At 33.6% G+C, this 126484-nt stretch overlaps 8 protein-coding genes across 14 annotated transcripts; 4 read left to right on the top strand and 4 right to left on the bottom strand.

Moving 5' to 3' along the window:
• The first annotated feature begins 15357 nt into the window (after positions 1 to 15357).
• Positions 15358 to 36521, top strand: LOC134242780 (zinc finger protein 227-like). Of its 3 annotated transcripts, none has more exons than XM_062724912.1 (3): positions 15358 to 15620; positions 30501 to 31122; positions 31488 to 36521. In XM_062724912.1, the coding sequence occupies exons 2-3, from the start codon at positions 30522 to 30524 to the stop codon at positions 32174 to 32176; spliced, it is 1290 nt and encodes a 429-aa protein (XP_062580896.1). In that variant the 5' UTR covers positions 15358 to 15620; positions 30501 to 30521; the 3' UTR covers positions 32177 to 36521. The 3 variants fall into 3 exon arrangements, with proteins under 3 accessions (XP_062580896.1, XP_062580897.1, XP_062580895.1); XM_062724913.1 differs by lacking the exon at positions 15358 to 15620 and adding an exon at positions 21738 to 21947; XM_062724911.1 differs by lacking the exon at positions 15358 to 15620 and adding an exon at positions 21954 to 22445.
• An 832-nt stretch (positions 36522 to 37353) lies between these two features.
• LOC134242779 (galactose mutarotase-like) lies at positions 37354 to 41713 on the bottom strand. The gene is made up of 8 exons (XM_062724910.1): positions 41637 to 41713; positions 39945 to 40075; positions 39489 to 39643; positions 39027 to 39236; positions 38810 to 38891; positions 38516 to 38660; positions 38232 to 38400; positions 37354 to 37792 (listed from the first exon to the last, which is right to left on the bottom strand). The coding sequence occupies exons 1-8, from the start codon at positions 41684 to 41686 to the stop codon at positions 37715 to 37717; spliced, it is 1020 nt and encodes a 339-aa protein (XP_062580894.1). The 5' UTR covers positions 41687 to 41713; the 3' UTR covers positions 37354 to 37714.
• Positions 41714 to 44018: 2305 nt separating this feature from the next.
• LOC134242792 (craniofacial development protein 2-like) lies at positions 44019 to 44780 on the bottom strand. Its single transcript, XM_062724925.1, has one exon. It carries the CDS (start codon positions 44778 to 44780, stop codon positions 44019 to 44021), a length of 762 nt encoding a protein of 253 aa, XP_062580909.1.
• A 2077-nt stretch (positions 44781 to 46857) lies between these two features.
• Positions 46858 to 56622, bottom strand: LOC134242778 (galactose mutarotase-like). 2 transcript variants are annotated; one of them, XM_062724909.1, is made up of 9 exons: positions 56467 to 56622; positions 54087 to 54153; positions 53068 to 53198; positions 52403 to 52557; positions 52021 to 52230; positions 50748 to 50829; positions 50395 to 50539; positions 47160 to 47328; positions 46858 to 47044 (listed from the first exon to the last, which is right to left on the bottom strand). In XM_062724909.1, exons 2-9 carry the CDS (start codon positions 54134 to 54136, stop codon positions 46967 to 46969), a joined length of 1020 nt encoding a protein of 339 aa, XP_062580893.1. In that variant the 5' UTR covers positions 54137 to 54153; positions 56467 to 56622; the 3' UTR covers positions 46858 to 46966. The 2 variants fall into 2 exon arrangements, with proteins under 2 accessions (XP_062580893.1, XP_062580892.1); XM_062724908.1 differs by lacking the exon at positions 56467 to 56622 and adding an exon at positions 54397 to 54628.
• Positions 56623 to 57731: 1109 nt separating this feature from the next.
• Positions 57732 to 75339, top strand: LOC134242773 (serine/threonine-protein kinase ULK4-like). 4 transcript variants are annotated; one of them, XM_062724901.1, is made up of 32 exons: positions 57732 to 57901; positions 58939 to 59106; positions 59464 to 59703; positions 60008 to 60176; positions 60465 to 60566; positions 60664 to 60747; positions 60987 to 61065; positions 61278 to 61507; positions 61621 to 61693; positions 61978 to 62185; positions 62779 to 62808; positions 63278 to 63338; positions 63933 to 64158; positions 64419 to 64605; positions 66165 to 66248; positions 66497 to 66571; positions 66713 to 66799; positions 66952 to 67134; positions 67380 to 67507; positions 67769 to 67917; positions 69310 to 69431; positions 69637 to 69745; positions 70648 to 70794; positions 71101 to 71239; positions 71546 to 71687; positions 71955 to 72060; positions 72536 to 72702; positions 73121 to 73228; positions 73875 to 73982; positions 74312 to 74386; positions 74822 to 74910; positions 75008 to 75339. In XM_062724901.1, exons 2-32 carry the CDS (start codon positions 58969 to 58971, stop codon positions 75075 to 75077), a joined length of 3915 nt encoding a protein of 1304 aa, XP_062580885.1. In that variant the 5' UTR covers positions 57732 to 57901; positions 58939 to 58968; the 3' UTR covers positions 75078 to 75339. The 4 variants fall into 4 exon arrangements, with proteins under 4 accessions (XP_062580885.1, XP_062580884.1, XP_062580886.1 ...); XM_062724900.1 differs by having other exon boundaries at positions 70633 to 70794; XM_062724902.1 differs by lacking the exon at positions 62779 to 62808 and having other exon boundaries at positions 70633 to 70794.
• Positions 75340 to 77467: 2128 nt separating this feature from the next.
• LOC134242776 (uncharacterized) lies at positions 77468 to 88829 on the top strand. The gene is made up of 10 exons (XM_062724906.1): positions 77468 to 77510; positions 82342 to 82413; positions 82669 to 82799; positions 83203 to 83350; positions 84152 to 84169; positions 84312 to 84442; positions 84837 to 84987; positions 85156 to 85173; positions 88395 to 88525; positions 88663 to 88829. The coding sequence occupies exons 1-10, from the start codon at positions 77468 to 77470 to the stop codon at positions 88816 to 88818; spliced, it is 999 nt and encodes a 332-aa protein (XP_062580890.1). The 3' UTR covers positions 88819 to 88829.
• A 581-nt stretch (positions 88830 to 89410) lies between these two features.
• On the top strand, positions 89411 to 110521 carry LOC134242777 (uncharacterized). The gene is made up of 35 exons (XM_062724907.1): positions 89411 to 89545; positions 89937 to 90087; positions 91666 to 91683; positions 91859 to 91989; positions 92192 to 92339; positions 92514 to 92531; positions 92677 to 92807; positions 93010 to 93157; positions 93605 to 93622; positions 93730 to 93860; positions 94176 to 94323; positions 94536 to 94553; positions 94766 to 94896; positions 96628 to 96778; positions 97141 to 97158; positions 97313 to 97443; positions 97534 to 97684; positions 97789 to 97806; positions 98498 to 98628; positions 98776 to 98926; positions 99016 to 99033; positions 99158 to 99288; positions 99448 to 99592; positions 99895 to 99912; positions 100009 to 100142; positions 100304 to 100442; positions 100631 to 100858; positions 100959 to 100982; positions 101117 to 101335; positions 101610 to 101636; positions 101779 to 102006; positions 102315 to 102578; positions 108030 to 108044; positions 109352 to 109651; positions 110417 to 110521. The coding sequence occupies exons 1-35, from the start codon at positions 89477 to 89479 to the stop codon at positions 110455 to 110457; spliced, it is 3942 nt and encodes a 1313-aa protein (XP_062580891.1). The 5' UTR covers positions 89411 to 89476; the 3' UTR covers positions 110458 to 110521.
• A 7478-nt stretch (positions 110522 to 117999) lies between these two features.
• LOC134242775 (uncharacterized) lies at positions 118000 to 121017 on the bottom strand. Its single transcript, XM_062724904.1, has 9 exons — positions 120963 to 121017; positions 120366 to 120457; positions 120228 to 120270; positions 119920 to 119994; positions 119531 to 119637; positions 119011 to 119116; positions 118607 to 118684; positions 118213 to 118311; positions 118000 to 118100 (listed from the first exon to the last, which is right to left on the bottom strand). The coding sequence occupies exons 2-9, from the start codon at positions 120413 to 120415 to the stop codon at positions 118038 to 118040; spliced, it is 621 nt and encodes a 206-aa protein (XP_062580888.1). The 5' UTR covers positions 120416 to 120457; positions 120963 to 121017; the 3' UTR covers positions 118000 to 118037.
• Between the last annotated feature and the right edge of the window lie 5467 nt (positions 121018 to 126484).

Genomic DNA, 126484 nt, shown 5'->3' with positions numbered 1-126484 from the left:
TAGCCTATAATATAATCTTAAGACACTGGTAAAAGTCATAGAAGACATTTTTTTCTGGAGACGGCCATATATATATGATTCTAGAGGGAGGGGGGGAGGGGGGCAAATTGTCGAGTCAGATCATGCTTTGTATATAACAATTAATTTTTAGGATGACAAGTTTTTTTTAGTTTTGTCTTCGATGAAATATGTTTGACAGCTTTCTTATTTATTTCCAAGACCATTAAGCCTCTCCAGCCCACACATACATAATACCAAACAGAAATAAAATATTTGTCACTTCATGTATTGTTTTAAAACGGTGGACAGAAAATTCTTATTTATATACAGTGCATTATTTTCAAACGATACCAAAAATGGGATTATTTGTTTTCTGTGTCAATCAGTAATAATGTGCCTTCCGTTCTAGAGCTGAGGGATTAAAATGAAATGCAATTGTGAACTGCCCGGCCTTGTACCTATCGATCGACCATAAAGTGGACGATCGTCGAGAATGGCAGATCGGGTATAGCGTCCGCGACTAAGGGTAGTACAGACTGTACCTCGGTAAAATGGGGGGTATCTAGAGGGCTGCCATCGAAATGAATGGATATGTTTAAATTTAGGATGGAGTTGACTATTTCCAATATGTCTTTTTTTCAAAGATCACCCCAACTCCTCTGCTAAGTGCTGTAACGAATTTTTTTTTAGCTTGTTTAAACTTTCCCGGATCGCCATCTTACTCTATGTAAACACTGCCGTAACCAAGGCTTTGCGGAAATTAGTTACGTATTTCACAGTCATATTATTGGGAATAAAAAGAAAAAAAGGCTCCTTAAAAAGAAAATTTAAATTTATTTACAAAATTTTACTTAATAATTTATTGCAAAACTTTTATTCATGTTAATGTCAAAGTACACGTGAATCTTTGCCACTCTTCTCTTTTGCCACCCCTGAAGCGTTATGCGCATGCGTGCATATTATCATGAAAGAGTCTATTAGCCCCTTCACGGTAACTGCGTTACTACACTTTTGCAGGGCAAAATAATTACGTTTGGCAAAGTTTTTGTTGAGAGATAATTAAATGACGTATATTTAACAATTACTTTTACGTCATATTTCACCAAACTATATTATTTTGCCCTGCAAAAGAGCAGTACCGCAATTATCGTGAAACGGTCTATTGCTATTCATAACGCCATGTTCACTGAATAACGTTGTTTATTTCTTAAATATTTTTTGCGCGCTTTTGGGGAGAATTTCTCCACTTTCAAGCATTGGTCAATCAACTACCTTTCACTCCCTAATTCTAGACACATTCTGTAGCCAATGTGTATATTTTATCCACCTTTCAACCATTTATAGTTGTCTCTACAGGCAATAAAGTCGCTAGAAGTGAATTTTCAGCAATATAACAGATAATTGTAATCAAGCGAGTTTATCACTTGTAGAGACGAGTATAAAGGGTTGGGCGGTGTATAAAAGATACATATTGGCTACAGAATGTGTCTAGAATTAGGGAGTGAAAGGTAGTTGATTGACCAACGCTTGAAAGTAGAGAAATTCTCCCCAAAAGCGCGCAAAAAATATCTGAAACTTATAAAGACAAACTAGAATATAAAAAAGAGGAAAGAGAGATAAAGAAAAGGGGCTAGTTTAAAATAAAATTTAAAAACCAACAGATTTTATCAGAAATGGGAAAGATATTATTAAAATCTTATTGGAGATTTCTTATTATGTCATGCGACTCTATATTTAGTATTTGAAAGAAATCAGACACGTACTATCGATTTTGAAGGATTTGGGAGGGAAATCAGACAAAATAAATTAACAACTTATCTGATAAAACTTTGAAATGAAAATAAAATTTAAAAAATGAAGCAAACCAACGACCCCAAAGAAAATGGTCTGAACTCGAAACGGGGTCACACTTTCTAAATTTTATCAAAGGCCGAAATGTATTACCAAAACAGTACGATGTAACAATGTTACAACAAAAGAAGGGGACAGACTTTCAATGAATATCTATATAATTTTAAATTTCAAAAGTAAAATGTTATGTTTTAGAGGGGGGGGGGGGCTCGAGATCGCTACTACGAGCCTGTAAATATTGCATATCTGTTATCTAAAAAAAACAACAACATTTGTTTACTGTATATTTTCATGTCCGAACCTTGGTCAGATACGTTCGAACCATGGTAAAAATCGCTTGATGAATTTAACTTCTAGTTTGAACAGAGGTATTCAGTGTTTTGGTGATATATTGACAATTGATAACACCCGAAAGGTTCCAAAACACTTTCCAGTTGATAGTACAGGTCTAGACCACTGTCACTCGGAACAACAGCTTATAGCTTGTAAGCAAAACAAGAACCGTCCGAACCATGGTCAGTTTGCCCTAAATCAGACTAAACAACCAGAAATTATATCACAGAATAATTTACAATTTAAGCATTACTTAATTTCATTTTATTGCACGACTAGTTAGGGTATGTACAACACATCCATAAGAAATAAACACACCGTTTTTGACTGCATGATGAGCGTATTTTTTTTTAGCTGCATGAGTATTAATACACCTTAACTTTATGAGAATTTAACTACACTTTAGTGCACTGGACATCAATGCAATGTCAATTCAAATATGTTGAATTAAAACCTGATTGAGAAAAAGATTAAAAAATCTTTTTATTTTTGTGTTCTGGAAAAAGGTTAAGAAAACAGAGTGGAGGAAATTTTTTTTCAAATTTATTAAATTTCTTCTGTGTGATATGTATCAAAATTAATAACCAATAATCATATCTAAGGACTTTTCGGACAGAGTTAAGTATTGCTTTATCTAATTTCATCAAACGACTATAGTTTGGGTATGCGCAACACATTCTGCAGAAGATATAAACACTACTCTTTGACTGACCATTGGATTTTTTTATTTGGGTTAATATTAATATATCTAATATTAATTTAACTGCACTTTGTTGCACTGGACAACAATGTAATTAAAGTCAAAATAAATTCTTTAATAAAATTTGGTCAACCAGTAATCATATGGAGGAACTTTTCAACAAAGTTCAGTATTGTTTAATTTTATTTCTGGATGGAATATTCTTATCAACATTTTTGGGTATGAATCATTGAATTGCCAAATTGCTTATTTTTGACAAACAATTAGTTTTGCATAATTATAAATCTCGTTTTTTATAAAATTGATGAGTACAAATATTGAGTGTGAAGCAGATAGGCACTAGCAAAGATTTATTCTGATATATAACTGTACTTACAACTGAGTTGTCATCAAACAACAGTAACTTTCACTGATTTTTATATGTATATCAAAAGACTGATTTGGATACATGCGAAACATCCAGAAAAAAAACTTTGTATTAAGTGAAGTTTTTTCCCTACAAGCTAATAATTCTGCGTTTAGATAAAGATATAATTGCACTGCAGTGTTTTGCAGTCTAATATGCTTGATGTACTGTCTATGTAAACAAACCTGATCAATGTTTATTTAGATACGATTTCATGGGAAATATGTTGAAAATGTACATGTACTCTTTTCCAAATGTGGTGTCTGTTCCTAAAAACAGACTTGATGGAATAAGTAAAAATATTAATATTTACTACATAAACTTGAATAGGATTGTTTCTAAGTATGCATTGATTTTCAACTGATAATAACGACGAAATACTATAATAAAGTTGCATTTTGCTGCTGTGTTGTTCTTGTTCGGGAAGTCCAATACGTTGAAAAGCGGCTGAACTTTCGTGTTTGACTGACGAGTAATCAATCATTTTGAGACTCCACCAAACAAAGCGCCGAGTTCCTTTCTAGGACTAACAAAGGCAGTTTTCATCAGTCCTGCATAGCAGTACCTGTAGTGAGATTAACTCACACTTAATTCAAACTTTAAACCCAACATGAGGGTTATTTGTTCATATTTACATATCGGAAAGTCTTATATAGTCTATAAGCTTGTTCCTCATTAACATTGTTTAAACATTTGCATAATATAAAGCAGAGATTAAAGATCGTTTTGTCTACGTTATTCAAAGGGCCATAATTTAATTATCGAACTTGATAAAAAAAAAACTTTCATTATGCAAATTTTACAACACACAATCAATCCCAAAGGAAAATTGTATATAAAGGCTGTCTTTGGAAGGGTGGATGGTGGGGAATGTTTAATATACACTGATGAGTGTACTTGTGCATGCTGAAATGAAAGTGGCATCTTACTACTACATTTTGTAGCTGCAGAACTGTGGCTCTCTGCTTGAGGAAATTAGGACAGACAGAGCAGAGAGCTACAGATCCACACATTGTGTAATTTTATATCTTTGAATTACGCTGCCGATTTTTAACACTCACTTCAAGTTAATTTTTTTTCTTTTATTCAAATATGAGATGGTATTCGTGGGATCTGTGCTCTAGCAATAAAAATTTCCTAGAATCGTACTGATTTGAGCTCTGTCGCTAACCACTACGCTACATGGCTCATGATAAATTTGGGTACTGAAAATCTTGCTAGTGATATGATCCTTGACTTAATTAATGGAAGTATTTCTCCGACAGATGCAAATGTTTTGTCATAAAACTGTACTTTTAATATATAGTGGGTCTTTGCTCCATGTTTTTGTAAACCAAAAATGTGTATTTTATTATAAACTTTTAGGATTATCTTTCAAAAGAATGTAGCGAAGACCCACTCATATTGAAAAATTGTGTTTAAGTGTGAGAAAATGATCATTTTCTTGTGTGTTTTTTAGCGTGTTTATGCTTTTTCATAGGCAAATATTTCCAGTCTTTACTGAATTTTTTGTAAATTGTAAATATTTTACATAAAGCATACTTTAATGCTAGATGAAATATTAAAGAAAAATTGGATATGACTGAGATTTAATTTTCCACTTCATGTTTGTTGCACCATAGGCATTCCGTCCGCCTCATCCCCCATCTTCTTAAGTCCTCGAAAGCGGGATCAACAATTTTGCAGCATGTCCACAGATTCACAGAATCTAAATAAAAATAATAAAATCAAATATCTTATCTAGTGAATCTTTTTCGAAATTTGTGAAAAAGACTTTTTAAAAGGGACAGGCGAGGGCATTAATGAAGGATGGAGTAGAATGAATTAAAACACGAAGAAAAGAAAACAAGAGGCCCATGGGCCACATCGCTCACCTGAGCACTAAGGGTAGGAAAAAGTAGAAAATGGTTTTTTATTGTAAAGTTTAAATCCAAAAGTAGTCCCATGACCAATCATGGATTTGCTATTTTTTAGAAAATGATTTTTAAAGAATTTTCCTATATATATCTTTAAAAACTTTGGTCGGCCATTTTGGCCCCGCCCTACCACCGGGGGTCATGGTTTGAACAAATTTGAATCTACACTACTTGAGCATGCTTCCATATAAATATGATGAATTATGGCTTTGTCATTCTTGAGAAGAAGATTTTAAAGAATTTTCCTACATTTTTCTTTGTATATCTTTGTTCGGCCATTTTGGCCCCGCCCTACCCCGGGGGGTCATGATTTGAACAAACTTGAATCTACACTACCTGGGGATGCTTCCATATAAATATGAATTATGGCTTTGTCATTCTTGGGAAGAAGATTTTTAAAGAATTTTCCTATATATTTCTATGTAAAACTTTGGTCGGCCATTTTGGCCCCGCCTTACCCCGGGGGGTCATGATTTGAACAAACTTGAATCTACACTACCTGAGCATGCTCTCATATGAATATGATGAATTAAGGCTTTGTCATTCCTGAGAAGAAGATTTTTAAAGAATTTTCCTATATATTTCTATGTAAAACTTTGGTAAATTTTGGCCCCGCCCTACCCCAGGGGTCATGATTTGAAAAATTGAATCTACACTACCTGAGGATGTTTACACATTAGTTCATCTTTCCTGGCACAGTGATTCTTGAGAAGAAGATTTTTGAAATATGCCACTAAATTTTCATTAATTCCCAATTATCTCCCCTTGAATGAGGGCGTGGCCCTTCATTTGAACAAACTTGAATCCCCTTCACCCAAGGATACTTTGTGGCAAGTTTGGTTGAAATTAGCCCAGCGGTTCTTGAGAAGAAGTCGAAAATGTGAAAAGTTTACAGACAGACGGACAGACGGACGCCGGACAAAATGTGATCAGAAAAGCTCACTTGAGCCTTCGGCTCAGGTGAGCTAAAAAGGCATAACTCCGTACCAAAAAATTGGGAATAGAACTGAATTGGTATGTAAACTGCATGATGAATTATACATGGAAAATCAAACACAACGAATAAAAGAAATAATCCATATCAAAATGTACTCGAGGGAATCATTTTAATATTTCGGAGGGGTGAGGATAAGAAAAGGGTCATAACTGGAGGAAACACAGCCATGCAGAAGGCAGAGGGATCTGGTGGCTGTACTGAAGCTCCAGCGGGTCTAAGGCAAGGTCCTTTTTGGGGGGTCAGGGGGCGAAGCCCCCGGAAGCTAAAAGTTCTTACACATAAAAGATGTTTTTCCTTGATTTTAGAATAATGGATATGTAAATTTTACATACAAAAATTTCAAAAAGGGGGAGGGGCACGCCCGGGGCGCCGGTCCTGGATCCGCCTTTGGCTCACTACGGGCCTGTATATATCCCGGATCTTCGATTATGGGGGCATAACAGTTCTGATTGACCTGTCGCTTGATAGTATAGAATAATCAGGAATCTACGCACATGCTATAAACTACTCTGTTAATGACAAAATTTATAAATAAATGTATTCCTAGAATTATATAGGCCAAGTCAAAGTATTTGAATAAATTATCTGCATATATTTCCTGTTGATGATAAAGAACAGTGACTCAATACTTTATTTTCTTCGATATTTTTTTCTCGGAAATAGATTGCAGGTTATACAGTGTAAATTGTATCATATTAGCATTTTTTATTTGCTTCAGTACGTTTACAAATATTTTATTGGCACAAACACAATTGCAATAATTGGCAAAGGCCCATTGAACATCGTTAAATAATGTTTACATAGTTTTTTCATGAAGTGTCAAGCAATAATTTGATTTCTTCGAGGGTTGATGCAAAAGTAATGTCACAGTGTCCATATCTTTTATATTTGGCGACATATATCAAAATGCAATGTACCAAAATATGCACATTTATAAATGTAATTAACATTAAAATTTTGGTTTAATAATGTTAAATCAAATTTATTTGATAAATGTTTTAAATATAAAACAGTCGCCCGCGTGCATGGCGCGTCTGCTCTAGACTCGCGAAGTAGGGAGTCAATCCTTACGTCGCGGGTTCGAATCCCACTGTGGGAGACCGGTACTTCGGAGACCGTTGAAAGTGAGGTCCCGTATCGCAGTAAGTGTGGGCAAGAAAAATGTCCCTCGCTGCTCAAACCCTGAGTGCCGAGTATAGCAATATTTGTAGCTCTCCACCGGCAAGCAGTGCCGTCTCAATATGAGTGAAAAATTCTCGAAAGGGACGTTAAATAACACGCAATCAATCAATCAAACGTAAAGCATAGTGGTGTCGCTGCGTCAAAACTAAACAACACGTTTTAAAGAGGTTTTTTTTTTTGGATAAAGGCAAACACATTTAAAAAACCTGAAAACGCACCCAATCTCCAAATAATCTAAAAGACAAAATACAGAAATATACGTCATTCTCTAATGATAAGTCGAAAATTAAATGACGTCATTGCTATTTTTGATTATAAACATTGTGTTTTACTCTCATACATTCAATAAAGGAAGTTACAGTGTCAAAATTGGGGGAAACGCCACAACGAGCTGCTGCATCTTACTTCTTAATCCTCTGTGCACATAAGGCCGTCACCAGATACTTCCATGCTGGCATGTCCTGTGTCCATCTCTGGATCTGTCCCTATGTCCAGCTGTTCTTTCCCATCTCTTTCTCTACAGATCTTCTCCATCTTTCTTTTGGTCTTCCTCTCTTTCTCTTGCCAGATGGTGTCCATCTCAATGCAACCCTTGGGAAGGAAGTTGGGTGTATTCTACATAAAAGTCCTATCCACAGCCATTTTCATTTCTTTATAACTTGAGATAGAGGGGTGATGTTGGTCTTTTTATACAGCTCTTCATTTGAGATGGTAATAGGCCAGAAAATGCGTAGTATTCTGCGAAGGCAACATGTCTGGAAGGTATCAAGCTTGTTTGGAATGGTTTTTGTAACTCTCCATGCTTCAGCACCATAAGAAGACTCCAAGCACGTTGCTCTTGAAGATCCTTATTTTTGGTATTTATGCTGATCTTTGCTGACCTCCAGATATTAGTGCAACATACGCTCCTATGGCTTTAGAAATCCGAGCTAGTACATCTACCTCTGAGTTCCCATCTGTGGTGATCTTGTTTCCTATAGATAGACAGGTACATTGATTAATCAGACTCACAGTGAAAATTTTGTAAAATTAAGTCTTGTTCATAGAAGGTTTCAATGATTTGGAAGAGACTAATGCAATTGAGCACGGGAAGACCTAAAGATAACACGTTTGATTAACTGGTGTCTTAATTATGTTGTCAAAAGAGGTATATCAGTTCCCACAATAAACGTCAATTTATGAATTTTACAAAAAGGGGATGGAATGAAGACGAATAACTTCTTCATGCGGAATTTTGAACAGAACATTTCAATATCTTCGTTATATAGAGTCAGTCACACAGATACCACCTGTACCATTTACATAAACATTCACGGCTTATGCCTGTAACATATTTCTTTTAATTTCTCCAATATTTTTAGTTTTTCCAGGTTTTTTTTCCCGAGTGAAACACAAAATTGCATCGTTATCTGCTGCTCCATGACGCTTTACAACGCTATCGTTTAAATTGTCATTTTTAATGAGGACTACCTATCTTCTCAAGTTTTCAACGAAGCAAAATGTTTCAGCCATGATTTGATATATGAATTCATGTAACTATTTTTAATTTGAACGTCTAAGAATTTCTTTTGTTTTTGCACCATTTTACAGAGATTATTGCGACAGACATTATTTTGTGTATCCGCAATCCGATTTTTGTATATCTATCCAATCTGAATAAGTTTAAAATAATTATCATGATATTTTAAAAAAAATATTTAATACAAATTTATTGTTAAAATACGTATCTCTATCAAATAGTTGCGGCAACTGCCAAATCGCACTTTGTGCATTGTATACATATCACATATGGCACGCCAAATTCACAAAAATGAGCTAAACATAGTTTCACTGTTGATAGGTTTATCTACTTTAAACTATAGTTTACAAACCGTTAATTATAGTTAACAATTCGTAAAATATAGTTTTCATCTGTAAAACTTTATCTAACAGTTGTTAGCTATAGTTTACGGTGGCTAATTTAAGTTTATCTGTCTGTAATAAAACGTTAACAATAGATTTTGTTGATAAACATGGATTCACGTCTGTAAACTATAATTTACAATCGTGAACTATAGTTGAGAGTTGTTAATCATAGTTTCACAAATCATGAAACTATATTTATCAGATCGTTAACTTTAGTTAGGAGTTGTAAACCATAGTTTATAAGTCATGAAACTATATTTATCAGATAATCTATGTTTTGCAATTATTGTTTTCAGTGTTAAGTATAGTTGGCGGTTCTGAAACATAGATTATCGCTTTAACTGTGGTTTTACAGATGTTAAATATAGATTAACTTTGTTAACTGTAGTTTACAGTCCGTAAACTATAGTTTACAACCGATAAACCTAGTTTATCAACTGTGAAACTATGTTTAGCTCATTTTTGTGAATTTGGCGTGCCATAATCACGGTGTAGTACCTAAACGGTTGCTATCAGAAAAAATTGCGCGTTCATTACTGCTATCTGAAAATTGAGCGGTTGCTAGTGGAAAAAAATGGACGAAATTGTAAGTATTTCTCTTCGCTGGCTCAACAAAATGGTCAATAATTCAATTATTAAAGTTTAGCCGCGTGGTATTTCACCCCGACGGAACGTTAAATACATTTTGAAACTAACATGTATATTTAGAATTTTAATGAATTAAAGAATTGCTGATGTATAAGACGAAAACTGTCGAAAGCGTTGGACACATTTACATGCACGTAAGAAATATATTAAAATTGCGTCGAAAGTTTTAGATATTTGATAAAAATGAATCGACAGTTCGTTGTGTATTTGTTAATATTATTGGTTATTTTATATCATTATCCGCTTTGATGGGTTTTTATTAGGAGAAGCTTGTGTTACGGCTACTATTAGACAACGGCACCGGTTACTATTGGAATAGGTTTAAGTTTTCAAATTTCATGAAATCACATCCTCAATTTACATATGTTATGCAATTATAGTTTAGAAAACTATATATATTCTTTCTTGATGATTGACTTGTCGTGTATGTTACTTTCGATCATATAATGACAAATTAATCGTATATTTATATGTATGATGTAAATAGTGGAGTTTGTATGTACATGTACCCTGTACACATAGACTTTGGAACAGAGGGAGGGAAAAAATGCAGACATAATATAGGCACTGAAAACTTGGGCAAATCTTTATTTTTATTGGTGTAGCCCCCCCCCCCCCCTCCCAACTTTCAATTTGCTTCCGACGCCTATGGCACATGCACACACACAACTGTTTTGTGTTAGTCATTAAATCATGTGACCATTTAATTTATTATATTCCGGCTATGTTATTATGTCAGATTGATTAAATACGATTTGGAATTTTAAAAAATCATATATCATTATCGATTCACAAACCACGAGAGATTATATATTTGTCTCAAATATTTACGCAATTCTACAAAATCCAAACATAAACCTACAAATTAGCAACATACACTGATTTTAAAAAAAAGATATGAATTGAAAAATGAATAAATCTCACATAAAGTTATTGAGTTTTGCTGTTCAACGTCGATAAGTACTCAAGTACATGTAAAGTGCACAATGTACATAAGAGTAAAACGTGGACAATAACGTACAGAACAGAACAGAACATTTTATTTCTAATTTAGAGCCCATAACAGACAAGTATGAGATTGTAATAATAATAAGGAAAAGACTAGAGGTACTGTGAGCAATGAGCTCACTGTTCCCATAATGTCGATGTGTTGCTTTATATTGTTTTACGGTAATGTGTAAAGAGGAATAACTCCTCCTATCAATGTTATCCAGAAGCTTCTATTATGTGATGTCATAGGTAAACAAAAAATGGCAATGTCCATGTTTTGCTCTGGGAAACCTAAAATACGTCTCAAATAAAAAAGTAAAATAGGAGGTGCACAATGGCAATATGTAATAAAGATTCTGTGAAAGTTTCATTAAATTTCACTCAGTAGTATAAGAGGAGTTGCGGATAAGAGATAAAGCGTAACAGACGGACGGACAGACTTGGAGATACAGACAACAGTTTATATACCCTCCCACTTTTCAAGCGGGGGGTATAATAAGCCAATGAATAGCAAAACAATTATACAATTAGTAATTGACATAATCATTTTAACAATAATCCTGTCTAAAAGGAATACATCAAATATGCATGTATCTGTAAAAGACTAATGCTACTATAACATGTTATCATTTATAAATTTGCCCACAAAATTAAGAGTTTCCTTATCTTCTGTATTCCAATAAAGTTTTTGTTCATCATCTAAAGCTGAAAATAGTGGAAATTTATGATTAATTAACTGAAATATTTCTTTTCTTTTGATTTTTTTGCATGTTATTAAAAAATGAGTTTCATCATCTATGTTGTTAGAATTACATACTTTTCTTCTCGATATTGGTAAATCTTCCCATTCATTTGTAATCTGTGACAGGAAATTCTTAATTTACATAGAGATTTTCTGTGATGAAAATTTTTGACAACTGATAAATAATTCTCATAACCCCAATTTTGTTTGAGTTTCACATATGTGGATAATTTGCCATCAGTATAAATTTTATGGCTTGTATACCATTTCTTCACATAATAATCTAATAAAATTTTATGACAAAATGACTTAAATTTATATTTCCCATAACAAATAACTTCATCTTTAATATTCAGTAATTTTCTTAATTTCTGTATAAGTGCAAACCATGAGTTCTTTCCATTCACAAAAAGCTTTTTACTACATTCGTATGCATCTTTAAGTAAAGGAAATTCTATGGACAAATTTTCAAATCTATACCAACTTTTAATCAACAACCTGACAAATCATAATGCAGGGGGAACCTTCCCAATTCAGACAGTACTGCAAAATTTGTGCTTTTCTTATGAACGCAGAATATATTTACAGAATTTAAGGTGTATTCTTTCACAGGGTAGATTTTTAAAGCAGTCTTCAACTGTTAAATTTTGGCAGTTTAGGAATTTTTTAGTATTTATATTACTTGCATGTACATATGAGCATACATCGATTTATTACGATTTGTGAACGTAGGACGTTCATATACTGTATGAGTACATGTACATCGGGTAAAGCACGTTGAAGGTAAAGGAGGGAGGGGGGGGGGGGGTATCTTCCCCCTTTTTGTTAAGAGAATTCTCTGTGATTTAAAAAAAAATATATTTGCTGTAGTATTGTCAAAGACTCCCAGAGTCCAACAATTATGAATTTAATGAAAATATATTAAGTCATTTTACAAGAAATTTGACAGTAAAAAGAAGTGGAAAACATCAATATAAAAACAACACTTTCTTTGTGGCGGGGGGGGGGGGGGCTGGCTTGTCTTTTCTTACCTATATAATTTAAAGAACTCTTAAGAGCCTAATGAGGCGAGGGGGCGGGGGGGGGGCGACGTTTTGAATATTGCATGTTTATCAGTCGTACAACGAACCAATGTATCACCGTACTTCAAAAAGGAAAAATATAGAATTAGAAATATTTGACAAAGCTTATACTTTAACTTTTCTAGATATTATACATGTTTAAGTGTACATGTAGGCTACAAAAATCCCCAAAGATTCTAACTTAAGAAAGGTTTTAAAGAAATTATTTTAAATGATTGTAAAAATATATCAAATGCTATTTCAAATTGATTTATGGGTCCTTTCGTAAAGCTTTCTTTTTGATTTGTGTAGCAATGCTTTTCGAGTATCAGCTCTACTTTGCAAAAATACGATACAATCGATTTAAAGATCCCCCCTTCCACATTTTGTTCCTGGCATAACCTTTACTTTCTAAAATGTTCATTGAAAGGCCCGTTGACTTTCTTCCAAGCATTTTTACTATATAGAAAATTTTCATTGAACCCCCCCCCCCCCTTTTTTTATTGCAGTATAGTCAAAGAAGGATAGGCGGTAGCGCGTGAGAAAAAAAATTGTACTGAAAGTAGTTTGACAATTTTCCTTTTTTTTCTATGTCAGGTTTTTTAAAAAATAGATTTGAATTTTTCTGCCCCCCTCCCCCCTTTTCAAAAACGAAATTACACCCCTGAGTTAAGTTGGTAAAAGTCAACTGCATATAATTATAGACATTTTATTTCACATGCAATTTGGGATATTTAAAATGTATATTTTAGACATATGCTGCCATAAGTTTGTTTCATATCTCTGTTAATAACGAAAATTTTCAAATAGCAGTCGATGCGATGTTTTCAGTTATTAACCGGTGCAATATATGCTAAGACGCTGATAGCAACCGTAACTTTAAAAAATCGTGTTTTATCCAAACATATCTTTTAAAATACACTTTTCAATTTTTTAAAATTATTTCTAAGAATTATTATAGATTAACGCATCTTCAAATACTAAAATACCCACAATCTGAATAATAGATGATTTAAAAAAGCATGAAAACTGGGTATTTATTGACTTAAGATTTGGTACAGGCTTCGGAAATTTTACTAATTCTAAATTATTAGAGGGCTATTCTGCAAATTACACATGACAACATCTATAGAAATACCTTACTTGTTCCGTGCTCCCGGACGTTTCAGAGACTATCTTGATTTGGGTTTATGATTTCACTGTTTTACAACTTGTTCTAAGAGTTTTCAACATATTTATTTCTGCTAGCAGCCGTACAATTTTCGAATAGCAACATTGAATGCGGTTTTGTTCCGAATGCAGCCGTTTAGGTACTACACCGTGATAATGTATGATGTGATATTTATACCCCACGCAACTTGTTGCGTGAGGTATAATCTGTTTGACCCGTCGATCCGTCAGTCAGTCAGTCCTTTTTTTTGTCAGCGAAAGTCCTCATAAACCGCTGCATAGAATTTTGTCAAACTTTGCAGATATTTAGGACATGTGTAGATGTGCATATTACCAGGAAATTCCGATTCCTTTATCTTTTCCAGGAATTTCCGCACTTTTCAGCATAGATTTTTGGCCATATCTTGAATATAGAAATGAACGTTTTTTTTCAGCGCAACTCCTCATAAACTGCTGCTCAGAATTTTGTGAAACTTTGCAGTTATTTAGTACACTGTGTGTAGATGTGCATATTACCAGGAACATCCGATTCCTTCATTTTTCTGAGAATTTCGACAATTTTCAACTTAGATTTTTGGCCATATCTTTAACATAGAGAGGAACAGTCAGTGCAACTCATAAACAACTGCAAAGAATTTGGTCAAACTTTGCAGATATTTAGGACACAATGTGTAGATGTGCATATTGCCGGGAAATTTTGATTCCTTTATTTTTTCCAGGAATTTCAGCACTTTGAATTTTGGGGAAGCGTGGGGTATGTGGGCTTGATAACTTTTTCTTTCATTTTAAAAGTATAAAATCATGTTGAATTGAAATGTTCAGGTCTATATACTTTGAAATAAATATAGCTTCCATCATTTATAGTTTAATCGATGAAATTGCTATTAGTCGACGCGGCGTAAAACAACACAACTTTTGTTGTTTACGTTGACTAACTAGAGCAACTTCATCGAAGTTAATTGACATTACTTTTGGATTAACCTTCTTATGTTCAAAACAGTCAAGATTGTATAAGAAATTTTCCGCAAGCCTTTTGTGTATATATCACTGTTTACGTATAATGATAATTGTAACATTGTCATATATCTTTCATTGTCAAGATTAATATTTTTCTTTGTGGTATTATTAGGTAATATTGTTTCCTAGAATAAGATTTACAGTGAAATGTTGAAACTACCTGCGTAAATATAAGATTTCAGGGAAACATCGTCTGTCGTGTATAATTTTAGCGTAATTAATCTTATGTGATACGAATAGATGAATCAAGGATTCATTCTAAAATATATACATGTAATGTATTTAATTTCATTGGCTAAAATTACAAATTATAATTAACTCTGATCAGTGCACCAGCCCTTCTGCTCAGTACTAGGCCTACTACTGAAGGTCGCATGGTACGTACATGTGCATCATATCGCGTGCTTTAACCAACACAGAGAATAGGAACTGTAAATTCTGATCTTTATTTGGTTTCCTATTTTACTTATTTGCACATTTAAGATGAGGTTATTCGACTGCCAACTTGGTAAGGATATAATTTTTATTGACTGTGTGATGTGTATCTAAGTAAACATTACATATGCCTAGAAAAGGTAAACAGTGGAACTCTTCTGTGTAAGGTGAACACAAAAGGTTCATGGGGCAAAACTTATCGGGTGGAACCTGTGACAAAACTTTGAGAAGTTTCTACAACTGTTCAGAGAGGAATGAAAACTAAAGGTATCATTTTAATTTATTTGGTTAAAGTTTATCCGTGAAAGGATCATTCTTAATTCTATCAAATATGTAAGCTCAGCTGACTGTGAGCCCAATATTTTGTCACGATGATAAACTTATCGAGACGTGACCTTCACATTGAACGGGTAGATCTAGATGGAGTTGACATAGAAAAGTAAATTTTGTGAAGTTGTAGGTAAGTTACAAAATATATATTTTTAGTATTAAAAAGATCTTTGTGGGTATTTAAATGAGTGTCATGTGACATAATGGAAGTTCATTCAACACAACAGTCACTGAATTATTTTAATATAAATATTTATTTTCTCAACTTCAGAATTAATTGATACAACTCCAAAAGTTCTGAGAAGCTTACATACTAGTATTTCATAGGTCTGAAAGTGAATTATACTGTTAAAGATGCATACGTTGCAGCGGCGAATCTAGGAATTTAATAACAAGGGAGTCGGGTTGGTGGGGAGCAGTAGAAGGTAGGGGGTCTAGGGGCTCCCAGTGGTCCAGGCAGGGACGGTATATAGTAATGGGATTGGCAACTCCTTCATCACCTTGTTTATTTACCCAAAACATCACATTCACAACACTACAAGTTTTTCAAACTATGTTTATTCCCAGTAAAAAGTTTGTTTTCTGATTAAAGTTTTTAATTCCTTTTATGTATTATGGAATGTATTTTTAATTAAATTTTAAGCATATATTATAATGTAATTTAAATATAAAGAAAACAGACACCAAAATTAGCGATTTCTTGGAAATATGGGCGATCAGGGGCATGTGCTAATTTTGAAATAAACGTAATTTGTAACTACTAAGATAAGAAATATAATCAATGCTTACAAATCTTGAATAATTTTTTGATAGATATAATTAAAGGTTTTAAGCTGAAATATTTGATAGCTTTAGAGATACAATTAATTAAAGTTGACTTATGAAATCCTGGGACTTACGAGATATCGCGAGACTTGTGAGAGTTGCTCATCCCTTAGTATATAGATTATAGATCCCTGGTCTAGGGCAAAGCCCTGATGGGGGTCTGGGGGCATTGTTTTTATAAGGCCCCAGAAAACTGAGGAAATTCTAACAAATAGGAGGTATTTTCCCCTTGATTTTAGGCTAGTACAAACAGAATTTAAACAAAAAAATTCAAACTTGGGGGGGGGGGGGCACAGCTGGCACACCGGCCCTGTATCCACCTTCGTGTTGACATAATTCAAAACTTTTCTGCCTTGTTGGCATATACATGTATTCACACATACTGGATTAATGAAGTAGCTCCCTGGTCTGAAGAACAAAAATGGATGGACCACCAGAGAGCTACAGTGACACCCTCTGAATGAAATTAAACATTACCCACGAAAAAATTCTGTTTCAGTTTCTTTATTTTATTCTCTGTATATTTGAACCGCCAATTCAAATTCTGCAGATCAACTATGTTCCTTACATTTTTGTCATTACTTCCACAGGAATTTAATAATACCCTAAATTATTTTGGTCCTGATTTTTTTTTGTTTAAGTAGCATATTAATCATAAGACATATCCAAAAGATAATTTTTCTTGCATTAAAACTCATGTTACCCCCTCCCCTTTCACATCTGTCAATATATAAACCTGAAAAGTTATTGAGTATCATTTAAGATGCAACAATACTGAGGAAACAGGTGTCGGACCTGAAATCAGTTTGATTAACCTATAACTGAAAGGCTTAATTACAGGGATAAGAGAGATACTGTATATTGCACAATGTATGATGGATATGATGCCCGTGAGCACACTTTCCTTCAAGCACATCAATTGTAAGATTTTTTTTTTCAATTTGATCAGCATCTTTAAACCATTTAAAATATAGATCTGCTGAAAAATTATCATAGTATATGAATTTCAGAATCATAGAGGCATTCCTTTAGCTTTAGTATGTTTAGATAAAATATCATCCTTGGGAATTTTAGGGGTGCATGAATGGGCGAATTTATGGAGTTTGGTTGGGCAAGTTAAAATTGATACATGTTCATGTGGGGTGAGTTTTGATTATGTACTAGCTTATATTGGCAAGTGCTTGAAAAGCCTATTTATCAACCTGATTTAAAAAACAGACTGATTTTATATGAAATTGACAGTGGAAGAAACTTATAATTGAAATCATTGTAGTTCACTGGCATAAAAGGGTAAAATTTTACAGTAATTTTTTTTTCAAAGAAATTATACATTTTCTCTCATGAAATAACATCAGGACCATAAAGGACCACTCCATTTTTATAGATCTGAATATTACCAATAGTTGAATGCACTTTTGATCTGATTGTAAGATATGATGATTTGGTATACCCCTAGGTTACATATCAGGTAAAGACAAAATGCATATAGTCTTGTCTGTTTTACAGTTCATAACAAAAATCAAACGATATTGATTTTATAGTCTACATTGATGCAATTGAATGCACATTTGACAAAACAGAAAAGTATCCTCTGAGATTTTTTTTTTCTTAGCATTCTCATTATGAATGATATATTTTTTGTATCTCTACTATTTAGTACTAGTGTTTTCTTGAACTGTGTTTATTGTATCACTTATTCAAAAAGAAGACAACACTGAAAGGTAAAATATAATGTTAATGATTTTAGATTCTAATGGATTGGTATGAAGACAATTAGTACTACTTTACTTGTACATAAATTTGAGTATTCAGAATTTAGCGCAATCACGTGGGTATGGAGTTGTTGACGAAATCATGATTTAGAGCTACAAAAGTATTTTTTACATTGTATGTATACTTAACAAAAAAAGAAACGCATATTGTTTTACTTATCATAGAAATTTTGAAAAAGTTTATGGAACAACTATTTTTTTTTATCAAGGGGTACCTGTGACCTACAGGTATTTAAAGGACAACATGTGCTTTTAAAATCCTAGTGTTGAATTATTTCCCTTGATTAGTAATGTTTATGAAAAAAGTGTTTTACATGATTTATTGTAAATCAGGGGTCTACTTTCATTGATATTTTGGATTTAGGAAATCAATGAACACTCCTTTTAACCCATATGTAAGATTTGATTGCAATGTTGATGCTGCATTGCCATGCCTAAACAAAGATGAATGCAACAGGGCTAATGATGATACTAAACGGAGCTACGCAACAGGAAGTTGCAACTGCATTTGGTGTACATCAATCAATTTGCAGCAGTTAAACGTACATCTCCACCAGCTAGGAAGCATGGATGACAGACCAAGGACTGGCCTTCCACAGGTTTCCACACCCAAGCAGGACCATCAGCTCTGCCTTCAGCACCTGTGCAATCGACACAGAACTGCTGTACAAACTGCTGCTGCAATTGATGGATGAAAAATCTGCATAAAAGTGCACAATTTCTTTTGAGAGGACTTAGAGGAGTTGGTATTCGTGCAAGATGTCTGGTCATTGGAAATCAACTAGCGCTGAGACATTGGTTAAGACGGTATGCCCCTAGAATTTGGAGGCGATCGACGACAATGACATCAACTTAAGTTTTCAATTCGCAACATAGAACATGTTTGATTTTTATCACAACACACACTAAAATCACTTTTAAAATATAAGGTTTAAAATGAAAACTTTGATTATTATGTTTATTGTTTAATCTGAATATGCGTTTCTTTTTTTGTTGAGCATATATATATATATATAAATGATTTCTTAGTGGTATTCATAAATTAGCGCATTGTTGTCTGCGCCAAAGCCGCTGAAATATGAAGCCCGCTTTTTAGCTCACCTGAGCCAAAGGCTCAAGTGAGCTTTTCTGATCACATTTTGTCCGGCATCCGTCTGTCTGTCCGTAAACTTTTCACATTTTCGACTTCTTCTGAAGAACCGGTGGGCCAATTTCAACCAAACTTGCCACAAAGCATCCTTGGGTGAAGGGAATTCAAGTTTGTTCAAATGAAGGGCCATGCCCTTTTCCAAGGGGAGATAATTATGAATTAAGAAAAAATTATTGGCATTTTTTAAAAATCTTCTTCTCAAGAACCGCTGGGCCAGGAAAGATGAAACTCATGTGGAATCATCCTCAGGTAGTGTAGATTCAATTTTTTTCAAATCATGACCCCCGGGGGTAGGGTTGGGCCAAAATGGCCGATCAAAGTTTTAAATAGGAATATATAGGAAAAATCTTTAAAAATCTTCTTCTCAAGAACCACTGAGCTAGGAAAGATGAAACTCATGTGGAATTATCCTCAGGTAGTGTAGATTCAAGTCTGTTCAAATCTTGACCCCCGGGGGTAGGGCGGGGCCACAATGGCCGACCAAAGTTTTACATAGAAATACTGTATACAGGGTTATTTTCGCCCTGTCTTATTTTCGCCCTTTCACTCTTGCTAACAATTTTGCACCATTTTAAATTCGCCCAGTCATAGTTTTGTTTAAGAAATTATACTGTATTCTTTGAGAAATATATAAAACAAGGGCGAAAATTTCCCTGTATACGGTATATAGGAAAATTCTTGAAAAATCTTCTTCTCAAGAATAACAAAGCCATGATTGGTCATATTTATATGGAAGCATCCTCAGATAGTGTAGATTCAAGTTTGTTCAAATCATGACCCCCGGGGGTAGGGCGGGGCCACAATGGCCGACCAAAGTTTTACATAGAAATATATAGGAAAATTCTTTAAAAATCTTCTTCTCTAGAATAACAAAGCCATGTTTGGTCATATTTATATGGAAACATCCCTAGGTAGTGTAGATTCAAGTTTGTTCAAATCATGACCCCTGGGGGTAGGGCAGAGCCAAAATGGGGAATCAAAGTTTTACATAGAAATATATGGGAAAATTCTTTAAAAATCTTCTTCTCAAGAATAGCAAAGCCATAATTCATCATATTTATATGGAAGCATCCCCAGGTAGTGTAGATTCAAGTTTGTTCAAATCATGACCCCCGAGGGTAGGGCGGGGCCACAATGGCCGACCAAAGTTTTACATAGAAATATATAGGAAAATTCTTGAAAAATCTTCTTCTCAAGAAATACAAAGCCATGATTGGTCATATTTATATGGAGGCATCCTCAGGTAGTGTAGATTCAAGTTTGTTCAAATCATGACCCCCAGGGGTAGGGCGGGGCCACAATGGCCGACCAAATTTTTACATAGAAATATATAGAAAAATTCTTTAAAAATCATCTTCTCAAGAATAGTAAAGCCATGATTTGTCATGGGACTTCTTTTGGATTAAAACTTTTCAATAATAAACCAATTTTCTACCTTTTCCAAGCCACAGTGCTCAGGTGAGCGATGTGGCCCATGGGCCTCTTGTTTAAGTACACATACAGTAAATTGTGAGACAGTTGTTACCAGTAAACATGCATGTGTCTTTACGATGAAGTCAATTTTCTTAAGCTACATAAAAAAAGAAATTGTTATAGCCAGAGAATATTGAGAATAATTTTTGATTGAAGCCACTTTGAGAAAAAGCAAATTGTTAACTTTGGCAGAAGATTCTGGTCATTATAAGTGATGATAGACTAGAACTAGCTGCATCCAGGACAGGGCTTGGGTTTGAAAATGAATTTTACTGAGACTGAATTTTCACGTTTCATGGTTTATTATGTGTAATGTACTAAAATTTATTCAGTTAAATAAAAAAATATATAGTGTGAAGAATTTTAATTTAAGAAAAAAAGCTACATGTTCAACATAGCCCCTGACTGGTCAACCAAAATATGTGCCGCACATATGCAAATTATTTGCATACGAGCAAAGCTTGTTACATAAACATACGGTTATTAGTCTAATAGTTTTTCCAGTCATGAGAAAGACAGGATTTTGTTATATTTTGCCTTTTCATCTTATATTAAAGATCACAGTGGCCTACTTTTAATGTGTGACACATTTGCTGCCCAAGATGTACCAGTTGACAATTTTTTATCATTTTAGACTTCATAGTACCGGTATATAAGTTAAAAGCTAGATGCGTTAAAGCTAACAGACAGACAGACTGATGGACATAAAAGCCATGTCATAATACATCGTATTAAAAGATTGGCCCATTTGCAAATACAGGGTTTAGTATTGCATGTGAATAACAAGATGGAAAAATAATTCCAAAACATTTCAAGCCGCAGAATTTTCCTCGTGTATTAAGGAGTAACTTTTAAACATCTGTTTACATTCAATTATGCATTTTAATTTTTGTAAGTAATCATGTATGCAGTAATGATGCAAGGTGAAGAGAGTTATCTATATTTATACCAGTGTGTAGATTTTATTATCATGTTTGTGGTAGCAGATTTGTTTAAAATTGTTTATCATTACATTGATCATAAAGATGACCACTTTGAAAACTGGTAAGATTGTTTTGAAATTCCTGAACAAAAATGATTGCAGGGTTAAGATATAGTGTCATGTCAGGATTCTGTTTGGAACATACAGTTATAAAAAAAAAATCGGGGTCAAAATATGAATTTATTTTGCAATACAATTGAATTTAGTTATGGATTTTAATGAGATCAGGTGTATAAATAGAGCCTTTATGTATCCAAGTCTACATAAAAAGAAGGGGTTCATAAAATTTCATGTAGCACATTTTATTCAAGACTTAGTCATGTGTGTAGCCTTTTAAATTTTCTAGGCAGGATTTCCAGCTAAAACTTCCCTGAAATATAAGAAGCTTAATGTCCTGGCAAGGTTTCTAGAAATTTAAAGGTATTGAAGTACACCTTGAAAAATAAACAAGGTGAACAAAACGGTCTACGAAGGGTAAAAACAAATGTAGGACTGCATATTTTATGGAATGTATTTTTTACTTATAAATGTCACTGATAAATTGTTATTGTTTCAGCAATGTAAGTAAATGTTTTACTTGCTCATTTGACAAATGTTACTTAATTTCTTGGAATATGTTTTAATTATATATATTTTAAAAGATTGGGCTTTTTGAATGAAAGAAAATAATCTTTTACCAGGCTATCCATTCCATTGTATATTTAGCTGTATTTTGATAGCCATGCAGTATGAATCCCCCTTGTTACACTCCCCGCTCTGTTTTAATGTCATTCTAACTTCAAAATAGTATCCTTTTAGCTACTTTTACTTTTTAGAAATGTCCCAGGTGAGGTCAGTTGACTCAATGCTATTATATAATAAATATAGAGCCTGTTGGGGAATAGAAGATGAATTTAAAAGTAAAGAAAACAAGTCATGGACATTTTTGTTATGTAGCAATCTGAGATATTGCTGTAGGTTTTTTTTTAAAACAAATTGTAATGTAATGTCAGCATGAAGAATAGCTCAAATAGAAACAATTTTTCACAAATAGCATGCATCATTGCATGATTTACTTGTTTATGTAAAAGGTTTCTTTTTATCAGAAAATTTTGACTATTTTATCTTTAATATCACTTTGATCACTTGACATACAAACAGATACATTTTATATCTATATGATCTGGTTTTGCTAACTTTGCCAGTAGCTGAGGGTTGCCTGATTCATTATCATACAATGCATTTGACATTGACCCATACTTGCATTTTAAAAAATACATTGATACATGTACAGTAATACAAAACTCCTCTTAATTTTTGTCTTGACAAGTATAATAACCCCATCCCACTACCCACCCCCCTTGAAAAGTAAGAGAGAATATCGTAAACAGGATGTCCATCCATCTTTACTGTAAATCACTTTTTATTTGCGAGAACTTTATTTTCGCGTGATTACGCGAGATGGTATGCTCGCGAAAATTTCATTCTCGTGTATAATAAAATTCCTTAAAATTATATAGAGCACTGACCACAATTCGTGAAAATTTTGTCAATGAAGAGTCAATGACCATCTAAATAAAGTGTATTTAATTAAAACTTTTGGGGTACACATCTCTTATCCACAACTCTTTTGCCACTGAATGAAATTGAATGAGACTTTCACAGAATCTTTGTTACCATATATACTCGCGTATAAGTCCGTCTGCCTATAAGTTGGTTGTATTTTGAAATTGTAAAAGTTCAAACATTTAATTGAGTGAGTAGAAGCTGAGTTTTATGAGAAATTTGCTTGAATGAGAGCAAATGATCTTGTTTTGGATATGTTAAAATGAAGAACTAAAATGATTCTTAAAATACCGACAGGAATTAGTTTTCTAACAATATACTTAAAAAAAAAAACAAAACAAAACAAAACAAAAAGAAAGCCAGAAATTGGAGAGAAAAACTGTATAAATAATAATGAAGAAATTAATGAGCAGAAAAACTATGTGAATGCGAAGTTAAGATTGTAAAAAATATTTTGATTGTTTCTAAAGGGTAACATTGCTCAAGACTTTTGAGTGTTTACTTTACATTTAACCTGACTGAGAGAAGTCTAAATGTTACTCTGTTTTACTTTGATGACACATAATTGACCTCATATCTACCCTTATTCTTTCCTGAAATGTTTTCTTTTTCAACATTAGGAGGAAAGATTGGGGATATAAATCATCTGAGATTTCATTACCTGAGCTACTTGGATTATTAAGGAAATATTTGTGTAGTTCAAATGAGAACAAAGGATTAATGTCCTGAGAAAGTGGAGGCCAAGGGGCCTAGAAGTGATATACATTATACACACAGAATTTACAATATAAACCTGGATGCAGCTTAAGAATGTTGCTGTTGATATCACAGGTTAAAAGTTAAACAGGTTCATTCTCATGGCCTGAGCTGAAGGCTCAGGTAAGCTTTTCTGATCAAAATTTATCCACTTTCCATTCTTGTACTTTTTACTTTAAGTCCATCTCCTTCTACAGAACCACTGGGCAAATTTCAACCAAACTTATCACAGAGTATCCTAAAAATGTCAAATAAAGGGGGTTCAAATTTGTTTAAATGAAGGGCTACACCCTATGTGGAGGGGGGAGGGAGATTTAGGAAAAAGTAAAAAAAAAAAAAGAGTATTAAGAAGAACCACTGGGCTGGAAAAGATGAAACTTATTTGAAGCTACAATAGTGTAGATTAAAGTACAAATCATGGCACTAGAGGGGGTGTGGTGGGGATTCAATGAGAAATAAGAGATTTACATGGGTTTTCAAAAAAAATTCTTAGAACAACAAAACTGATTTGTTATATTGGTAGGAAAGCATGCTCAAAAGCTGTAGATTCATGTTTGTTCAAATCATGACCTCTGGTGGTATGGTGAGGCTACTTTGGAGATCAACATTTTCCAAAGGAAATACATAAGACAAGTTGCAGTCCTTTAAAAAAGGACTGTAATACGTGGACCATATGCATGTTTTTTCTAACTGATATTCAATTAAGAAAATTTCTATGTGTAGGGAATATTCATGTAGGTTTTTTCACTTTTACTACAATGATCTGCTTACTTAAAACTGATTGTAGTCTCAAAGCAAAATTGTGAAATTTTATCTGCGATTAGCGACCTTTATATAGTTTTTGTCAGCTTAAAAAATTGGGTTATTTTGATACGTGTAATTCATACTGTTCTGGATTAATTTATCATGGGAAAAATGGAGATCTGATGGTTCACGAGTAGCACAGCTGTAGTACGCAGAATTTTTTGGTCACCCTCCCCCCCACACACACACACATTAAAAGCCGTTGCTACAGACCTTTACCAAACGATATTTAGATTGCTGAAATATTAAATTATTTTGCAAGCCTTGATGCACAAAACTAATTGCCGAGAAAACTTGCTCTATATTTTAAAAGCTATCTCTATTCGTTGAGTGACGTTTTTCATTCAAGTTGATAAGTTACATGTATCTATATACCGTAACTTCTTAAAGTGCTTGTACCATAGAATCAATGTTTAGTTTGTATATAAAAGTTTACGTAAAAGAGAGAAAAACGGATCTGGCAATGAATATGTAATGCGATGTGCAGATTTGCCAATGAATGGCAAAATTTTCATTCAAATGGGGCGAATTATTCAACGGGCAAGTTACCTAAAGTGCGAACTCTCTAGCATTCTCGCGCATGCGTAGCCTGTCGTTTGCCCAGGGCATCCGGTATAACTTCGCTTATATATTTACTGCGTGGACCACAGGGTCCACGCAACAAATCTTCAAAAAATTTTCTAATAAGAACAGCAAGGCCATGTTATAATTTGTATTTAAATGAAAGCATCCACAAATATAGTGTATATTAAAGTTTGTTCAAAGCATGACTCCCAGGGTTAGAATTGCAGATTGTCACCACAGTGAGTGAACAAAGTTTTACACAGAAATACAAAAATCATGATAAGTCATACTAGTATTCCTAAAGAAGCATCCTCAGATATTGTATTTGAGATATTGTAGAGGTCGTTCAAATCATGATTGTGGGGATAGGATTGGGCTATTATGGGTTATCAAAGTCACATGGGTTTATGAAAAGAAGCAAGAAGGGCAGTTGTTACTTAGATGAGCACTGTGGCCCATAGTGATTAAAATATGAAAAAATATATAATTATTTTTCATGATGTACTTCATGGAAGTAAATATATTGTGTATCTTGTAATTTATAAAGGGAAAGAACATTCTTATGTATAATCTTTCTAATGTGTAGTTAACTTGTAATTCTGAATTAGTTCTCCCACCTCAATCCAATAATCCAAAAATTACAATCCCAAGTATGTAGAGAAGCCCTGTCCTCCAGGCTGCAATATTGTCAGAAAGCAGTGTTGAAAGTGGCTAGGCTTTCCTGCATGGTCAAAGAATTCAACTAAAAACTTGACTGTTAGGTCTATCACTACCTAGTAGCTAAGTTTGCCTAATGTACTCAATTCTTTGGAAGTTCAAACTTTGGACTTGAAAACAGGAATAGAACTGTTTTGTTTAGCATTTTAGTGCCTGACATTCAATGTAAAAGTATCTAAGAGACCTTTTAGAGGAACATACTGTTATAAATAACATCAAATTTTATTAAACCAGCTAGCATTAGCTTATTATCCCCAAACATAACACTGTAAATTAAAAAAAAAAAATCTTTTGTGAATATGCCAATATACTTATGATACACAGTAGAGGTAGCACTGAGCTCACTAAATGATACTCCTGCCTCCCATACTATTATAATGGCAACGTCCATGTTTTGTTCTGTGAGACATGAAATAAGTGTCAGATCAAAGAATGAAATAGGAGATGCACAATGGCATTATATGTAATAACGAATCTATGAATGTATCAATTTCATTCAATGGTATAGGAGGAGTTGCAGATAAAAGATGGGTACCTTCAATATTATAGAAATTATAGAAAGAATGGCAGTGTCCATAGTTGCCATAGGAAACCTGAAATATGTGTCTGATAAAAAAGTAAAATTGGAGGTGCACAATGGCACTATATATTAATAAAGATTCTGTAAAAGTTCTCATTGAAAGTCATTCAGTGGTATAAAAAGAGTAGCGAATTAGAAATGGTTCACCCCAAAGCGTAACGGACGGACAGACAGATGGACAGACAGACAGAAATCCCAATCACTATATACAGTCCCACTTTTCAAGCGGGGGATATAGATATAAATGGATTTGTGATGAGTTACAGGAGAGTGTCAAAATAGGAGGAAGTAAAGAATCACTTATTTAAATTTACGACTCTTTCATCATGAATATTGATAGAAATGTGCCTAGGGTAAAACATTTTTGTAAGACAGCAAGTGTCTGCATGCTTGAGAGAGTATCAATTATAATTCTTGATTCATATCAATAAAAGATTAATTTAAAAAAATTATCTTGATCAACAAAGGTAAACATATCTATTGTATCTAGAACTATAGAGTTTATCTGGTAAAACAGGAAATATGAACATATAATTTCACCATGTACTTTTAAAAGTGGCAGGCCTGGTGGTGGATCAAAGATTTCAACAAACTAATAGCTTGATGCACAATAGAATTGATCACTATTACTTACATGATGTTATGTAGGAAAATATCCTGATTCAGGAATATCAACCATATGTTATCTGAAAAAAGTCTAGCTAGTCCCACGAATTCATCACAGTATTATGCATGTCTCCCCCCTCTCCTCCATAGAAAATATTGGGAGGAATAAATACACTTTGGGGAGACATTTTACACCAGTGCACCCAGATATATGCTTAATAAAACAAACAGTGACCGAACAACACCACTTACTGACTGTGTAATTCATGTTTTATTATTACTTAGTAATGAATGAGTTACAAATTCTCGGAAAAAGTTATGTTCCAGGTAAAGCAAGGTGAAGGCCATTTAACTTGAAAGTATATTTTTAGCTATATGCCTGACAAGAAAAAAATCTATTAAAGGGATGAAAAATATTTCATGTTATCTTTAAATGTTCATTGTAAACAGTATTTTAAAATGTTGATGAATTGTAGACTGATATAAGGAGAGGGAGACTAAATCTTTTAATACTTAATTAAAAGATGAAAACCTACAGTGTATATGGAATGGTTAAAAATCATGTTTACAAAATATATTTATTAGCATTTAAGTTGCTACAAACATTTCATTGTGTATTTAGATACTATAATTTAAGCATGGCCTTAGGAACTGGGTGTGTTTGTACCCCCTCCCCCCCCCCCCCAATTATTTGCCGATATGTTGAATTATACAATACTATAGAAAACATAGCTACCATACACTTGTGCCCCCTGAATGTTAACATCAGGTGACCCTTTTTTTGGCTTGTCAAGGAATTTTTGGTGGTTGATAGTGCCCCCGAACTGAAAATGCATGCCCAACCCCACCACATCCCATTCCCTACCCCCAACGGAAATTGCTTCCTACCAGCCTCTTAAGCATACACACTACCAAAAAACCCCATTCCTTTTATTTTGACATGTTTAAAAGTAGCATGAATACACTCCATGCTTGAATATCTTGCTTCCCGATGCATTGTATTTTTATGACCCCTTTGAAGAAGGGATGGAATATTGCTTTGCTTCTGTCCATCTGTAGGTCGGTCTGTCTGTCGGTTCACCATTGGTTTCTGTTCATTTTCTTCGCAGAGGTTGCACATATTGAAATGAAATTTGGTATACAGATTTATCATAAGAATATCTAGGCCAAGTATTGTTTGGACTTAGAAAATTCCAATTATTTGCAGTTTCCATTCATTTTATTTGCAGAGGTTGCACATTTTGAAATGAAATTTGGTATACAGATTTATCATAAGAATATCTAGGTAAAGCTTTGTTTTGGGTACAATGGGACCATTTTAGACAGAGTTATATCCCTTGGACTTAGAAAAATTCCAATTATTATTGGGGGAGTGGGGCATAAGTGTTTTACAAACATCTCTTGTTACTGGTATGTATGTATAGCCTCAATGTGACATCACTTTAGCCTGAGCGACTATGTATATTTCATCGCATAAGTATAATACTCAAAAATGCCATTCAAATAAATTAAACAGTTGGTTTAATAAGAAAGATATAGCAAAGTTTTAATCTAAATATTTTAAATGCACAATAGTGTTGTTTCCTTGTTCATTAGTCATGCATGATGCATTGTATGCAAGGTAATCTTCAGTTGAGTTTGCCAACCTGTCATGAGTTTTTTATGATTAGACCACAGTGAAGATAATTTTTAATGCCCCACAAGATAATGGTCTGGGCTAAGAAGTGTTTGTCATGTCCATCTTCTGTCCTTCCATCTGTTTTTCAGTTACATTTTGCCATTAGATCAATTTTAAAGAAACTTTTTAATGTATCTTCATAAAACTTCACATGCTAATATGTACATTGATGAGAGCTATTATATTGCATCATCATTTTTTTTTTACCTTGACCTTTTCTTTGACCTTGACCTCACTTCAAAATGTGTTTTTAGCTGATTTTTAGCTCTACTGGTCAGAGACCAGAAGAGCTTATGCGATAGTAATGCGTCCGTCGTCCGTCCGTCTGTCTGTATTTCATTGCTACTCCTCCTACAGTTTTGGTCCAATTTCAGTATAACTTGACACACAAGTAGACTACACTAAGATACATAATTTTGTGCAAATTTTGATGAACAGTGTTGCCGTTTAATAAAAATAGATATTTCTGTGAAATTCAAAATGCTACTTCCTACAGTTTTGGTAGATTTCAATATAACTTGGCACACAAGTAGTGTTAATTCTGTGCATCGGGTTTTGATTCATTAACGTGTGCATGGTTACTATGCTTTGAAATTCTATGCTACTCCTCCTACAGTTTTGGTCCAATTTCAATATTACTTGGCACACAAGTAGACTACACTAAGATACATAATTCTGTGCATCGGTTTTTGATTTCGATGAACGGTTTTGGTTACTGAAATTTCTTTGAAATTCTTTCAAAATGCTAAGCCTCCTACAGATTTTTTAACTTGGCACACAAGTAGACTACACTAGATAATAATTCTGTGCATCGGTTTTTGATTTCGATAAACGGTGTTGCCGTGGTTACTAAAAATAGAAATTTCTGTGAAATTCTTTCAAAATGCTACTCCTCCTACAGTTTTGCCATTTTGATATAACTTGGCAAACAAACTTTTTAATTCTGTGCATCGGTTTTTGATTTCAATGAACAATGTTGCCCATGGTTACTAAAAATAGAAATTTCTGTGAAATTCTTTCAAAATACTACTCCTCCTGCAGTTTTGAGATTTCAGTATAACTTGGCACACAAGTTATATTGATACATAATTCTGTGCATTTTTTTATTTTGATGAGTGGCAAGGATTTTTTTCTTTTATTGCTGATTTAAAGTCTCACCCAACTGCTACTTTTCAAAATGTGTTTTTATAAACCAGTAGAGCTGATTTTTACAGAAACTATTCAAAATGTTTTAATCAAACCTTATAGAATACATGTATAATGATCGATGTATAATGATAAGAAAAATTCTGTGGGTATAATAAATTAGTTATATATATCAACAAGTACACAAATAGTGAGCTGATTTTATTTTATTATTTTCAGTTTCTCCATGGATTTACCAAGATGACTGACATGTTACATGACCCATCACTGACTTTAAATGGCCTTCTCAATCCAGACACTGTTTGGAAATTGGGTCAAAAACTTTTACCAAATTTCACCCAGATGGCCAGTAGCCCCTTAGAGATGCCCCCCTTATTGCCTGTGCTCCGACCAAAGTCACCATGTCTTCCTTTAGATCTTCACATGAGTCCAAAACGAACCTCTCCAGATGAACCCAAATCTCCATCTGATGTTAACCAGGGGACCCAAATGATGGCACAGGATTTATCCTTGAATAGGGAAATACAGCATAATGCAACAGAAGACCAAGAGAAAACGGATCATTTTACATTAACACCTATGCAATTAAAAGAACGAGCGGAGGAGTTTTTACTTCAGAGTAAGGGTAGAGCTAAGAGAAAATTGACCGTTCCTGTTCGTATGCCAGATGATGTGGGGATGGAGTGTGTGTCAGACAGGGAGGTACTGCTGGTCTACTATAAAGAGATGCTGCTACAGAGGGAGGCCAGTCCATGTAAACAGATACGAACTTCCCCTGCTGCGCCAGAGTCTTCTACTGCAGGAGGACTTGTCGCAGAGGAAACTCGCAAACCAGAGACATGTAAGTGTAGTACTGTTTGCTTGGACTATTATGTATTGAAAAGTTTCATAAAGATAAAAAAAGAGAAAAAAAATATGTAACTGCAAATTACCAAGGTAAACTTAGGGATACCAATTGGTTATATATGCTTAACTGTGGAAGTAATAGTATGAATTGCAAGTCTTACATCAGAAGCATGAATTAAACATGCTCTTTGCCCTGACTAAAGTTTACATTTGTAGGGCTGAACTGTGCAATACCTTATGAAACATGTTTTAATTTCTGTAATCCTTGATTAAACGCTTTAATTTCTATGTTGCCAAAATGGATAAAAAGAATATTAGTTGATTGCCTTGCAATTAATTTTCTGGTTTTATATTTTGCAGATTCACCAACTTGCTCTCCGTTGGACAAAAGTGCCCCTGTTAGCCCCACCTCCAAAGCAACAGGCAGCCCATCATCAAAAACAGATGACAGCCAAGAACCAAGTAGCCCAGATCCAGTAACCCAGGGTGGGCCAGAACAAGGTTCCTACCCTTGTTCGCATTGTGAGAAAAGTTTTGCTTATATGGGCAATCTTAAGCGCCATATAAAAATGCACCATGGGGAGTACCGACCATATAAATGCAATTTATGTATAAAACGCTTCTGGGGAAATGACAGCTTAGAGCAGCATGTGAAGCGTGTCCATTCACGATTTCGCCCGTATGAGTGTGCTCACTGTGATAAGAAATACTCTGTTTGCTATGATCTCCAGAAGCATGTGAGAAGTGTTCATGGGAAGGATATTGACTGGAACATGGATGTTCCCAGCATGCCCTCTGATGGATCGGGGACCACACCTGGTCTGGGAACTCACAAGGTCACGGGCATTAAGACTCAAGCGCTCAATCAGTTGAATCACAAGTGCAAGTTCTGTGGACGAGGTTTCGCGACTTTTAATGGACTTGGGGTCCACCTTAAAATGCATTTCAGGTGCCGAGTGTGCTTCAAGGGATTTAACACAGAAAGTTCTCTGCGCATCCATCTCCAGAAAGCTCATGATATTACCGGAGATCAAGAGTATGTGCTATGATTGTGCTTTGGATGGTTAGCTTAGTGGATATATAAGGACAAGGTTCGATAATCATATACAGTCCCAAAGTATGAAGCATATTGTCTTCCAAGTCAAAAGAATTCCATTTTAATACTATGCAAGAATAGCTTATGTATGTACATTAATATTATTCACATTTTAGGTGATGTTTTCTGTGTTTCACAATTTCTAACTTTGTATTGATAGAATAAAGATTTTTATTGTAGTGCAAGTAGTTTCAGATTCTATTTTAATGATATTGAAGTGTGTTTTAGAGCAACTCAAAAAATGTATATTAGTCTTTTTATATTCCATGGATGAATTATGACATTCCATTTTTGTGTGCTTTTGGTTGATACTTCCCAATTAATTATTCTAATGAGTGCTTAGTTTTGTGTATTCTTTTTGTTTTGATTGATTATTTTTTTAAATAATGGCATTCCTTCTTGATTTTTATGTTTGATTTGTAACTGTTAGTTGATTAGGTAAAATGCAGTAGTGCTTATTGTTGATGAAGTTTTTTATTAAAATTTTGACCTATATTTCCGTTTCTATTGAAATCTATTGATTCCAGAATTCAAAAAAAAAATATATATTGGGTGAATTCACAGTGCTTCACACACATTCCACAACTTTGTCTTATCAGGGAATCAATTAAATCAACAATTCTATAAAATATTTTCAAATTTTTCTGAAGAAAATTTTTAGGGCTTTAAATTTTCTTTGTACATATATAATTATTCAAAGGGACTATAAATTATGAAATTTGGTTCAATTTATTGTACATGTAAAGTCAACCAGATGTTTAGATCTTTATGATAGTGTGGAAAAAAAATTATGAAATTATATATTTTTTTAATTTGAATTCCAGATCAGGAAAAAATATGAACATTCCCATATAATGAAAAATACACACATGTATTTGTGTAGCTTCAAAATTAATTTGCTGGTCTTCAGAACAGAAAGCCCATGTTAGACACAAATGATAAAAAAGAAAGCAAATGCATTTAATTCAGTTATTTGGCTTTGAAATATTTTTTTCCCTTCTTGGGTACATATGCCTTAAATGAGTTCTGACTTTTGTGGAGGTGTTTTAAATAAAAGATGTTTATAAATTGTTAATTATATTACATGTATATTCTCAAAGACCATTCCTAATGTTACTTGTACACTTTTAAGATATACATGTATATTCTATCATGTAATGATTGGACATATGTAAATGTATAATTAATGATTTGTTGATCATATATAAATATATATAAATGTTTTATTTGTCAATTTTAACATTTACATCTTGAAAATTGTGAAAAAGATATTTTATTTTTTAAGAAATGAAGTATTTGCCAGTTGATGTGCCATAAACTGTTGTACACAAATCCATTGTAGACATCAGTTATTTATACATGTATATATACAAAAAAAGGTTTCTGATTTGGAAACAGTCTTCAAAATTTTTTAATCATTTGTACATTCAAATACAGTACAATCCCCCTTGACTCAATCTGTGTCCATAATTTTTTGACTTTTTCACATATACATTCATCAAAAATTTCATATTCTACATATGTTTTAATATTATGTAATCAAGATATTTTTGGTCATTAAAAATCATATTAAGGTCATATGCAACGTAGTTTGAACTTTATTGGGTTCTTCCCTGGAGTTGAAGAGTTCCACTAAATGAAGGACCTGTGTGCAATACTTTTAATGTCTATATATGGATTTGTACACCTCTTCTAAAACAAATTTTGATGAAAAAAAATCTGGAATTTTTGTAATTTTTGTACATTTTTCTTTGATAAATGCAAAAATTTTCAAAATTTGATATCTTTTCAAAACCCCTGGTAACACATGCTGATTTTTTGTCGAAGAACATGTTATGGTATTATAAGTTTAAATTCAGAATATCTTGAAAAATTATCAGTAAGTAAGGTACCTTGCGTATGTCCTTAAACTTGCATTCATATTTTTAATGCAGTATGCATTTCATGATCAGTGTATTCTATGTAAACTAAAACCAAGCAAGCAGGAAAGAATACATGTATAACTGAAATTGTATTTATGACTCTTGCATTGAAACATCATAAAATTTTTAGCAGTTGTGGAGTTAACATTTGCTTGTCTCATCTAGAAAACTATTTCAAAATTATTTTTACTATCATTTTTTTTTTTATCACTTATGTATCATATATGAATGGTCATGCTTTGAACCCATCGGTACCATTTAATTATCTTTCGACCATTATTATGAAAAACGTTTTGTTGGTCAGATGTTCAAGGGTGAAAGTTAAGCTTACATGTAGATTGTTGTCAATTTTATAAAGGTTGTTATTTTTTACACCATATTCAAACTTACATAATAATAAAATTAATAATAATCACATTGTTTACTTAAAAAGTGCCTAATTATGTATTCTTGTATGATACATGTCATGTATATGCATCAGAAGTTGATATTTGGTCAGTATACTGATATTACATCTAAATTTGTTGTATGTATATTTTTATGCAAGTATTATGGGCAAAAGTAGCCAAAGTTTCACTTTCAGTGTAAAAGCATGCAGTGATTAATAGTTATACTTTAAACTGCAAATTTTATGAATTGAGAAATAAATTTTACCTTGACATTTTGTTATAGCATATATCTACCAACGTTATACATATTCATAATTTTAAAGAATGTCAGTTCCAGTTATGAAATGAAAAAAAATTGATGTCAACTCTTTTATTTTGGAAGGGGAGAAGTTGAATATCCAATTATAGTTTGGATGTGATAGTTTGAATCATATTGTTTAACGGACTTGTTGAATATTTAATATAGCTGTTGAATTATTGCTCTGTATATTTTATTATGTAAGGGTTTTTTAATATCAGAGTTATTTTTTTTAATGTTTTTTTCAAGTTTGGTAAGGATTATAAAATACTAACCCAAATTTTATTAATTAAGAAACCTCTCTACACTGCACACTAAAGAATTCTGATTCTAAGGTATTTTTCTGCAGTTAGAGTGATCTGCCCTTAGATCTAAATTCTAAAAAAATATATTTACAATGTATTACTTAATTTTTATTAAATTTAAGTATTCTTTATATTTTAAAAGGCCAAGACAAATTAACTGAACGTGTTATTCACATGTATTTTCTCCACTGAAGTAATTAACAGTGATTTCTATTCACCGATACTGTGTTGTCTTTGAACATTTTTCCTGGGGTTAAATGCCATGCACCATACAGTAAAAATTAGATAAATAAGCTCAATATTAACTCCTTTATACAGTATATTTTTCTCAATGTCCAAAAAATTCTTGCACTGGTGTAGAGAGGGTCCTTAACATTAAGGTATTTGACTGCTTGTTTTCGTTCATGTCTTTGGGCATTATGATTGACACAACACATTTTGACTTGCTTTTCTTTGAAGCTTAATATATGTATAATACATTCCCAGAGGCACCTAACGTTACTTATTTTTCTTTTAATAAAAAAAATATACCCTTACCTTATAATAAACCAAGGTTTTATTATAGGTAAAGGTATATTTCTTTTATTAAAAGAAAAATAAGTAACGTCAGGTGCCTGTGTACATTCCATACGATTTACAATAATGTAGAATTTTCATAGCATCTTTTTAAATTCTTTTTTTTCTTTTTCAAAGTGTTAATAGATGGCTGAGTAATTGGTTGGATTGGGTCACTTCTAAAGATGATGTTTTACGAATTATTAAAACACATTTTCTAGGGGAAGGGGGGTGGGATTCCATCTTAAGTTTATATATTTTACCAGGTTCATATTTCTAATGAATAATACTCAAATGGCTCAAAGTCTGGGATTTAAATGAAAAGTTTTAATGAACCAAACTTTCAATCAGTGACATCTTACATTTATTTGTAAGATTTAGACTTCCTCGTTGGTGAATCTGTAGTTTAAAATAGTTTTAAAACAGTAAAGGGTCTTTAAGAAAAAGTCATTATCAATACATGTACATGGATATGCACTGTAGTTACATAAAATGAATAATTCCATTTTAGGCATTCTGCAATATTCATTCACAAAATTATTTAGTGACAGTAATGTTTCCAACAAAGAAAATGTTCATTTATTTTTTATTTATTATCAGTTAAACTGGAGCAATCATATTATTTATCTAGATGTTTTGAATTTGCTGGATTTTTTTTTAATCTTAAGCAAAAACAGCATTTTTACAGAGCATTTGATGTGTTTTTATGAAGTAATTATACAGGAAGGATTTGGGCAATTTTTGACATGCCTTTTAGTCCTCAAATGTGAGTAAAAAATATTTCACATTTGTATCTAGTTTGTACAATAAATAAAGATGCTAAAAATGTGGGTTTTTTAAATTATTACTGTTTATTCTAAATATAGTTGAACTTCAGTATCTCGAACACCGATATGTCGAATACCGTGGATAGTGGAAGTGCTTTTGAAGTCCCAAACACTTAATCTTTAAGATTTTACCCTTGATATCTTGAATCGTCGAATATCTCAATGTTTTTTTCTTGGTCCCGTTGAGTGTGAGATAACGAAGTTTGACTGTAGTAACTTCTTAGCACCTTTGAAATTTTGGCAGCGATAAAATCTGCCGAGTTGTAGATAATACAGATGACATATAAGAATTCAGTATCAATCAGATAGAATCGAAAAGGGGAATGGACCCCTCAAGAAATAGCCAGGTAGTAATTTGAATAAACAAGTTTAAGTAACTTCAATTGGAAGAGATCTAGTACATGTAGAGTCATGTTAGAAGAAAAGATTAGACCTCGGAATGGAAAATCAGCTGCATAGTGTGTTTCAAAAATGGTCCTAGCATGTCAAATATCATAAATTCTAAATGTATCTAAAAAAAAACTATGAAAGTCTTATCTCTTCTCATTCAAAAATAATGAATGAGGTTAAAATTTTTGAGACAGACAGACTGATTAACGGATGGATAGACAATTGAGATTAAATGTCCCTCCACTGAAAGCGGTTGACAAAAAAGTTATATCCACTGGTTCAAGTCTTGCTGTGGGAACTTGATGTTGTGTGTTGTGTTCCTACATAGATGTCATTTACCGGTAATTTGCATTCTGTCAGTCCACGCAGTGGCTATGGGAAGGGGCTTACACTGATTACTTTGGATCATAGAATCAAATCCAAGCAAAACAACTGATACACAGCTGAAGTCTGTTGTAGCATTTATTGTATTAGACAAAATAAAAGCAGCAAAATGATGTTTTATTTTGTGCCCTTTTATTTTCACATTCTTATTCACATATTGAAAACTTGGCTGCCAGCAGCGGAGTTTGTGTCACAATGATAACTTTGGACCATAGTGTAAACTTCCAAACAAAAAATTGATATAATGTATATCATATATACATCTCTGATTACAGAGATTTTTTTGTCACAATGCTTGAAGTTCTGTACAAAAGGCAGTATTTTCATTATTGCTAAATTTGTTCTACAAAATATATAAAGTACAAATACCCAGGAAGTAATACACAGATATACATGTAGAATATTGCTGACAAAATATGAATCACATTACTCCAAATTTGTATGAAGTAGTTTGTTGATAAGTCTCAGAGGGATCAAGTAATGTTGAAGGAAAATTTGGCTAAAAATAGAAATAAAAATATTAATTAATAAATCATCATAATTGTATTATTTCATAACTAGAGGTACTGTGAGCAATGAGCTCACTAAATGATACCCCCCCCTCCCATATGGCAGTATCCATGTTTTGCTCTGGAAAATCAAAAATATATGTCAGATCAAAAAGTAAAATAGGAGGTGCACAATGGCAATATGTAATAAAGATTCTGTGAAAGTTTCATTAAATTTCCTTCAGTGGTATGAGAGGAGTTGCGGATAAGAGATGGGTACCCCAAAGCGTTACAGGCGGACAGACGGAAATACCGATTACTATATACCCTCCCACTTTTCAAGCAGGGGGTATAATTAAACACAGGCCATACTCCCCCACCTAGGGGGGATAAAAATGATGAATTATAATCAATAGACCTCAATTCAGCTTAAGTTAAGCTGAAACTCACTTTGTTTGGGCTATCCGGGTAATGTGCAGCTTCCAGACAAAAGGCTCCGTATTTCTGGTACTTGGCCCCGCCCTTTCCTGTTTCATTTAAATAGTATGAGGTATAAAACACAAGTCCTGGTTCAGTGCTGTACACCTCTAAATATCGACCAGAGGCAGGATGCTCTACTCTAGGAAAGATAAAAAGAGAATTAAAAAAAAAATCGGAAATGATGTTCACACATTTTTTTTTTGAAAGGTAATCTGAAAAGCTGATGCTCAATGAAAGCAAAAAAAAGCTCACACCTTGCCATGAATTTTTTATCGCCAGTTGTCCCAAAGCAATAGTTATGAGCATAGCCAACATTTCCTGGAACTCGTGGAATCATCTGCCCAATATTTTTAGCTGTGCGTAAGTCAAAGGGTGTACCCTCTACACTTTCTATGGCTCCTGTTAATGACAAATAACAGATGAGATTTATACTGTATGGAGTTTTTCAGTAAGTGTACATCAATATGTTTTATGGTTTGATGTAAAAAAAAAAAAAGCTTCACAAATTTGATATACATGTATTCTCACTATCTATCTCTTTACATTACCTGTTGGAATGTAAGTGGAATCTTGTGGTGTATACTGATCAGCTTTTATGGTCACATCATGGTCAAAGATGTTCTCAGCACCCTAAAAAACAAGAAGTCCATTGCAAAAAATCAAAACTGTAAAAGGAAAAAGTTTAATACCTTGTATTGTGCTGAATTTTCATAGTGCATTGTAGTACTCAGACGAATCTGCATACATTCATCACAAACCGATTACCTGTCCAGCCAAATTAAAGTAGGCGTGGTTTGTCAGATTGATGACAGTTTTTGCTGATGTAGTTGCTGAGTACTGCATGACCAATTCATTGTCATCGGTCAGCTGGTAACAGAGAGTGACCTTGAGTTCCCCAGGGAATTTATCCTCCCCGTCAGGGCTGACGTAGGTCAATTTCAGGACGTCACCGTCAATCTCTGGAGTCCATACTTTCTGCAAGAAAGCATTATAACTGCTTGTTATGACCAAATCATTTTAAACAGCAATCATGGAGTTTAGAAATTCAAATTTAAAAAAAATGTATATCTAATTCTTCAAGATTTTAAAAAAGACAAAACAGCATGGCACCCCAAAACAGTCATTCCTTCAAATTTGGCTTTGACCTTTATGTAGCAAATTCTTTCAATAAAATATGGGTTTCAACTATATGTAGTAAATTGAATGTAAATATCAAAAGTACTTTACTTTATGGAAACCACCTTTTCCTCCATGTAACGAATTCTGACCATCATTTTTGTCTAATTCATATGTTTTCCCATCAATAATAAAAGAGGCATTTGCAATCCTGTTGGCAAAGCGTCCACACAGAGTACCCAAGTAAAAGGGATTTGTCTCATACCCTAGGCAAAGAAACAACATTTTTAGAGTTTAGACATACATATTTTCACTTCTTTTTCCAATGGTAAATTATAGAAAATTTTCTTAAACATTTTTTAGTTTCTGTGTTTCCAGATTAAAAGAAAAAATCTTCATCTTAAAACAGTTCTACCACTAAAATCACAAAGCAATTATTTTTAATTGTACATGTATATAGACCAATAATTTGTTTATCCAACATTTTTTAATCAATTGTCTTTTTTTCCAACTAGAGGTCTCTTCCTTTACAAAAAACAGGACACAGGAAGAAATTTTCAAACACACCTTTCATGTCATCATAACCAAGACAAATGTCTTCCATCTTTCCATTTTTATCTGGTACCAAAATCGTTTTGATGATTCCTCCAAAATTTAGGATTTGTATTTCTGTGCCTTGACTGTTCTTTAGGGTATATCTGCACACATTTGATAAAAGAAAGTCCCTACATAAATTGTCATTCTAGTTTAATATCCAAATAATTCCAAATAAAGTTTACTCATAAGAACAAAAATTCTGACAAACACAATGAATTCGATTCAGATTTTCCAACAACAACTTCCCTTCTTTTTATGAATTAATATTCCACTATCACCTGTTTATGGTGTCTATATCTCCCAACTTATTCTTTACCTGAGAGTTTGCTCTGAGTACAATTAATTTTTAAAACAAGGCTTGCTACGTACTGAAAAGTTGATGTTACAAGGGTTTCAACAACCTTGTTTAAGGTCTGCAATTCAAAATTTTATGGTTGTTGTAATGACCTTGTTAGCAAAAATAATTTGTCTAAAAAGACTAATGCTATTACATGTATAACTAAACATATTTCCTTATAAGGGACTAAACCCAGTGAAGTGTGATCCCCATCAAACAACACTTAAATTTGCATATACCGTATAAGTAGAATTTTTAGCGAGGATTTAATTTTGGCATTATTACCGAGGGTGTCGAGATCGTTAAAATTGAATATCGCTAAAAATTAATTGCGTTTTACATGTAATAGTTTCTTTAATGTGCTTTTTAAAATCGCTTAAATAACATCTCGCTAAAAATAAATTACCAGTTTTTAAGGACAAATCGCTAAAGAACTATATGCGGTATATTGCATATGTTTGCCCCCACAAAAGTCAAATTTTGAAAACTTCATGAAATGTGCTGAATTCAATAAATTGTACGAGAAATATAAGTTAACAGAAAATATTATAGTTCCAGAGAAGTGTATTCACAATTTCTGTTTTTATGACGTCACAAACTAGTCCGATTTTATATCCTTTTTCAGAAAGAGGACAAAATGGACAAAATTTCAACAATTTAAGCTTTAAAATTTATAGAGCGCATGTGTGTTCAGGAACAGTATTGACATATTCCATTGATATTATCATTCTACCCATTATATCAAAATATTTATCCTGAACACACATGCGCTCGGTGACTTTTATTTAAAATATCGACGAAATATGTACATTTTTCTGCAAAATTCATAAAAAACTGAAATTACGTCATATTTGTGACGTCATTACGTACATATGACGTCATTACTTATGAAATTCTTCAGTGCGTTGAAGTCAGCATATACTCCCCTGTTTAAGGACTTAATTAAATGTTACTCCATCAAAGTTTGATTTTGGGGGGCAAATGTTGGTTAATACGGCATATAGTTCTTTGTCTCAATAAAATTTCCACTTACATGGTATACTGTAGATCACTTTACTAGTATTTTCATGACACCTTATTTTTGTGAATAAGCAATTTGGTATTTATTAGCATGACAAACTTTTCATGAACTGTGTATAATGCAAATGTACATGACAATTAAATTTTTGTTCTCCACTGCTTTAAACTGTAAATTTATAGACATTCTCCTGTTTATATCAGTGTAATTTTAATTTAGATAAGAGAGAGGAAAATATAACCAAGTTTAAAAACATTATTGGTGCATTTTACATGAATTATTTTTTTTTAAATCAAATATCACTTACTGTATGACTTCTTTCCCATCATAGGTCCCAAATGGAGAACTTGTGATCATGGTAGATGTTTGTTAGTTAACAGTCTTCTATTCAAAGCAAACAAACAAAAAATAATCATGATACAGTGACCATACACACAGCAGAGGCCCATGGGCCACCATATTCACCTGAATCGTTTGCTTTCTGCTGACTTCAGAAGATTATTATTATAAGATTTTACCCGCTAATTTTGAAATATATTTTTTTTAATATTGTGGTACCAGTCTTGCCTTGAGGGTTTATAGATTTAATCTACATAACATTAAGTATATCCAGATGACTTACTGGTACTTGGCTTTACTCCTCTGGGGAAGATTTTTAAACATATATTTCTTTTCTTTTTTTTTTATCTGTTCTTTTTTTTCATGCCTTTTCATGTACCGTATATGCATTTTGTTAACTAAATTAATTTCCAATTTTAGTCCAACCCTAACCCATGATCCACATCTTGAACAACATTGAACAACAACAGAAAAAAATACAAAGTAAAGCAAGAAAGGAGAAAGGAAAAATTGCAATCCTTACGATTTAATACTCTGCTTTTCAATTTATATATTTCCATGGTAAATTCTTATTACCTATACCCTATCCTCCAATTTAACCAGATACTTTAAAAAGTAAAAGATGGAGAAGCTTATAACAGATGCAACACATGTTGTTCTATTTTTCATATATCTCCTTTTTATTATGCTTCTTTAAAATATGTTGAAAGTTTGATTTTTTACTCTAATAAGAATGCTTGAAATGCTTGAAATGTCAACTGAGAAAGTAATTTAAGTCACAAATAGAATCTTAAATTTAATAAATATACTCTTATCCTACCATTTTTGTAGCATTTTGTGCGTGTAGGCATTTTTGCAGATTCATAATTTTTCCCCTAAATCAACATTTTTTTTGTGTTTGTGCCTAAGCACATATTTATTTTCCACATTATTTTAGCCTCAATTTCTAACTGTTGATAACTCCTTTTCAGGAGTTCGTTTAGACTGGTCATATGTTATCATTAATCTGCTGCAGCATGCTGATCTGGTGTTAAGCCCCCCCCCTTTTTTTTTAAATTCGTTTGAATGGATAGTCGACTCGGCCATTCTGTATAACAGCATTCAAAAAATCAGCTACAGTATATTATAGTAGTTTTCTTAACATAAACATAACGGTTACATCTCACCAAACAAGAAGCAAAATTCGTTCGACGGACAATGCTGAACAACAACAACAAAAATTATAAGATTGTACTTTTACAAGCAAAAGTACAACGTAAATGCACACCTGTTCATATTCCCATACTTACAACCCCGTGTCATTAAACGACTAAAAAAACTTACACGTACAAACAACTTCTACAAAGCAAAACCAAATAACACTTTTGCGAAAACAGAAGAGGAAATTGTACGTTTAAAAATTTACCGGAATGATTCACGTGGAAAGAAAAGTTTCGGAATACTTGACCTGAATTTCAAGAGATGTCGTGAGTAGACTTACGTGTATTCCAGTTAATAAGATAAGTTCATCTATTGTAACTACATGTAATATTTTCAATTTTGAAATTTTCAGTTTTCATCTATGAAACAATATTTGTTTACGTTTGTTAAAGCGTTCAAGGTCCAAGATACAACATCATATCATTACTCGTAGGGAAAGTAGCCTTCAAAAATTGACACTGTATGAAATTTGCTAAAGGGTAACGATTATTTATAAAATTAACCCAGATCAAATGTTACTGATAGCAGGGAGGCTGGGAGCTATTTATTGATCATAGTTTTTAGAAGACCTGGACTTTGCTCATGACCTTGCCCTATTGCCCCACCAAATAAGAGACATCAGAGTAAACATGGTAAAGACCTTTTTTTTTTTAGACCAGATAACTGTCTTATTTTTCGATTTCATGATGTGATCAATCGATTGGCTTGCGTTTATGCATAAAATTATCACGGAAGCCAATCGATTGATCATCGTCATGAAATTGAAAAATCTGACAGTTATTCCTTATATTTACATGCTTTGATTCCGCCAGACTGGCAAGCCTCGCTTCTTTGTTTTTTCAGCAGTTTTCTATCTTTGTTCGTCACCGCTGCTATTTGTATATTACTTTTTCTTGTCAACTGTTTAACTATGCTGTACAGTTCCTTCTGCCTCCCGTTCTTGGCTGCTTTCTGTGCTCGCTCAGCTTTCTCTGCCATCCATCTCCTCTTGTCCTCTCTCGCATTTTTCTTGACTGCTTTGTCTTTCTCCCTATAATTTTCCTTCATCCTTGTCTTGACTCGTTCTGATCTTGTACTACTAGTATCTATCTTTGTCTTGATGACTTTTCTTTCCTCTATCAACTTCCAGGTGTTTTCGCTGATCCAAGGTTTACTTTTGCCTTTCCTGTAGCCAAGTACTTCCTCTGCTGCATTCACATATGCCATCTTCTGCTGTTCCCAGATTTTCTCGATATCTTCCGTCTTTTCCATGTGCTCTTCTAACCCCTTTCTCCCACGGAAATTGAACTTTGCTTTTACTTCGTTGTTTTTGAGGCGTTCTTACTTCTACATCCAATCTTGGCTTTAACTTGTTCTTATTCTTGTGTGTGCTGAGCCGTAGCCTGATTCGAGTCTTCACCAGGTAGTGGTTGTTGTTGGCATTCGCTCCCCTCTGCACCTTGGTGTCAAGAACAGAAGATCTCCACTGTCCACTGATGAGAAGATGGTCAATCGGGTTTCTCGCTGTTCCAGTAGCAGACACCCATGTTGCTTTGTGTATATCTTTGTGGGGAAATAGTGTTCCTGTGATTACTAGTCCGTTGGTCTGACTAAATTCACAGTCTTTCTCCATTTTCATTCTGTGTTCCCAGTCCATGGATACCCATAGTTCTTTCATATCCATTATTTCACTCCGCCCCCCTACCTTGGCGTTGAGATCCCCCATGATAATAATGATTTCGTTCTTATTACATCCATCCAGGGTCTCTTGTAACTCCTGATAGAATTTGTCTTTCTCCTCCTCTTCATTATTTGGCGCATATGCTTGGATCACTGACACTCTCCTGCATCTTGAATAGAATCGTGCTGTCATGATTCTCTTACTGACAGGTGTCCATTCCTTGAGTGACTTCATTGCCTGCTGGCTGATCATTATGGCAACTCCTCCCTCATGCAGTTCTTCATCCCCGCTTTATATGACGGTCTCATCTGAGGCCAGTCTCATCTTCCCAGCTCCTGTCCATCTGCACTCGGCGATTCCCAAAATGTCCAGCTGGTATCCTTCCATTTCTCTGGCAATCTGTGCTGAAGCTCCTCCTCTATACATTGTTTTCACGTTCCAGTGTTCGATGATGAATGTTTGTTTGGGTGTCACAAGGGCTCTAGTCGGACGCTGGGCTTCCCTAAGACTTTCACCCCTTGTTATCTTACTGCCATTATTGCTGTCCCCACTTCACAATATCTTCTTTGCTCTCTATGTCCACTGTTTCTGTAACTGTGATTTTTTTTCCGAGAGGAGGTAGTCGGGCTCCTGCCCAACCCCAAGTCTTGTAGGACCGGTGGTTTTCTGTCAGGGTGTCTTTCCCTTACGGTGCGTTGGTCCACGGCACCTTCTTTAGTCTATCCGGTGCACCCCTCTAGTGAGGGCTCCCCTATCCGCCACGCGGGGGACGCGCCTCCTAGCCAGGCAGCCCCAGCCGAAATTTGTTCTCTGCATACGGGGTATGTATCTCTCAGCTGATTCGATACGGCAGAGTATGTTCTATGCCTGATTTCTATTCAATTTGTAAGACAAGGTACATGTAAGTTATTGACAAACAAGTTGATGGAGCAGGAATATCTTGTTTTAAGTCCTCATTTCGTGAATTCAATGGTCGATATAATGTCCTTGTCAGTAAATACAATTAATCGTTAATTGTTAGACCATTAGTTACAAACTGAGTTTCCATGGATTTTTTCCATCGCATTATTTCCCGATCAAGACAAGGAGCACACGGCGTGTGAAAATCTAGAGGTCAGATACCGCGCCAAACTTGTTCTCTCTAGATTTTCCATGTTATTCCGGGACGCCTCTAGATTTTTCATCGTTAGAAATCGACACTTCTGTTGCTTTCAATTTCTGTACTTCGTATAGAGGACGTTTTGGGTTTACTCGTATAACTGCATGTTTTATATGGCAAGTTCAAATCGGCAGACGTTTGAAAGGCATTATTCAATCATTTTTTAAGCTAGATCTCACCCAACACCGGTAGGAAATAAGTAGATATTGATTTAAATCAAGTGTGAACCGAGGCACCACCTCAAATCGAAGATGGCAAGTGGTGCTCCTTTACTCTTTTTAACTATATACTGTAAATATGACATTTTTAGAACGTGCTAATTTCAGCGAATTTTTATTTTAATGAGGGTATTCAGACACACCTAGAAAAACACATAATACACAAAATACACCATCCTGATGCCAAGCCCCTATGTTAGGCCCTAATCGTTACTTACCTTAATCGAACAGCACATAAACAAAGTCAAGCTTTTAATAAGCATACAATTTTATCTCGTTTTAAGTCCAGTTCAGTAGCCACTCAAAAATACTAGTAAGTGGACCTGTTTATTGATATGTTATCATATTTACAAAAATACATTTCCAGTAAGTGTAATTGATTTCCTGTTTAAAAAAAAAAACCACGTTGAGAGAAGCAGGCTTGGATATGTTATCATATGAAGATGATCAATGGATTGGCTTGTGTTATAATTTGCATAAACGCCGATGGCTTTTATGAATAAAATTAACACACAAGCCAATCCATTGATCACTTCATGAATTCGAAAAATAAGACAGTTATTCCTTAATAAATTACAGCGGTGGATCCTTGGGGATTGTCACTCATCATTTAGCACTCTTCTCACGACCGCAATCTTTTATTTCCATTTCAGGAGGTCAACAGCTATACATGAATTATATAGTCATGCATGACCACTAGCTGAGCCCTCCATTGTTGGATACCCATGTGTGATTTTATCTTTTACTTTTATCATTCATGTGTTTGTAGTTACTGTACATTCAATTTCCGATAATCAATTCTTGATTCAATTGAAATAAACTATAGTTTAGAAATAAATTAATAGTTCCTTGCCTTCGATGGACACGATAAATATCCGATTTCCATGAGAAAAAAAATTCAGTGGATGTGAGCATAAGATGCCACCTATTAAAAAGATTCCTAAAAACGCAATGAAGATCATGGAATTAATTTATTGACTTATAATCAATCAAATCATGGTATAATATGTAAATGTAGTACAAAAGAAAGGAATGATGAGAAAAAATATCAAGTTATGAGATCACATGACACCAAATTTGTATGTCGTGGTTTGTAGATACGTCTCCGATGGAGCTAGTAATGTTGTGGGGAAATTTGGCTGAAAATAAAAAAAATAATAATAACAAATATTTATGAAAAGAAACCATTTGAACATGTGCAACAGAGTTAATCTCTCTCGAAATTATATCTGAAATGTAGCCACTGAAACCTACTTTGTTTGGACTATCTGGATAATGCTGGGCTTCGAGGCAAAAGGCATCAAATTTCCCGTATTTGGCCCCGCCCTTTCCAGTTTCGTTTAGGTAGAATGCCGTATAAAACTGAACACCTGGTTCAGTGCTGTACATTTCCAGATACCGACCCGTGTTCGGATGTTCCACTCTTTAAAAGAAAAAAAAAAGAAGTTGTTAAATGCCTTTGTTCATTGACCCCCCCCCCCCCCCCCCCCCGGTTTCAGTATAGTGCCATGTTGTAAGTCTGTAAGATTTGAATTTATCGGGTGGCAAAATTTACAACATAACAATAGACAAATAGGGGTGATGTATGATGTTATTGAAAGAGATTCAATTCACTCCACCCCCCCCCCCCCCCCCCCCCCCCCCCGGAAATAGGATTTTCAAGTTTAAACTTCTATTTGCTTGTCGATTTTTTCAGGTAATTTTTTTTCCTCTGGCTGGCAACCTCCCTCCCTACTTTCAAAACTTTGATATGTCCCCTGCGTCTAATCTGGAACATACATGTCACGGATTATCCGCGGGTTTATGTAACGTACGTTAACGTTATTGTTACGTCACAATACTGTACGTTATGTTTCTATAGTTAATAACAGAGTCTAAAATAAACCACTATACGATCAAGACGCATTTCTACAACAATTTTGGTGCCGTGATCGACGGAATGTTTACATAATATACGTAAAATGGAAGGAAGACTAAAAGCCATACGGGCCGGTAACAGATCAGCGGTGACGAAACTTTTCGGACGATTTTTGGACCTGAAAGAAAATACAGCCAGTGAAGTAACGGAGGAAATCGAAATAATCAGAAAGTCCCTAATGCAAAAAAGACAAACTTTACAAGAACTAAATGAACGCATATTAGACGCATTATCTGAAGAGGACATAGAAGAAGAAATCACAAACACAGATGAGTATATGTACGAATTCGATTGCAAAATTAAGAAAATAGAAACATTTACAGAAAAAGTTTCATGTAAAACTTTGAATGCCAGTGTTGAGTGTTTTGTACCCGCCTTAGAAATTCATGATAGTAATGTAAACACATCAGCTGCAATTAATTCAAGTGAAACGGCTTGTGAGAATATTCTGAACAATTTTCCTGCCAGTGCCACTGATCTCGATGAACAAAGTAACCACGATTGGCAGAAAATTTTTTTGTCATTACCATCCAACCAGGTCACAAATAATCATCGACTACCGAAACTAAATCTTCCACATTTTGACGGGGATATACTACAATGGAATACGTTTTGGGATTCATTTGAATCAACAATTCACCGCAACCAAACTTTAACACCAATTCAAAAGTTTTCGTATCTCAAGGCTCAATTACAGGACGCAGCAGCACAAACCATTGCAGGATTTACTCTCACAAACGCAAATTACGAAACCGCCATAGACCTGCTCAAGGAACGATTTGGTCAACCACAAAAAATCATCAATGGTCACATGAGAGCACTTATGGAACTGCAAGCCCCGAAAACGACGCCATCAGTTTAAGAAATTATGGAGACTGCTTGGAATCTCATGTCAGGAGTTTAGAGTGTCTAGGACAAAAACAAGAGATGTACGGAGCTTTACTTATTCCAGTCATAATGAACAAGCTACCAGCTGAAATCAGGAAAAACATTGCACGTGAGTACGATGGTGACAACATTTCACTACACAATCTTCGTAAAGCTATCAGCAAGGAAGTCAAAATCCTTGAATCAGGCCAGATTGAAAACAGCGATCGATTCCACGCAACAGCAATGTTTCTTACCGGAGCCTCAAAGAAACAACGCCATGTTCATTATGGACACAACCAGAAAACAAAAGAGTCAACTCCTTATGTCGAAACAACAGAGATAAAGAATGCATTTATTGTTGTAAAAATCTTCCCAGGGGACTGTAAGAAAGTACATAAGTAGCAAGATTCGACTGTTAACGGAAAAATTATGTTTCAACTGCTTAGGAAACCACCACGCCGCAGATTGTAAATCCCGCAACAGATGTAAAAAGTGCCAGAAGAAGCAACACAATATATGCGACATGAAACTAACGAAAAATCCACCAAATCAACAATTGTCAACATTGTAGGAACGAGCAAACCAAATACCACAGAAATAAACGTTGAACAACGACATAAAAGTGTTTTATGGAAATCAGCTTCCACTCCGATGAGTCGGACTGTGGACTCCATTCAAGAACGTAGCAAGCTCACTAACGAGATACAGCAACTTAAGTCAGAGCTGAAGACTAAGACAGAGGATGAACGCATTGGAAGGAGAAAATGGTACCCTGCTAGAGAAATTGTTACAATTCGACCAACAAAGAAATTTTCAGACTCGTGTGGAGAATGGGATGAAGGATATGATGGAACAGATGAATAAACTTGCGCACGAAAACGGACACTTGCATAACGAGGTTCAGGAATTAAAGGACCAGGTTGTTAATATCAAAACCTACAGCACTCACTTGGAGCATCTTAATGCTAAAAACATCAGTCTTCAGTCACGATATGATTACGCCCAAAGGCAAATAAGTGAGCTAAATATCAAAGTACAAACACTTGAAAATCAATTACAAACCTACAGGATCCCGTGGAAGAGAGAAAGATGTTTTCCGTAAGGATCCGTGATGACACACGAAGGGAAGAAACTCAGATGACAGAAAAACGTACAGAGACTGAGGAGAAGGAAAAAGAAAATTCACAGAAAAAGAATCTCAGGGACATGGCAGAGATAATAAACAAAATGCCAATCTACGGACTCGAAACATGGAGTTGGAGAAATCTAACACAGAACTACGTCACAAACACTCCGAGGAACTCATACAAAAGAACTTAGAGCTGCCACTTTACGGACCAAAAATGGACTTACCAACAGACCAATTGTGAAACTATATCCAATCGAAGTGAATGAGAACGAACTTAATATATTTTAATCGAGTGTCAAAAACAAAAGCCAAATTATCGTGAATGGACCTCTTAATTAAGTGATTATTAACTTGTTTAATTTCCAAACTGTTAATTTGATTTGAACTTTCTAATATTCTAATGATTCATTAAAATTATCCGCGGGTTTATGTAACGTACGTTAACGTTATTGTTACGTCACAATACTGTACGTTATGTTTCTATAGTTAATAACAGAGTCTAAAATAAACCACTATACGATCAAGACGCATTTCTATTCTTTCCACAACAATACATTTTAATCTACTCATACCTGGCCATGTACTTCCGCCACCCAGTTTTTCCGAAGCAGTAGTTATGATCGTAACCCACATCACCGGGAACTGTTGGAATCATTTCTCCCAGATTCTTTTTGGTGCGCAAGTCCCAAGCTGTTCCATCTACATTCTCTATTACTCCTGTTAATAAATATAATTACAGTGTTTATTTCAGCGCCAAAATCTATGTGAAGAAAATTACGAAATAGCGTATTCGGATATTCAATCGGGTTTCAAACGAGCTGCGCATAATATAATATTGGATTTATCTAGATAATCTATAATTTATCTAGATTGAGAATTTTATAAAATTATGTTTATGAACACAAGTGCAGTTTTTTTCTTTTACCAGTAGGAATGGATGTGGAATCCACCGGTGTATATTGATCAGCCATTATAGTCACATTGTGGCCAAAAATGTTCCCAGAACCCTTAAAAGTAGCATGATAAAGCAAGTTTTAGTGAGGGAAAAAATCCTGTTAAGATTCATTTACATGTAAGTACAGACAAAGCATATGAAATTATCTCAATTCACCATGTTTCAACCCGAAATAATAGCAGCATATAATTATTTTCCCTGGTATATTAAAGCCAATTTGCCAGTAATTGTTGTTCCCCCATTAAGTTGTCATGACTCTCCATAATTTTTCAAATAAAAAGTTGCGTAAAAATCTTTGAATGTCCCGTGAATACATGTAGCAAATCATAACGTACAATTTACGTAATTCCCATGTTTTATTGTAGAACTGTATTGAGAGGGGTATTGGGTGTTGGATTTCCTACAAAACATCTCGTAGATCATTCACACTTCGAAAGTCAAAAGTCAGTGCATGTAGTATCTATAGTCATGGGACAGATCTTTACATTTTAGGTACTAGATTTCGTAAACAAGAGGGTCATAGAAAAATCATCTAGAGCTACCTGCGCCTTTTCTCGAAACATTAGCTTAATATTAGCATGCAACGAGGAGTCATATAGCTAGATTTATAGAAAATTCTATGAATTTATTGATCATTGTAAGAGAGTATGTTTTCAGGTTGTGTAAAATACATGTGAACCATAGAATTCCCGGTAAATTACCATTTTAAAAAGAGACCTATTCATTCCAGCACGTAAACTGTACTGTAAGTCAACAATTATTTATTCGCAAAAACTTAATTATCGCGTAATTAAGCGAGACAGTGTGCTCCCGAAAATTAAATTCTCGCGTATAATAGTATTCCTTAGGATTATATAGAGCAATGACCCAATACGTCAAATTTTTGTTTCGCTTATCAAGAATCAATATCTATCTTGCAAAAATAAGATTTCGCAAAAATTTCTACGGTACATTAACGTATAATTTTTGTAATTATTTAAACATAGTGTGAGTACAGTAGATATACTAAACTCTTTAATTAACATTATAATATTACATCTTCGCATATATGATGAAATGTACCGCTATTTTTCAAGCAGTTACCCCTGTAATTTTGAACAATGCATACGTTCTTCACGGTACTTGTCCATTGTCTCCTTAGAATGTTCACATTGTTTTAACTGTTTTAATTTAATTGGCTGCAAATAACCCCCCCCCCTCGACCCACCCACGCAGAATTAGAATTACTGCGTTTTGCAATTACCTGTCCAGCCAAATTAAAGTAGGCGTGGTTTGTAAGATTTATGACAGTTTTTGCTGATGTGGTTGCTGAATACTGAATGACCAGTTCATTGTCATTGGTCAGCTGGTAACGGACGGTGACCTTGACCTCTCCTGGGTATTTCTCCTCTCCATCAGCGCTGACGTAGGTCAGCTGTAGGACGTCACCGTCGATCTCCGAACTCCATAATCGCTATAAATAAATCATTATTGTGACTAAAAGGGAGAATCTTACTTGGTTAATTTGAACAAGAAAAAGTAATTAGTAGAATGTTTATTAGTCGTAAAATATCTTCAGATTTCCAATCTTTATATATTTTTCTTTCCAATAATAAAAAACGATAAAAGCCGCAAGTTTCTCTTACCTTATCAAATCCAACTTTTCCTCCATGAAGGGCATTCGGACTATTATTTATGTCTAACTGGTATGTTTTTCCATCAATAGTAAAACGGCCATTTGCTATTCTGTTAGCATAGCGCCCGATCAGAGCACCAAAGTACGGACCATTTGTTGCATATCCTGAAATAAATTCATTAAAAAAATTAAATATTGCATTTAATGTCAGTATTCAATTCATTGAATTTTACTGACAATTACACTTTAAAGTAAAATCTATAATAAATGAAATGGGATATGACTTTTCACGACATACTTTTTTATGATAGTAAAGAAAAAGTCAAATTATCCAGTTTTTTTTTTTTTTTTTAGAGATATACTAGAAGAAAGTACTGAGTATTCAACATATGAAAAGAAGAAGTTATGAGAGATCAGGCATGAACATAAACTTTCTCATAATATCATAATTATTACAGAGTTATAATTATTTTATATAAAAACAAATTTTCTGTAAACATTTTAAAAATTAACCAATCAAATCTATATACATGTATCTATATATATTGGCATTTCCTTATTTGATAAATAAATCTGCAAATACAGTGGAGAGCCCCCCCCCCCCCCCCATCTGCACATGCTCTTTTTTACCGTAAGCGGGGGACATCAATTGTCTGAATTAGCTAGTTTAATTACCTTCCATGCCATCAAAACCAAGACAAATATCATCCATTTTCCCAGTCTTGTCCGGTATCATAATATTTGTGATAATTCCTCCATAGTTTAGAATGCGTATTTCTGTCCCTTTACTATTCTTTAACGTATACCTGCACAAAATTAACATATTAAAATATAAAATTTTATATTCTACATAAATCTGAATCGAGTTATACCACTAACAAGTGGTATCGCTTCAAAATATCGGTATATCTGCTATAAATCGGAATTTTAAATCAATATGCCAATTTAAAAAAAAAAATGTCAAGCGATTTTAAGGTAATATTACTGCTAAAATAAATTTTGAACATATTTCGAAGATGTTTAAACATGTTAAATAAACATTAATTAAATCGAGATATGGAAAATTTAGAATGAAAACTAAAGGGGGGGGGGCAAAAAATAACGTAAACAGTTTTCACCAAGGTCCAATAAAATTTATTAAAAATATTTTTTGGAATGAATTCTTCCATCATTTACAAATAAATGTCTTTCACATGTTTGAATTCCAGAATTGAGCTATTCATTAAATGTATATTACAACAATATACCTACTATTGGCTACTAAGTTAATCTATAATTTCCCCTGTTTCATGTTTAATACAAATAGTAAATAAGTGGTTTTTTGAAATTAATTATTGTTATAACGCAGCTTATGAAAACATAAATTAGGGCTGCAGTGAAGAATTTCATTGGGAGGGGGGGGGGGGCTATGAAGCAAAAAATCCTTGATAATGAAATACAGTAACACCCGGAATTTCATCAGAAGTAATTGCTGTGGTAACATATTTCCATATATTCATATTTAGTATATTTATATTTAGACGTATTTATTAATTAATGTAATATATATCGGCAAAAATTATTAAAATTTTAGGAACACCCCCATGCTTCCTACACCATTCTTGATTTAGTCTTATTATGAAAATTTTGTATAAAGTATTTTTACATTCTGCTAACTTTGTAATGGATTTTAGACACGACAAAGCTGCACTTACTGTAGGACCTCCTTCCCATTATGAGTTCCAAAAGGAGAACTTGTAATCATCTTTGAAGAATTGTTTTCTACAAAAAATAAGGAATAAAAATACAAAAATTGTTTTATCGGTATATATGTACATACAAAATATGTCTGTACTCTCTTTTTTTTTTGGGGGGGGGATAAAGGTCAAAGTAATTATTCTTTCGAGTGAAATTGAAAATTAAGCGGAAAACGCCATACGACGCGCGTAAGATCCGCCAATGCGTTTTATGCACGATACACGCAGGTACGCACGTTTACCATTTTTGTTTAGATCGATCACTTACCTTCGGTGTCGCGGTCTTTAACTGAGAGATAAATCACCACACTGATTAAGGTAATGATTAACACGGTCAGAAAGGCCAAAATCACACAGAAATTCCGATTAGCTGCGTGGATGTCGTCTCTTCTGTTAGGCATTGCGGAGGATGAGAGGATCACCTAGACATTTAGGTGTCTGGATATTTACGACCCAGCCCCCCGACCATTTAACCTGTGTGTGTGCGCGCACAATTAAATCATATGTTTGTGTGTAAAACCGCCTTTTTAACTGGCTAGCCTGCTTTGCATGTAATCAGTGCTACACAGTGTAAACTTAATAATTTCAATTCGTAGTGATATGAAAAATTATGTTGCTACGGTGAAGATTAATTGGAATTTTTCTAAGTGCAAGGGAATTACGTTCAAAATATGACGCCATTCCTAGGTATTCTTAACACACAAAATTTCAAGCGGATTAATTAGAATTTTTGTAAATATAAGTCTAAGGGGGCAAAATTCTGCTAAAAATGGCTCGATCGTTACCAAAAACAAAAGTTGAACCTAGAAATTCTTATGAAAAATCTGTACACTAAATTTCATTTCCGTAGACCTTTGTAATTTAACCTCTGCGAAGAAAATGAACGGAAATGGCATATATCTGGAATTTTTTCTAAGTCTAAGGGGCACATTTCTGTCAAATATGGCTAGATTATATATATCCAAAACAGAACCTGACCCAGATATTCTTATGAATGAACGGAAATAGCAAATAATTGGAATTTTTCTAAATCTTAGGGGCATAACTCTGACAAATAAGGCTAGTTTATACTCAAAACAGAATTTGACCTAGACAAAAAATTTCATTTCAGTAGGTGTATTCTCTGCGAAAAAAAAAATGAACGGAAACTGCAAATAATATTGGAATTTTTCTGAGTCCAAGGGACATAACTTTGTCAAAAACGAAGCATTCTTATGATATATACAAAATTTCATCTCATTATGTTCCACTTATGCATTTAGAAAATGAACAGAAACTGCCAATAATTGGAATTTTTCTGAGTCCAACTTGGCAAGGTTCATAACATTTTTTTTCCAATTATTTTTTATTCCTTTGTATACCAAATCATCTCAGAAGGTCTAACCTCTCGGAAAAAAATGAAAACGCAAATGTCACTGAAAATGTAGTTTGTAACATGCATATGAAAAGAATCTTAAAAATACCAGTAGTCCGAAGAAACGTACATTGTCAAGTAAAAATATAATTCATAACCATGTGTATTTTAAAACTTTTCAAAAATTCTATTTAACATTTGAAGTTACATTTTCGATCATAAAATTGTTTTACAAAAACAGGTTTGACTACCTCCCTACACACAAATGTTTAACAAAAAAGTTGGTTTTACCTTCAAGGTCGGTTGCGGAGAACATTTTTCATCACTTATTAACATGGGCGTCCCCCCCCCCCCCCCATTGCCAAAATAGACATTATATAGGCATTGAAAATTCACACACACCCCCCCCCCTTTTCAATTTGCTTCGGACGCCCATGATTAAGACATACTGGAGATTCTCGGTCTATTTTTTTTAAAGTCAGATTTAGGGAATCTTTTTAGCGGGTTTATCTTTACGATAGTGCAAGTAAATAAAAGTTCCATGTTCTTGTAATGTTGTATTCCATTAATTCAGTTAGATGCCATAATCAGTGTTATTGACTGGTCAACAAAATATCTTATATCTTATAAGGTAGAATTGCACTTTAGAAACAGATATATCTTATCTTCAGAGTTCTGTTCCATCCACATTTTTTTTCCAAACTAATTTTTTTCCTCATTAAAAGTTTAATTTTTAAACAATTTAAGTTTTCATTTATGAAGCTTGACTCTCTCTCTCACTTATGATTTGGGGTTTTGCCGGACAATTAGCATGAAGGATGCCACACTTTTTTCAAAGTTTAATTTTTACAAAAGTTTTCACTTCACTTTTTTGTCTTTATTGTCTCTTTCAAACATGACTGCGAAACTTCAAATCATATACATGTACAATTTGTACATGTATTAACTAAATTTGTCACTGAAAATGTAGGTTATAAAACTTACTGTTGCAGCGCACGCTCCGCGGCTATGTACGTCGCTGTTTGTAATGCATAATTATACACTTTATAAAGATCAACATGTGGAGAATTATATCTACCAGTCATAAAAGAATGGATCGAGGAATTATGTTGTTCTTAATCATGTTTGATACTTCCTTGCATGGGATTACATGTAGTTTAAGGTCAAGGATAACTGTGTGCATATCGGAAAAGGGAATGTCTCATACTTAGTCATACTTTTGTTTTCTTATAATTTCAGTTTCACCTACACCCCAGACTAGAACAGCCTGATAACGGCTTGTATTTATTTTTTTAAGCATTGCCAATTTAAATTTTGTTTCATTAATTTACCATTGCAAAAAAATTCTGGCATAATGAGGTTTTGATCCATTGTATAGGCCCGAAGTATATGGGGAGAAGGGGGGGCTGCTTTCCTCTTCCTAACCCCATTTTTAGTTTTTGGGGTGGGTGGTGGTGCTGTACGGTCAAAAACCGGCAATTTCCTGCATTATGGAAAAAATTGTACTGAAAGTCGGAGAAAAGTCCTTGCAACTTTCTACACAGGTAGGGAGGGGGGGTCTGAGAAAAAATTTAATCTGTTTGAATACCTGGTATACGTGATTTTTATTTTAGAGCTGATTAATATTACCTCTTCCTTACCCCATTTTTTTTGGGTGGGTGGGTGGTGGTTCTGTACGGTCAAAAACCGGCAAATTCCTGCATTATGAAAAAAAAATTGTACCGAAAGTCGGAGAAAAGTCCAACTTTCTACTTTCCAATGTAAAAAAAAAAAAACCCTCAAATTTGGATAGGAATTTTTTTTCTACCTCCTCCCCCCCCCCCCAATTATCTAAATCAATCCACTGTGATATAAACATGCACATGTATGTATATATATATATATAGTTATGTTTATTGTCATGATTTAAAACAAACAGCAAAAAACAATTGAATATATGCTTTGGGAAAAAGGAAAATTAAAGTGAGCTGGAAAATGGACCGACTCAAAAACCCTTGTTAATGTGCAGGATGTTTTGTTGTTTTAAATGGCTCAAGTTCACCAGGCTTAGCATAAATTTAAATATGTTTATTTACGATCACTTTGATTAATATGGGAATTTTTTTTTAATCCGGACTGATCGTTATTTTTGGAGGACTGTACGAATTATTTTACGTAAGGTTGCACAATAATTTGTATTTAGTTAAATCACTTTTGATTCGTGGAGAATGTTGAATATAATCCAATCAAAATACGTCAGCTAAATTCCTTCTGCTACTAGCTAAAACATTCCGAAATATTTCTGTTGAACTTTATGATCATTTACAACAAAAAATTCTTTGGTGTAAGGTCTGTGTCTTAGCGGGATTGGAGCCCGGGAATTCATCCCCGGATTACGAAGGAGATTGTGGTCTTTCGTTGCTATTTATTGAAATCAATGGTAATCAACAACAGTAATGTTATTTTATGTTGATAACTTGATCGATTGATTCGTGTTTAAGTGTGTGTTTTAAATAATACTGAGAGAGGAGAAAATGCAGCGGACTAGACTGGGATTCGAGCCCTGGCCCTCTGAAACTCGAGTCAGGTGCTCTGCTACTCCAGCACACTAAGCCTACTACTAGACCAGAGTAATCTCAGCGAGATGTCATAAGGACTAAAAATTTTGGTCTGACGACTACTACAACGTCAGACCAAAAATTTTAGTTCCTACGACATCTTGCTTAGATTACTTCTAGAGGTTCACGGTGAGATACTTTTGACTTGTCGCAGCGTAACCTCCAGCAACTTTTTCATTGTAAAAATTCTCGCCACTGAAATCCCAAGAGGAAATAAATTATTTCATTAAAAATTCAGGCTTTGAATATAAAATCTGGAATAATTTTTTAATGCATGTGTAAATTAAAAATTTGACTATGTAATCACAGATAATTTTAAAGTTTTATGGGATTTAAGTTGCACAAGATTTGAAAAATTAAACAATAGGGAACTTGAGATACTAGTAGTGCAAGATCGACTTCCAACAGTTGCGAGTCTCTGCTGTTTACAATAACACTTGCACATAAAACACCGTTAATCTCTTGTATTAGCCATGAATCCATTAATTTCAAAATTGAAGCAGAAATTGAAACAACTGGAATGGAATATAATTTTTTCAATATTTGCATTGGGATATGATTAATCTCAGTGCAGCCAGATTTGTTGAAGCTAAAAACATATATATTGATGTCTCTTTTGAAGAAAAATCTTTATAACATGTATTTACACTGTGAATTGATGTGAATCACAGTTTGGATTGTATCCCTTTTGGGAAATTGGTCCCGACCTGTTCAATGCAGAATAAATTATATTCTTATCTTTATTTTGGGACATATTGGGGATGGGACTTTTAAAAGCAAAAAGAAATCCAGTAGGTATTTGTTTATGAAAATTGATTTTTTTAAAATTTAATATAGGTCAAATATTTCATTACTGCAGGTAGGCATTGCAAAAGAATAAACAGTGAAAATGGAGAATTTTGTGTTGTATGAGGAATTAGGAAGGGGAGACCACTCCATCATTTATAAAGGTAGAAGGAAGGGGACAATAAATTTTGTGGCCATCCACTGTATAGAGAAATGCAAACGCCCAGAGGTTACCAATACGGTAGGAAATTTTTAAAAAATAATTGGTTACTTTTTCAATCGGAAAGCAGTGGTTTGAAAAGAATTTGGAAAGTGTCTATGTTAATTTTTTGTACAATTTTGTTAAGTTGAAAAACATCTGAAAGAAATACTCATTATTTTGAAAATGATTTATGTACTTACTGAACATAATATGTAAAGCCATTATATGCATATTCTAATTATTCTTGAAAAAAATTAATAGAAAATCGAAAAAAAAATCATTCATTTTTTTGAATTTACCAATTGAAAATAATTTGATTAAATGAAGTGTACTAGTGTAATAACTGTAAGTACTAATGATTGTTGGGATCTAAATGTAAATGAATTTTTTTTACAGGTTAGAATGACCCATGACATCAGCCACCCCAATGTGGTAAAGTTTTATGAGTGGTATGAAACCAGTAACCACTTATGGCTAGTGGTAGAATTGTGCACCGGTGGTAGTCTAGCCACCCTGATCACACAGGACAGGAATCTCCCCGAGAGCTCCATCAGAAGCTTTGGTATTGATCTGGTAACAGGAATCCATTACATTCACTCCTTAGGAATTCTCTTCTGTGACCTCAGACCCACAAAGGTATGAAAACAGTTTCCTTCGATGAATTTTCCATTCTGTCAGCAGTTAAGTTTGATATATATATATATATATAAGATTACTTGATAAAGTTCTTGATTGTAAAAACATTTACAGAGCATGTGAAGTAAAAGTTGTATGAAACAACTCTTCTACAGAAAGGAAATCCTACTGTTTTGATGTGAAATACATTGTAGTTAAGATTTTTTCAGAAGATAGAGCTCTGTAAAGAACCAACTTTTTGTAAAAAACATAAAAAGTTATATTTATACAATGAAAACTAACTGAATTGTTTCTTATTTGACAGATTTTGCTGGATGGTTCTGGGACCCTGAAGTATGCTGACTTTGGTCTGTCCAGAGTAGAGGGGGAGATTTTGGAAGAGTTGTTTGAAAAGTTTGCAGATGCAGGAGAGATGTGGAGTACTGAAGCTGATGTAGAGGAAAACCCACTGTCAAAGAAGTACAAAACTACAGGTATTGATCAGAACCAAACTACAGGTAGTGTTTAGAGCCCACTGTCAAAGAAATATTTAAATACGGAGCATTGTTTCAGTTGTCCTTTTTAATTAATGTAAGTTAATTGTGTGTATCCTTTTATAGGTTTTGTGTTAACATGTTTAATTTCTACATGTTCTTTTTTAAACATATTTAAAATAAATTGGTTCTCTAATTGATAGGGATTTTGATTTCACAAAAAGGAGAGACTACTCATACGGTACATGTTCAAAATGTACTTTGACTTTATTGTTTAAAATTTGTCAGGAAACCCCACTTATATGGCACCTGAAGGCCTTCAGTCACATGAAATCACAATTCTCAGTGATCTGTGGTCGCTAGGGTGTGTACTGTATGAATTGTTCACAGGTGAGTGCATGATCCATTTTATTATATAATTATTATATTATCATTGAGTACACTTGTACAATTCAGTAGTATTTCTTATTTTTGTATTTTTCCACAGGACATCCTCCATTTCTAGCTGAGTCTTTCCAACAATTAAAAGAAAAAATTCTACATAAAGATTTACCCCCACCTAAAGTGAAAGGTAATTCTCAGTTTTGGTAATTTTTTTTCCCTTTGAATTTACACTTTTGAAGCATTTTTAAGTACCGATAATTGACACTGATACTTCTGTATTAATAAAAAGAATTCCAGATGCAGGCTATTTATTAATTAATGGATACAGTTTAAAGACTGTATGTACATGTAGTATAATGAATGAGTGTTGTTCACAGGTATCAGCATGTACATATGGATTCTGTACAATGCATTTTCTCTTTACAGGAAGTAGGTTTTCCTCCAAGCCCTCCCCAGATTTCCAGAGTCTGTTGGAGGGACTGCTGCAAAAGGATCCAGACAAAAGGTTGAGTTTAAAACTGAAATGTGTTGAAGGATGGTTCACAATTGAAACTACTGTAAACAAACGATACTATTGTATTATAAATGAGTTTGACTGGATTGACTTGAATTCCTCCAAATTAAAAAAAATGACTTAAAAAACATCATTTTAGAATGGTTTATACATTTATTTGTTACTAACAGTTGTAAGGTGTAAGATTTTGTGTTATCTTTCAGGATGGGTTGGCCTGGTTTGGTAAACCATCCATTCTGGCAGGGACGACTTAGTCATTTAGCTAAAGACCTGGTGACATCACAGGAGGTGAGGGGGAGCATTGTTAACACGGGTAGGAGCAGCGTGCTGGTGGAGGGGACGGCCTCGGCCCTGGGCAGAATCAAAACTGTGGACCTCAAGAAGAGTATGGACCGCCCTGTGTCAACACTGGAAACAGAGGGAACCAGACCAGGTCACCAGTTTATCACTGTGCCTGAATAATTAATAAGTTTTTTTTTAATGAAAAGTATGAAGTTTGATAGTTAGATGGAATATAAAAATATTTTACATTCTTTTTATATGTAGGATCAACCCTTGGAGATTACATGAGACCAAAAACAGCCCCTGGGAATGAAGGAGGTTCTTTGTTTACTCTAAGGTAAGTAAATGAAGTATTGCCCATATAAGAACATTTTAAATACAGTACTTTTTCATCAATTCTTTACAAAAGGGCTGTAAAAATTGCATTAAAACGGAAAAAAAATCTACTGTTAATAAAAGAAATGTTTTCTAGATGTAAATTTACATGTATGTATTTGTAGGGCATATTGTTACTACATGTATATAAATCATTACACACTTTATAATCAAAATGGTATGCATAAAATTATTTAAATAGTAATACACACATATCTGCTAACAGAGAATTACTATGTTTTTCAGTACTAGGCCACCTACTGCGGTTCCTCCTGATGAGAAATTAGCTCCGACCCAGAAACCCACTCAGTCTCCGTTATCTACTCGAGAAGTGCGGGAAACAATCGGGACCACAACCGGGGAATATCCGAGTGAGGAGACTAAAAACGCAGCTTTGGAGCTCATCTACCATCACAGTGACTTCCACATTACACCCATAGTGGACAACACAAAGGTTTGTCTGGCTTATACAGTTAAACTTAGGAAAATTGGACCTATGTAATTTTGCCACATATCCATTAAGGAATAAAGTATACATGTAGCTTGGGATCCAGTTTTTTATATCCAGTGACTCTAAAAGTCATGCAAATTTCATCATAGGAAACCCATGGTTTTTCTCTCTGTTTCACTAAGTTGAATGTAGTGTAACAGGGAGAAAACCTGTGGGTTCCAACAATGTACAAATATAAATACTTAGACATATTATGCTATTATCATGGATGATCAGTTGATCACTATTATTCTTTTTTGCGGGGAAGGGATTGGTGTGGTACAGGATTTGAAATACAGTATGACAAATGCATATTTCCAAGCTAATTGTTAAAATATGAAATAAATTTTAAAAAAATAACCCCTTTAGTTCATAAAGTTATCATCAGACATTTTTTTTATTTACGTGCTTATAAGTGAAAAAAAATCATTCTATTCTTCATGCATTGAATGTTTGCTTGATTACAAATGTACAGAATTAGAGATTTATCCTTCATATTATGTTAAAGAAAAAATAATAAGTCAATAAAGTTGAGGCATTACCTATCTACATTTTAGATTCTTATGCATGCACATCATCAAGTAAAGGTGGTATTTTTTTCATTTGTTAAATGTTTATTGAACAATTTTCACACATTTGCTCTCTTAATTTTTCAGAATTTGCATCAAGTTCAGAGGAATTTGTTTTTGTTCAAAAATTAATGTCACTTTTTTGGAACGGAGAGATATATTAAAATAAAAGCCTTGGTTTTGAAATCACATGTCTTTGAAATTGAAAACATAAATTGGAAAAGAGAGACCAAAGACAATAAAATGTACAATGGACCTGCAATGATTGAATATGTTCTCTATTTTTGAAAATGTTTATGCATGTGTTACTATGCAAGTTGATGCATGAATTTGTTTGTTGATATTAATTCCGAGCTACATCTATACAATTTTTTACTGCTATGATAAAAACTTTAATTTTTCAAAATAAAGAAATACAAGTATATGCTATGGTATGCATTTTAAATTATTTCTAACAGAATCTGATAGTTTCCTCATTTAATTTCAGATTCAGAAACCAGGGACAGCAAAGTTTGATTCCAAAATCCTGCCTGTTCCACCATTTCCTGGTAAACATTCAGATTATACATATACATGTATATGTGGTTACATAAGTTTGGGATTTAACCAATGCTGTACAAAGGGAAATTTTCACCTCCATTTTATTTTTGCCCTTTTCACCCTCTTCTTGATAGGGTGAATTTAAAACTGGAGGAATTCAAATTACACAACATAATTTCTTAAACAGAACTATGACTGGGCAAATTTAAAACGGGGCAAAATTGTTCACAAGTGCAAAAGGGCGAGTATAACACAGGGCGAAAAAATATCCCTGTATACAGTAATTTTGATTCATTATACATGTAACGATAAATGATATCTGATAATTCATAATATATTTGAAACTACAGGGCTTGAAAGTCATTTTGCTGTAACTTACAGTAAAGGTTAAAATCATAATGAACTTTTTCTCTGTAACCATGTTTTGTTGTACAAATAAAATATGATTAGTTTTGTTATTAAAATGTCATTTCTTATGTGCAAGTTCCTTTTACTACATGTTCATTAAGAAATCATCTAAATAGAACATACATGTATTTTACCTAATATCTGTTTGCTAATTTTGAATATTTAATACTGTATTACTGACAATTCAATTTTAGCTGAAAAAATGGTGACTATGTCAGAGAAAGAGCTCTCTAAGCATATCAAGGCCATTTATGATGGGCTGTCAATCAATGAAAAGGGACCACCCTCACAGAAAAGGATCCACCTACTTCACTATCTGACAGGTATCTCAACCAATCCTCAGGTGGCTACACAACTCACCAAGCATCACATCCTGTCAGTGCTTGCCAAAGTTGTTAAGGAAACTCAACATCTAGACGTGTGAGTAAATTGGCTAATATAATAATGAATTTGAGCGCTACTTTTAAGCTTCAGATTTTTTTGTGATTGAAACAGTATATACATATATGTAATAAGTATGTACAGTAATTTTAAAAAAGACTACCGAACAAAAAGTAATTTTTGATATTGACAGTAAATCTTTAAAATTCTTGAATCTGAAGAAAGAGGCTTGTACTGCAATATGGTTTCAATTGGTGCGTAAGTTTAAACAGAGATTACATTTCTTAATTTGAATCCAGGAAGACTAAGGCAGCCCGTGTAATTGGCTTGATTGCTGGAAATGCAGAAGAGCTGGATGAGAGTGTGAACGCCTCGGAATCCATTGCTATCCTGACAGAAGTCATCAGAGAGAATGTGAAAAACGGGAAACTGAAGCAAGGGGTTCTACCAGCTGTAGGGGAACTCCTGTACTTCATAGCACAACAGGTAAGAGACAGGGGATTCTACCAGCTGTAGGGGAACTCCTGTACCTCATAGCACAACAGGTAAGTGACAGGGGGTTCTACCAGATGTAGGGGAACTCCTGTACCATAGCACAACAGGTAAGTTACAGGGGGTTCTACCAAGAGTAAGGGAACTCCTGTACTTCATAGCACAACAGGTAAGTGACAGGGGGTTCTACCAGCTGTAGGGGAACTCCTGTACTTCATAGCACAACAGGTAAGTGACAGGGGGTTCTACCAGCTGTAGGGGAACTCCTGTACTTCATAGCACAACAGGTAAGTTACAGGGGGTTCTACCAGATGTAGGGGAACTCCTGTACTTCATAGCACAACAGGTAAGTGACAGGGGGTTCTACCAGATGTAGGGGAACTCCTGTACTTCATAGCACAACAGGTAAGTGACAGGGGGTTCTACCAGCAGTAGGGGAACTCCTGTACTTCATAGCACAACAGGTAAGAGACAGGGGGTTCTACCAGCTGTAGGGGAACTCCTGTACTTCATAGCACAACAGGTAAGTGACAGGGGGTTCTACCAGATGTAGGGGAACTCCTGTACCATAGCACAACAGGTAAGTGACAGGGGGTTCTACCAGATGTAGGGGAACTCCTGTACTTCATAGCACAACAGGTAAGTGACAGGGGGTTCTACCAGATGTAGGGGAACTCCTGTACTTCATAGCACAACAGGTAAGAGACAGGGGGTTCTACCAGCTGTAGGGGAACTCCTGTACTTCATAGCACAACAGGTAAGTGACAGGGGGTTCTACCAGCTGTAGGGGAACTCCTGTACTTCATAGCGCAACAGGTAAGTGACAAGGGGTTCTACCAGCTGTAGGGGAACTCCTGTACTTCATAGCACAACAGGTAAGTGACAGGGGGTTCTACCAGATGTAGGGGAACTCCTGTACTTCATAGCACAACAGGTAAGTGACAGGGGGTTCTACCAGATGTAGGGGAACTCCTGTACTTCATAGCACAACAGGTAAGTGACAGGGGGTACTACCAGCTGTAGGGGAACTCCAGTACTTCATAGCACAACAGGTAAGTTACAGGGGGTTCTACCAGCTGTAGGGGAACTCCTGTACTTCATAGCACAACAGGTAAGTGACAGGGGGTTCTACCAGCTGTAGGGGAACTCCTGTACTTCATAGCACAACAGGTAAGTGACAGGGGGTTCTACCAGATGTAGGGGAACTCCTGTACTTCATAGCACAACAGGTAAGTGACAGGGGGTTCTACCAGCTGTAGGGGAACTCCTGTACTTCATAGCACAACAGGTAAGTGACAGGGGGTTCTACCAGCTGTAGGGGAACTCCTGTACTTCATAGCACAACAGGTAAGAGACAGGGGGTTCTACCAGCTGTAGGGGAACTCCTGTACTTCATAGCACAACAGGTAAGTGACAGGGGGTTCTACCAGCTGTAGGGGAACTCCTGTACTTCATAGCACAACAGGTAAGAGACAGGGGGAAATACTGGCTGTGGATAATGTCTGTACTCATATCTTTATCAATGACTTTCTATTTAAAAACTTTGATTGCAGGAAGTCAAGCAAGGAAAGACTTGTGACAACTGGAGTGTACCATCCATGACATACACAGTGATCATCAGATGCTGCAGAGATGGGGTATTTATTATCAGTTTTTGTGAAAAAATCCTTTTTGTTTCACTTGTTGCAATCTACAGCAACTTAATACAGGCATATAAACTTTCAATTTAAAAGATTATTTTTTTATGATTCATTTGAAAAAATTGCAGTTTGGAAGAATCAATTATTTTAAAGCACATCACGAACATAATGTCTACATGTATATGTGAGGTGGGCACCCCACACGTCTTTTAAGAGAATGATAAAGATCTATATCATGATTACAGGAGGATGCTGTTGTGAACCACATAGCAGCAAAAACTGTAGAGAATGTTGTGGCTACACTGGGTAATCATGCTCAGGTAAGAATCTATGACAGACTTTTTAAAAATTCAAAATAGATGTTTAAATTTTAAAAATATTTTTGTACATGCAAGCTTTGTCTAGACGGTGTCTTTAATTATAGGTGAAATAAATGCAAGAATGTATTGTTTTATTTTCAGAAATTTGTTAGCAATGAGATGGGACAGTCTTTGTGGTACATCTTTAAGCATTCCACAGTGGATTCACTTAGAATCACAGCACTTAATGTACGTTATGTAGGCTGAATCTAGAGAACACACTTTATTGTATCAAAACGTATATACCTGTACTAGTATACTAGGATATAAACCATGTATTCATATTACCCCATTTTATCAATTTTCTGTAGAAAAAATTAGAACTTGCGTTTGAATTTTAGGCCCTGTGTAGAATTACCCACCACCACCCCCAGGTATTCCAGAGTGTTATTGACACAGTTGGCATGACAACCATTTTGTCGGCCCTGTCGTTTGGTATAACTAGGATCCAGCAGGCTATAGTCACTATGTTTGGAGCACTGATTGCCTCAGGACAGTACCTCAACAGGATTGTTCAGGATAAGGTGAGAGATAAGTCTAGTTATTCATCAAACCACTCATTAGATTTTCAATTTTGGAAATGGATAATTTTCAAATGTCTTTTTGTAAATTATCAATACAGTATTTATTTTGTTTTGTTTGTTTGTCTGTTGTTTTTTGCCATCAATTTTTCTAATTTATTCAATGTGATTAAATTAAAAGAATTTCAAATTAACTTTTGTGTATTTTTAAGCTTTTGATTTATTTTTATTTTATTTTCCATTTCCAGGACTTCCTTCAGAAGCTTATTAAGCTACTAGATTCCCCGTCTGTTGTCATCAGAGCTAAGGCTTTTGTTGTCATCCATGAAGTTGTCAAGAATAATTATGATCTTCTGCTCAACAGTTGTCAACTAAGGTGGGAATTAAGCAAAATATTTATGATACAGTTTTATTGAAAGTTTATATGAGCACTTTTATTATACTGCACAGATACCATTTAAAAAATATGTACATGCTTCCATAATCTGTAGAGTTCCTGTATGCCATTTATGATCAGCCATCCAAATCAATTTCTCAGGTTTCTTTCATTCATTTACACCAACATTTTTTTTTCACCTTTTACAATTTTCTATTATATGCTATAATTTTTTCTCAATCACCTCCTTCATTTATTCAGGTTGGTGATGTATATAGAGCGAGATAGTCGTCGCCAGACCCCCAGGGATGGTAAAGTGGAGAACAATGGCTCGGACTGTAGTGAATATCTGATGCAGTGTCTAGATCTACTCATCAACCACATTGTAGATGTTGTTCCCAAGATCTTCAGTAAGGACAAGAAATACTCATTAAATAGAATGTGTAGTTTACATACAGAATTGTAAAATGGTTATTTCTTCATATTCTGATTATTATACCCCCGCTTTGAAGGAAAGGGGGGTATACTGTTTTACCCTTGTGTGTCTTTCTGTGTGTCCGTCCGTAACAAATTTTCATAGCAGTTTGCTCAGCAACTACTCATCGTAGATGCTTGAAATTTTAACACAATCTTCTCGGAGCATGCCATATGGTGGGATACATTTTTGCTCAAATCCAATGTCAACTTCCTGTTTGTATGTGCGTCTGTCCGTTTCATACCTAACAAATTTTCATCGCAGTTTTCTCAGCAACTACTCATCATAGATGCTTGAAATTTTAACACAATCTTCTCTGAGGCAGGCCATATAGTGGGATACATTTTTGCTCAAATCCGATTTCAACTTCCTGTTTGTATGTGCGTCTGTCCGTTTCATACATAACAAATTTTTGTAGCAGTTTTATCAGCAACTACTTATCGTAGATGCTTGAAATTTTAACACAATCTTCTTTGAGGCATGCCATATGGAGGGATACATTTTTGCTCAAATCCAATATCAACTTCCTGTTTGTCTGTGCATCTGTCTGTTTCATACATAACAAAATTTCGTCACAGTTTTCTCAGCAACTACTCATCGCAGATGCTTGAAATTTTAGCACAATCTTCTCTGAGGCATGCCATACGGTAGGATACATTTTTGTTTAAATCCGATATCAACTTCCTGTTTTTCTGTGTGTCTGTTTGTTTCATACATAACAAATTGTCATCGCAGTTTTCTCAGCAACTACTCATCACAGATGCTTGAAATTTTAACACAATCTTCTCTGAGACATGCCATATTGTGGGATGCCTTTTTGTTAAAATCTTATGTCAACTTCCTGTTTGTCTGTGTGTCTATCTGTTTCATATATAACAAATCTTCGTCACAGTTTTCTCATTACTATTCACAGCAGATGCTTGAAATTTTATTACACTCTTTGTTGAGGCATGCCATATGGTGGGATTAATTTTGATATGAATCTGATGTCAACTTCATATTTTTCTGTGCGTCTGCCTGTAATTGAACTTGTGTTTATTAACATGATAGTGCTTTATATTTACACCGGAGCGGGGGTATTACTAGTGAGCATTGGCTCACAGATTTCTTGTTCTTATACTTTCAAATATAAAAGAAGGCAAAAAAAAATAGTTCCTTTTAAGAGAAATGAATAACCAGTATTTCATGGTTATTGTGATATGATAAAAATGTTATGAACAAGTTTTTAAACAAATTAATTGATTTAAAGATACTGCAGAGAAAACAGAATGATAAAATGAAAATATTCTGTGTACATATTTAATAATTGTACCTTTCTTGTTTACAGAGGAGATAGTGTCGTCGTTAGATGCTGTGATGGGAAGGAAACATCCTAATGCTGTCCAGGCCAAACAGCTGAGGTCCTCCCTCCCCCTCATACACGTGTTTCTACACCTTGTCACAAGTCAGGTACTGTCTGCATGTATATACGTATAATAACTTCCATTCCATTGACTTTGAACAATTAAAAAGTTTTGATTTTAAAAATTATGCACAGTATGTCGAATGTAAATATTTTATATTTGCAATAGAGACATAGATGTAGATTAGCATTTGCATGGCAACCAGCAGTATGTTCATTGCCATAATGTGATGTTTTAATATTTTGACACAGATATTCAGACCAAAGATTGTAAATGAGGAATTCATCAAAAACCTCTCCTCTCTGTTATCTCATATCAGGAGTATTGAGGCAGGGGAGACAAATATAGAAGGAGCCAGTGGTAAGGAAAAGTATACATAGATATACCAGAAGTCAGATTTTAAAATTTTTATGAAAGCTAAAGTGTAAAATAACTTTTTTCATAATGAAAGGTACTCTTTTATAAATCTGATTTTGTTAACACAAAATTTCCTTCATACTAGTGCATTATTAGTATTATTTCTGAAATATTTTGTACTTTGGCTTAAGAGAGAAAAATTACAATGAGCTTATTATTAACTCATTGTTTAATTAATCTATTTAAAGCAGACAGGCCTAAAGGTATGCATATTCTTAGTATGCTTAGAAGTATGACTCCTGTTTCTGCTTGCTGCTTTTCTTCACTCATAATGCAGACAAAACTGTATAGTATTCCTTCATCAAAATTCCCCAGACAAAACTGTATAGCATTCCTTCATCAAAATTCCCCAGATATAAAATACAGCTGCATTGTATTGTAGATTAATTTTTGATCAAGGTTATGAACTTTCTCTGTCAGAACACCCAATCGTTTCAATGAATTAGATTCATATGTTAAAACACACGATTGCTTTTTTGTTTATATAAATATTTTAGTCTTCATGCTTTTATGCCAAGTCTTGAATAAAGTTTTTAAAACTCCAACTACTTGAAGATTCTTAAGTTTGCACAAATGTACAAATATCCTCTTTTTAAATTAGTTTTGCATTAAATTGAGATGTATATTAAACGAAGAAATATAAAAACTTTGTTGGTAAAGTCACTTTAATATTCACAATCATAATTTCTTCCCGTTCTAATTAAGGTACATATAAATCTTAAGATATTATTTATATAAATATAGACCTATAACTATACAAATTATACATTTGTTAATTACTAAATTCACAGATTAAATTAAGTTATTTAAATGTATGAAACAATAATAAGTCTTATTTATTTCAGGGTCCATCACACCATCTGAATTTGTGACGACCACCATGTCAGTCCTGGAGGGCATATCCCAGCATCCTCAGCTGGTCGCGGACTTCCATCAGGTCATCCTAGAGAGTGTTCTACCAATCATTGCTGACTTAGTGGTCAGTCAGAATGGTATGGTTCCACTAACAAGGAATCTGAATTGTTCTCTCATTTTTCCCCATTTCATTTATCAAGATAACCAAAATAAGTTTATCCCAATATGGAAATTTACTGCAATTCAGTCAAGAAGCATGCTTTATTATACAAGTACATTATGTAGCTTTACTAAATGAGTGTAGGATTATTTTGTTATAATTTTTATTTAACCATAGAAGTCTTATGACTACAGAAATTTACTTTTGTGCTCTATCCTCTTTTATTAATTGGTGTGAAAATATTAATATTTACAATGTCCATGTAAATTTTTTGTACTTCCAGGGGAGACCAGAGCTTTGTCCTTGAGACTGTTCTCTGACATTGCCTCAGTGTATCTGAATCAAGAACAGTATGCCGGGGGAGAGAAAGTAATGAATGTAGCAGGACTACATAAGATCATCACAGAAAGACTACTACCACAGTAAATAGACAGAAAATTAATAACTCTTGTCAATATTGCAATTCAAAACTGAAATGATTAACCTTTCATTATTATATTTTTTTAAGAATCTTTTATTGACATCTCTTGAAACTAATGTAGACCCTCCCCAATTCTATTGTAGAATCAATAGATTATTACTTGGATTTATTTTTTGAATTTTTTAAAAATTGATTTTCAAACTTCCACCTCAATTGACACTTTTTAGACCCACTTGCATTTTTACCAATAAGCAGACTTACATTTAAATATACTTCTCACCTAAATAAATTGACCTTTCTGTGTCAGGTTTGAGCAGATTCTCCTTGATCAGGAGCCCCTCCCCAGCTGTGGACTGAAGCTTCTACTGACCCTCCTGGATCAGAATGGAGGGTTCATCAAACAGTTTGAACAGCTAGGATTGGTGTCAGTCATATTCCAAGTCATGATGGTAGGTGAAAGGCCAAAATTTATTTCATTATATAATGGATATGATTTTTATTTTGTCAGTCCATAATTTCATTTATTGTACTTTTGCATATAATAACAAATGAATTTTTCTGAAAAAATATTAAGAATTTCTTCAATGTCTCTTGGATAAATTTTAAGCATGTATAATATTCCCAGTTAAAGGGAATATGTTCATGCAAATACTCTTGATATCTATGGAGTTTGTGTATGAAGAAAACTTTTTAAATGTAATATTGGTAATTCAAAGGATCACCAAAGCAATCCCCTGAACAGCTCTATGCAAAGTATTGCTGGAATCCTCAACTGTCTTGTGGCTCATAAAGACACAAATATGAAGGATCTGTATGAACAAGGTAGGGATATTTTATATGATAGATAAAAAAAAAACATTAACTGACTAATTGTACCTATTAACAAAGTAAAAATTTTTTGCATATATTCTGTGTGCATATTTTGCCTTATACACATGCATAAATTATTAAGATATATAAAATAATGTCTATTACTTTATATACACTGTAATTATATTTTATACTATTTACTATTATTCTGTTGCATTGAATATTGAATAATTTATTAAATGTACATGTATACTGGTACTTTAAAAGGTAAAGCTTAAGTAGAAGAGAATCAAACACTGTATTTATTTAGATAATTGGATAGCACAAAGCTGTAAGAATTATCAAAAAAGTACCATTGTATAATTTTTTTTGTTTTTTAGCACTTTTTAAATGCTAATTCCATACATGTGCCAAATAATAGTATTTATTATATAGTATTTGTATATGCTGTTTGAACTTTACACAGTAGTTTAACTGTACCTAACAGGTTTGATCGACTACTTCACCACCCTGTTCTTTGATGTGACCACTGCCTGTCTGGACACAGACGAACACACAGACAACAAGGTGGCCCTGTCTATGTTACAGAACTTACTGGACACACTACACAGCATGTTCAAGTATGTCTCAGAGGTCGTCAGGAAAGCACTGCAGGTAGGAAATTAATAGAAAGAAAACTCAGTGTTTATATTTTCAAATATCAATTGACAAGTAAATAAAAGGAAATTATAATTTTTTAAAAAAGATTTAGAAAAAATACTAGATTTGTTTTTATAAGACTTAAAGTAATGATTTTTAAAAAAATCAAAGGCTAAAGAACATGTACTTCAAATGAAGTCTTTCATTTTACAACTATTAAATTTTGTTCTGGTAATATTTAGTCTCGAGCAGATGAAACAGTAAGTTGACGGTTGTTTGTGAAAATAGTATGTACTTCATTTTGCTAGTAATATGAAGTAGTGATTGACTTTTAGACCAAATTATCTCTTAGTTTCTGAGTGTGACTGCAGTAAGAACAACAAAAAGGAAAACAATTATATTATTTTAACATTGTTCTTTGTTTTGATAACAGAACAAGAGAGCTGGAGGGGAGGGAGGAAATCGTGAGGCAGAGGAAGCAGAGCAGCTGTTACTGACCAATAAATCACTGACAGACCTCACTACTATCCTAACTCAACTGGTAAGTTAAAGACATCACTCCCATACTGACCAATAAATCACTGACAGACTTTACCACTATCCTAACTCAACTGGTAAGTTACAGATCTGACACCCATACTGACCAGTAGGATAGATCTCACACTCATACTGACTAAATACATGTAGTCTCAAATATCACTACTGTCCTTGCTCAATTGGTAAAGAAAAAAGAAGTGTTTGTGAAATACTATGCACCTGGTGGTAACAAAGTTCAAAAAAGCTATTTTTTGGAAAAAAAAGCTATTCTTAGCATACAGGTCACAGTCAAGGTCATTGACCTTGGTGTCATAAAAGAACTCAATTAGTGGAGTATGCATACCAAATATGAAGTCTCTATCATTCATGGTTCAGAAGTTATTGCGAAGGTTAAAGTTGAAACAGACAGAAAGACAAACAGATAAACAGACAAATGGACAGACAGGACAAAAAAAATATGCACTCCTGATCCAGATGAATAAAAAGGTTTCTCTATACAAATTAGCTAAGCTCTGTCAGTTGAAGCAATTTGTTATTATATTTTTTTCTTCTGAAAAACCCATAAGCTTGACAATAATAGCATAATTTTTTCTGCTGAAAAACCCATAAGCTTGACAATAATAGCATAATTTCTTTGTACTGTATTCCAGTTGTGTTTTGAGGACACTGATATCCAGGATTTCTCCACTAAATGTCTGTCTCTCCTGGTCCAGCTATTTGGAGGAGAGAATAAGGATGCCATGACTCCAGAAAATATGGTAATCATTTTATAAAATATGGCATACTAGTATACAGTGTTTCTAAAATTATATTTAAAAATATTCATGTTTGGAAGAATGCATTTTAGCTGTAATGTGTTTGTAACTTCTTGAGATTTGAATTTTAGGAGAAAGTCTTATAGGAACAAATGTGTATATTTCAAGTATAAGTTTTGAAGCAAAATAAGCATTGTACTGCTGTTTTATATTTTCTATCATATTTAACTATATATGACAGTATAAAAACACAACAGATTTTTATAAGTTTTATGTTGGAAATAAATAGGTTAAAAAAATTTAATCAGGTCAATGTTTTTATAATCATCCAGGAATACTACAGTAAGGCACTGAAGAAGGCTGATGTCAAGAAACAGAAAGTTCTGTTAAGGATCATTAAAAGACTGGTAAGTGTTCCATCAATTTGTTAAGATTAAATGAAATAGATTGGTAGGTGGATCTCGCAATTTTATCATGTTAGATAAAACATGGGACAAGGTCTGTAAGACTGATAGATGGATCTAATAAATTGTCAGGTCAATTGGCTGCATGAAAATTAGGACATCATTAGTCTTTAAAACTGTAATACTGATAGTAGGATCTTATTGTTTGTCATCTTACTCCATGTAGTAAAAGTCTAACAGTTTGACAGTTTAAATAATAAGGAACTACATATATTTTTCTGAATCTAGAAACCTATTTTAAAATATTCAACCTATCTAAAAAAGTGTGCCATATTTGGATTAATTTCTGAGGGAAAATTTTCAACTCCAAACATAGTTTAACTATAATTCATATAGAATGTTCAATGATAAATAAGATGTAAACCTATTGAATTTCAGCTGAGTACAGAGAAGGTTCACATAGAGTCCATGAGACAACATGGAGAGACTTTAGCCAACACCATCAGGAATCTTGTCCAGACTGCCAGGTCAGTTGTTAAAGGATAAAAATACACCAACCAATCAAAAGAGATCTCTAGGATCACATGGGGTACAATGACTAATCAGATTTTTGTTTACTTACAGCTCTCATGCAGATGTAGCCATCTCCTCCTTGGCAGCAGATATCCTCAAAATGACTGGTCATTTAAAATAGAAAAATTACTAGCCACGCCCCTTATATTGGATGTGTTCATGGTTGTAGAATGAAGTGTGTTTTAAAAGTGAATCATTTCGTATTGTTCAAGACACTGTACACTGAACACTGTACACTTGTTTAATGTTTTTTGTGTATTGCTGATATACTGCTAGATACTTGTGTGTGTTTTGTTTATGACTCCCTTTTTTTGTACAAAATCTCACTGTAAAATTTTAAACATTCCGTCCTCATCAAATGAAAATAAAAACCATCAAAAATATTGTGTGTGATATTTTTATTACCTCAAAACTTAAATTATTATTGAAGTCTGATTATCAAAATCTGCAGGATGCAGCTTTTCTTTATCCTGTATTCACATTTTCCATTTCTAGTCAATAAAAAATATTACAGAAATAAGATAGGTAGACAAATACACCTGTTGGGTTTCCTTGTTTAATTATTGACTTTGCACCCTGTGAAAAATTAGGTAATCAAAAAGTATATTGATTTGTTAATCAATTCTGTCAGCTTTCATCAAAAGAGGTCATTTATCAAATTTACAGAAATATAAACTGATAGATTTTACATCATTGTGTATTACTTCCACTAGAGGAAAAAAAGGTCATCAATGCATAAATAATTTTGGATTGAAGATATATGTATTGATTTGCTGTGCAATAAGTGTGACCAACATATATGCTTAAATGAGCAATATATCATGAGAGTGAGGTTTGTGCCCCCCCCCCCAAAAAAAATCTGAATTGCGTGGGTAATATATATGTTGTGATCAGCTTCAGACAATGCACAGATCTAGAGAGGGTAACAGGGTGATCACCCCCCCCCCCCCCCCCCCCACACACACACACACACACCGAAATAGACTGGACAAGTTGTTAATTTTTCTTTAATTCCAAATCCGAAAATATTTTTATACACCCAGTTGAAAAGCAGGGTGGTATATAGTGATGGGGGTGTTCGTCCGTCTGTCAGTACGTCAATCGTCTGTTACAATATGGGGTACCCCTCTCTTTTCTACAACTCCTGTACTACTGAATGAAATTTAATGAGACTTTCAAAGAATCTTTGTTAAATAATGCCAAAATGCACCTTTTATGTATTTTACTTTTTGATCGGACATGATTTCGAGTTTCCCATAGCAAAATATGGATAGGAGATGGGTACCCCTCAATATGATAGAAAGAATGGCAGTATCAATGTTTTGTTTTGGGAAACCCAAAGTATGTGCCCTGTCATAAAGTAAAATAGGAGGTGCGCAATAGCACCACATAACAAAGATTCTGTGCAAGATTCATCAAATTTTACTAAGTGGTACAAGGGAGGAGCGGATAAGAGATGCGTACCCGAAAGCGTAACGGACGGACGGAAACTCCCATCACTAATTATGGCACGCCAAATTCACAAAAATGAGATAATCATAGTTTCACAATCGATAAACTAGGTTTATCGGTTGTAAACTATAGTTTACGGATTGTAAACTATAGTTAACAACGTTAATCTATATTTTACATCTGTAAACTATAGTTAACGCGATAATCTATGTTTCACAACCGTAAACTATACTTAACACCGAAAACTATCATTTGCGATTGCAAAACATAGATTATCTGATAAATACAGTTTCACGATTTGTAAACTATAGTTTACAAACCGTTAACTATAGTTAACGATCTGATAAATATAGTTTCACGATTTGTGAAACTATGATTAACAACTCTTAACTATAGTTTACGATTGTAAACTATAGTTTACAAAGTGAATCTATGTTTATCAACAAAATCTATTGTTAACGCTTTATTCAGACAGATAAACTTAGATTAGCATTCGTAAACTATACTTAACGACCGTTAAATATAGTTTTACAGATGAAAACTATACTTAACGAATCGTTAACTATAGTTTACGGTTTGTAAACTATAGTTTACAGACGATAAACCTAGTTTAACAATTGTGAAACTAGGTTTATCTCATTTTTGTGAATTTGGCGTGCCATAACTATTTACCTCCCTGCTTTTCAAGCGGGTAAGAAGTTTACATGTTGTTTTTCATCTCATAAAAAAATTCAGCTCCAGTCTCGTATCAAAATGCCCAAATCGGAACTCGTAAATAGGGACCTTCTGTGTAAAAATATAGATTAATAAGTACCTCCCTCCCAGACACACACACACAGATACACGCATAAATTAGCTTTTGACTAAATTTTTCTTTTGAAAATAAAGGAAACAAAGGATATACCGTGCCATTTCATTAATTAAAAGAATTACTTATCAATACATGAAATCTGACCAGTGTGGGGGATTTGATTTGATTTCTGCAACCTGTTTCCTCTTATTCAATGATCCTAGTGGTATAAAAACTCTCCCCCACGGATCATCGACTAGAGCAAAATTATGTACCTCTCAACCCTATTTTCTGTCTGCCTTCTCAACATTGGTAAGTCTTCGACAGTTTTCTTTTATATCTTTTATTTTACTAGTTTAAAGAATGAGGATGTACGAGGGTTGTCCCGTAAAATCGTGGACAAGTTGTCTAGTATGAAAAATAAACATCACTGTGTTCTGAAATTTTCACTATTAATTAATACATATTTTAGTAATATACAAAAATTTCAGATAAATATATGCATAAATAAACAAATTATGAAATTTTATGCCATGTATTGTATCACCTTACGGCGCATGGATTTTAACGTCAAAGTGTCTAAAACAGCGTCACGTTTTATCTTTGCTGAAAATGAAGTTGGATGAGTCCGACTTAAATTTAGGAATTTCATTGATACACATTCTTTAGTCTCCATAAACAGTCGAAGAACCAATTGGCACCCTCATGCAAAAGATTTATTAGTAAGTTACGGACAATATTCTCACCATCATTCAACTAATTGAAAATCTCATATCGGCGGTCTACTGTGACAGCTTCTTTTGCTATTACATAAGAAGTTTGTCCGTATGTTTTGTACTCCCCAGGGACTCGATCAAAAAAGAATTCGCTAAGAAAACTCTTATTTCATTTGTATACTTAAGATATGGTGATATTTTTATAATCTTTTTTCTTCTATGGTCATTTCAAGTCTCAAAAAGTGTCATTACAACATCGAATTAAAACTGAACTGCTCTCCGGTGCGCCGTAACGTCATAAAACGTCGCCATTTTTCGTGTGTTGTGTTTACCACTTTCTAATGTACTTTAACCAAATGGCTTAAAATTTTTACAAAGACTACAAAATTGATTGTGCAATTGAATTAGGATAATTTTAATCCAAATCTTATGTATTTAAAACTTTTATTTTGAATTCAAACTTGTGTATTCTTTAATAAAACCTTGGTTTTTTTACCGTGCGCCGTAAAGGTTACAATTATAATAAAATCTTTATTTTTGCCTATATTTTATCAAAAAAATTATCATGCACTTAAATATGATAAATAAACATTTACTGAAATTTTCAACTAAGTGCGGCCATTACTTTTCGAGAAAAAAGCTTTGTCCACGATTTTACGGGACAACCCTCGTATTTGATTGGCATTCGCGGCAGGAACTTGTGCGCATTTGAAAAAGAGAAAAGGCAAAAAAGTAAAGACTCATAACATTTAAGTGTTCTTTTAATGTATCTGATTCCAGTGAAATAGGAAAATGGAATATTTTTCTGGATAATGTTTTGAATTGCTAAAGCAATTAATAAAAAAAAAATGAAATATGACTAGGTAAGCCAAAAGGTTACATTTTGAATACGTTTTCTTTAAAATAATAAAAAAAACTATCCCTGATCATCACCACACGATTTTAATATTGCTGTTTTTCAGGTAGGGGATGGGGGGAGGGGGCTTTTTCACCGATCATGTATAAACTTTCCCTCTAAAATTACGATTACTTTTAGGAAACGGTCTTTTCGTCTCGCTTCTCTCAAGTTTTTCGAGTGTAATATAAAATAGTATTAAAAATATCTACTTAAGATGCTGGTTCCCCTTATTTTTTATTGCTGTAAGGTCGAGCACTGGTAAATTCTGGGATTTTGACAGCCCCCAGTTTAGGTATGTCAGATATTTTTGGGGGGAAATGCCCCCAACATTTGAAGCCGTTGCTACTGGCCTGCGAGTGATCCATCACAGCATATACATATATATAGATATCCAATATAGCGCCGCCACATACAACAGAACTTAAGAAGACAAAAAAGAAAAAAAGGTTCGAAGGCAAACAAACAATATTGGCACCTTTCCTTGCCCCTGCATCTTCGCCTTTACATCTTTTCCCTTCGCACTTAGGCTACTTCGTATTTTTGCCTTTACTCATTCGCAACAACAAACTTTAAGAATTCTGAAAATTGTTTATTAAAACATTGAATTTTTCACTGTAAATTTTTCGTTGACAGTTTATTTTGTCAGGAACGTTGACTTATTATCTTTCGAAATTCTGCATTGGTGCAACAATTATAAAAGTGGGAGCGATCAATTGCTTAAAAGGATTGCTTATGTAGTCGGCCAAAACGGGAGGGGGGGGGCAAAGAGCAATTTCTGAAAAAAAATTCTATAATTTCAGGGAAAAACGAATTTACAAAGAATCGACCGAAAAAAGTGCCATTCTCAGAAAAAAAGACTTGAATGTGTTTGAAAATCAAAACCAAGTATCTACACTTTTTTTTGAATGATGTTTATCTTAAGTAATGGAAGCTTTCTGCAGATAATATTTCTTGATATAGAAAAAAGATGCGGAGTTCTAAAGATGATTAGCAACAAGAGGCCCATGGGCCACATCGCTCACCTGAGAAGCGTTGACCATTCTGTTCTTTACCAGATTTCCTCCCTGTAATACACAATGCATCCCCACCCTACCCCATTGATCATAATTTAGACATTTAGAAATCTACACTACCCCAGGATCCTTCCATATGCACATAAGTTTCAGCTTTTCTGGCCCAGTGGTTCTTGAGAAGAAGATTTTCAAAGATTTCCTATATATCTTTTCCTATATATCACAAAATTAAAAAATATGAATCCCCATTTTTTGCATTCCCCCGGGGGTCATGATTTGAACAATTTTGAATATACCCCAGATGCTAACTTTTTTTTCCTGGCCCAGTAAAAATCAGATTTTCAAGATTTTTCTTATATATTTCAAAAACTTTGATAAAATGTTCCCTTCCCCCGGGGGTCATGATTTTAACAATTTATAATCTACACTACCCCAAAATGCTTCCACATAAGTTTCAGTTTTTCTGGCTCAGTGTTCGTGAGAAGAAGATTTTCAAAGATTTTTCCTATATATTTCAATGTAAAACTTTGATTCCCCATTGTGGCCCCGCCCTTCCCCCGGGGGTCATGATTTTAACAATTTAGAAATCTACATTATACCAGAATGCTTCCATATAAGTTTCAGTTTTTCTGGCCCAGTGGTTCTTGAGAAGAAGATTTTTTAATGACCCAACCCTATTTTTGTCTTTTCTTGATTATCTCCCCTTGCGAGGGGATATGTCCCTTCATTTTAACAATTTAAATTCCTCTTCACCCAAAGATAATTTGTACCAAGTTTGGTCAAAATTGGCACAGTGGTTCTTGAGAAGAGGTCGAAAATGTGAAAAGTTTACAGTTTTTTTACGGACGGACGACGGACAAAATGTGATCAGAAAAGCTCACTTGAGCCTTCGGCTCAGGTGAGCTAAAAAGGCGAAGATTAAGAGGCGATATATTGATATATTATCCCTTTGTGTATTCGTTGTACTTTCACCTTCGAAACTTAGCTCTTTTACATATTTCCCAAAAAGCAAAATAGGTCCTATAAGGAGAAAAATTTCGAATATAAATCACGGAACGTTTTCCTAGATAGATCACAAAATTACAATATATGAATCATATTTTTTGCATATTAGTTTCAAGATTTTGAATATAGATATAACTTTTTTCAAATAAAAATCAATGATTGCTCAAGACAGTACAAGTATTAATCAAAACCACGGTTAATAAAATGTTCCCTAAAATTTTAACAAGACATGCATTCTAGTAGTAAAGACTTAAAGAATCACTGTCTAGTTAGTATAGTATGCCAGGGCATCTACAATAGTGGGAAACATGGGATAATTTACTTAACGGGCGAAGCCCGTTATGCATAAATTATCCCATGTTTCCCACTGTTGTTGATGTTCCTTGCATACTACACTAACTAGACAGTGATTCCTTATATTTCCATTTCATTGTGAAATAAAATTGTAGATTTAGACTTTAAAAATATAGACATAGATTTCTTACACGAGGATTCCCATCCCAATTTCAATAGTCCTCGCCCACAGACGTCAAGCAAACACAAGGCAGCCGCACGAGATTTTCATGCATATTTGGCCTCCCTAGCGTCAGACTCAGAGACAGATGCGCACGAGATTTGCATGCATATTAGGCCTCCTTAGGTCCTAACCTATTGACCTGCCTAATTTACATTCCGGTAGAATTATTTAAGGAATCACTGTCTAGTTAGTGTAGTATGCCAGGGCATCAACAACAGTGGGAAACATGGGATAATTTGCATAACGGGGCGAAGCCCATTATGCATAAATTATCCCATGTTTCCCACTATCGTTCATGTCCCTGGCATACTACACTAACTAGACAGTGATTCCTTATATTTCCATTTCATTGTGAAATAAAATTGTAGATTTAGACTTTAAAAATTTAGATTAATAGATTTAAATTACAAGAGGACTTCCATGTCAATTTCAATAGTCCTCGCCCACTGACGTCAAACACAAAGGCAGCCGCACGAGATTTACATGCATATTTGGCTTCCTTAGCGTCAGACACAGAGACAGATGCGCACGAGATTTGCGTGCGTATTAGGCCTCCTTAGCTCCTGACCTATCGACCTGCCTAATTTACATTTTTATCAAAACTCCTTAACTTTCAAAGAGTTATCACAGAGAAAAAAAAATAGAAATGGAAATATTAAGAAATTAACTCCGCTAACTTTCAAAGAGTTATCACAGAGAGAAAAATTAGAAATGGAAATATTTTACGTTATACCATGCCTTCGGATCGCTTAATTCTGACTTTTAAAAAATAGGAGTGTATAAAAAGATGTATTTTTTTTACATCTCAAGTCAAAATAAAGCGATCTAAAGGCCTGTGCGTTATAACAACTCAAGTCATCATTCAATGCCTGATACGGGGACCAGTGTAACGCACAGAATGTTTTGTATTTTTTCATGATGTTTCATGCAAGTATTACATGATTTTTTTCTCAAGTCAGAGAAAAATTATTTTAAAGATGCTCTTTCTTTTCAGGTCACGTGACCTATGGATGGGGCTGGTTTAGAAAACCATCACCAAAACCCCCAGTTCATGTAACCTCGAGCAGTAAGTCAGTTTCTTTTTCAAATATGTGACTTAAGTAGACAAATTTGAGGCATTCGTAACAAATGTCAACTCATTCGAATCAATCAATAAAATCAATGTATCAATCAATCAATCAATCAATCAACCAACCAATCCATTCGTCCATCTATTCATCCATCCATCTAACAATCAATTAATCAATCAATCAATCAATGCCAGTAAGGGTCAGTTCAGGTCCGATTCTCTTTAATCACTTTTGGTTGTTTCGTTCCACAGATCTTTATGGTTGTTACGTGGACCAGTGGAGTAGAACTCTTAATGGCGGAATGACAAAGTCAAACAGTATGACAGTCAGCAAATGCCTCGACCGATGCAAAAGGGAGAACAAGAAGTATTATGGTTTAGAGGTGAACAGCTTTTTTGGTACATCAAATTTTTTAACTGAGAACAGATAGACGAAGAAGCCCAAACATTCCTAAGGTTCAATGGTGACAGTTTTCTTTGGTATTTCAGATTATATTAATGTATATTTTATGCAAAATCTCCAAATATTGCAACAATCCCACAATGTTAAAATTATTATTATCCCTCTATGAAATAGCATTCACGCACCAAAGAGGGACAAATCCCATCTACAAAACCACTTTTCCTCTTTCAACCAGTCCTCGTACATTTTGCAATTTGCCAAAATCCTGAATATTTTTATCAAATCCCCACTTTTGTAGGAGCTTTAACTTATTTTCATTATTGCTCCGATAGTCTTATAGAGACTGTAAATTTTATAAGTAACCATGATGATGCCTTTTTAAGGTTGGTGTTGAATGTTTCTGTGGAAATTACTTGACAAAGTCACATAAGAAATCCACCAGTGATTGTAAGATGGCGTGCAAGGGCAAAAACAACGAAGCCTGCGGGAACCACTGGAGAGTACTGATTTATAAGAACCCTTACTACTCATGTAAGTATGACGCCATTAGAATTATAAAAAAAAAACTCTTACTACAACTATAAGTATGACACAGTCCTGATTTATAAAGACCCTACTCATGTAAGTATGGACCAGCTAGGGCTTCTGTATGACCATTCGTCTTCTTACATTGATGATACCCAGATGTTTCCCTCAAACAATATCTGACAAAATGGATAATGCTACTGTTTAATTATTTTTTGCGATTATAAGAATGTTTCTAGTGGAAATTACTTGACAAAGTCACATAAGAAATCCACCAGTGACTGTAAGATGGCGTGCAAGGGGAAAAACAACGAAGCCTGCGGGAACCACTGGAGAGTACTGATTTATAAGAACCCTTACTACTCCTGTAAGTATGACGCCATTAGAATTATAAAAAAAAAACTCTTACTACAACTATAAGTATGACAGTACTTAACGTCTTATATCTGACACAATGGATAATGCTACTGTTTAATTATTTTTTGCGATTATAAGTTTTTTGGGCAAAAATACAGTACTTAACGTCTTATGCTATATAGTAATCTTTTGTTATTTATCAATTTGTATAGTCTGGCGTCGATAAGTGTGGCTCCAACACAAAAACTGGTACATGTACCGGTGTTTAATGAAAAATGATGAAACATTGCTTTTACATGTACTTTAAGACGTTCTCATGTAAATTATGTTATATTTTCATTAAAACCTATGCCATATTTTTATTAATTTATACATTTTAAGGAATATTTTCTAAGAAATACCAAACTAAGTTATCGTGTGTATAATTGTACTTTGGATGTTTCATTTCAGCAATCATTGTGAAATCAGGTATGACTTATATAACAAACAACACTTTTTGTATTTGTTCTCAAAAGAAATTTATTTTAACTTTTATTCTAGTTAGTACGCACATAAAACATAGGTATTTGAAACTTATTCTCATCCTGTTTCTATGTCAATTTATAATCAGGATACGTGGGTTGTTACCAAGACCAATGGAGTCGCACTTTGAATGGAAAGAAAACTACATCCAGTAGGATGACAGTAGACAAGTGTCGGAACATTTGTACCAACGAAAACACTTATTACTACGGCGTGGAGGTTAATTAATACTTTTTCAAATACAACTATGAAAGTATAAGTGCAATTTGCTTCATTTAAAGTCTTACCTATAAAAAACATAGAATTGACCATACCGACCGAGTTGAAGTATAAAAACTTCAAGAGCTTCGATGTTCATTATATCCTGTGTAATATTATGTCCATGGCTACATGGCTAAATATGGAAAAATAATTTTGATTGTAAACAGACAGTTTAAGATGAGTTATATTAAGAAGATCCTTAATTTCATGTCCTAACTGATATAAGCCATTAATAAAAATCGACTTCATACTTCATGATTTCTGTACCGAACATGCATGTAGCATGAACTGATATTGGAATGGTCACCTTCACAATATAAACATTACAAACCATAATATTTTCCTCCAATAGAACGCCAATGAATGTTTCTGCGGGAACCGTTTGACACGAAGCGTAAAGAAGAACGACCATGACTGCTTGAAGCAATGTCGTGGGAACAGCAGACAGGGATGTGGAGGGGCCTGGAGGGTCGCCATTTACAGGAACTATAACTACAAACAGAGTAAGCATCAATGCATATTAAAATAGGAAAGAAAATAAATAAAGTAATTTAGATGTTGGATAGAGCCAAGTAATTTATATCTGATAAGATAAAACTTCTATATTCGAGGCAATCATAAGTTATAGTATTCTAATTTCATTACACTTAAAAAAAATCTTTCTTTTGTAGCAAGAGTGCAGACCTCAGGTAGGCAAAAAATCTATTTTTCTGACCTTAATTGTTGTGCTTTCATTTAATCTATAGTGTGTAATATGAATTTTCAATTTGTTTCCTCTTTCCTCCTCTTGGAATATATCGTATCTAAATGTGGATATTCTAAAGACCAGATTTTATTCTCATTTGGTTTGTGTTATTGTTGCATCCTGTTCATTGAGGTGATGGAATCAGTATCTGAGTCAAAATGGCCTGTACTTACTGATAAAACTTACTTTTACTACTATGTAATAAATGTATTGATTTTGAACATTGTTTCTTTCCTTTGAAGAAATCATTTTATTATGACTGCACATTTGATTTGGTAACTAAATAAACGTCTTTTAGACATTTCGGTACACCTTTCAAACTATTTTAGTTAAAGTTTTGAGGTTTCAAACATTTATCTTTCTTTATTAAGAGTTCTAATTTTAAAAAAAATATGACATATGGTATATAACTCTACTCATATTTTGATTGACAACATTTCTTGGTACAAAAACTTTCTTCTTCCTACTGAATGATAATTGCAAAATTAACAAGAGGCCCATGGACCTTATAGGTCACCCGAGCATCATTTAACAACTTTCCAACGATTGAATTCGGTTCGTGTTTTAAGCCAGGGGCCATGAAATTCACAATTTTGAAAGAGGCACCATTGCTTATTATAACTATACACTAAGTATGCTTACTTTAGTGACTTAATACCCAGAGGAAGATCAGAGTAACAAAGGAAATGCATTCATTTTATAACCAGTTGTGCACCACTGACCCTGGGGCTACATATTTCAAAATCTTGGAATTTTTTTCATAAATTTTATTTCATCATAAATAGTTGATTAATACAAAAAAGCAGATTTCAAAGCATTAATTCATTTTCAGACTATGTAATCCCCCACCCCCACCCAGTACCCCTGACCAAGGGGCCCTGAAATTAACCATTTTGGAAGAAGTACCTTTCTTCATCATCAATATGTACTTAGATCATTGGCACAATACCTAGGAGCAAAGGAAATGATTTCCAAAGAATTTATGCATTTTCACTTTATACTCATTAGATCCCCGCCCACCAGATCCTTTGACCCTGGGGCCCTGAAATTCATAAATTTGGAAGAGGCATCCTTCCTCATCATAACTATGTACATAGTTCATTGATTTAATACCAAGGAGCAGAGGAGAAGATTTTTAAAGAATTCATGCATTTTCAATACTAGTATATAATCAATAGAGCCCAGCCCTAACACCTGAACCCCCAACCCAGCGGCCATAAAATTCATAATTTTTGGAAGAGACAGCCTTATTCAACATAACTATGTACTTGGTTATTTATTTAATACCCAGGAGCAGAGGAGAAGATTTTTAAAGAATTAATGTATTTTCACTATATTATCAATAGAGTCCCGACCTTTTTCCAAAACCCTCAACCCAGGGGCCATAAAATTCACAATTTTAGAAGAGGCATTCTTGCTCATCATAACTATGTACTTAGTTTGTATAATACCCAGGAGAAGAGAAGAAGATTTTCAAAGAATTCATGCATTTTCACTGAATAATCAATACAGCCCTACCCTAACACCAGAAGCTTTGACCCTGGGGCCATGAAATTCACAATTTTGGAAGAGACTTTCTTGTTCATCATAACTATGTACTTGGTTAGTTTGTTTAATATCTAGGAGAGGAGAAGAAGATTTTCAAAGAATTTATGCATTTTCATTATTTAATCTTTAAAGCCCCGCCCTAGCACTAGAACCCCTGACCCAGAGGCCATGGATTTCACAATTTTGTTAGAGGACTCAATGTTGATTACAATCGTGCCAACAGTAAAACTGTTTGATGTCCAGGAGTAAAGAAGAAGATTTTTAAAGATTGCATTAATTTTAGTGGTTTTGGCCCCACCCCTTAGGCCCCAGGGGGGCAGGGACCATGGAATTCGCGATTTTGTTCCCCTTCACCCATAGATGCTTCATGCCAAATTTGGTTGAAATTGGTTGAGTGGTTGCAGAGAAGAAGCTGAAAATGTGAAAATGTTAACATATGACTCAGGGCGCACACCACACGACGCACGGCGACAGACGAAAACGGATAGCAATAGGTTTCCTGAGTTTATTCGAGTGCCCTAAAAATGCCGATTGCATACAAGATGCAAAAAAGATATGAATGCATTTTGACGATGTTGACGAACAAAATGTATCTCTCATGGTTCCTTTTGGTTCCTGGTGGATTTCGGAGGGTATGTCCAATCCATCGCCACTTTCTGCGGGCTATTTGTTTAGTGATTGGGTCTTGGTTTGTTTTTTCCCACAGGTTCTTGTTGCTTATACATGTAGTTTCTGGCCATCTGATGTTTAATATGTGGCGCAGACATCTGTTAGCGAAGGCTTGTAGTTTGTTGGAGGTGGTGTTGGTGACTCTCCATGTTTCAGACCCGTAGAGGAGCACAGACTTAACATTGGTGTTGTAGATGCGGAGTTTTATGTGTGTGGATAGTGCTGTTGAACTCCACACAGGCTTGAGGGTGGTGAAGATGTGTCTGGCTTTATTAATTCTAGCTTTTATGTCTTCATCTGTTCCACCAGTGGCTGTGACAATACTACCTAAGTATGTAAAGGAGTCTACATCTTTAAGGTTGTGCTCTCCAAGTGTACTGAGTAACTGGCGTTTGCTGTTTGTTGTGGAGCCGCATCACCTCTGTCTTTTCGATGTTCACCTTTAGACCTGTCTTTGCTGCTTCGTTTGCAAGCCTATTTGTCTTGAGCTGCATATGCTCATACTTCTGGGACATGAAGCATAGATCATCTGCAAAGTCAAGGTCTTCCAAACACTGAGTGAAAGTCCACTGGACCCCTGTCTTACTATCTTTTGTTGTCTCCCGCATGATCCAGTCGAACAAAATGTATACATACGCAAAATATTCTTTAGGAAATATATTCCTGTTAAGAGAGGAGAAATAAGAATTGCTTTTGCGACTCAAACTATACATGGATACGTATCTAACAAATTTATTTGTTGTCTTTGGAACCCCCCCATCTGTTACTAATATGCTCTAGTAAAACGATATCCCGAGGTAATTGTCAAAATGAGTGAGAATTTCTTGGCAGCTAATTTTGAATACACAGCCATCTTCAATTTCAATCATATTAAAGATATCTTTAAATATCAGTACTAACAATTACAAAATACTGGCTATTTAAACATACCTATGAACTCTCTGTAAGGTCTGGTGGGCTGCTACAAGGACCAACGCGACAGGGTCTTGACCGGTGGCAGAACCAAGTCTTCATCCATGACGCTGTCTGTTTGTCGTTCTCGATGCCAAAGAGAAAACAAAAAGTACTATGGATTAGAAGTAAGTTAATTGACGTATAAAACGCCACTTGTGTCGTATTTGCAAGAAATTAATCTTTATAATGTTAATTTTAACATTTTCTGGTCGTTTTTAAGACCTCAACCTTTGTAAGTTTTTCTTGTAAATTTCTGTTGTAGGTTGGCGAGGAGTGTTTCTGTGGTAATTACCTGAAACACAACCACAAGCGGTCATCCTCAGAATGTCTGAGACCGTGTAAAGGAAACAAAGCCGAGGGCTGCGGCGGCAACTGGAGAATAGTCATCTATAGGAATTACAATTACAAAAGTATGTAGATAAAAATGTTCAATACTCTTACAAATCTATGTAGGCCCTGATGTCATATACAATTACACAATGTATGTAGACACTTATTTCCCATAACAAAGTAATCATCTACAGAAATAGCAGTCACAAATGTATGTGAACCCTGATGTCCAATACAATCACAAATGTATGTTGACACTAATGTCCAATACAATTACACATGTATGTTGACACTGATGTCAAATACAATTACACATGTATGTTGACACTGATGTCCCAAATGAATCTTCTATAAGAAGACGAAGACATTTACAAATGTAGAAATCACTTACAATCACTTACATTACCACAGAACAATCATTTGACTTGAAACATTTTCATAATATATAACAATCATTTATTAAAACTACGTATAACGATAACTTCCACGGCCTATAATAATCATTTAAATTACCTGTAGCTACGTTTTCTTTCTTTCCACAGCTAACCTTGTCAAAACAGGTAAGATTTTCCAAAGATAATGGTTAATATTGTATAACATATTAATTTTTAAAATTCACATTTTAATTTTAAAGGGAACACACACTTGCATATTTTTAATTGTTAATATTCGCTTCAGATTATCTTGGTTGTTATCGAGACCAATGGGCGAGAACCCTAGGTGGAAAGAAAACCCGATCAGGATCAATGACATTTGAAAAATGTAAATCAATTTGTTCCCACAAGAAAATCAATTCCGTATACTTCGGACTAGAGGTAAAAGAAAATTTTGCTTTATATATAATGAGTAATAGTGACGTTGTTGGATTAAAGGCAAAAGTAATTACATCTGACAGTTCATAGTAGCTTTTCTTGATAAAGTACTTGTATTCACAAACGTTAAAATATATCAAACCAAGCGAAAATTTATAAAAATGTCAATTATAAGCTAATTATTATCTTCAGAAAATAAAGTAAGATCAGCGTGTTTGTCTCACTAAATATTATCTGCAGTACTTATACTTACATAGGGATAATTTGTATTCTGAAAAAATTGAACATATTTTTTACATTCCCCTTTCATTTCATTACAATCAATTCATTATTTTATTCATCATTTTATTGAATCTCATATTTAATATTATGTTCATATACTCTGTTCTGACAGAATCGAGATGAATGCTTTTGTGGAAACTCTATAACAAGAAGTGTGTTGAAAGATGAGGGTGAATGTACACACAAGTGTAAAGGAAACTCCAGACAAGGATGTGGAGGTCCCTGGAGATTAGCTGTCTATAGGAACTCCAAACACACAAAAAGTAAGTCACTCCAAACACACCGAAAGTAAATCACTCCAAACACACCAAGAGTAAATCACTTCAAACACACCAAGAGTAAATCACTCCAAACACACCGAAAGGAAGTCACTTCAAACACACCGAAAGGAAGTCACTACATAGAGTTATTTATATGATTATGTAGTCCAAAATATCTTATCTTTACAGCTTTATTCACGATTATGTGTCAGGAAACGTAAAATATTAAAATCTTTAAAAACGCCTAGAAAACTTAAGATAATTTCGAATATTATATGATGTGTATTTGATAATAGATTTGAAGTGTGAATTTATATGCCAACTAAAAGTAATCTAGGCAAAGTTTAACAAGTTATATGCTATGTAGATTATTTTTACTGCATTAAGATTTGTAATTTGTGTTAATAGTTGTTTAATTTTACAATTGATAAAAATCTACTAAATCAGATAAACCCGACCATGTTTTATATTCGTTGTTTATAGAATTTGGTTGCAAATTATATAGATAATATTAATTTATACTCACTAAGTAAAGGAGATGGGCAAACTTAGCGTGCAGAAAGCCCACTAGCTTCACACATAAAAAAGTCATATTTAAATTGTGAATTTAGTATGTAGAGTAAAGTTCTCATTATTGATATTTATTGATATTTATGAAATCATGATAAACAAAGATTTCTGTGGAAAAATTTTCGTTGAAATTTATTCTTTGCCATATAAAAAATTAATGTTAAATCCATTCGGTTCGAATCCTAGCAAATAAATTCCTCCGTTGCATTCTTTATTGAGACAAGCACGCTAACCACTACACTACACAAGTCTTTTTGATATTCTGAGATTTCATTTTTCACCTTCATGTTTGTTGCGCTATTGGCTTATCGCTCGACATGTTCACCCATCTCTTTTCTTAATGGACTTGAACGATAAATTACGTTTGTAAACTAGTTTAAGGGGGAATCTTTGTGCTTGAGTTTTTACATCTGATTGTCATCTACAGTATTTTTTCAGATAAACTATAGTTAAAAGATTCAGATATTCATATATTGACTTGATATATCCAAGAAACTTGAAATAGAAGATACCATAGCGTCTTCCACTCTTTTCAGTATTTGAATGTTTTACTGACTATAAACATTAAAAAACAAGACAGCATTTCCCAACTTACTCGATACTCAAAATTATACTTTAAATGTTAAAATAATATTTAAAAATTTATATTAACCCAAGGCATACTACTGACAGACAAGTTGATGTATCACTTGATGGGGTTTTGTCGTATTTTGACCAATGTCAGGATATTGTTTTTGAACATAAAAACTAGAAATATAGATTTAGGTGTGCATCCATCTAAAGAAGTTTTATACTGACATCAAAACTCAAGCATTACTTTTAATAATAGTTTGAATTTGCGAAACGTTGCTTTAGGTGTGAACTTTAGTCCAATGATCGATGTTTAAAAAATAGACTTACTCTGAATTATTGTAAGAAAAGTATTTGCTTATTATGTTCGTTTATTTGATTATTGTTTAAAAATCATGAACCATATGATAAATACTTACTTGTTTTCCTTTTAAATTACAGCCGGCGTTTCAACAAAAGGTAACAAACGTAGTATAAATTCCTTATCTCTGTAGAAAAGAAAAATGCAAGTAAAGAAACTGATTTCAATATTTTTCAATAGCATTAAATTTTGCTGATTATAAAGAGATAAAGAACCTTTGGCATCAAATTCATTTCCTGTCATTAATATGAAATATTCTTATTTGTTCTCCAGATCTATTAGGTTGCTTCATTGACCAGCGCAGCAGAGTCCTGGATGGTGGAAGAACAAAATCTAAAGATATGACTCTTGAAAAATGTAAAAACAGATGTATTAGTGAGAAAAAGAAGTATTATGGTTTGGAGGTATTAAAATCTGCTTTTATTTATATTTTTAGTTGGTCATCCCCTCAATTCCAAAGACTTACCGATTAGAAGTTACTACCAAAATGGATTCATCCTGAATTGTATTTTAGTTGATATATTATCATAAGTGTATCAACATCCCCTGAATACCACAGTCAATATGATAATAAATGAAAAAACTTACACACATGTTTTCATTCAGGTCGGCGAGGAGTGTTTCTGTGGCAATTATTTGACTCAAAAGAAGTCTCGACCAAACAAAGAGTGTATGACCCCGTGTAAAGGGGACAGAACTCAGGCTTGTGGTAGTGGATGGAGAGTATTGATCTACAAAAACACAGCTTATAAATGTATGATAGAGGGTTCTCGGAGAATTCTTCAGGATAGAAACTTTTAAAAATTATCTTTAATAAAATATATTGATGTGTATAATATAAAACCTAAGAATTCAAAAATTCAAAAACGTTTCTTTATTTGTTAATGACATTAATACTTACTAGAATGATATTTTGTTTGTTTTGCAGCTAGCGTCATCAGTCAAAGTAAGTTCCAAAAATAACGGTAGAGTAAATAAATTAGAAAATTAAGAAATCAACAATTATATAAGATATAACTTAGTGCAAGTACTTATTGTGTCTATATGTGACCTTAAAATAAACAGAAAGACTATATTCGATGAACTTACAGATTTCCTTGGTTGCTACAAAGACCAGCGTTCAAGAACACTTAAGGATTATAAAACTACCTCATCAAAAATGACGGTCAAGAAATGTTGGGACATTTGTCACAAGAAAAATTACAAATATTATGGAGTACAGGTAGGGATACTTTCAGATTTTTTTTTTTTGAAAAAAGGTCTATACATGTACTTCTATAAATCAGCTTGTTATCATTAATAGAACAACTAAAGTGTGTATTGTAGGACGCTGATTATCCAAAAACCCCTACATTTATTCTGTAATTGTGTATTCCTTTTAAAAAATGGGAGAAATTTTCTCATTCTGTTTTCTGTAAACACAGGCAAAACGTGAATGTTTCTGTGGTAACAAACTGACAAAGAAAGTTAAGAAGAACAGTGAGGAGTGCACCCAGCCCTGTTCTGGGAACAAGTCTCAGGGGTGCGGAGGGAGCTGGCGTCTGGCCGTGTACACCAACTCCAAGTTCCCAAGTACGATTTTATAAAAGAAAGATAACTGTTACCTAGTCTGCGTATATTTTTTAAAACCTCGATGTTTAATTTAATAAAAATGAATTATGAAGATTATGAATAGAGTCCATTGGAAAAAAACAAATTTGTAGCAGAGGAAACACAGACATCAAAATCTATTAGAGGTTGGATTAGGTGTCATGAAGGAGTAGGCCCCTTGCACTGTATATAGACCATAAGTAGCATACAATAGCGAAATTTATTTTAAATATTCAAACATCAGAAATACGTTCAGTTGTTTGTTACTGGTGCTATGTCTATTGTTCAGGAAATTATCAATGCAAAATTAACAGTCTTCAGTCTTCATTATTATATTTATTGACTTGTTGCTAAAGTAGATGAATTTGCAAATTACACTTTGCTCTGTTTATTTGAACAACTGATTTATCTTTTCTGGTTTTTTTATAGCGAAAGTTTCTACCACAAGTGAGTATATACATTGTACATTCGTACTCAAAATGGATTTTCTTTGGTTGACTAGACAATGTCAGTAAACCTTTCAGTAAGCACTCAATAATGTTGTTTTCTTTAAGACTTCATCGGCTGCTTCAAAGACCAGTGGTCACGGACTTTAAACGGCGGAAAAACAGTCTCAAAGTCCATGACGTTGGAGAAATGTCAGCTGACATGTGAAAAGAAAAATACCAAATATTACGGTTTAGAGGTGCATATATATGTCTTAAAACATTGACTTGTATGACTCAAGTCTAGTACTCTTACTGTTAATTCGACAATTTTAGTAATGTTAATTCAAAAATGGTGCTACCAATTGATTTTTACCGACAAGCATCTGCTATAAATTTGAAGATATTTCTCTACTGAATATTTAATTTTATATTGCTTTGAAAGCATTGGTGTTTTCTTTAAGAGCTGATTCAATAAAAAAAAAAATTATGACCAATCTAAATTTTGGACAGAAATTTTCAGAAACTAACCACAGTTTATACGATTTTTTAAAAAAATATTTTTTTACATTTAGGTAGGGAAGGAATGTTTCTGTGGGAACTATTTGACGAAACGTGAAAAGAAGGATAAAGAGGATTGTCTAATGGCCTGTCGGGGGAACATCAAACAAGGATGTGGTGGCCACTGGAGGGTACTCATCTACAAAAACAGGAAATATAAAAGTGAGCACATGTTGTCTTATCAAGTCTGAAAAATAAAATCAAATATCAAATCTGAACATACTGAGTGTTTTATTTCTTACTTTATATACTAGTAATTGTTATTGATTATGTCATCTATGCAACTTTTTGTTTTATATGGTCACGATACAAAAATACGCTTCAGATAATATGAAAAAAATAATAAAATCAATTTCTTTTCTTTAATTTTTTAGCCAACATAGTTCAGAAAGGTGAGTGATTATAATCATAACAAGTTTAAATTTTAGATGTGTAAAGGAATTTTAAATTATAAGAAGCATATAAGAATTCATTTAGTACATCATTTCTATATTCACTTGAAAACCATAATACTCTTTAAAAGAATTATACCGGTACATTAAATTGGTTTGAAATGTCAGGATTTGAATTACTGAAGCAATATAATATTTGCTAATTTGTATAGAATTTGTGGGTTGCTACCAAGATCAGCGGGCGAGAACACTCAAAGACAAGAAGACAACGTCAAAGAAAATGACTGTTAGCATGTGTAGAAAAACGTGCCTTGATTTGAAAATGAAATATTATGGTCTAGAGGTAAGTACTTTACTGAACACTCGCTTAAAGTAAAAATAAAATAATAAAATGCTTTCTGTCATAAAAAACTATGTATATTATTAAAGTAAGATGGAATAAATACATACATATAATATGTAGAGAATAATTTACTTCTCATTTCAACTGTCATACTGTAAACGTATTACATTTGGCTGTGTAATCTTTTTTAGCGTTTTGGCGGAAAGACACTTCTGCTAATTCAAGTATAACGCTAAATGTTTTGTACTTATATACGTAAATAAGAACGATAAGAAATGCGCTAAATTAAATCTAAGCTAACTTGTTCAACACTAAATTTCCGCCAAATATCGTACACGCGAAATATAATACATTTACAGTACTTTGTAATATAGTTAGGATAATATGTTACTATTGATAAATATTTCTAATTATTGGTTTACAGTAACTTTAAATATATTTCCTTTAAAAACGGTTCTAAGTAGTTTAGAAGTGAAGATTGTTACTGCTACGGAATAAGGCAATACTATTCTCATTAAAATAAAGGGGAAACTTATCACAAATGATTTACAATATCCAAATACCAAAGCATTTTCCATGACTAAGAATTATTTGAAAAAAAGTAATTGGCCTTTAAATAAATAAATAAAATGAAATAAAATCGGTTTCCATCATGAAATACTTATTTTTTGGAGAAAAACATAAAGCGGCAATACGACTGCAAATCGTGTGATTTTTCATTCAAATTTACCTAATATATCATTCAGGAATAGGGTAAAAATTTGAAGTAAGCATTTTGAGAAAAATAAATATTCTCCCCTCTTACAAAATTAACGTAATTAGAATCTGCCGGAATATCAAAGGTCGTACAACTTAGATCTGTTGACTAAAATGGCACGTGCACACAATGTAGGGTTTACAATTATAATGGAATATTAGGTAAAAGCAATTCTCAGAATCAAAATATCTTAACTCTCCAGTAAATTAATAATAATTAACATTTCAGTCTGCATTCAGACGAATTTAACATGATTAAGCACAAATGTTTGACGTTTTGTGTATTGGGGTGCAGGAAAGGAAAATCCACAAAATCGTACGTCATCGCGGCAAAATGTCAAACAAAATATCTTTCTGTAGTTCTAATACAATTTGCACTTCAAATGGCAATAATTTTTATATGTCATAAGTGCATTTTTATGTTGAGTTTACACTGATTTTTTTTTCTTTGAAAGCTATGGAGATACGAGAAATGATAGCATGTATCAACAAACCTGTAGGGTAGAACCTTCGCGAGCCCCACGTGAATTTCGCCGAGGTCCCGTTTCTTCTTCATCCAATGATTATATTAATTTCCCAACTAAATTTTTGTCAGGAAAGTTTTTTTTTTAATTTCAATCCTTATTTTTGGTTTTGTTTTTCGTTTTGGTCGACTTTGTCAATGTAGCAGGCCGGCCTACCGGGCTTCCCTCTCTTACCATGCTGTTTTGTTTATGAAAACTATACGCATGCGTCATGTGCGTGTATAGCATGGAATGTTGAGCCTCGAACACGTTGCGATGTGTATATTTATGTACCATAAATAATTATTAATTTTAATGAAATAATCAGAATTATTTACTTATAAAATTTGTAATTTTCTGAAAGGTATACATTTATGAGTATGAAAAAAATTCCAAATCCTATAGGAAAATTTTAACAAGTCTGTTTTTGAAGAGATGCGTGATATTGCCACTTTAAAATGTGAATTTGTAGGCAACAGATGAGTGCTTCTGTGGTCTCAAACTATCAAAGAAAGTGGTAAAGGCTGATGGTGAGTGTACCAAGCCCTGCAAGGGAGATAAATCTCAGGCGTGTGGAGGAAGCTGGAGACTGGCCGTATACGAAAACCCCGCTTTCCAACACAGTAAGTAATGAATAAAAGTACAAGTCATGAGATACGTCAAAAATAGGAGCGGATAAACATGTGTTAAACATATAAAATATGTAAAATGAGAAACACGTCCGTATGCATAAGATGAACATATTTTAAAAAATGTTCCTTAGTACCTCGAGCATGATTAAACATATATATATGAATTTTTCTCGACACAGTTGACAAGCATGATCATTATAGCTACATGTAGGTGCGAAGATTAAGCTGTAATTTTTCAAACGAATTTGTTTTGCAAAAAGGAAAATAGAGTTGTTGTTTTTTTTTAAAATCATTTAAAGGACTTGAATTTAAACTCTTTTTGTTTAATATGTTCACGTTTTTTTTCTTTTAAGCTGCAATCGTGAAGAAGGGTAAGACTTTCTTTTTATGACAGTAGCTGATTCTTGAGCCCATCTAAAGATACTGAATATAATGGCTGTCGGCTGAATAACTTCATATTTTTATGCTATTTTTATGATAAAATAAAATTAATGGGGTATGATAAAGACGATTAAATAATTTCAGAATACTTGGGTTGCTACAAAGATCAATACTCCAGAACTCTCAAAGAAAAGAAAACGAAATCCTACTCTATGACAGTAGACAAATGTCGGAAGATATGCACGGATCTCAGATACAAATATTATGGTGTAGAGGTAAAGTGATAATGTCATAATTTAACTTTACTATGAAAAGCAGACTTTTATCGACAAAAAAAAAGACGTGAAGAGAAATTGATATTTTAGGCTGCGAGGGAGTGTTTCTGTGGTAACAAACTGACCAAGTCCCACAAGAAGAAGGATAGTGAGTGCATGACCCCGTGTAAGGGAGATCGGGAACAGGCGTGTGGTGGGAGCTGGAGACTGGGAGTTTACCAAAACCCCAACTTCAAACCAAGTATGGATGAATGAAGTTTGATAAAGTGGTGTAAGACTTTCACATGCATAAAATATCATGTCTTACTTGAAACAAAATATTTAATGCCTTTTGTTCTGTTTCAGCGGCCATTGTCAAATCAGGTGAGTTAAAATTTCAGTAAAATTTCATTTAATACTTTTCATAAATTCATCTAATAATATATCTTTAATTGGTCGCCTGCACCACGCAGTGGTTAGAGCGTTTGTTCTAGAGATGCCGAGTGAAGAGTTGATTCGTAAGGACTTGGAGTCAATAAGATGAGACCATTTAAACCAAGGTCCCTTGTAGCAGCAAGTGCTGGCACAAATTTGATACCTGTTAAAAGTCCCTATGTGTCTAATACAGGTTTAAATTTGCAGTCCTCCACTGGGCTGAGATTGCATCTCAACATGAGTAAAAAATCCTCTAAGGACATTAAATTAATAAACAAGCAAAACCAAATATTTTTTAAAGAACACAGTTTTAAAACTTAATTTGTAATTTTTCTTTCCCTCTGTCACCTGTAAACTTTTATGTTCTTCTATGGACACAACAGAAATGGTTTATTAAGTCAGCTTATTTATGTCTACAAAAAGAAATAAAAAGTCGTTCCTACTAAAGAATCAACACGAGAAACAGAGCACATCAGAGGCTTGCTCAACAGAGCGAGGGCTTGCAGACATTTCTACTGGAGGTATAAAGAATTTCAGCGAGAGCTCGCAAACGTTCGCTTTGTTGCACAGGCCTCTGCTGAATGGATTATTTCTAATGAACAGTACATTGTATTATAACTAAGTAGATAAATTCTTGTAGAGTTCGTTGGTTGCTACAAAGATCAAAGAAGCCGAACACTAAAGGCAAAGAAAACCACCTCAAAATCTATGACTGTCAATAAATGCAGAAAGATATGCACGGGTCTAAAATACAAGTACTATGGAGTAGAGGTACTCACACAATCACCCTACATTTTAGATTCGAAAGACTTATTTCATAAAAATTTTAAGAATTTTCTTTTAAATAATAGTATGAAGTCTAACAACACAGCAAAAGCGTTTCATTTGGTTCATGAAATACTTTTGTTTGTTGTAAAGGCTAGCAATGAGTGTTTCTGTGGTAACAAACTGACTCAGTCTCACAAGAAGAAGGACGGTGAGTGCATGACCCCGTGTAAGGGAGATCGGGAGCAGGCGTGTGGTGGGAGCTGGAGACTGGGAGTTTACCAAAACCCCAACTTCAAACCAAGTATGTTAATATTTTATACAAAGCTCTCAAATAAATGCTGACACATACATATGCTTTTTGGATGTAACTTAAAATTTATTTCGTTTCAGCTGCTATTGTTAAAAAAGGTAAGAGATTATTTTCTTTTATAAACCCTAACTAAAATAAAATTAACTGACATTTATGAAATTTATTTAAGGCTAGTTACTTTAAGGTTAGTTATTATTAAAAAAAGTTAGTAATTGATTTTAGACTACGTTGGTTGTCATGTTGACCAATGGAAGAGAACTCTTGGCAAGAAGAAAACGAGCTCAAAGACTATGACTGTTGATAAATGTAAGAAAACATGTGTAGCCGCTGACACCCAATACTATGGCCTGGAGGTAAGAACAGCTCTATTTTGTCAACGGTTTTGTTTTCGTCATAATCAAAATCTTCTGACAATGAAATATATAATTTATTGAATCCTTTTTGAAGCAAAAGCCTGTTATAAAACATTCCTATTAATAACTGTTTTCTACTTTTTTTTCTGTTCATCCCAGAATGGTAACGAGTGTTTCTGTGGACATAAGCTGAGTAAGAAGAAGTCTGACAGTGAGTGTATGAAGCCGTGTACAGGGGACCGTGAGCAGGCGTGTGGAGGAAGCTGGAGGCTCGCTGTGTACAAGAACACTAAGTTTGTACCATGTAAGTTTGGTTGATTTTAGCATATAACTTAATGTAAAACCGTTTAAATCAGTTTTACATATGGATGCAGGAATAAGTATAATCTTTCACATACATATGACGAAGACTTCTTTAATGTATATGAAGTTTAAAAGTACGAATATATAAATATTAATCATATGTACTTTTCAACAAAAAAAAATTTAAAATCTAAATTGATTTTTGCATACACATTCGGATTCAAAATACAAATGGAGTAAAAGATAATACCAATATAATGTTCTATATTCAATCTATAATTTCATTTTTTCCGATAATTTCAGTGACTATAGTGCAGACAGGTATGTATCTATGATATCTGAATTAATAATTTTAATTTCACAGAGTGATAAAAATTAACATTTGAATATTTAAAAACTATTCTATGTTTTATCAAGGATATGAAGGCTGTTATGAAGATACTCTCATTAAAAGAACACTATCCGGAAAGAAAACACGATCTTCAAGTATGACTGTGGAAAAATGCAGAGATATTTGCAAAAAAGAAAAAGCAAATTTTTATGGTTTGGAGGTAAGAATGACAGAAGATTAAACATTTTTGCCTTGGTAAAAGGGTCGAATTTATATGTATTGTCAAACTTGAGAAGGCATTGTGTTTGAACATTATCGCATTGAAGAAAATTTAGAATTCTAAAACAAGTAAAATAAAAAACAACTGCTGTTTGAATACAGGCGAAAGATGAGTGTTTCTGTGGCATCAGCATGACCTCAGCTAATAAGAGATCTGATACTGACTGCATGCGTCCCTGTACCGGAAACAAGAAGCAAGGCTGTGGCGGATCATGGAGAATAGCCGTGTATAAACTACCAAGTACGTATCTATTCAATGAAAACCAATTGAATGCATTTTTTTAAAGATTATTTTATACACAGTAGGTTTCTTGTGATGGATGAAATGTTGATGTTTCAAAAAAGTTTTTTATGACTTTCACGCAAAGTTTTACGGTAAAAGCTAAAATTACAAAAGTTTTAATGTTTAAAATTTTCCATTATTTAAAGCTGTAAAAGCCCCAACAATTTGTAAAGACACAAAAGAAGAGATACAGTGTAATTCCACTGGTGGTGAAAGATCAGTTTGTATCGTGCCAAAAGCTGAACTCGTTCTCAGCGTAGACCCTAAGTCATCGGGCACCGATTGTGTGGCGGGAAAAACTTATGGAAGACATGGCGACGAAGTATGGGTGTCAGGCAAATGTGGCGGGAAATTTGAAGTGTGTTACAGACAAGGTACAAGGATGCATAAAAATATTTATGAATCCATACTTTTTTATTGTAGAAAAAATGTTTATTATTGGAAATGTCTAATAACTTCATATTCTTCTTGCAGCCGTCGAAGAGGAAGTTTCAAACGGTGATTATTTTACCTAGAAGTTTTTTTTTAAACAGTGTTATGTTAGAATAATTGAAATTTCAAAAATAAAAAAGAAAACATCGTATTAATTAAAAAAAACACAGGTTTTTCAACAAATGTATTTCCTTATGTAGATTGTATAAAGACAGCTGATGGCAGCGATTACACAGGAACGTGGAATAAGACCAAGTCTGGCAAAACCTGCCAAGCTTGGTCATCTCAGAGCCCTCACAAACATAGCTTTACCTCCCTACCCAACAACTACTGTAGAAACCCTGACGGGGAACCTCACGCCTGGTGTTATACCACTGATCCTAACACCAGATGGGAGTTCTGTGATCTAAAGCAGTGTGGTCAGTCTTTTCTACATTGCTCTACTCCTATATTTTGTATTGTTTTGTTGAGTTTTAAGCTCGAATATTGTTCGTTATCTCCATATATTTCATTCTATGAATTTACAAGGATAAGTTTTTTTATTAACTTACTGAGTACTCGAATGCATCAATTTGATAATTAATTTGTTTTTAATGAGAATATCAAGATACATATCAATGAAAAATAAAGCAAAACAGCATTGTTCCTAATACTATTATTGTGTATGTAACCGGTTTTTTTTTTTTATATCAGAAGCACCCAAGGCTGGTGAGGCAGAAGGTAAAGCCAATTACAGAGCATTTCTCACCAAGTTTTCTTAATTTTATCATTTTTTTCTAAAGTAAGCTTTTTTTCAACACAATTGAAATTGTATAGACACGTTTATTCATTAGAAAAATGTTTCTTTTCTTCGCGTTTTTAGAATGCCTTAGTGAACCTAAAGGTCAAAACTACCTGGGAACCAAAAATGTCACAAAATCTGGTTTAACATGTCAGGCCTGGTCTTCGCAAACACCACACAGTCACTCCTTTGGTAAAAGTCTGGGAAATCAGGAAAACTACTGTAGGAACCCGGATGGAGAACCCAAGCCCTGGTGTTATACAACAAACAAGGACAAACGATGGGAGTTCTGTGACATCCCAGAATGCGGTAATGTATTATTTTTGAAGAAGTTTTCAATGTCTAAGACTATATTAATATTGTTCTTTTTTTAATTAACAAGGAAGGAAGCTGCTTTCTTGTATACTGAGTGCAAACATATTTGTTATTTGGATTATTTTGCAATGCTTATTTTTAAGAAAGTGTACCACAAAGATGTTATCATGGTAGCACAGAAAGGAATTTTATTTTATATATACTCAGTAAATATCATGAAAATTCTGATCTTTAAATTTGACTAAAATAAGACTAGCATTTCACCCATTTGTGCATAATTATCACAATATTCCAATTTTTAGCGGAATGTGATGTTGAACAAGAAAAGGGTCCAGATTGCAAAGTGATTTACAAGATTTCTGGAAGTTGTCATTATGATTCTCACTATAGCAACGAATGTAAATATACAGTCAGTCTTAATAAAGACAGCACCGGAAATCTAAAGGCAGATGTAAAATACGGAACCACATCGTTCTCACTTGCAGAGGGGAAGGGTGTCAACAAGTGTGCATACTTTAAGATAATCGGAGACTATATGGTTATCGAAGATAAACTGGCCCATGGATGCTAAATGATTGTTGGGTTGCATATGAAGAAGACATGTTGTTTTATAGAGACTAGACCGTAAACAACACATTGTTAAAATTTTCATAGTGTTCTGTTATTTATGTAAATTGAATTTTATTAAAGTAGTTGCAGCATTTGTTTGACTTATAATTACAACAATAATATATACCTTTGGAATAATATCTATATAATTTCTATGGGAATATCTCTGAAAAGAGAGACACTCCATCAGTAAGTAAGAAGAAATTCGCAAAATTTGAACTAAAAGTCTTGTAAGGGATTTTATTTTTTTCTTCACTAAGTGATATTTGTTTCAGAATAACGTTGTATTCTTACATAATTTCTATACATGTACCTTCTTTTTAAGAAATAAATAAAACAACACAAAAATAGATCTTAATTAACCAATGCATTAATCAATGTAACAATTTCCATCAAAGTAACAACAATTGTCTACTTTGTTAAGCATTAACTCATAAATAAGAACCTACTAGCCATTGAAAGCTGAAAAGTGACTTAAAAGAAAATTGGAGGAATGAAATTAGTGTGGAAATTAAGAATTTATTACTTTCTATTACTTTGATTCTTCCATACACATAACGCTGGTGTTTTTCTTCATAATATACATAATCATATACGGAAAATGCTGGAAATAAAAACAAAAGAATTGTGATGTATGTCGGTTAATAACATTTTTGGGCAAATTCTGCTTCCTATGAATACAAAAATAGGCCTGCTAATAACGGGGGGGGGGGGCGCAATTGTTACCCATGGGAATTCCAATAGATTGTTGGAAGACCTCGTCTCCAAATAAGCCACTCATGATTTTTGTGGAGATAACGAACAGTAGCTTGTCAATCAAAAATTCAAACATCTTTTCAATATCATACAATCAGAATGTTTTTTAACAAAATAAGTTTGCAAAATGACAATGTAAGTATATTGACCAGTTTCATTTTATTTGAAAAAGCAGCTGTCAATGATATCAATAAGCGTGGACTTTAATTTATCTAAGGGAATCCGAATGGTTGATATAAAGTTGAAAAGTCGCAACTTTTTAAGCTGTTGATTTTGGTAAAATCTTTTGTTTTCAAATTTTCCAAATGCTCCTTGGAATCTTCGAGTATCCACATCTGATTTACACTACTTCTAAAATGTATTGTTACACAGTACTTCTGTAGTTTCTCTTTCACTACTGCTAATAATTTAGTAAGGAGTAAAGAAAGAGGCATGGTAGAACTTGAACCTGCTTGTATCTCTGTAAGAATTTTTGTGAAGTTTTGTAATCCAATATATGGAGATCCTTACTTTCTTACTTGATGATAAAAGTAACGATTTCAACTCTTCTATCCTGAACTTATTAAAAAGCAATAAACAATAATAACCTTCATGCGGAGTTTATGCCTCCAAATTGATTCGATACACAAGTATGTTTCAAGTACGAACAATTCCTAGAACGAAAAATAAGTTGATGATATAACAACCATCTCGTTTAAAGCCAACTTTGGGTGATACAATGACCTTGTAAGCAAATACAGTCTATCATTACATTCAACGTTGACTGAAGCAGAGTGGTATATGATCTGCTCTGTTCTCTATTACACATTTAATAAATACATTATATATTTATTATATGGAAAATCGTTTTTTTTTTTTACAAATGCCTTAGCATTTGTATGAAAATGTGTCTGCTTTTTCTCATCTTTTACACAAAATTAAAGGTATTCTTTATCGATAAATACTTTCAAAGAAGAATCGCACCCTTAAAAAGGATACAAGCAGATGTCGTTGCAGTAAATATTAGTCATTCTGCTCATATGCATACAGACTCATAGTCAAATATACCAAATGTGTTCAATTACATATAAATTTTTGTTTGTTTAATTGGCGTTTCACAACCTGCTGCTTGTTCTCGGTAAGGGGAAAATTGGACAAATAAAGATAGTGCAAGTCATGAATTATGGTTATATTTTGTAAACAGCTAAAAGATATTTTTATTCCAGTGAAGCAGAATAACCAAAATATACAATTCCATGTGGAACCGCATTTATTTAATAAAAAAAAAAAATACACGTAATATGAAAAAGTTCTTAGAAATATATTTGTTGATAAAATTATCTTCATTCAATGGAAAAAGAGGAACTAATTCTGTTATTATTATGTTGGCAAGACATCAGGAATATTTTTACAATGTACAGTGTATTAAATCCCGGATTTCCCTTGATGGCTTACAGATCATGCTAAAATGTTTTTTCATCATTTTCTTTTCAACAATGTTAAAGAATATTTTCTTGATATATTATCTTGTACATTATTTTCATCTTTTTAGCTCACCTGAGCCAAAGGCTCAAGTGAGCTTTTCTGATCAAAATTTGTCCGTTGTCTGTCGTTGTCGTCGTTGGCGTTGTCGTTGTCGTCGTCGTCGTTGGCGTCGTTGTCGTAAACTTTTCACATTTTCATCTTCTTCTCAAGAACCACTGGGCCAATTTCAACCAAACTTGCTACAAAGTATCCTTGGCTAAAGGGGATTCAAGTTTGTACAAATGAAGGGCCACGCCCTTTTCCAAGGGGAGATAATAATGAATTAGAGAAAAAATAATGGCATTTTTAAAAAATCTTCTTCTCAAAAACCACTGGGCCAGAAAAGATGAAACTCATGTGGAATCATCCTCAGGTAGTGTAAATTCAAATTTGTTCAAATCATGACCCCCAGGGGTAGGGTGGGGCCAAAATGGCCGATCAAAGTTTTACATAGGAATATATAGGAAAAATCTTTAAAAATCTTCTTCTCAAGAACCACTGGGCCAGGTAAGATGAAACTCATGTGGAATCATCCTCAGGTAGTGTTGATTCAAGTTTGTTCAAATCATGATCCCCGGGGCTAGGGTGGGGCCAAAATGGCCGACCCAAGTTTTACATAGGAAGATATAGGAAAAATCTTTAAAAATCTTCTTCTCAAGAACCACTGGGCCAGGAAAGATGAAACTCATTTGGAATCATCCTCAGGTAGTGTAAATTCAAATTTGTTCAAATTATGACCCCCAGGGGTAGGGTGGGGCCAAAATGGCCGATCAAAGTTTTACATAGGAATATATAGGAAAAATCTTTAAAAATCTTCTTCTCAAGAACCACTGGGCCAGGAAAGATGAAACTCATTTGAAATCATCCTCAGGTAGTGTAGATTCAAGTTTGTTCAAATCATGACCCCCAGGGGTAGGGTGGGGCAAAAATGGCCGATCAAAGTTTTACATAGGAATATATTGGAAAAATCTTTAAAAATCTTCTTCTCAAGAACCACTGGACCAGGAAAGATGAAACTCATTTGAAATCATCCTCAGGTAGTGTAGATTCAAGTTTGTTCAAATCATGACCCCCGGGGGTAGGATGGGGCCAAAATGGCAGATCAAAATTTAACATAGGAAATTAAGAATATATAGGAAAAATCTTCTTCTCAAGAACCACTGAGACAGGAAAGATGAAACTCCTATGGAATCATTCCCAGGTAGTGTAGATTCAAATTTGTTCAAATCATGACCCCCCGAGGGTAGGGTGGGGCCAAATGGCCGATAAAAATTTTACATAGGAATTTCCAGGGAAACCTTCTAAAATCTTCTTTTCTAGTACTTTAAAGCCATGCTTAGTGATATTTTTAAGGAATCATCCTTAGATAGTGTGGATTCAAGCAATGTTCAAATCATGACCCCCTGGGGGGTTAAAATTCAAGCCCCCCCCCCCCCCCCCCTCAGTAAACTTTCAGTTCTGATCTGATGTGTGCTTTTTCCTAGCCAATTGCTCAGGTGAGCGATGTTGCCCCTGGGCCTCTTGTTTTTAAATTTCAGTAAATATTTTGACGATCTTGGCGATTATAATGCATGTCTTATATGAAACAATCTCTTATAACTGTTTTTACTTTCATTATGAACAAAATTGTTTTGTATATCGTTTTTCTGTTGATCTTTGGATTTAGGAAATGACACAATATTTACTATTTCAGTAATACTAAAATAATATAATTTTGCTCGAAGAGTGGATAATGTTTCTACAATAACTCTTCCATTTCTATCGTAAGCTTCTCTTACCTATGTAGCCATTTTTCACTATCATCTGAGTATGGATATTTACTAGGATGTCTCCCAGTTGATTCTATGCTCAGCTGATGTACAATTTCTAAAACGAATCAGGTTATTGACAATTAATTTATTTATGAAACAAGGATATTAACAGTCTCGTTTAAAGTCAAAATTTCGCAAACTTGTCAGCAAATACATGTACAATATATCATTAATTCTACCACGATTATTGCCGACTTCAAAGAAAAGCCGCGGACATTATTCTCCAATAAATCACGAACGTCATCAAAAAAATGTCAGATTAGGAACACCTATCAAACCTGTACAGTTGAAATAAATATTTGACTCTAAAACGAAATACTTGTTTAGACCACATCAGTGTGCCGTCTTTTGCAGTCTGAACACTGTAAATTGCATCAAGTTGCTGATGAATGTCGGTTTTTAAATTATAGCCAAGCGGGGCTATTCCTCCCTACGCATTTAAACAACGTGATTTTAGTAAAAAGAGGAACATGATTCGGTCTCGAAATGTTGTTTGAAATATAAAAGCCATCTTTCAAACAACATTTCTCGACCTCGGAGGTTATCCTGCAACATTCACGAAAATGCGGACTTTATTTCTTAAGTAGAATGATGAATGATGTTTTTCATGAAAAGAATTAGACCATTATTTTCAGACCGAGTTATCTATGAACGTTTGCCCAATCATGAGAAGTAGAATTTGACGGATGTGACCGGTCTACTGTGGATGTTTCTACTTTATGGCACCTGATCCTACTTCTGAGGTTTTTCGAGGTTCTAGTTTGTTCTGCTCTCAACTTTATCGCTGTTTGTCATAGGATCAACCTACACCATTCAGTCAACTGCTGATTATTGAAAAACTGAATGCCGAGTTCTGTCAATCAATCACATTTTAGGAGACTTTCAGTTACCGTTCAGTAAACTGAAAGACAAAGTTTCATCCTGTGTGTTATCTTTGTATTTCATTTCATTTTTTGCATGGGGTTGACACTTTTTATCGACAACAATGAAAGTAGCTTGACACTGTACAAATATTCATGTTGACATAGACCAGGTAGTGTTGTGTAAAAGTGAGTAGGATCATCATCAGCGACCATATTAAAAGCAAGAACGATGGTAGTTTTTCTCATTATTTGGCAAAATGAAGATCTGGCTTCTATTAGTGTGTCTCGTGTTTTTATTCGACGGTAAGATTTTTTTATGCCAAAAGGGATTTTTTTATTAGCAATTTAATTTTCTTTACTTATTCTTGTTTTCAATGTTTTATAGGCAGAGTATACTAAAAACCATAAAAATTACTAGTATGTTTGTTTGATACCAAATAAAACCGAACTTAATTTCTCTTGTCTTTTTTTTCAGATGGAATCGCTTGGTGTAAGTGTTTCCAGATTGATAAATAAAATATTCAATTTTTTTCTCTAAATAATCCTAAAACTTTCGTTATATTGATATATATACATTTGTGGTATCTCTCCATTATATAAACATACAGAGAGAAAATATCTTCAATTCTGTATGAAGTTTGTCAGAGGTCAGAGGTCAATACGTGACCTAATCACACGGCGCAATAATATCTACCGGTACATAAATTTTAAAATGACGTGCTCTACTTGCTTTTCGTGTATAAAAATGAATAAAATAAGCAAGTAAAATGATAATTATTTTATTTTAAATGTAAACAAGTATTTCATACAGTTTTTGGGCTATCGATTCAACCTGTGTACATAGAGAAAACTAGGAGCCTAGCGTTTGTTTACATTTTTCTTCACTTTTGTCAGCTGCACAGTCTCTAACGTTCATCCTTTTTTTTGGATAGACCTTTGGTTAAATTTTCATGATAAACTTTTATTTTATCTTTAAATTTTACTCACGATAAATGTGTAAATCTGTTGGAAAATATCTTTGCAATCATGCCATGAACAGCTGCCAAACACCTCGGTGTTTTCGTAGTTCAATATAAAGCTGTCGCCAGTGTCTCCGTGTTTATCAGTGTTTTACGATAAGTATGCCTTTAGTTACTGAAACCGTGGAATATTTTTGATCAAATTGCAAATTAACTGGCTCGGACAAGTGTCTCAGTTATGTCGGATCCATCCATCCCTTTCCAGCGACCGAAAATCCTCCAACTTTTTATCATCAAACTTCGGACGTGTTTCTTGTGTTTTTTCAGCATCCATTATCATTTTCACGAATAAAATATTCCCAGACAACAATCTGTTCACTATTACTGATCACAAGTAGCCTTTCACAAAATATTCCCTTCGAAATAAAAGCCTAATGAATTTGAAGCGTAACCGCCATGCAAGCCGATTTACACCTTGCGTCATTTTTCAAAATCTACGACGGACGGTTAGTGCAATAATTTAAATTCGAAAATATTCAGTTGTCTGTCTCAAATGTATATAAAAGTAATAAATAACAAGTTTATAAACTTCAATGGGAAATCAAATCTATTCGGCCTTCACAGGATTTGATCACGTGACCGACCCACTTCAATTCCCGTTGAAGTTTATAAACTTGTTATTTATTTCTTAAATAATTAAAAAATCGTTTACAATACACATTTGCCTAATCTATCTTAACTTTGATAAACATATTTATTTTTTCTGAAATTATTGCAGAGCAAGAGTTTAAAAAAATCTTCAACAATGAATAATAAGATAATTTGTAATTTTCTTTAGTATGGCACTGGAAAGGAATGAGAACCACAAATTCAGTTTGCCAAAACCATAAAATGAGCCTGAAATGTTGGCATGGTACCGTCATTAAGATACACTATGCTAACTACGGTCGGACAGACTATTTCACCTGTCCACGTGGGCATCTGTTGACGGACGATTGCGTGAATGAGAGGACAAAGAAAATCGTCAAACGTCGATGTAATGGAAGGAGGCGATGCAAACTGAAGGCTAGCTCACGAGTGTTTGGTAACTCCTGTCGGGGGACTACTAAATACCTAGAAGTAACCTTTTCTTGTGTCGGTGAGTACAACTACTCAAATTTACAATGTATTGTAAACTATATATAGTATTGAAAGTCATGATATTATTTATTATTATACTTTCATGTTAAATACTAAAATCTGATTGGTTTAGACGCAGTTAACAATCCGTTCGATTACCCTGAGCCTTAGCAACACACGTGACAACGGGTAACAACGGTAATGCCACATGCGTGGAAATTATGAAAGCCATGATATTGTTAATGTGATATAGCTTAAAAACAACAAACGACAGACGATTCTTGCGAATACCAGAAATAACGAAACTTTATAGATAAATGACTCTAATTCGAGTATCAAACTAACAATAAATTATGAACCGGTGAAAGAACGTCAAGACGATCGAACGTCCTAAATCAATAAGACATTCAGTATAATAAAATAAAAAAATTTGAAATTGACACCCCTCGGAAAAACCATTGTCAACCTCCGCTGACGCGTCGGTTGACAATGGTTTTTCCGAGGGGTGTCAATTTCAAATGTTACCCTCCAAAACAGGCACCATTTATATAATGTGGCTTAAAATTCAATGCTGAATAAGACGATGTTCGCAACAGTGCAAACCAAATTGGTATACGTGATTTAGTACGTGTATACATGAATTTGGAATGCCAGTAAATTTCTTATGCTCAAAAATATATCCAAAGATATTAATAAAAAAGACTTTCTCTCTCATCAATCTGAATTGGATTTAGGTTATACATTTGATTTTCATGTATTTGCAACATCTGTTTCTTTCTTGAAGATGCTGATGATGACAAACGAAATGTAGAGCTCGACGATTAGAAAGTGGCTGTCCAACAGAAATGAAATTGAAATTCGCTGTCAATAACGTCACTAGATAATGGAATTGTTTCATCATTGCTTAATCTAATTTAATACAAGGGTTTTTTTTTGTCATTTTTCCATTTGTATTTCTTGTTAGGCACTGAATGTAAGTCTCGAGAGATCAATACATAGCAGAAAATGTTTTCAAAACTAGATTTTCTGTCAAATTCCAAAAATGAATTTAGAAGAAATATTGAAACAAAAACATTCGTTTATAAGATTTACATTCCATGCAGTTTACAGAAAAATTGAACATTTGTTTGTTGTTCAACGTCCCTCTAGAGATCGAGTTTTTCACTCATATGGAGACGCCACCACTTGCCGTTGCAGGGCGCCATATTTATACCCATACTCGGCACTCGGGCTAGTCTCAGGGTCATTGAGCGGTGAGGGAATTTTCCTCGAATTTTTTTTTTCGTACCAACACCTACATGTACTGCGACACAGGACTCGGTTTAAACGTACCCGATTGACCACGTGTCTACGCCCCGCAGTAGATTCTAACCAATGACGTAGGGATTAGCTCCATACTCCCCGACTCTAGAGCAGACTTTCTTAATTACCATTGTGCCACACGGTAGAAATTGAACGTAAACCAATGGAAATGCTATTTTCGTGCTGTAAAAAAGCTCATTACATGTATACAATTATTGCTGTTTTTTTTGGGGGGCGGGTCAATACGATAATTTAGCCACCTGAGGAGCACAATATTCACTGAGCCCGTAAAGGTTATGCATTTCAAATTTATTTGACAAAGCATTCTTGCTCATATTATATTAACTTTGCATTTTATTTGTCTGCTATATGCACTCAGGGAGCAGAGAAAAAGATTTCAAAGAATGAATGCTGTATATTCAACCTCCCTCCTAAACTTTTGACTGAGATCACCAATTTTACAATTTAAAAAGAAACATTCTTGCTCATCATGAAAAGCACTTGGTGTATCTGCTAAATGCCAAGTAACAGAGGAAAGGATTTTTTCAAAGTTTTAATCCCATTTCAATACCCCGGTATATATTTAATAGAGCCCTGTCCTTACACCAGAAAGGCCCACCCAAAAGGGGAGGGATATGTCATGAAATTCATAATTTTTAAAAAGGCACCCTTGCAAAAAGTTTTAATCCCATTTCAATATATATTCAGTAGAGCCCTGTCTTTACACCAGAAACTCTCACCCAAAAGGGGGTGGATATGTTATGATATTCATAATTTTTAAAAAAGCACCCTTGTTTATCAAAATTACGTACTTGATCTGTTTGTTTAACTTTCTTCCCAGTAGCAGAGAGGAATTTTTTTTAAAAAATTAAATAAAATAAGATAACGTACGTTTACTTTATAATAAATAGATGCCCCTAACACAGAACTCCTGACCTTGGGGTCATAATTTCACAATTTGGAGTAGGCACTCCTGATCAACGTAATGACGTAGATTACCTCTACCCAGGGACAGAGGAGATTTTCAAAGAATTGAACGATTTTTTACTATAAAACCAATACAGCCCCACCATAACAACAGAATCCCTGATCCAGGTGCCATGGAATTAATAATTATTTAAACAATAAAATGCTTTCTTTGTTTGTTGTTACTGGAATGAACGGAAGCAGCTGTTGCAGAAAAAATACATAACCCGCGTAAGCGGGTTATGTAAATTTTTTCTGCAATAGCTGCGACCGTTCATTCCAGTAATAACAAACAAAGAAAGACATTTTATTGTTTATATTTATATCTGTTTAAATAATCAATTAAAGTAGGATTAAAAAGATTAATTATTGTATTAATTATGCGAACGTCTTTATAGGTTTCATTGATGGAACAGCCACTGATTAAGAAATCTGTACAGCCTACTGTAGTTTATGCAGTGATGAACGCAATGGGGTTTCTTAAGAAATAAAGGAGAAAATATTCAGTGGATGTAAATATTTCTTAGAAACTGCATATTACTAGTAACTAATTTCAAAAACAAAATGAAGAATCGGTACAGATCTTGTAGAGTAGGCTTTCCCCCCTAAAATCTTTCCCCCGGAAAACTGGCTCTAGAGTAGAAAAACTGGCTCTAAAGTAGGATTTCCCCCGGATATCCCACACCAGGAAAACTGGCTCCCCCCAAGCTAGATGGGTAGAGACTAGTCTGGGTAATAGACGTCAGACCAAAATTTTAGTCTCTACCCATCTCGCTGAGATTAAGAAAACATATGACCTGACCGAAATTTGACGTCAAACAACTTAAAGATGAACAATAAATCATCAACTAATAAACTAAATTTCCCGTAAAGTCAGTAAAACTCTCACACGAAGGTTGATAAAAGAACAAGAAATCGTAATAATGACATAATTATCGTGTTACATACCACCTAGGGCGGTTTCATTCTCATTTCACGTATTAAGAGTAAAAATGATAATAAACGCGTTAATTTTAGTCTCTACCCATCTCGCTGAGATTAAGGAAAACATATGACCTGACCGAAATTTGACGTTGTCAAACAACTTAAAGATGAACAATAAATCATCAACTAATAAACTAAATATCCCGTAAAGTCAGTAAAACTCTCACACGAAGGTTGATAAAAGAACAAGAAATCGTAATAATGACATAATTTTCGTGTTACATACCACATAGGGCGGTTTCATTCTCATTTCACGTATTAAGTGATAATAAACGCGTTTGTGACATGACCCGGCGAGTTTTCCTTTGAAGTCAAGCATACTGTAACTGCGATACAGAACACTTTTTGTGGGCGTTTCTTATGCAAATAAGCAGAAACTGTACTGTATCGGCAAAATATCAACGGTACAGTACGGTTTATTCTTAACGATGACGGAGAGCTGAATCTGTATACAGACACAAGAATCGTTCAATTCCAATGAAAGCACTGTTAGTATTTACTCAAAATCTGAGGTAAATTAAGAATAAAATTTTACAACGTAAAGTTATTAGTGACGGATTCAAAAATTTAAGTCACAAATGATTACTTTGACCCCCACAAAAAATAAGTGGAAACTCGTATATTTCGGGGGAGGGGGGGGGGTGATTTATAACCAACACTATGTATAACGACACTATGTGGTGCTATCGTTTCTTGTTGATAAATTAAAAAGCGTATGTATACAAATTTAGAAAAAATCATTTACGAAAGCGAAAAAGAAAAAATCTCAAAGGAGTGTTGGGGGGGGGGGGGGGGGGGGGGGGCACCAGTGAGTGCTGGGGTCCCCTTCGGTTACTCTACATTTTATTAAAAACGTGACGGTAAAATACCCTTCCCCCCCCCCCCCCCCCCTCCCGCTTTCCTTTCATCTGTTTACTTCAATTTTTTTTATATTACGACAGGTGGAGGACATTGTCGGACATTTGCCTCAGAATACGTTTTCCCAGAAGTATTTTTGTTTCAAAAACATTCCCACATGATTCTTATATATCAAAATGTTTTGCATTAAATCGTACTTTAAATTAAAAAAAATGTCGATAACAGCTGAATAGAGAAAAAAAACCTACGCAATCAAATCTAAATTTATTTTTTTTTGGAAAACAAATTGTAAATCCCCCTAAATAATTATTCTAATGATAAATACCTGCATAATTTTCTTAAAATGGGATTCTGCAAAATTTTATATACCACATAGCTGAGATTAAGAAAACATATGACCTGACCGAAATTTGACGTTGTCAAACAGCTTAAAGATGAACAATAAATCATCAACTAATAAACTAAATATCCCGTAAAGTCAGTAAAACTCTCACACGAAGGTTGATAAAAGAACAAGAAATCGTAATAATGACATAATTTTCGTGTTACATACCACATAGGGCGGTTTCATTCTCATTTCACGTATTAAGAGTTTAAATGATAATAAACATGTTAATCTCTCCCCCGCATTTCCAAACAACCGTTTCCATGGCAACTGCCATAGAGTTACCATCATCAAAATTTAAAATATTTTTTTTATTTAAAATATTCAACAAGTGTCTATATTCTCATTTATAATTTTCAACCAATTTCACTTCAAAATAAAATAATAAAATATGAAGAAATTCCACGAACTTTTGGATCAACCCTCGTATATGCACTGTCTAACTAGAAGACGTTTTGGCACAACGTCATAAGATCAAATGAATATGGAGTGCCAAATATTTAGAATTTTACATAAATAAACAAAGAATATCTGTTATTATTCAATGATAACTAATCATAACATCAATTTCAATTACTGGATGCAATGACTGTTAAACTTAAATATGATTCTTTAATCTAATATTCAATTCAATTCAATTCATTATTGGCACTAAAGCACATATTTATATACAGAAATGTGTTGTTAGCCATATACATGTATTGCAAAATATTTAACTATTGTAAGCTTGTTTCTAACATCAAAACAGTCTCTTATATATAGACAGATTTGTTTCGTAGATACAAAGTTATGTGGATTAAGCAAACAAGAAAAGTTATTAACATCTAGTAACCTAATACTTTTTTCTGACATATTTATACACAGGACAATCAAATAAAAAGTGTTTTTCATCTTCAACAATAGTTTTACATTGGAAACAAAATCTATTTTCTCTAGGAATGACAGGATTACAGTATCTACCTGTTTCTACGTACAACTTATGTGCACTTATTCTTAACTTGGAAAGATAAGAAAATAAATTCTTTTGAAGTGGAAAACACAAGTATTGTTGGATTTCCAGGCTGTGATTTCTTAGCATCATAGTTGAATAATGTACTATAAAATGACAGCTTACCGCATTGAGTATTGTTAATGTGTTGGAGTTAAAAAAAAATTATTTTCAAAGAAATTTTTAAGTTTAGGACTAAAAGTTTTAAAATCTGTGTCAAAGTTAAAATCTAACATCTTCTGGATTGATTTTACACAACTTTGCCAACATTTTTTATTTTCACTGGCCATCGAGTATCTTCCAAGTAAGCATTCTTGAGCAAGACATTGCAATTATTATTTGTTTTTGTTAATTTTTCCAATCTGGAATAATATTTAAAAACAAGCTGGTAAATTTTGGTATGTACAGGGAAAACACCTAATTCAATTTTAGTTGCTAAGTTTGATGCTTTATTATGGACACCTAAGATGTTTTTTAAGATAAAATTTTGGATTTTTTCAAAAGGATTTTTATCAAAATTACTGGGATTTGTATTAAAATCAGAGATCCAAATTTCTGAAGAGTATGTTAAAATTGGAACAATAATTGATTCATATAGCTTTAACCACAAGCTGGGAGAGAGATTTGAGCCAAAGGGTAGTTTATGCTTTAAGGCAAAATAAGCTTTTCGGGCTCTGGCAGCAAGGTCATCACAAGCATGTTTTAAATTGCCATTTGATTGTAAAAATACACCAAGATATTTGTACTTATCAGTAATATTTATATTATTATTGTTATAATAAAATGCATAATATTTCTTTATTTTTCTGGTAGAGCAAATCACAACCTTTGTTTTTTCTAATTTACATGCAACTTCCATTCTATACAATATCAAAGACTGTCTATACAATTTTGGAGACCTTCAGCTGACTCTGATGATAAAACAAGATCATCAGCAAAAAATAAGTGATTAAAAGTTAAATCAAAACATACAGGGTAGGTCATAACTTTATCAAAATAATTTTCAAAGTCGTCAACAAAAATATTAAATAAAGTAGGACTTAAATTGTCCCCTTGTTTAACTCCTAATGTTGTATCAAAAAAACTCACTATAATGATTTCCCTGTCTTACAGCACATTTTGTAGTAGAGTAATAAAAAAATAATAAAAAGAGATCTTTAACTAGTTTAAAGAAATTTTTATTTCAGTATACTCGTAGTTCGAGTTTTCAAAAAGGGGAAACAATTCAGGCAATTTATTTGTCTGGCTTTATAAATATCAATGTTGAATTGCAGATATTGCTAATTATAAATAGCTAAGTATGTTGTAATTGGAGTATTTTTTGGGGGGTGGGGTGGGTTAGAAACGTACAACACAGTCTAGGGAGATAATACTGTCTTGTTTTTCTTTTCTTTTATGAAATAAGTTTTAACTAAATTAAATTTTTGAACAGGCTGTGATAATTTTCAAAGCTATTCAGATGAAACCTGCCACAGACTACGGTCAAGCACTGGGCTGGCTTATGGTACTGGCGCCATTAATATGGATTCCAGTCATCTTCTTCAAAAGCTCCAGAAATGGTCTTGGAAAGGTACGATTTGATAATGTTGTTATCAATGTAAAAAAAAATATAAACTTTTTATATGAAAAAAGGAAACCAAATCAAGTTTGCAATGATCAGAAATGTTCCTTGTGATGAGACTTATGTGAAGGACAATTTTATCTTCGCGAACACTTCCTTAAGAATAATTTACAGTCGAGATACTACCATGGTTAAACGATTTTTTAGGTCGATAAAAACCATGTCTGAACATCTGCAGCATTCAATTTGTCAGAATTTTAGGACAATATCAAATAAGGTTCTAATTTATTTTTTTTTCTCAGTTACCGGTCAAAATAAACTCTCCTGGGGGGAAAAGGGGGACCATCATTGCCAGAAAATCAGAAAGGAAGATCCGTTTAAGAAACGAAGCTAGACACAACTTGAAAAACGAAACCTACTGTTATATTAAAAGTAGTCTTTCGATCAGTCTCAACTGCCAATAAAAAAAAAATACATGTACACAGTCCTCGATCAAACTACTTTCGTCCCACCGAGGACGGAAATCCACCAAACGGGAAACCAGGGCAAAATACAGTGGAGATGGATCATGAAGAATAGAACTGAAGAGAAACTAACTATAAATTGATTCAGTCGAGCATTTACAATCTCTTGTACGTAAGGAGGAATGCCACACCAACTTTTTATTTTGTAGATCTCTGAGTCAACCTTTTTAAACAAAGGATGACTCAAAGATCTATAAAATAAAAAGTTGGTGCGGCATTCCACCATAAACCAACTTATGCTACGTACATTGTAGGTATTTTCACTGGTGAATGGTTTGCTTTGAAGTTATTACTCATTCTTGCATAACCATGTAACCTCATTATCTGAAGATGTCTTTGTGTATATTTTAGATCTAAGTTTCCAACATATCGTCTAATTTCATGTTACAATATTATTGTCAGGCTAAATATAAGTATTAATTGTCAAAAAATCGTGTCGTCAGGATTAGTGCATGATATACAGTTGACAGGGGATACTCATTCCTCCATGGCACCTGACCCCACCTCTGATGTTTTAGAAGTCCATGTTTGCTCTGCTGCTGACTATTGTTTGAATGGAATTTCGAGCTTAAATGCTGTATGTTATCTCAGTCTTCTGTCGATCAACAGGTAGGTTTTCAAAAGTTTGTGACAAAAGAACTGCCCCTTGAATTATTCTGTGTCACTTATTTAGGTGTAAATATTTTTTTTTATGATGGGACTTAAAAAACACACAGAACTCATAAATAAATTATTAGATGGATCTTTTATTATCAATTAACCTTAGCACACAAATTCTTCATTTATATGTCATTTGAGTTCATTTAATGAGTAAACACTGCACTGTAATTTTTCTTTTTATCTAAATCCAAGGAATGTCTTGATTTTCCTGCTGATGCTAGTTCTCTTTTTCACAGTTGTCTGAAAAGAAATTATGAGAAACATTTGAATTTTTACTTAAACTTACAACTTTATACGCAAATGTTTTGTCCCAGTATTTATTTGGGATGCTTTAATAAATGCATGAACTTACCACTTTTGGTACAGGTTCAGTTGCAGAGTTGAACACATTAGTTGATTTCTTAGGGGTGTTGGGTTGTTCAGCATTTTTGTTTATCTGTTTCCAGTTACTCTATAAAAAAGAGAAATCTTTCAGTCTAATTGAGAATTTCATTTTCAGTTTAATCACATGCATGTACTAAAAGTCCCAATTATTACTGTTTGTTGAACCAACCCTTGGGTTTTCGGTTTTAAAAATCATTTGTAAACGGGAATTAAACAATATATAAGTATCTTTCCCCCAGGAAAAAGGGAATTTTTCACCATTTTTATAATAAGTTGATCCCTCATCATTTAAATACAAAGGAAATTAATCTGATTTTGAATTCTTTAAGATGGACTAGTATGTACTTCAATGAATGTAGTACCTTAAATTCCACAACTCCAAAAAGGAAAAGTTTTCTTGGAACAAAGTTTTCGTTTTCATCTTCATCATTGCTTAAGAGCTGGAAAAGAAAAATCAATTGAAAGTGAAAATTTATTCAGTAAATAAACCATTGGTTATTTTTTAAATAATCAGTATTTTAATTACTGATATTTTTTAATTACATTTGTTTATTTATTTAGATGAGTAACATTTCTTTCTTACATATTTTCTTTTTCTTCATAATCCAGTTAACTTCATGAAACTAGACTGATTTAACTGTCCATTCAGTTGCAAATTTATTTTGCATGTCATTATACACAGACAAAGGGGACAATTTCAATGACAGACTGGACATGCTTATAATGTTTTTTACATTGTTTCTATTCTATATGGTCTTTTCCCTACCTCTGGTTTAATCTGCTGAGTCTCCATCTTGCTAACTTCCAACTCTTTGGTTTTCTTTTCAGCTTCAGTCTCTGCTTTCAATAGTTGAGGTAAATCTTTGGTTTCGCTGTTTAAAAGTATAAAATTTTATACTTTAATACCAAAAATTAAGGTGTTTTTAAAAAATCAATATTCCATAATGCTCTAGCAAAATATGGACTAATTTAACAAATGCATATATTCATGTAATTCAGTACACTGTGGTTTCATCAATATTCGTTGAGCACCAATTTTCAAGGATTTTGTTGTTGAGCATAACCATGAAATCAAATGTTAATTGACTTAAGAAAATTAATACGTTATTCATTTGTATAGACAATGCTTTTGTCCATGAAATTATGTATCCTCAATAATGTTATATTTACAAAATACATGAAAATTGATGCCAACGAAAAATTGATGAATCCACAGTAATTACAATCAAATGTCAACAATTAATTATACTATGAAGTTATAATGTCAGTATTGTGTCAGTTAATACCTGACATTGTCTGGAGGAATCTCTTGTTTTGCATTTCCCTCTTTTTCAGTCACTTTCTGATGTTCCAGGTCATCTTGTAGTGAGGTTTTGTTAAAAATGGGAGGCTCCTGTAATTCAAACATTCTTATATAAAAATGTTGGACTGTTTTGATATTATGTTATATCATTTTTTTAAAAAATAATTCAATTTTATTTTTGTGTATTTGCATGCAATTTCTCAAGCATTAGGGTTATCATTTTTACATTAACGTAATTCCTCCATTTCTTCCATAAATCAATAAATTTAGCCTTTTTCTGTATATAGACTAAAATTAATAAATAAATAATACCCGGCCTGACATAAATTTCTGTAATGTTCAGAAGCGAACTAAATAAATCAATTTTAATACCTTTGATCCTCTCTCTTCTTCCTCTACTATATCTGCCCACTTATATGGAAACTTCAGAATTTCAAGTTTTTCTTCCTAAAAATCATTTAAACTCCCGATGTTATATAGAAACTTATATTCAAGAAGACCACCTACATCACTTTAGTTAAGTATATTACAAGTTACAAGATGAAGAAAAATTACAGCTGATTAATGCACCATAATAACATATTATTTCTAGAAAATGACATTTTTATTGTATTTAAGTAAATGATATAAATTAATAAAAGAAAATAGCAAAAATTAAACATAATATCAGATTTACTTACCAAATTAGTAACTGGTCCTTCACCAAAATCCAAGATTGGCTCTCTGCAATAAATAATATCAAATTTTCATTGCATGCATGCACTTGTGGTTTTAGTAGATACTTTTTGATACATGCTTGTTTGAGAAAAAAGTATTACCTGAGAATTTCATTTCTTTCCTCTCTGAATATCTTAACATTGGATTCCATCTCCTTCTTGTTTATCTTTTCTATATTTGTTTCATTGTCCTCCTAGAAAAAAAAGAAATTATTCTTCATTTTACAAAGACCTATTTGCTATGAAGCAATCTTCAATGATATTGTTTATTCACTTTTGAAAATAGTTTTAAAAAAAATTTTGTACATATAATTTAAAATGAAACGCAATAGTGTGGTAAATTTAAAAAAAAAAATTAGGTGTTAATTTCTTAAAATTGCAGCTTAGCACTGGTATTGTTTTGATAAATATAAGATCATAAAATATTGAACTTCATTGAAATTCTACGACTTCAAACTAAAATTAACGAAAATATCATTCCTGTTTCATTCAAGTATATATTCAACAATTCTTTAATTTTTTATTCCATAAATCATAATAAACACTCGGAATTTTAATTTGAATTCAGTTGTTCTCATAGAAATCCAACAAAACATGACTAAATTTGTTTTAGTATCGTGTATAAAATTTTCATAATTAATTAATTCAAATAATTAAGATTTTTTTATACACAAGAAGCAGGTTGATATATTTTTTTACCTTTGTTCGTCTTTCATCCTCCTCTACCACATCGGCCCAAGAGTAGTTAAACTTCAGGATTCATCCTAAAATTTTAAGATTCAAAGTTTAAACAGATGAAATGATATTGCATAAAAGTAAATACATTGTAATCATATCATATTGAATAAATTGATCATTGGAATCTTGTCTAATTTGTTCATACATGATAAATCAATATAATCAATAATGGCATGGTTACCACTATAATCACAACAACATAATTTCTTGAGAAACTTTTTTTGCTATCTTCCAATATAAAAAAATCACACGAATATATTAAAAAGTACCCAAATTTTAAAGCATATGATTTACTCATGATGTACTATGGTTTACTTACTAAATTTTTCACGGGTCTTTGGCCAAAATCCAAGACTGGCTCTCTACAACGATAAATACATGTTATGATGCTTTCGCACTGAAAACTTTAAATTGACTGGATGATGCCAAATGCACACTAAATTTTACGTAACATTGTATTCTTGTAGAATTACATATGTAAGTATCATTGTAGTAATATAATCCTGCAGATTCTGACGGAGTTCTAGTCTTTACCTGGGAAGTTCCTTGGTCTCTTTTGTAAACATCTTAACTTGGCATTCAATTTTCTTTTCATCCTTTTCAACTAAAACTGGCTGGATGACTTCCTATAAAAAAAATTAAAAAAAAAAAAACATTTTACTTCATTAAACTAATCTATTGCGTAATGAAATTCTAGTTAAACAAATTATAAGTGAGAAAATCTATTGTGAACGACATGTAAGCCTTGTCAGAGTTTACTGTGTAACTGTGATGTTCCACAAGACTTATTTCTGGATTTGCTAAATAAATGTACCTTCATAAGTCTTTCTTGCCTTTCAACTTCTTCAATCCAACTGTAGTTGAACTTCAGAATCTCTAATTTTGAATCCTGAAGACAATAGAATGTTTTGTTTTCAAAGACAGAATTTTTATATATCCTTGAATCTATATACGAACATTTTCTTTTGACGATCAATTTAAACGATTTTATTTTTTTGCAGTGATTTTTTTTTTAATTGTAAATGTAGTTATCAGTTTTTCTTCGTGTAAAATACCCTAAAGATTTATGTGCAAGATGTAAAACGTATGCCAAACTACTTACAACATCTTTAACTGGCTCATTCCCGAAATTCAATACAACATCCATGACTGTCTACAATCAAAAAAGCATAATTATAAACATACATTTTCTCTTGTCAAGAAAAACAAACCAAAATAAAGAGTGATTTAGACGTGCATTTTACCGCTAATATGTCTGCCATCTGCATCCACTTTTGTTGTAGTGATAATTGTTACGTCACATTTATTGTTACGTTTGGGTTTGTGTGTATGCTTCATGACGTCATACACTATATATTTTTTTCTTTTCCAAAGCATTTTTTATTATGTCTGAAACGTTTGTGTAAAATTGCCCAAATAAAAGAAAAGAGGAGGTGTCTTGTATCTGAATTGTGCTTAATACATTGCCATCCCTAGATATTAGACCCAAAACCTGGAAAATTTTGTTTTAGATCTATGTTAGTCCTTTAATTAAAGGCGTAACAAAATTCTTAAACTGTACATGTAATAAAACAAGATAAAAAAAAAATAGAGTGCTGCGAAAATTTACATTCTAATTTACATACAGTTTTAGTTTAATGAGCATTAGCAAATGTCTATGTAATAGCATCGGAAAAAAATATATATTAATTTTGTGCACCATAAAATTTGCATAAAATAAGCTTGTAAATGATACATCTGCGAGTAAATGGGCACAAGAATTAAATACTTTTAAAAACTTATTAGTTGACAAAATAAGAAAAATATTATCTTATAGTCTAAAACTCAAATATCATTCATGTCAAGAACTGTAATTAGTTTCAAAAGATGAAAAAAAGAGCTTAAATCTACATGTATCTCTGAAGACACAACGCCATCAAGTTGAGAGTTTATTTCCTCAGAGATGTTCTACAGGAATCAAGGATTTACTTTCGTAAAATACATCGTTTTTATGCAAATGTGGTTAAGTCATGAGCTCATATTGTTCTTTACTTAAAATCAGATACAGAAACTTGGGCTAATTCTTTTTGAAGTGTTCATCTCAAAGTTCTTTTTCTAAATTGGGAGAAACAGCCAGGGAAAAAAATAAACAATTACCCAAAGATAAAGATTGATGAGCAAAACAATTAAGGAAACTTTTTTTTAACTTCAAAATCCTATTTCGCGCGGGGGGGGGGGGGGGGGGGGGGGGTCTAACTTCCTTTCACAATATTAATACTTTACCAACTTACCAAAATGTTTCTGATTTCACGATAATTGCGAAATCAAATGATTCCAATGATTTACACACACAAGGAATGCTGTACATGTATGTAGTTAAGGGTAAATTTATTAGGTCTATGGTGGTATAAAGATATGTAAGATACAAAGAAATTTTATACTCACTCTTTACGCCGCCCTTTTGTTTGGTTGATAAGCTAATATTTACATTTCCAATAAATTTCCCCTATGATTCTTTACAAAATAAAATGCAGTATATTTTCTCATGAACTACATTAGGTATGTACCACGAATAAGCATGAATATCTCCATTGTTACGTCATAATACCGCTCTTGACGTCAAAAAGTCAAAAAAAATAGTGCACACTGCTTTGTTTTAAAAATGACAGTTGAACGGCGTAAATCTATGGCAAGTCATCAGAAAAATAATGTAAATATAAGAAATGAATTTAATTTTTTGAAGATTCATGAGGTATATGAACTACAACGCTTCACGCCGGCATATTTATCATGAAGCGCTAACGCGCTTCATGAAATATGCCGGCGTGTAGCGTCGTAGTTCATAACCTCATGAATCTTCAAAAATTAAATTCATTTCTTAAATGTATCTTAATTTCGTCATAAAGCATGACGTCACAATGCTTCTAGTGATAATGGTTCGGCAAACCTCGGGTGTTTCCGTCATCTAAATCAAAGGTGTGAATCAGCCGACGGGTGCCGACTAGTGTTATAAAAGAGAGCTGCTTCTTGTAAATAAATCTCAAACACTGCATTGAATAGGCAATATATGCTATTTCAGTTATTAGCCAAAATACATGCACATTTATTTGTTGTTTAAATGTATTTTATTACGCGCCCGGATCGATAGATCGAGGGTGCATATTGTTTTTGTACTGTCTGTCTGTTTGTTTGTTTGTTTGTCTCAAACTTTAACCTTCACCATAACTTTTGAACCATGAAAGATAGAGACTTCATATTTGGTATGCGTACTCCACTATTTAAGGTCTTTCAAAAGACACCAAGGTCAATGACCTTGCGACCATTGACCTTGCGACCTTCACTGTGACCTATATGCTAAAAATAGCTTTTTTGAACCCTCACTATAACTTTTGAACCATGAGAGATTGAGATTTCATATTTGGTACGCATACTCCACTAATCAATTAAGCTCTTTCAAATGACACCAAGGTCAATGACCTTGTGACCTTGACTGTTACCTTTATGCTAAAAATAGCTTTTCCGAACTCTGTTGCCGCCGGGCGCATAGTGTTTCACAAACACATCTTGTTTTACATCATAAATTTAATTTTGGTAAAGTACAGTATCATGGCGTTGGGAATATTATTACCTAATAGATTCTAGTCTTGTTGACTGTCTAGCTTCAGCAAACAGTGAATTTCTCTGTGGTCTTCTAAATAATCAGGAATCAATCCTCCCAAAAAATGTATATTAATTTTACTTACATAATACATTATATCTTGATGATATACATGCATGTACAATTGTTATAAAAATATTTATATAATAATGTCAAGATCTACTTCCCATTGGTAAATGAATATGTTACACCTGTTTTTATTTTGTTTCCATATATGCCTTCTGTTTCATTAAGAAGGATATTGCGGTAAAATACTTCTAAATCTGACCCAGGCTCTGCAAATAAAGCGGATTTTTCACTTCTGGATCTTCAGTCCTTTGATCCTATTTTTAAAATTACAATTGATTAAGAGGGTCACGGAGACAGAAAACAATTATTAATTGTTCATTAGAACTTTGTGGCAGTTGTGTCCCTTCAATCACGTATTATCTCAGTGAGCTTATCTGAGCTTAGTGAGGTGTTCATTACATTTCCAACCCCGACTTACAACTGTAAACCAATTCCAATGAAACACGTGCCTCGAATTAACCAGATCACTTGACCACTGTCTGAGTATAGATATCCTAACTTTCTAGAGGTTCTGTTTAATAAAAAATTAAGAAAAGAATTACTTTCAGAATTTATGGCTTTATGGTGAATGCAAAGTCTATTGGAGACCTTATATCTTACATCCAATAATCAAATTACATGTAATAGAATTAATGCAGTTTCAATGTCATTTAAATATTATCCAAAGGCACTTGTTTCGGTTATAAATTTTGAACCAATAGTTTAATAATAACACAATATTATACTATGGGTTAAAAATATGTGTCACACAATTCAGTACACATCTGGTGATAAAATACAATATTTGGTTAAAAGGTTATCTATATAGCACTTTGTTATGCTACACTTGTTTAATTTATATTAAGACAAAACATATATCCTTCGAAGTATTGACATCCTTATTGACCACGTACCGTCTGAGTCAGTAACAGCTACATTTGTAAACATATAATATAGATAATTTTCTGTTGTGTATGTCATTTTTCGAAGGTTCAACAAATATTTTTTTTTTTGCGTTCTAACACGAAACTTTGGCGAATAAACGCGTAATTTTCGTGTAACTTTTCGCGTTATGATGTGAACCTTTGCGAATAAACGCGAATTAAACTTTTGCGTTATAACGTGAACCTCTAAAGAATAAACGCGAAATTTTCGCGAAATAACCTTTTACGAATTTTTTTTAAAAAGGCATAACTTTTCGCGTTATAACGAGAACTTTTGCTGCTAAACCAAGACGTTTGCATAAGTCCACATTTTCATTTGAATTACAATCTACTTTATTCATTTCAGTTAGAAAGAAAAGGCTATTTTGAACATGGATCATTACAGGCTGTAATATTTTAGTTTTCTGACCAAAGGATGGTTCTTCTGTCTCTCTAAATCTTTTTATCGTCACACATTGTATTTCTCAACGTTGTTCAAACAATTTTAAGTTTATGCGAGTTTTTCCAAAGTGTAACTTTATAATTATGAAAGTTGGAAAAAATCATCTCTTCCCGTCGTTATTTTAAACACTCTTATGGCACGCCAAATTCACAAAAATGAGCAAATCATAGTTTCACAATCGATAAACTAGGTTTATCGGTTGTAAACTATAGTTTACGGACTGTAAACTATAGTTAACAACGTTAATCTATATTTTACATCTGTAAACTATAGTTAACGCGATAATCTATGTTTCACAACCGTAAACTATACTTAACACCGAAAAATATCATTTGCGATTGCAAAACATAGATTATCTGATAAATACAGTTTCACGATTTGTAAACTATAGTTTACAAACCGTTAACTATAG

The sequence above is a fragment of the Saccostrea cucullata genome, unplaced genomic scaffold (assembly GCF_032062105.1).
Source record: "Saccostrea cucullata isolate Sc308-1 unplaced genomic scaffold, CSIRO_AGI_Scuc_v1 ctg907, whole genome shotgun sequence".
NCBI classification, from domain to species: domain Eukaryota; kingdom Metazoa; phylum Mollusca; class Bivalvia; order Ostreida; family Ostreidae; genus Saccostrea; species Saccostrea cuccullata.
The sequence above is the reverse complement of the archived record's forward strand: the minus strand, read 5'-3'. Positions and strand labels throughout refer to the sequence as shown.

Excerpts from the sequence above, each read along its gene's own strand:
- LOC134242779 (XM_062724910.1), bottom strand. The coding sequence starts at position 41,686 with ATGATCACAAGTTCTCCATTTGGGACCTATGATGGGAAAGAAGTCATA. Across the intron at positions 39,644-39,944 it reads TGGTTATGATGACATGAAAG|GGTATGAGACAAATCCCTTT; the intron begins GTGTGTTTGAAA and ends TTCTTTGCCTAG. Across the intron at positions 38,661-38,809 it reads TTCCACTTACATTCCAACAG|GAGCCATAGAAAGTGTAGAG; the intron begins GTAATGTAAAGA and ends TGTCATTAACAG.
- LOC134242776 (XM_062724906.1), top strand. The coding sequence starts at position 77,468 with ATGTACCTCTCAACCCTATTTTCTGTCTGCCTTCTCAACATTG. Across the intron at positions 77,511-82,341 it reads TGTCTGCCTTCTCAACATTG|GTCACGTGACCTATGGATGG; the intron begins GTAAGTCTTCGA and ends CTTTCTTTTCAG. Across the intron at positions 82,800-83,202 it reads AGAAGTATTATGGTTTAGAG|GTTGGTGTTGAATGTTTCTG; the intron begins GTGAACAGCTTT and ends TGCCTTTTTAAG.
- LOC134242777 (XM_062724907.1), top strand. The coding sequence starts at position 89,477 with ATGACATTTGAAAAATGTAAATCAATTTGTTCCCACAAGAAAATCAAT. Across the intron at positions 93,861-94,175 it reads CCAAATATTACGGTTTAGAG|GTAGGGAAGGAATGTTTCTG; the intron begins GTGCATATATAT and ends TTTTACATTTAG. Across the intron at positions 109,652-110,416 it reads AGTAACCTTTTCTTGTGTCG|ATGCTGATGATGACAAACGA; the intron begins GTGAGTACAACT and ends TCTTTCTTGAAG.
- LOC134242792 (XM_062724925.1), bottom strand. The coding sequence starts at position 44,780 with ATGATCAGCCAGCAGGCAATGAAGTCACTCAAGGAATGGACACCTGTC.
- LOC134242773 (XM_062724900.1), top strand. The coding sequence starts at position 58,969 with ATGGAGAATTTTGTGTTGTATGAGGAATTAGGAAGGGGAGACCACTCC. Across the intron at positions 60,567-60,663 it reads ACTGTATGAATTGTTCACAG|GACATCCTCCATTTCTAGCT; the intron begins GTGAGTGCATGA and ends ATTTTTCCACAG. Across the intron at positions 69,746-70,632 it reads AAATATAGAAGGAGCCAGTG|TCTTATTTATTTCAGGGTCC; the intron begins GTAAGGAAAAGT and ends AACAATAATAAG.
- LOC134242780 (XM_062724911.1), top strand. The coding sequence starts at position 22,413 with ATGTCACTGATAAATTGTTATTGTTTCAGCAAT. Across the intron at positions 22,446-30,500 it reads ATTGTTATTGTTTCAGCAAT|TTTCTCCATGGATTTACCAA; the intron begins GTAAGTAAATGT and ends TATTATTTTCAG. Across the intron at positions 31,123-31,487 it reads AACTCGCAAACCAGAGACAT|ATTCACCAACTTGCTCTCCG; the intron begins GTAAGTGTAGTA and ends TATATTTTGCAG.
- LOC134242775 (XM_062724904.1), bottom strand. The coding sequence starts at position 120,415 with ATGGAATCCAATGTTAAGATATTCAGAGAGGAAAGAAATGAAATTCTC. Across the intron at positions 119,638-119,919 it reads AAGAAGAGAGAGGATCAAAG|GAGCCTCCCATTTTTAACAA; the intron begins GTATTAAAATTG and ends TTTGAATTACAG. Across the intron at positions 118,685-119,010 it reads CTCAGCAGATTAAACCAGAG|CTCTTAAGCAATGATGAAGA; the intron begins GTAGGGAAAAGA and ends TTTCTTTTCCAG.
- LOC134242778 (XM_062724908.1), bottom strand. The coding sequence starts at position 54,529 with ATGCCTAACAGAAGAGACGACATCCACGCAGCTAATCGGAATTTCTGT. Across the intron at positions 53,199-54,086 it reads AATGGGAAGGAGGTCCTACA|GTATACGTTAAAGAATAGTA; the intron begins GTAAGTGCAGCT and ends AATTTTGTGCAG. Across the intron at positions 50,540-50,747 it reads TTCCACATCCATTCCTACTG|GAGTAATAGAGAATGTAGAT; the intron begins GTAAAAGAAAAA and ends ATTTATTAACAG.